At 46.4% G+C, this 144,179-nt stretch overlaps 3 protein-coding genes across 4 annotated transcripts; 1 reads left to right on the plus strand and 2 right to left on the minus strand.

The window, feature by feature from the left end:
• Positions 1 to 2,373: 2,373 nt before the first annotated feature.
• Positions 2,374 to 83,087, minus strand: LOC306649331 (S-adenosyl-L-methionine-dependent tRNA 4-demethylwyosine synthase TYW1-like). 2 transcript variants are annotated; one of them, XM_079120208.1, is made up of 13 exons: positions 82,893 to 83,087; positions 82,363 to 82,490; positions 80,860 to 80,997; positions 75,950 to 76,051; positions 73,238 to 73,432; positions 71,722 to 71,991; positions 61,995 to 62,117; positions 53,803 to 53,917; positions 49,302 to 49,354; positions 34,686 to 34,804; positions 24,074 to 24,183; positions 16,393 to 16,570; positions 2,374 to 2,571 (listed from the first exon to the last, which is right to left on the minus strand). In XM_079120208.1, exons 1-13 carry the CDS (start codon positions 82,894 to 82,896, stop codon positions 2,391 to 2,393), a joined length of 1,716 nt encoding a protein of 571 aa, XP_078976334.1. In that variant the 5' UTR covers positions 82,897 to 83,087; the 3' UTR covers positions 2,374 to 2,390. The 2 variants fall into 2 exon arrangements, with proteins under 2 accessions (XP_078976334.1, XP_078976333.1); XM_079120207.1 differs by having other exon boundaries at positions 16,393 to 16,573.
• A 737-nt stretch (positions 83,088 to 83,824) lies between these two features.
• Positions 83,825 to 88,748, plus strand: SBDS (SBDS ribosome maturation factor). Its single transcript, XM_079120225.1, has 5 exons — positions 83,825 to 84,130; positions 84,284 to 84,413; positions 85,324 to 85,524; positions 86,934 to 87,098; positions 87,694 to 88,748. Exons 1-5 carry the CDS (start codon positions 84,003 to 84,005, stop codon positions 87,820 to 87,822), a joined length of 753 nt encoding a protein of 250 aa, XP_078976351.1. The 5' UTR covers positions 83,825 to 84,002; the 3' UTR covers positions 87,823 to 88,748.
• An 18,757-nt stretch (positions 88,749 to 107,505) lies between these two features.
• On the minus strand, positions 107,506 to 137,899 carry TMEM248 (transmembrane protein 248). The gene is given in 8 exon segments (XM_079120220.1): positions 107,506 to 110,187; positions 110,691 to 110,834; positions 112,313 to 112,496; positions 113,457 to 113,607; positions 115,710 to 115,857; positions 115,859 to 115,996; positions 118,876 to 119,052; positions 137,660 to 137,899. Coding segments are annotated over 7 exon segments (945 nt in total). The 5' UTR covers positions 119,035 to 119,052; positions 137,660 to 137,899; the 3' UTR covers positions 107,506 to 110,166.
• Positions 137,900 to 144,179: the final 6,280 nt, after the last annotated feature.

Here is a 144,179-nt window from a genome sequence, read left to right on the forward strand (position 1 = left end):
CAGAGCACCCAAGCACCTGCAGAGAGGGCTGACGTCCACTTCTGACGTCCAAGAACACGAAATGAAGATGATGATGCTAGCCTCTGTCTTTGTAAATCGCAGTTTCAAGAAAGTTGATGTTACTGCTTCAACATGAAAGAGGACTAATCAGCTTAACCTCCTGCTGGATCCTGACTTTGGCATCACTACGCGGCAGCAGAACACATCTGGTGCGCTAGGCAGTGTTGTCTTCAACAAGATGGACTTCTCCGTGCTGAAAACAGGGCTGTCTGGCAGGCAGCCGTAACGGGTAGAAGTCGAAGCTCACACATTTTGCCCTGTTACCTTGACAGGATCGCTTTTTAGCCCCACATACTCAAGTACCTATTGAAAAGGAACGTTTTGACAAGGGATAAAGATCTGGAAATGCAAACACCATACTTGCCAGGAGGAAAAAAACAAAATACTCCACTTTCTACTTTGGGCAGCATCAGCTCCTAAGGAGACTAAAAATCCTCAGGTAAACCCAATTTCCTTGTTCATGGAGGTCAACAAATTCTCTTTTCTTCAAATGCCTTTCCTTGTTCTGGCATACTAAAATGCCAAACCAGTAACAGGTAAACACAGCATGTCTGAAACAGCACTTCTATTTAAAAACCTCAACTGGTAGCAGCGCTAATGATGCTTGACCACAGCTGATAAATATAGTCACAACATGTTCATTTTGTGTGCTAAACAGCAGTAAAGCACTCCTTTCTTGATAGCATCTACTATCCTAATATAGATACCCGACAAGAAGCAGGAGCTGGAATCACAGAAAGTCTTTGAAGAGCAGTTTCCAGTCATTCATTCTTAAATGGCAACATAAGCAATACAAGAGTGAGAAACAGTAGCTCTAGTTACTACAAAATGTCAGAAAGCATCGCCCTGATAGTTTAAATAGCCCAAGGAAACTTTCCCAACTGGAGTTAGGAGACAAGAGTGAAGCTGTGTTTCAGATGTCTTGGATTAGACAATACTGTAAGACTTTAAGCAACCACATTACTATTAGTTGGTCACCCAAGAGTCACCCAATTGAATCGGACATCCGAGCTAGAAGTGTCAAGATGAGAAACCATTCTGCAGAAAATGCTCGCCATACTGCTCGTGCCTAGCTGTCATGGTGCCTGCTCTGACCCAGGACGCAGCCTGGTCACGACCTCGGGTTGCCAGCTCCTGGTGTTCACACTCCTCTGTACACATGCTGGCTTTTCTGCTATGCATCTCCTGTCTCAGCCACAAGTGATGAGGTGGCCAAAGGCAAAGTCCAGAGATGAGGCCACTTTAGGAACCTGAGAAGCACTTGATCTTCTAGCTCTGTAAATAATCCAAGGCAGCTGAGAAGCCAAAGTAGTGCCTTTGTGCATTTCTTAAATATGCCTGTTAATGACCAAAGAAAGCATGGATTTAACTTTTTAAGCTTAAAAAAAGAAGAAGAAAATAGATTTAAGCAGTTGGAGGGTTGGGAAAGGCACTCTGAAAAGCTCTGCTGTTTCTACTCAATCATTCTTTCTAAAAAACATTTACCAAGGCCATAAAACATGCTGTGCTAAACACTGTGAGGAGTCCAGGCCCGAGGAAGCAGCCCAGTCCAGGAGAGAGTGCCAGGGTCCAGAGGAGAAATGCTCTTAGAGACAGCACGTAGGCAGGCGGGAAGCGGAGCACCTGCAACTGGGACAGCCTCCTCGGCAGGGGCAGCAGTGCAGCTGAACCTGCGGTGGAAAGGACAGACGCCCGTGGTCTGAAGGAGGAATGGGGAATGCTGGGCACATGCGCAGCAAGCCTGGTCAGCAGGAGGCGCACACCCCAGGACCGTGAGCAGCAAGCCTGGAAAAGCACACAAGGCCATGCCGGTGGATCAACGGCGTCTAAGAGCTGAGCAGAGGGGCAGAGGCAGGATTCCTGGAAGTGACTCCCGTATCTGGCTGCACATCCAACGTCACCTGGGACGTCTAACAAACGCACTAGGCGGACACCAACACGCACTAGGAGGACACCAGCCACTGACCAGTGTAGTTAGCTTCTCATCGCTGAGCCCGAAATGCCCAAGGGAACAGCTGAGAGCAGGAAAAGCTCCTCTGAGCCTGAGGGCAGGCAGCGCACCCTGGCACAGGAAGCAGAGGTGGGGCAAGGGCTGCCCAGAAGGCCACCTGGGGAAGGCAACCTGGGGCGGCCCAGGGCCACACCCTCCGGCCGCCCCACCTGCCCCAGTTACCCCCAGGCCCCCAGACTGCTGGGTCCACTGATGAGGCCAGCACACACGTCATCCCACCACGAGCTTTTGGGGACACTTCACATCCAAGTCATGACAGGAGATTTAACCTTGAAGTTCCTGAGATGGTTCTCACCAGGAGGCTCCTGCTCAGTTTTTTTCAGAGCAAACGTACTCTGTTGTCGTCTCCTTCCTTTATTCTTACCTTTGTTGCTAAGGCTTCTAAACTGTCGAGGAATCTGTGCCAGAAATCCTTGAAGAGCGGGCGGTCGATTTTCCTCAGGCTGTCTTTGGTGCTGGCATCCACGCTGACATACAGCTGAGTGACCGGCTTGAGGTTTCTTTAATAAAAATTTTTAAAAAAGACAAAAATGAAAAGAAAGTCAGGTCCACATCAGGCCTGCACAACACAATGTGCAACATGGGGCGACACAGCAAGGACCCAGACAGAAGCTGCAACGCAGACAACGAGGCACACAGACATCCTGAGTGACTGCCACCCCCCATGAGCCGAAGCCACTAATCACTCCTTCAGACGCTGTTTTAGTGGAAGGAAAACAAAGCCCAGCCTCGCCTGGCGGCCCAGCCCAGCACAGTCAGAGGGCTCCGGGACCAGCTGCATGGCGCTGCCCTCGGACACGCACAGCCTCCGCTTTCTACCCGCAGGGCCCGCACCAAGGGCCACCTGCCATCTTTGACTCAGGAAGGAAGTCTTTCAAGGAATGAGGACCAACCCAAAGCTCCCGCCCTATCAGAAGGGCACAAAGCCACACCTGGTTCTTGTCCAGAGCGGGGGTAGAGGGGTCTGAGCAGAGCCTCGGATGGGTTGACCTCAGCAGTGCTGTGATCCAGCACCTAGGTCACCCGGTAGAGAAAGGTAAACAGCAGATTTTTATTGTGCTTTGCCTCTCAACGAGTACCACTCGTTCTAAACTTCTCTCAAATCCACTGACTCACTTCATTCCATCCACTGGATTTCCTACAAGTTATGCTTTAAATCTAGATTGCAAATATCTCCAAATCTCTCCCCTTCTGGATCTCATAATTTATTCTCTTTTCTTGAGAACAAGGTGACATCTGTGCAGCTATGCTGTATGAACAAGCCATTCCGGGAACTGGCCTGTAAAACCTCCCCGCAGGAAAGGGCGCACAGGTGCTACCCTCAAGAGCCAATACAGGACAAACAGGACATACTGGGCCCCTGGGGTTTATCAAGGCTGTTAAGAGATATCTGTCCGAGAAATAGGCAGCTGCCCAGAAACCTTATCTATCAAGGACGGGGGAGGGGGCCTAGCCCCTACTCATCTCCTGCCTAGTTCACCCCCTCCCTCCTCCCTTCTTCCTCCAGGAGCATTCGGTTTTGGCGGGACCCAATGAGATTCAAATAAATTGGCAGGACCCAACCAAAAGAGAACAAATGTTTAGCTCTTCCAATGTTAACCAATAATGTACAGGTCTTTGTATGTGAGTGATTGGAAATTTCTTAAGTAGAGTGCTTTCTCATCCCTCGGGGCCGCTCCCCACTCAGCCATGGTAGTGGTCTGAGAGGCTGGTTGCAGTCCAGGTTCGAGCTTGCAATAAAACCTTGTTGTGTGATTTGCATTGCCCTGTGTGCACTTTGACTTTCTGGGGATTGGTCGATATTAAACCCCAAAACTTGGGTGAATTTAAACTAACCAGGAAAGAAAAAAGAAATTCTCCCTTGATAAGCCTCTCACAAAATTTTACTGTTAATTTTCTGTAACCGTTCCTCAATTTATTCCATATTTACCCCTCCAATGTTATCTACACACTGCTTTTTGTTCCAAAGTCCATGCATTCGGAAAACAAAAATATATGTAAGCCCAGTGACTAAGAAGGTTGAGGCAGGAGGATCACAAGTTCAAAGTCAGCCTCAGCAACTTAGCGAAGCCCTAAGCAACTTGGAAGACTCTATCTCAAAATAAATAAGTAAAACAGTCTGGGGATGTGGCTCAATGGTAAAGCATCCCTGGGTTCAACCCCCAGTACCAAAAAAACAAAAACAAAAACAAAACCAGATATGATTCATATGTTACCAAATGGTTAGGTGTTCTTCGCCTGATCAGTCATTGAGGGCAAGACCGTGAAGGGGGCTGGCTCTTCATCCAGACACACAGGTGTCCAAAGCTACCTTTCAGTGGGTGTCGCTGATGTCAGCAGGCAGAATCTTTAAGGGAAAGTGAGCCAAGCAAAGGTGTGCTATGACCAACAGGTGACATGCAGGAAAGTCAGAGATGCTAGACCCAAGGTTACTAAGTGCAGAAGAGCTCTGAACAGAGGTAGGAAAAAGGTGATAAAAATACTAATAGTTCCTGTAATCCCAGCGGCTCAGGAGGCTGAGGCAGGACAATTACAAGTGCAAGGCCAGCCTCAGCAACTTAGTGAGGCCCTAAGCAACTCAGTGAGACCCTGTCTCTAAATAAAACTTAAAAAGGGGCTGAGGATATGGCTCAGTGGTTAAGCACCCCTGGGCTCAATCCCCAGCACCCACCCCCAAAAAAAGAAAAAAAGTAAAAAAAAAAAGCTGCATGCAGTGCCACACACTTGTGATCCCAGCAACTCAGGATAACCCCGAGCTCAAGGTCAGCCTCAGCAATTTAGTAAGACCTTGTCTCACCAAAATCAAAATGGCGGGGGATATAGTTCAGTGTTAAGCACCCCGGGATTCAATCCCTAGTAGCCAAAACAAAACAAAAACTATGTATTTTAACCCTTCCCCAATACTAATAGGCAAGGGAAGCCTTAGAAGTTCAGTGACAAGTCACTATGAGCAAATGGCATCAATTTTGCCTGGTACTGGCCCCCACCCGCCAGGACGGCAACAAGGGCAACAAGGCCCCACCGTGTCATTTGTCCCTCTACAAAGAGACAGCAGCATTGTTTCCAAAACGCTAGAGAGTCACATCATTACCTGACCACAGTCACTCCTGTCTGAAAACCTCACTGTCAGAGCTGAGAACGACAACAAAGGGCAATATCTGGGACACACAACTGCGAACACAGCAAGCAACACCAATGTGCAGTGACCCCTCGTGCAGGGGCCACGTTGACTCTTCATCCCTATTTCAAGACTGAGCTCAGAATGAGAAAACAAAGGAATGGCAACAATCAAATACAAAGGCCCTCTCCCTTTTCTTTTTTCGGTAGACATTACTGAGCTTCATTCTACCTTCCAGGCTGTTATTTGGAAGGCAGAATGAGGCCCAATAATATCTAAAGAAAGAAAAAAGGGCAGAGAGATTTATGTTTGTTAGAAAATAGTGAGTTTCATTTTCCTCATAAGACAAAAAAAAAGAGCTGGAGAAGCCCAAGCATCCAAAGCCATTACCATTCAAGACTCTAAGGCACCTGGGGCTGTCAGATCAGGCCAGATACCCTAGGATGTGGGAGGGCGGAGGAGGGCAGAGCCCTCTGCTACTCGCCAGGTACACGGGCATGCTGGGCACTCTGCCTGGCTCTGCCCTTCCCTCAAGCGGCCAAGTCCCCACCACAAAGCAGGAGACTTGCTACCACCTTCAGGCCCAAGGCAGAGCAGGAGAGGTTCAGAGGAGGTCAAATGGCCCACATGGAGACCACTGGGAACAGCCATGGCCATGAGCTGAGAGCTTCCCAGAGGCCCTGCGGCTGTCCTAGCCCCACACAGGCTGAAATTCTACCCCAGCTCAGCATGCACACAGCTGCAGCATCGAGTGGCACACAGCTTCTGTGACAGCAAGTCATGAGAACCTGCCGACCCAAGAGAGGCAGACTACAATGCCAAGTGCCAGAGCCCAGAGCACAGCTCCTCGGAGAGAAACCCTACTCCTGGAGGTCAGCACTACCTGAGGGTGTGGGGTAGAGACCCTCCCACTGACTCCTGGAGATCAGAGCTACCTGAGGGTGTGGGGTAGACCCTCCCACTGACTCCTGGAGGTCAGCACTACCTGAGGGCGTTCCACAAGCTCTCCACGTTATTGGCTGTCATGTATAACTAATTACAATAAAAAAGTTTCATTAAAATAAATAAATAAATTACAACTGTGAATTTTTTTTTTTTTTGCAATGGATTCTTTTTTTTATTTTTTTTTTATTTTTATTGTAAAGAAATGGGATACATGTTGTTTCTCTGCTTGTACATGGCATAAAGGCATACCATTTGTGTAATCATAAATTTACATAGAGTAATGTTGCTTGATTCATTGTTATTTTTTCCCTTCCCCCCACCCCTCCCACCCCTCTTTACCCTCTATACAGTACTTCCTAACTCCATACTTGCCCCCTCCCTAACCCTAACTCTAACCCTAACACTAACCCTTCCCTCCCCCCCATTATGTGTCATCCTCCACTTATTAGCGATATCATTCGTCCTTTGGCTTTTTGAGATTGGCTTATCTCACTTAGCATGATATTCTCCAATTTCATCCATTTGCCTGCAAATGCCATAATTTTATCATTCTTTATGGCTGAGTAATATTCCATTGTATATATATACCACAGTTTCTTTATCCACTCATCAATTGAAGGGCATCTAGGTTGGTTCCACAGTCTGGCTATTGTGAATTGAGCAGCTATGAACATTGATATGGCTGTATCTCTGTAGTATGCTGATTTTAAGTCCTTTGGGTATAGGCCGAGGAGTGGGATAGCTGGGTCAAATGGAGGGTCCATTCCAAGTTTTCTAAGGAATCTCCACCCTGCTTTCCAGAGTGGCTGCACTAATTTGCAGCTCCACCAGCAATGTATGAGTGTACCTTTCTCCCCACATCCTCGCCAACACCTGTTGTTGCTCGTATTCTTGAAAATCGCCATTCTAATTGGAGTGAGATGGAATCTTAGGGTGGTTTTGATTTGCATTTCTCTTATTACTAGAGATGTTGAACATTTTTCCATATGCTTGTTGATTGCTTGTGGATCTTCTTCTGTGAAGTGTCTATTCATTTCCTTAGCCCATTTGTCGACTGGATTATTTGAATTCTTGGAGTAAAGTTTTTTGAGTTCTTTATAGATTCTGGAGATTAGTGCTCTATCTGAAATATGATTGGCAAAGATATTCTCCCACTCTCTACGCTCTTTCTTCGCATTGCTGATAGTTTCCTTTGATGAGAGAAAGCTTTTTAGTTTGAATCTATCCCAGTGGTTGATTCTAGCTTTTATTTCTTGTGCTATGGGAGTCCTGTTAAGGAAGTCTGATCCTAGACCAACAAGGTGAAGATTTGGACCTACTTCTTCTTCTATAATCTGCAGGGTCTCTGGTCTGATTCCGAAGTCCTTAATCCATTTTGAGTTTAGTTTCGTGCATGGTGAGAGATATGGGTTTAGTTTCATTCTGTTGCATATGGATTTCCAATTCTCCCAGCACCATTTGTTGAAGAGGCTGTCTTTTCTCCATTGCATATTTTTGGCACCTTTGTCTAGTATGAGAAAATTGTATTTATTTGGGTTTGTGTCCGTGTCCTCTATTCTGTACCATTGATCTACCTTTCTATTTTGGTACCAATACCATGCCGTTTTTGTTACTATTGCTTTGTAGTAGAGTTGAAGATCTGGTATTGCAATACCCCCTGTTTCACTCTTCCTGCTAAGGATTGCTTTAGCTGTTCTGGGTTTCTTATTCTTCCAGATGAATTTCATAATTGCTTGCTCTATTTCTGTAAGGTACGTCATTGGGATTTTAATTGGAATTGCATTGAATTTGTATAGCACTTTAGGTAGTATGGCCATTTTGACAATATTAATTCTGCCTATCCAAGAACATGGAAGATCTTTCCATCTTCTAAGGTGTTCTTTAATTTCTTTCTTTAGTGTTGTATAGTTCTCATTGTAGAGGTCTTTCACCTCTTTTGTGAGATTGATTCCCAAGTATTTTATTTTTTTCGAGGCTATTGTGAATGGGGTAGTTTTCCTAATTTCTCTTTCTGAAGATTCATCACTTATGTATAAAATGCGTTGGATTTATGGGCATTGATCTTGTAACCTGCTACTTTACTGAATTCACTTATGAGTTCTAAGAGTTTTCTGGTGGAATTTCCAGGTTCCTCTAAATATATAATCATGTCATCAGTGAACAGGGATAGTTTGAGTTCTTCTTTTCCAATTCGTATCCCTTTAATTTCTTTGGTTTGTCTAATCGCTCTGGCCAGAGTCTCAAGAACGATGTTGAATAGAAGTGGTGAAAGAGGGCATCCCTGCCTTGTTCCAGTTTTTAGGGGGAATGTTTTCAGTTTTTCACCATTTAGAATGATATTAGCCATGGGCTTAGCATAAATGGCCTTTACAATGTTAAGGAATGTTCCCACTATCCCTATTTTTTCTAGTGTTTTGAGCATGAAGGGGTGCTGTATTTTATCAAATGCTTTTTCTGCATCTATTGAAATAATCATGTGATTCTTGACTTTAAGTCTATTAATATGGTGAATTACATTTATTGATTTCCTAATGTTGAACCAACCTTGCATCCCTGGGATGAAACCCACTTGATCATGGTGCACTATCTTTTTAATATGTTTTTGTATGCGATTTGCTAAAATTTTGTTGAGAATTTTTGCATCGATGTTCATTAAGGATATTGGTCTGAAATTTTCTTTCCTTGATGAGTCTCTGTCTGGTTTAGGTATCAGTGTGATACTGGCTTCATAGAATGAGTTTGGGAGGGTTCCCTCCTCTTCTATTTTATGGAATACTTTGAGAAGTATTGGAATGAGCTCTTCTTTAAAGGTTTTGTAGAACTCGGCTGAGAACCCTTCTGGTCCCGGACTTTTCTTTCTTGGTAGGCTTTTGATGACATCTTCTATTTCAGTACTTGAAATTGGTCTATTTAAATTGTGTATGTCCTCCTCGTTCACTTTAGGCAATTCATATGTCTCTAGAAACCTGTTGATGCCTTCAAAATTTTCTATTTTGTTTGAGTATAGATTTTCAAAATAGCTTCTAATTATGTTTTGTATTTCAATCCTGTCTGTTGTGATATTTCCTTGTTCATTCCGAATTTTAGTGATTTGGGTTTTCTCTCGTCTTCTCTTTGTTAGTGTGGCTAAAGGTTTATCAATTTTGTTTATTTTTTCGAAGAACCAACTATTTATTTTGTCAATTTTTTGTATTGTTTCTTTTGTTTCAATTTCATTGATTTCAGCTCTGAGTTTAACTATTTCCTGTCTTCTACTACTTTTGGTGCTGGTCTGTTCTTCTTTTTCTAGGGCTTTGAGCTGTAGTGTTAGGTCGTTTATTTGTTGAGTTTTACTTCTTTTATTAAATGCGCTCCATGAAATAAATTTCCCTCTAAGTACTGCTTTCATAGTGTCCCAGAGATTTTGATATGATGTTTCTTTGTTCTCATTTACCTCTAAGAATTTTTTAATTTCCTTCCTAATATCTTCTGCTATCCATTCATCATATAATAGCATATTGTTTAATCTCCAGAGGTTGGAATAGTTTCTGTGTTTTACTCTTCCATTTATTTCTAACTTCAATCCATTATGATCTGATAGAATACATGCTAGTGTCTCTATCTTCTTGTATTTGCTAACATTAGCTTTGTGGCATAATATATGGTCTATTTTAGAGAAGGATCCATGTGCTCCTGAGAAGAAAGTGTATTCGCTCTTGGTTGGATGGTATATTCTATAAATGTCCGTTAAGTCTAAATTATTGATTGTGTTATTGAGATCTATGGTTTCTTTGTTCAATTTTTGTCTGGAAGATCTGTCCAGTGGTGAGAGAGGCGTGTTAAAATCACCTAGTATTATTGTGTTATGGTCTATTTGGTTTCTGAAATTGAGAAGGATTTGTTTGACATACATGGATGAGCCACTGTTTGGGGCATAGATGTTTATGATTGTTATATCTTGCTGATTTATGCTTCCCTTAAGCAGTATGAAATGACCTTCTTTATCCCTTCTGACTAACTTTGGCTTGAAGTCCACATTATCGGAAATGAGGATGGATACTCCAGCTTTTTTGCTGAGTCCATGTGCATGGTATGTTTTTCCCCATCCTTTCACCTTTAGTCTATGGGTATCTTTTTCTATGAGGTGAGTCTCTTGCAGGCAACATATTGTTGGATCTTTCTTTTTAATCCAATCTGCCAGTCTATGTCTTTTGATTGATGAATTCAGGCCATTAACATTCAGGGTTATTATAGAGATATGATTTGGTTTCCCGGTCGTTTGGTTTATTTTCTAAATTTTATTTATTTATTTGTTTGACACAACTTGTTTCCTCCTTTATTTGACAATTCCTTTAGGATAATTCCTCCCTTTGCTGATTTGCTTCTTTGTTTTTCATCTCTTCCTCATGGAATATTTTGCTGAGAATGTTCTGTAATGCTGGCTTTCATTTTGTGAATTCTTTTAGCTTTTGTTTATCATGGAAGGATTTTATTTCATCGTCAAATTTGAAGGTAAGTTTTGCTGGGTATAAGATTCTTGGTTGGCATCCATTTTCTTTCAGGGCTTGAAAAATGTTGTTCCAGGCCCTTCTAGCTTTTAGGGTCTGGATTGAAAAATCTGCTGATATCCGTATTGGTTTCCCCCTGAATGTAATTTGGTTCTTTTCTCTCACAGCCTTTAAAATTCTGTCTTTATTTTGTATGTTCGGTATTTTCATTATAATGTGCCTTGGTGTGGGTCTGTTGTAATTTTGTGTATTTGGAGTCCTATAAGCCTCCTGAACTTGATTTTCCATTTCATTCTTCAGATTTGGGAAATTTTCTGATATTATTTCATTGAATAGGTTGTTCATTCCTTTGGCTTGTTTCTCTAGGCCTTCCTCAATCCCAATACTTCTTAAATTTGGCCTTTTCATGATATCCCATAGTTCTTGTAGATTCTGTTCATGATTTCTTACCATCTTCTCTGTTTGTTCAACTTTGTTTTCAAGGTTAAATATTTTGTCTTCAATGTCTGAGGTTCTGTCTTCCAGGTGTTCTATCCTACTGGATATGCTTTCTATGGAGTTCTTAATTTGGTTTATTGTTTCCTTCATGTCAAGGATTTCTGTTTGGTTTTTTTCAATATCTCTAACTCTTTATTGAAATGATCTTTTGCTTCCTGTATTTGCTCTTTTAATTGTCGATTGGTGCGATCATTCAATGCCTGCATTTGCTCTTTCATCTCATCATTCAGTGCATGCATTTGCTCTTTCATCTCATCGTTTGCTTCTCTGATCATTTTAATTATGTACATTCTGAACTCCTTTTCTGTCATTTCTTCTGCCATGCTGTCATTGGGTTTTATTGATGTAACCTCTAGATTTGTTTGCAGCATTTTCTTTCCTTGTTTTCTCATATTGTTCAGGTTTCAGTGGACCGCTGAGATATTGCAGATTTCCTCTATTGACTTACAATGTCCCTGAAGATTTCTATATATATCCCCCCTTAGCCTTCAGTAGGCTGAAGTCTTGGAGGAAGTTGATAATGTGGTGCTCCACAAGGAAGCTGCCTCTCTAGGAGTGGTGGCCTTTAGGTGGGGTATAATCCCTGCTAGTGGGCAGAGGTGCCTCCACTTGTTGACCAATGGTCATCCAAAGGGGACCTAGGCTGCAGGCTGAGGCAAGGCCTGTTTGGGCCTGAGTCTCTGGTTTTACCGTCCTTGTGGGGAAATCTCACCCGGCAGGGAAGACTCACCCGGTGGGGAGGTGTTGCTGGTCAGTTCCCTCCTAGAGGTTCCCCTCAATTTACAGCTACCGCCTGGGCTGGGCTGCCTTCCTCTGCAAAGTTCCCAGGGGCCCGGCCCTACCTCCTGGGCCTGGGAGCCTCACCCTTCGCAGATGAATCTCCTTAGGCTGCCCCTCCTCAGAGAATCTGCCTGCAGGCCTGGAACCTTCGCTCCGCCCTAAGCCTGTCTCTGTGCGGCTCTTCCACCCAGAAGCCTCCTAGATCCTGGGACCCTGCTCTGCACCTAATCGCCTGGCTATGCGGCCCCTCCTCTGAGCAGCCACCTGGGGCCCCGTACAATCGCTGAGTCCCAGAGACCCGCCACATGCCTCTTCCTCCAGACTGCCGCCCAGTATTCCGGTGCGGTCACTAGGAGTCCAAGAAACTCACTGCGTGCCTCCACCTCCCACCAACCACCCGTAGCCCTGGGCAATCAATCACTCCGAGTCGAAGTGACCCTCCCCGTTCCTCCTCCTTCTCCAGGTAACCTCCCGGGTGTTCAGGAGCGGTCGCTCTGAGTGGCTCTGAATCCACGTGACCCGCTGCACGGGTCCTCTGGGCAACCACCCGGAGCTCTTGTGCGGCCACTCAAGACCAAGCGACCCACCACGCTTCTCCTCCAGGCAGCCCTCCATGTTCAGGAGCGGTCGCTTTAAGTCCAAACAACTCACCACTCGCCTTCTCCTCTGAGCAGCCGCCTGGAGCGCTAATGCAGTCACTGCGAGTCCAAACGCCCCGCCGCGCTCCTCCTCCTCCTCCGGGCAGGCCCCGGTGTTCAGAAGTGGTCTGAATCCAAACAGCTCGCCACGCAGCCCCTCCTCTGGCAACCGCCTGTAGCTCTGGTGTAGTCACTCTGAATCCAAGTGGCCACGCTCCTCTTCCTCGTCGTCCTCAGGGCAGGCGCCGGTGTTCAGAAGCAGTCGTTCTGAGTCCAAACTGCTCGCCGCACGGCTTCTCCTCTGGCAACTGCATGTAGCTCTGGTGCAGTCACTCCGAATCCAAGTGGCCACGCTCCTCCTCCTCCTCCTCAGGGCAGGCCCTGGTGTCCTGAGTCCACACAGCTCTCCTCGCCACTCCTCCCCTGGGCAGCCGCCGGAGCCCCAGTGGTTGCTCCAAGTCCCAGCGCTGTGCCGAGCGGCCTCCTTTACGGCGCTCCCAGTTGTCCGAGTCACTGCTCCAGCGGGGGGAGGGGCATCTCGCTGGCAGCTCTACTTTACAAAGTTTCCTGCGTTCCGGGACCACCGTCCCATCCGGGACGCCTTCCCATCGGGTGAGAGTCACCCGGCTGCTTTGAGTTGGTCCCAAGTGTCTCAATATCTCCTCTTTTGAATCCTGAGTCCTGGAGCAACATGAAATGCAGCCACCCTCTAGGCCGCCATCTTGAAACCCCCACAACTATGAATTTTATGAAACTTCCAAAATAAATTCTAAACTCAACTTCTTTTGAAAAGCTTATGTGCTCTTCAGCATTTACTCAGGGGTAGCTTGAACTGGACACTGGGCACAGGGCTCGGCCTTCAACGCTCACTTCGGGGGAACAAGAGATGGACAGGCAACCCCAAAGTCACAACCAAGGTGGGTCAACAGGAAAAGAATGACCCAGTTGACTGGGAATTAAGAAAGGCGTCAAAAATAAGGCAAAAGCCAAGCTGGCCCTTGAAGGACACAAGTTCATGGAGGAAGAGAGCATGGACTGTGCCCAGGGATGGCCAAAGGAGAAGGGCCAGCAAAGGCTCAGAGCTGGGAGCTTCGACAAGACAAAGGACATTCATGACCCCAGGAGCTGGACACACAACATGGCCGGGCAACCCCACAGCCAGGCTTTGCGTCCTTGAAGAGGTAGAAAATAACAGACCCCAAAACAGTGAGGCCTGGGAAGAGGGAGTGAGGAAGAAGGCAACACCTTGGTAACACTGACCTTCCCGTGCATCCTTCCCCGGGGACAGTACAATGGGACCCAGAAGGGAAAGAGGCAAGCCCTCTTTAAACATGACCCCAGACCCTCCATCTGTAAGGGAAATGCAGCTCAGCTCGGGACGGCAGTTCCAGCCCCTCTCACGGAACTGCCGCTCCGCACGCCCGTCGCAGTTGCGGCTCAACAATAGCTCCTAGAAAAATCCAGGCAGACAAAGGACCTCACGCAAGAGACTTTGTTATGCGGACGACTAGCGCATCCGCTGGGGGGTGAAAAGAAAGGAAAAGAGAACGATGGCGAGGACGCTTCTCCCAGATTGGAATCTCCCGGGCTGGAAGGAACCAATAGCAGAGGAGAGTACTTGCAAGCTGGCTGGCTGATGAACCAATAGCTAGCTAGCATGTTAGGACGTAACCTGGGAAGCAGGAAACGGCTGTAGCCTAGGCCGGAAATCCCTGTAAGAGGCAGGTGGAGCAGAGATTGACAAGTGGTTGGGGGGGGGGGGGGGGACGGCTGCACCTTGGAAGGGCGGAGTATCGGCTTTGTATTACACCATCCTTCCCAAGTAAAACCACTGCTCAGTGAGAACGAATCTCAGACTCTCACAACCTGCTTCCTGAGTGCCCACACTGACATGCTGTCAATAATCAAGTCACTCTCAGCGTGACCTGCATAAGCACAGATGCCCTCTCTGGGCAGTGGCTCATTTTCCACCAGGAAAGTGGGTCCACCAGATGCGTGATCTCATCTCTGACTGAGGTTGTGCTGATCCATGAAGTCTGCACCCGGCTCAGCCATCTTGTGCTGACCATCCTGCCAAGAAAGGTGCGCTCTCTTGCTGCCGCACTGTGAAAGAGTCCAGAGAAGCCTCTAGAAGACAAGACCCCAGCTGTCCCAAGGCCATCATAAACCTGCCAGCCCCAGTGGGTCCACCACCTGACACAAGAGCACACGTAAGACCAGTGGCACTGGCCGAGACCAAACGATCCCCCCACCTCAGTTACTAGTGGAACAAAGGGCAGCTGGTCTTGCCCTGTAACGAGATAACAGTAATGATGACGGCACACGCCAAAGTGGATCAGCTGCACTCCCATCAAAAGATCATTGGGAAAACATTAGTTTGGTGAGCCCAAGAAGACTTTTCCTCAGGAGAAGTGGCTTTATTCTTGTCCCACCACCCAGCCCAACGCTAACACCAAGCATGTGCTTTCCTCAACCTCTGTTTCAACAAAAGGATAAGCCGTTGGTACGGTGTGGCCTGCCCTTTCACCTGTGCTGGCCTCCACACTGCAGCCACAAGCCATGGGACCAGCCCCACAGGGCCTGCCGCCTGAAACTGCCTGCAGTAGGAGCTGTCAGCCAGGAGCCCACGCGCTCTGGACCTGGAGGGCTGAAACCCTCCTGGGAAAGCCGAGGCCTGAGCAGACCACCAGGCTGAGTGTGACGCTTGCATGTGGGTCAAGGGAAGCCCCCACAAAGCCAGGCTCTCAAGACACCAGAGTAAGTCATATGGGAAAAATCACAGTCACCGAGGCAGCATGACTGCGTCCTACTGTGTGCTCAGAGCAACCGCTGCAGGATGCTCACCTAACAGCTGCCTGGCAGAGCTGACCTGCTGAGCACACTGCACTGTAGACACAGGGGAGCTTCCAGGGCTCAGCTGGAGCCTGCTTTCTCTGAAAGAAAGGACGATGCCAGCAACACCTGCCATCGCGACTCCTCTCAGTGCACAGAAGTAAGCACTCATACAGGTACTGGGGACACTTTCTTCCTGCTCTCTCTGAAGCACAGAAGGGTGGGGAGCCCTCACTCAAATTAGAGAAGCCTACGCCATGAAAACGGACGGAGAGGCAGTCTCCAGACTACCTGGTTTCATCCGTCCAGGGTCCAGAGTGATCCTAGGAACCGGTGGTTTTATGATACAGTGTCTTATAGGGAAACGCACGTTGCTGTATTTTTAAGCTTTCCTCAAACTACAACTGACCCTTGGTATCCATGGGGGACTGGTCACTCCACAAGGACCCAAATCTCTGGAAGCCACAGCTTGAGGTTCTGGTGGTGTCAGAGGGCTCTGCACTTGGTGTGACCTAGGCACTCCTCTGCGTGTTGGAGGCCCTTGTGCTCAGGAAACAACAAGAAGACCATCTGCACACGTTCAGTGCAAGCACAATTTTTTCATGTATTTTGATCTGAGTGGGAGATCTGCAGAAGCAAAGGAACAGCTGTTTCCATACCTCTGCCGAGGAGCACAGAGGCAGGAGACTGCCACAGTTCAGGCGCCTCAACATTCGGGCACACGCATTATTCCCAAACTGGTAGCACTGCTCTGCATCAGTGAAAGGTGCGCCTACAGCCGCGTCCACCAACACGTCTCTACTGGCTCCAGCACTGAGATGCTCCCAGGATTTCAACAACCCCTTCGTGCCTCCCATATCCTGTGACATCGCTGTCCTCTCCAGGACACTTCTGACAAGCAGGCCGGGTCCTGCTCCCGAGCCCCGCAGGCAGTAGCACATCAACTCATGCTGACAGTCCTGGAGCCATCAGCCTCCCGTGCAGCCCCCAGATCAAGCAGCTTCGGGCAGCTGCACAACTCACCTGATCTCTGCAGGGAACTGTGCATTTGTGACTAGGAAACTGGAGATTCTGCGCTGGTGGAGTAGCTGCAAGAACCTATTGATCTCTGGGTACATTATCGGTTCCCCCACGAGGGATAACGCACAGTGCTTGACCTTCATTCCTTCTTCGAAGCGCTCTGCTTTGACACCTGGTACTCCTGCTGACAGACACAGTAGAGAGGGACAAATGAATAAGGCACTGACCGAGGATTTCCCATTTTCTTAATGATTCTTAGAGTACAGATTCATTTTTTTATACTAATCAAAAAACGTAAAACAAGAGTGAGGAGGGACACTTGAGCGCCTAGAGAGCAGGAAACATCCATCAGGGACTTGCTACTGCCACCTTCGTCCACTGCGTGAAATCAGTGACGACCACTCAGCAACGGTCATGACGGAAAAGGAACAGCACCCTCACCAGCAGCACCAAGAACAGGAGGAAAGGGCACCTCTCGATGACCAGCTGTGCCCGAATTTTCTGGAAGCAACACTATTTTATGCGCACGCACAACCTACATGGAAATGAGCAAGTGCAAGTCCATGCATCAGCAGCACCGATGTGACAGGTGGGCTTCTCTGATGCCCGCCCTGAACAGCACACTTCACGGCAGCCCTTCGGAATGAATGATTCCTGGTACCAGGAGTGGAACGCAGGGGTGGCTAACCACTGAGCTACACCCCTAGTCCTTTCTATATTTTATTTAGAAAGAGTGTCTTGCTAAGTTGCCGAAGCTGGCTCTTCCTGCCTCAGCTCCCAAACTGCTGGAATCACAAGTGTGCACCACCATACCCAGCGAGATCTAAGATCTTTTTTTTTTTAAATATTTTTTAAGATGTTGACAGACCTTTATTTTATTCACTTATTTATATGCAGTGCTGAGAATCAAACCCAGTGCCTCACACGTGCTAGGCACTCCACCACTCCACCACTGAGCCACAACCCCAGCCCTGAGATCTAAGATCTTAAGTAAACCACGGTTTTAAATAAAGCCTGAACCTTAAACTCAGCCTGTTGTCAAGACAACTCAGCACTACACCTGACTTTTCCTTTTAGTAAGGAATACCACCAACTTTAACACCCCTCATGGGCAGCAGAGTGGAGGGCAGATTCAACCTCAGCTTCCAAGTGTGTGAGAACTGAGCCCTGGCGAGGCCTGGCCAACAGAAGCCAGATGCACTGGCCCAACCCCGACTCTACACAGACTCAGAGCCTCTCACTTCCCTTTCCCTAGTATGTAAGACGTGACTTCACACGTGCATGCGGAGTTAACTGGAGAACTAAATGGAGCGAGCGACAGGAATGCTCAGCACGGTGTCAGATGCAGCTCATAGGCATTCAAAAACATGCTCTCTGCAAATATTTTAATTTTGGAGTGAAAAAGGAATTCAAATATTTTAATTACTTTAAACGAAATGGTAATTCCATTCAATTAAGTGAATATAACTAATCACCTATTATGTGCTGAGCACTGTTATACAGGACTTTTCTTTCAGTAAATAAAGAGGAGAAAGCTGCGTGCCTTTGGGGGTTTAGAATAAACACATCAAGTCCATCCAGAGTGACAGAGCACACCTTGAGTGCAACAGCCACCAACACCTGTGACCCCTGAGCACCTGGCATGAGGTCAGCGTGGACAAGAGGCAGAATCTCATGTGCTTTTTTTCCGTGGCCACGTGTAAGCAGATGGCCAGCACACTGGTGAGGACTGTGACAATGTGTGAGAAGGTGATGGACACTGGGAGAAGAAAAGGTGGAGCAGAACAAAGGTGCGGGAGGAGGCAGGCTGTCCAGCTTCCAGTCTGTACCCTGGGAGGCCCTGTGAGCCTCTGAAGAGACGAGGTGTGCCTTGAAGGAGAGGAGGCGTGGGTAAAGAAATCCAGCAAGAAGAGACCACCCGTCTGATGTGTTCAAATAATGAGGTGGCTCTGAAGTGTCACCACAGTGCTATATGGAAGAGAGAGGGATAAAGAAGGTAAATCTGCCACGACACTATAATATGATCTAAAACAGAAATGCATACGGCTGGGATTAAGGTGGGGGCAGGCATCACCAACGGGATCTGTCTTAAAGACAAGAGTCAACAGGACTTCCTATGGATTGGATGCACAGTGCCAACGACCACTGCCAAGTTAGGTGCTTGAGCAAAGGAGCCTCTGTCAATGGGGACAAAGCAAGTCCAGGGGGTAGCAGGAAAGGGGAAGAGGGAGTGGGTTATGATCAGGTGCTCAATCTTAGACACTCCAAGTCTGGCATGTCCACTGGACATCTGAATGTGTACACAACATTTAAACCTGGATTCTGGGTGGAAGTAAACACTTTGGCAAAAGAACAGCATTTCTACCCAGGGACTCATGAACATCACTGAGGCAGGAAGTGCAGACAGAGGAGAGGATCGAGGACCGAGACCCAGGACACTGACAATTCTAGGGAGAAGAGGCGTCAGCAAATGAGGCTACCGAGGCGCCACCAGGGAGGAGGGAGGACACTAAAGAGCAAAGAGATCAAGTGCCATCTTTCCTGAAGAGCTACAACTGAAGACATCTTCACCATGCCTGCCCTTCAGATAGTCACAAGAGCAAAGAGAAACATCTTTAAATAATGGATTCTAGGATTTAAAAATCATTCTGTCAAAAAAGGAAGGCACTGAAAAGCACCAGTGAGGCCTGAGTGCTCTCCCCCACAAAAGCACATTCCACTCCACACCTGTGGCCTGAGGCTACTGCAGAGTCCTCCCTGGAACCCGGGTGCTCGCTGTCCTCCACCAGCCTGTCGCCAGCCTCTAACCCTTCGAGGGGAGGAAGTCCTGGAGAAGGGCAGTGCCCCAACTGCAGACACCACACTGCAGCAGCACCCCGTGACACCCACTCCCCTGTCAGTCCCCAAACCCTAACCCTCCCACCACTCAACTCTGCCTTGCTGGGGAATGTTCTGGCTGGACTCCTGGCGCACAGACGACTTTCTGCTGTGTCTCTAATCAGGGACTTCAGGTAACTAAGAAGCACACCTCCTCTTGAGGAAGTCGCCCCTTGGCGACTCGGGCTCAGGGCTCTCAGCTCATCCCAATAAACCAAACTACCCACCTACAGACACACAAGCAAGGCAGCAGCTCAGCGTCCCGCCTTCCCACGACAAAGCCTGGCTAACCAGAAACAAACCATCTGCTTCAACTCTTCCCCAAGCCTTCTAGGCTGAGCGTCTGACAGAGACACCTGTGCTGAGGCTCTGCATGAACAGGTGTCAGGGGACAGCAGCAGGCAGCGCACTGCTCCCAGCTCCCAGGCTCTGCGTGCCTGGCTGTGAGAGCCCCCGGCAGACCCGGACTCCACGCTAACTCCAGATGGAGCGCCTGGGACAAAGGCAGCCTTTCCTCTCTGCAACCTCAGGACCCAGGTCGCTGTGGACAGGACAGCACTCAACTCTGTGAGTGCTGAAGGCGTCTCTCCTGGGAAACCGTGGCAGGCAGAAGGCACAGCGGCATGTTGGAAAGATGCTGACTCACAGTGAAATTCTGACCCACTTTTAATCAATATAAAGTTAATTTTGCATGTGTATAAAGGGAAAGCTAATAGAGATCATGAGAAGAAAGATGATTGCTTCAGAACTGAGAATAGCAGCACAAAAGGGAAGCATTTAAAAAAATCAGAGAATATCTTCAAAATGTGCTCAAGGGTGGCCCCTTGGCTAAAGCAGGAAACTCTAACTAGCACCAACACCCATGGCCCCCCTCAGAAACAAAATCGCAAAATGACTGAACCAGACCCACGAGAAAGAACAGGTGTTCTTCCCCTACAGAAAACAAAGGACTCCATGCCAGAGCAAAGGAAATTGTCAGCAAGCTAAAAAGCTGGCCTCTATAGAGAGGCCCAAGTGGGCATTTCCAGAACATAATGAGACAGGAGGGAAAGACTGCAAGTCTTAAAAATGAACTATATTTTCCAATTTACAAAAGAAATCTGTTTCTAAGCACTTTAAAGCCTAAAATATGTACTCTTACAGATACAAAGCAATTAAAATGTAAATTAATGAACATACAAACCCCCAAATACAAATTAATCTGAAATATACCTAAACCATAATACTGGTAAATCTATTTCAATATCACCTAATCAAATTCAAATACTATTCACTATAGGAAAATGTACTCTAAGTTCCAACTAAGGAAGTAAGAAACACATTTCTCTTGGGTTATTTGTTCTGGGGTTTTTTCCCCCTTCTTTTAAGCCACAAGGGGCACAGAGCAACAGCACGGGTGCTCCAATACGGGAATCTCCAGCTCTGTTGGAAGAGAGACAGAAGCGGGTCCTGCAGGGCACCTGGGGGTGGGCAGCTCCTCGTCACAGGGCCCAGCCTCCTCTAGGCCAGACTCCAGAGGGGAGCTCAAGTATGGGAAGCAAAAATCAGACCCTCCACCAGGAAATGAAAAGAGGCAGAGAGTTACACGTCTGCACCTTCAGAGTTAACCCACAGCCAGGGGAGGGTCCTGGGTTCAGAAGGCGTCCCCATCAACAGCCTCACCGTCCTCGCTCTGAGGCTGACCAGTCAGAAAGGAGGTGGCCTGTTTTACCTGCAACTGGTCCCCTGAGGCTGAAGGAAGGACAGAACTCACTGCAGGGCCCAGGCTGGTGGGAAAGAGGACAACCACTGGTGAAGGCACCTCCACCGCCAGTCAGAGCAGCTGCAGGCGGCTCTGCTGGCTCCTCCCGCGAGTGCTTGGCCCACTAACACCAAGCATCTGCTCTTCAACAACCATGTTGTTGCCTCTTCTGATGTTGTGGTCTCAGCAACATTCACTGTGGCATCACAGCAGGAAGGAGTATTTTCAAAAAGCAATGTGGCTTATTTTGACTCAGAGTGAGGTAACAAGCAGTAAACAGTCTCCACGGTCCCAAACTGGAGATGGAGGGAAATGGCCTTCACTGTGAAAATGTAAGAGGAAGAGTTTGCCATGCCCCAGCGCCAGCCTCCCATCCACACCTGCAAACACACAGCCATTTTCTACTCGTCCAGAGGAAGACAGCTGAGCTGCGATGAAGAGCCCCCATCACAAACATCACCTGGGTCCCCTTGGAAAACCTCTCCACCGAACTCACTGTTGACTCCATGTGTTTTGTGACCTGGTCACACTTTGCAATGTCAATTCATTAAGGAATGAAAGAAAAGCACCCTCTTGGAGATCTTCCAGGTAAAAGAGAAGTCCTGCCAAGCTGTTTTAGGAACCCACCTGGGGGCAGCTGAACTCCACTGTGTGCACTCTAACCCAGCCAGGGTCCCTGCACTCTGCTCCTGCACCCGTCAAGCCACAGCCTCATTCCCCTGGAAGGCGGCACCCGTTGGAAACCCTCCTTGGCTTCCCATGCCTTGGGAACCTGAAGACCACCAGCCATGCAGCACAGCAGAGCCTCCCAACAGGTGTGGCGGGACGACAGAACCCGTGCTCCATGAACGGCCCAACACGCTGTGCTGATGTGAACAGTCAACGCCAAGACCCACTTACTACCAACTTCCATTTAAAGTGCATGTGCAAAAGTGTTTCTGCCAGAAAAATGACTATCAGAACTCAGATGGTCTTTCTATACCAAGGGCATCTCGGCAAGATTTCCCCCATGAGAATTCCACCCAGGTAAGCATTTCCTCCCTGGGGCTGCTTCTTCGTGCAGCAACTGCCTGGACATAATCACCCAGAGTTCGGGGTGTCCAGGCAATAACCCCCCTTGAGGGTTTATGTGGCTCTTCAAGAACATTACACTAAAAGTAAACTCATTAAATAAAAGGGAAATCCCTGGCACTCCCTGCTTCTGACATCACTACCTGTGATGACCGATTTTATGTATCAAATTGGATGGGCCGTCGTGCCCAGACACTGGGTCAAACATCGTTTTATTCTGGATGTTTCTGCAAAGGTGCTTTTTGAATGAGATCAACGCTTAGACCAGTACACTGAGTAAAGCGAATTACACTCCGCGATGTAAAGGGACCTGATCTAACCAGGTAAAGATGGACCTCCCCAGCAGACTGCCTTGACTTTCGCCTGCCCCCTTCCAAGCCTCCAACCTGCCAGCCCACCCCGTCAGCCCCCACTTGCAGGAGCCGATTTCTACGATGAATGGATCTCTCTGTCGATCTGTTCATTGAGACACACCGTTCTGTTCCTTTAGAGAACCCTATTTACACTAGCCAAAAGAAAACGAAATGCTGCCTTGAAAGGTATTACATATCTTATCTGGGGAGCAACAGTCACTATTAACTAAAGTAACAAAAAGGCTAAGAAAGATAGTCAAATTCCAGAGGTGAAACTTACTGTTCTTTACCAATACTTCACTTAATTTCCCCAAAAGTCTGGTAAGAGACACTGTTTTATCCAAATAACGGAAAGCAATCTATCCCCCACTCTACCATAAAAAGTGCTTGAGATTAAAAATCAAGATAAAAAATCACAGTACTTATTAGCATCTCTGCAAATATAAAACAAAAAGCCCATCCATAAAAAAAAAAAAATGCCAGGCCTACTTTCCCTAGACAGTTCATAAAGAACGCAGGAAAACTTGGTGGTCGCCTTAGACCCTGCTATTGATGTGAGGTCATTCGTTTGCACCACAGCAGTGCTTACACCAGAACAACCTCTGCTGGGATTTTTTACTGCTGCACATGAAAGGAAAGGGAACAGAGGCAGCAAGACACCAGTGGCGGGGAGACGGGGGCTCACTCTCACAGGGCCTCACAGTGCGGTGACCCACACACAGCACCACTTCACCACCCCACCACGGCGAGGGGAAGCAGTTTGCTGGTGGGTCCGACTCACTCACTGAATCGGTCTCTGGGGAAGGAAAACAGCAATCAGAGTTCTACAAGCCCTCCAGGTAATTCTGGTACACAACAGAGTTTGAGACCAAGACTCTGGAAGATTCAAATATCCTCTTTTTTTTCCTTTTTTTTAAAATTTTTCTAGATGTTGACAGACGTTTATTTTATTCATTTATTCATATGTGGTGCTGAGAATCGAACCCAGTGTCTCACGAATGCCAGGCAACCTCTGAGCCACAGCCACAGCCCTACTCAAATATCTTGTAAGTATAAAAACGAAGTGGGGCTGGGGAGGTAGCTCAGCTGGTAGAGTGCTTGCCTTGCAAGCACAAGGCCCTGGGTTCAAATCCCCAGTACCACAAAAAAAAAAAAAAAAAACTGAATCAGAAAATTCTGATTTTTTGCTGTACACTATAGATTTTCATGAGACTTTTATTAATATTATCCCTTCCTTTTATAACGCATTAAAGCAAAATGTCAGTACTATCTGACATTATTTGAGAATTTTCCTATGATCTAAAATTTCCAGTCCATTCGTAAGGCTCCTCTGTGCTCACCAAGACAGAGAGATGGCAAAGAATCTCAGGAAGGATGATGCATTTACAGACAAAACTTACAGATTGAGTGCACCATGTAAGTTGCTAGCCTTTGGGTTGAATTTTTAGTTTTTCCATCAAGTGGAATGTAAAATTTAAATTTTTAAAGGTCAAGATATATACAGTGTTTCTACAAAGTGTTTGCTTCCCTACAGAAAAAGTGTCCAGCAGAGCTAAACACCCCACTGAAAGGCAGTCCCTCGGCCACTCTGCCTTAGGCTCCGGGTGGGCACTGGTGTCCCTCTGCAGACAAAGACAAATACCTCGGAACTGCTTCATCATGTCCAGATGGCTCTGCACAGCGCCCTCTAAGATCTTCTCAGGCTGGTCCATCTTCCACCGCCACTCAGTGCCCACAGGGTTGGTGTGGTGCCTAGGAACAAGATGAAAGGTTCCTGTGACAATGTCTTGGCCAGGTATCAACTGAGATATCCCCAAATCAGGGCTGGCCTCCTCCTAAGAGCCCAGCTGTTCATGGCAGCACTGCCCAGTCATGACACGCCATTCACATCTCTGCCCAGCTCCCGGCTGCTCAGTCAACTACAGGTACAAATAAAACTGCTTTTGATCTAACTACACCCAAGACAAACAGAGGTCACCTGTCACCACCGCACTATGGTACCTAAGTCAACTTTCACAGTGAGTGCAGAAAGCTGGACACATGTTTGGAAATCACACTGGAGGGCCTGAGACCGTGCTTCTGGATGCAGGTCTGGGGAAGGAAGTAAACCTGGAACTGTCTCCTGTTCCATAGGGAGCAAAAGTGGGCAGACAGTGACTTTCTAGGAGATCAGGAGAGTTCTGCTCCACTATGATCAGTGAGAGAAAACCACAGTGACAGCCCCAGCCCCACACTCCCTTCCATCAACAGAAACGGAAGTCCCATCCTAAGTCAGTCTGCTTAGAGGAAAACACGCTGACTTCTGCAGTTCTCCTCTTCTCATGTTTGTGGTTGAGCAGGTTCTGCTCACAAGGATACATCCTCTTATGTCACTGGGTCTCCTCAGGCAAGTCTGGGGTGTCTGACCAATCGCCAACATCCTTGAAGTGACACTGCGTGTCCATCGCGTTTCCCAAAGCATGTTCTGAAAGATGCTAACCAAGAGAGGGATGCTGGAGTTCTGGGAACAGCTGCCTTCGTATGATCTGCATGGAGAACTGCTCAACACCAAATCCAGTCAGGATGTGGGCTGTTCCGCACCCACTCTGTGCAGGGCATGTTGCAGGAAGAGAACTGGCACATTGGGTGCCAACTAGACAGGCCCACTAGCTCACCACCCAGACCACCACAGGAGGCCAGCAGCTCTCAGCACACAGCCACCCACGACAAGAGGAGGAAACTGCTAACCGACGCGCCCCGTGAACAGAGCCAGAAGTCCACCATGCGTCTGGTCAGCTGAATCCACAGCATATAAGAAGTAAATTGTACTAAAACCAATGTTCATCCAAGAAAGCAAGCTGGCTTAACATTTAAAAACCAGTCACTGCATCTCACCACGTTAACAGACTTCAAGGAGAAAAGAAAGTGCATCTCAGTGTAGAGAAGTGTTTAACAAACTTCAATACCCATTCCGGACCAAAAACTCTGAGCAAACGAGGAATAAAAGGGGTTTTCCTTAACCCACACAGGGGATCAACCAAAAATCTATAGCTAACATCAAACAATGTGGAAGAATCAATGTTTCCTTGTTAGATCAGAAAACAGCAAAGTGTCCTTTCTCACCACTCGTGTTCAGCATATGGTAACCCTAACCCTGGTCAGTGAAACTGGGCAAGAAAAAGGGAAGAAATAAAAACATCTCTCTTCACAGATGAATGTCTACATAGAAAATTTTTAAAAATAATAAGAAGAATTTACAAGGGAGCGTAAAATACACAAAGTCAATCGTAGTTATATATCAGCAATGAAAACTAATTTGAAACTAAAAGAGAAGTTCAATTTACGATAGCAGTGAAAATAAATAAGTAGATGCAAATCTAAAACGAGGTATATGACTTATAGGCTGGGAACTGTGGACCACCAAAGACCCAGGTGAAAGCAGAGCCCACACCTGTGGTGCAGACCCAGTGCTGGTAAGACCCACAGATCTGGGGAATCCACCAGGAGTCGGAGCAGTACATAGCAATGAGACGATTCTGAAGTTCCTACTAAAACCAGAATGGCTAAAACAGTTGTGAAAACAGAAAGCCAGGATGGGGAATTCACAGAGCACACCGTGAAAACCACTCACAAACCTACAGCAGGCCTGACAGCAGGGTGCTGGCCAAGGGACAGACACAGACCAGCAGAACAGAGTAAGCACACAGACTCAGGTTTATTGCCACAAGGGTTCTGAGAAGGTGCAAATGAAATCCAATGGAAAAAGGACAGTCTATTCAATAAACTGTGGTGAAACAATTGATACTTACAGGCAAAAGAAACAAAACAATACTTCCATCTGTTTCTTGTACATCAACAGTAATAAACACCTTGAAGTGCTAACACGTTCTTTCTGGTATGGACCGAGGTGGAACAGATCACACACACAAAATCCATGATGTCAGTCTAATCGTGAAAAACGCCAGACACAACCTGAGGGACCTTCTACAAAAGACCTGACAGGTGTTTTGCAAAAGTATCATGAACAACCAGAAAAGACCAAGGACACTTGAGGACCAGATGCCACTGGGGATCCTGCACTGCAGCCCAGAACAGAAGGGTAGTGTTGGTGGAACCTGGCGACATCTAAAGGGCTTCCAGATTAGCTAACCATGTGTCAGCACTACCTTCTGGACTCGGATAACGTCCTACAGTAATACTGGATGCCAACGTGAGTGGAAGATAGGGACGGGTGTGCAAGAAATCACTGTGCTAGCTTCACAAACTGCCGCGTGAGACCTTTTCTATATGACAAAACAGACACTGGTATACACGCAGCTCATGGTAGGCACTTGCCCAGCATGTGTGAGGCCTGGGTCCACCCTCAGCACCACTACACAAAACAAAAAACAAGACACTGCTGGAGACACTAGGAAGAAAAGTGTCTACATTCACATACTGAAGTAGAAACTGACAGAATCTACATCCAAATATTTAATCAAAAAACGCAAACACTGGGGCTGGGCTGTGGCTCAGTGGTAGGGCACTCGCCTGGCACATGTGAGGCCTGGCACCTCATAAAAATAAAATAAAGGCATTGAGTCCACCTACAACTAAAATATATATATGCTGAAACACTGGGGCTGGAGCTGGAGCCCAGTGGAGCAGCGCTTGCCTAGCACGTGTCAGGCCCTGGGTTCGATTATCAGCACCACATACAAATAAAATAGAGGTCCATCAAAAAAAAAAAAAAAACTTTTTTAAAAAATACAAACACTTTTATACATCAGAATGGAGCACACGGCCAGCGACGTGGCAATTAGAACCATGCTTGCATCGATCACCCTGTTTCAGTCGTGGTTTTCTGCTGCTCTTACTCCGTGCTGGGCTCCACACCCAGTCTGCTCTTTAGGACTCCCCTGTGCTTATGCATCACACTGCCCTGCAAGCCTTACTTTCAAGCAATTCCTCTCTGGGTTAGAACAGATTAAGTGTCCCTTACTTGAAAATATGAAATCCAAAACACTCCAAAATCCAAACTTGTGACCTCCAAGTGCAATTCTTTTCCAGTGCTGAGGTTAGAAGCAGGGCCTCACATGCAAAGCCAGCTGTGTAGCACTGAGGGGCACCCTCACCCCTCAAGTGGAGACTTTCAAAACAGTCTTGTTTTATGCAAAGAGTTATTAAAAGTACTGCATAAAATTACACTCAGTCTGTGTGTAAGATGCATATGGAACACAAATGAATTCTGTGTTTAGACGTGGGTACCATCCCCAAGATATCTCATCGTGTGTACAAAAATATTTTAAAATCCGAAAAATCTGAATAATTGAAATCTGAATGACTTCTGGCTACAAATATTCCAGGGGAGGCTCAACTCATATCAAAGTTAGTTTAGCTTCCTAAAATGAGCTCAGAAGGGTTCCCTCTTTCTGCACTCTTTGGAGAATTCCTTTCCTTTGAACATTACCTGGAACTTATTATAAAACCATACAGGCCCATAATCCCAAGCAGCTTGGGAGGCTGAGGCAGGAGGATCACAAGTTCAAAGCCAGCCTCAGCAAAAGTGACGCGCTATGAAACTTGGTGAGACCCTGTCTTTAAATAAAATACAAAATAGGGCTGGGATGTGGCTCAGTGGTCGAATGACCCTGAGGTTCAAACCCTGGCTCTCCCCCTACCAAAAAAATAGAAAATGAAGGCCTGGTTTTGTTCAGATATGATTTGTAAATACTGATTCTATTACTGCAGTGATTACTGGACTATTCAATCTGACTTTCTTCTTGAATTACTTCTGACTATCAAAATTTACTAAAGATAGGCCTGCTTTTCCCATGTTTTCCAATATTCGTCGACAGTCCTGTCTATGACCTCTGTAGCATTATATTCACGTCTTCCTCCCCTCTGCCTTTTCGATTCTCAATAAGTGCCCGCCACTTTCAGTTGTGCTTGGCTACCTTTCCAACCAACCACTGGCCCTGCGACTCCTGTGGCTCCAGGCTGCTGACTTGCTGGTCATCTAGCCTCTACCAGAGCAGAAAGCTCATCACTGTGTTTGTGAAGAAAGGCAATTTCAGCTCATTTGCCTTAAAACAAACTATAAACTGCATTCAGGCAAGTGTTGGGGAAGGACATGTGTCATTGATGTGTCATTGTGAACACCGTGGTAGCACAAGTTCAAATAAGGCTGGAGCACTGAGCCAGAGCAGACTGTACTCTCAGCGAGGAAAAAAGAAAATCAGACAAATGTTGAAAAAAACCTATTCAAGCAAGGATTTTTATCAAAATTATAGCACTGCTTTGAAAGAACATTACATTGTGATCCTAATAAATACAAAGAATTCCCCAGGGAAATATCTGTGGGAGGAAGAAATGAACCTTAATAACCACCTCAGACACAAATGGCCCTCGACACAGGCTCCTCTCCTCCTGCTTCCCAAACTGATTTGATGTAGAGGTTACAAATCCCGTTCTCAGTAAATCTTCACGCTCTTTGATATGAGAAGATCATATCAAGGACGCACAAAGCAGCCTAAATGTGCACCCAGCACTGTCCCCATGCACCAGGGCACCTCTGAACCTGGACGGCTGCAGCCCAAACTGGAAGGGAGACTGTTTCACACCATGACTTTGCGTCTGCTTTGAATTTTTTACCACATGAATGGTGACCTTTCAAACGACATTTTAAACTACACTTTAAACCTGATGCTACTCCCACTGAAGACAAATGTGACTTAGGTGGACAGCATCAGAGAGACTCATTCACAAACCACCGCATCCCCTACCCGGACTCAAGGTGCGCTTTCCGCCTACTTGAAGAGTCGCGCATCCATCGCCAGACCACCTTAAATGCACCCGCTGCCTGGCCCTGGTGTACACCCTCAGCCTGTGCCCAGGCAACTGCTGACCCACCCATCCAGGCCTCTGTGTGACCGCTGCCTCACCTGAAAACAGCAGCGTCACCGCTGATTTCCTTTCGATGCCAAATGATATTCCTCCATGCGGTTATCACACCTTTTATTTATCCATTCTTCGGTTAATGGACATTTGGGCTATTTCTTTTACATATTACGGATTTCTTTTCATGTTCTCCCTGCACAGTTTATATCCGTTTTGGAAAATTATTCAAATCCTTTACCCATATTTTTAAAAAATGGGTTATTTGCTCAAGACAAATATAGCTCATAATTTAAAATTTCAAAGAATAAAATTTTCACTTAAACAGAAAAAACAAACACAATGGTGAATTTTGTGTGTGTTTCAAGAAATAAATCCCTCTGAATAATTTTACCTATCCACGTGTACTTCACATATTATCAGAATGAAATTAGAAATTCTTTTTGAAAAACTCACATCTGTGTACACCCCTTGTAGATAAAAACACTTTCATATATACAATCTCCCTTAAACAATCAAGACTTGTAGCAAACCTATGATAAAGGTAGTATTGTTTTATTGTACAGTAAGGGAACTAAGGTTCTGGGGCTCTTTTAAGAATCTGCTAAAAGAAAAAACAAAACAGTTATGTAAGCATTTAAATCACCTTTTAACTGAGTCTTTTCTGACATTTTTATTACTTTTTTTTAAATTATTTTTTTTTTTTTTTTTTTTTTTTTTTTGTAGGGAGTGGGGTGTTTGCCAGGGATTTAAGCCAGTAGCACTCTATCATTGAGCTACAGTTATCTTTTAATTTTTTACAGACTGTATTTTGACTCCTTGTACACAAATGGGGTACATCATTTCGTTTCTACGGCTGTACATGATGTAGACTCATACCATTTGTGTAATCACACATGTACATAGGGTAATGATGACTGTCTCATTCCACCATTTTTCATACCCCCCTCCCTCTCATTTCCTTCTACATAATCTAAAGTCCCCCATTCTTCAAAAATACGGAACGCTTCATGAATTTGCATGTCATTCTTGAGCAGGGGCCATGCTAATCTTCTCTGTATCGTTCCAGTTTTAGTATATGTGCTGCCAAAGCAAGCACTCAGTCCTTTTTCATTTTCATTTTGAGACAGAGTCTTGCTAAGTTGCTGAGAACCTCACTAAATTGCTGAGGTTGGCCTCAAACTTGCAATCCTCCTGCCTCAGTTCCCAAGTCACCGAGGTTACAGGCATGCACCTGCACCAGCCACAGGGTAAATTCCAATTTGAAAAATTAGTATACTTGCTTTTCTTTACAAAAAGTCATCATAAATAAAATATCTCTATTTACTCAGATCTTTCCAAAATATCAGGATACCTAACATTGTTAAGCATATTGTACGCTTTTTAAAAACCCGAGTAAATTTATTGTTCAGGAAACCAAAAGATTGCATTATTTACTAGCTATAAGCAGGTAACAAAGGTAAGAGGTATAATCCACTGTGTCCTGTTATTCCTTTTTGAATTTTGACATACAAAAAACACTATGTCAGCAATCTTACGAGATCAGGAATTGCATTTGCTATAAAATGTGAAGTGATGAGAACTGGAACACAAAGCACTTGGTTCTCTCTCACCATCTAAGACGGTCCAGTAATCAAGAGACAGCGTGCTTTTGTCTGCAAGCTCTCACCCTCTATTTCACATTTTGTAGGTACACACTCAGTCCCTAAAGAAACATGGCGTCTCAATTTATATAGTGCTGCTGCATTCCACTGACCCCTTGCTGGAACAGCACCTGGGGACCACTGTGCCCAGGAAAACTGACATGGTGTGTGGGTAATCCTCGCTGTGGTCAGCTGACCTGTGTGTTTCGGGGTGTGCAGCAGCATTCCTGGCCACCGCCACATTAGCATGGGCATCAGGGTCAACAATCCAAAGTGTCTCAGGCACTGTCTCCCTTTGTGATGAAACCCAGCAATTTTGTCCCCAGTTGAGAAACCACTGACTCAACAGGATGCCCAACAAAATACTTTTGTTTTTTTCAACATATCCCTAGACAAACAGAAAAGGAAAAGCACACAAAAGAACTTAAGATGAGATGACAGCTTTGTTGCTATATTCTTTTTCAAAAGGCCTTCTTTTTACATTTTACTTTATCTATCAACTGAAGTATATACAGATAAGCAATACGCTGGCCAGGATTTGTATCAAAATAGAAAGGCTTAAAGGAGGTAAATGGAACATGGTCGTCTATGTGGTAAATGTGCACAAAATTCATCATACAATTCGCTCTTTCTACCTACCTGTGAGTGCATTGTGATAGGTAAATGCTGACCAGGTCAGAGGGTCATAATTGAGAGAGGCAACGGACAGCCCAGGAGCTGGACAGGAAACGAGGGGAGAGACTAACAGGTGAATGAGGTCGCTGAGGAGTGTTCACTGAAGCCCAGAAACTTACAGACTCACGCAGCATAGGACACTTGCTAAGAAAAGAACTCGGACCCTTAACTTCCACCAGCACCTGATCTTTAGACGCAGCACAAGCAGGAAGCAAAGGCTGAGGCTGAGTTGCAGGTGGACTGCCTAACCTTTAAAAGAGCATCCCAGCAGAGTCAACCTACAAAAGGACTTGGAGAGGCTGTTTTCTCCCCTGAGTCTTAAGCTCCACAAGTTTAAGAAAATCTGTCAAAATGCCAGCTGACTATAAGCTTAAGAGACAGGCTTCAGAGAGAACACGTAAAAAAGAACAGAATCTTTTTTATACAGGAAATGCATATTTAACTTTTTCAGAAAACACAGAAGAGTTTTCCAGAGTAGGTGAATTAAAAATGGATTCTTTACCAATATAGTTTAGACAACTCACTAAACAAGCAAAAAACTAAAATCCAGAGCAAGCAACAAAAGTTAATCCTGAAGGTTAGGAAGCTTCCAAACCTGAAGAGCACAGGGAAAGCATGGCTCCCTCACATGCTGACTCTCTCCCTGAGGAGCGCGGGCCACGAGAACTACCCTCAACCCGCTTGGGAGCTGAGGGGAACCAGGAGGGCAGTGCCTGGACAGAGACAGAGCACCAGTGGCCAGAATGAGTACAAAAAGGAGGCCCACACTGGACGCTCTGGAGCTCAGAAGACAGAGGGTGGTAACGGAAATGAAAATCCACTGGAGGGTCTCAGAGTTCAAAGTTTCCACTCAGGCAACACTGTTCTTCCACGGGAAGCCACTGACGGACCAGCACAGCTGAGGAGCCACTGCCAGCAGTCCTCCCCGTGAGAAATGCCCAAGGAAGCCCTTCAGACGAGAAGGAGCGCCAACCACACAGGCACAGAGGGGCCAAGGGCAGCTGCTGCCGTGGTGGAAGGCCAGCATCAGGACCCGTGTGGACCCCAAGTGCTCCTCTGTCCTGATTTTAAAGACAGGATAATCTGGCCTCTTCTCTTCCATACACCCCTCTACTGCCTTCTCCCGCCTAACTGCTCTGGCTAGAACTTCAAGTACCATACTGAATAGGAGTGCTGAGAGTGGACATCGTGACTTAGTCCCAATTCAGAGGAAATGCTTTCCATCTCCCCATTCACACTGGCTTTGGTTTTCCTGACGTAGCTTTTATGATGCTGAGGAAGGTTCCTTCTATCCCTAATCTCAGCAGTACTTTTATCATGAAAGAGAGCTGGATTTTATTCAGGGCCTTCTCTGCTTCTACTGAGATGATCGTGGGGTTCTGTCCTTAACTGTAGGTGCGTGATGAGTCGTGAGTACTGACTGGCGTGTGGCCAACCAACCTTACATTCCTGGGATGAAGCCCACTTGACGTGGTGTACTATCATCTTAATGTATTTTGAATACACTATGCTAATTTTTTAAAAAATGTAGTTGAAGGAGCACAATGCCTTTATTTTATTTATTCATTTTACGTGGTGAGGAGGAATCCAGTGCCTCTCACATGCGAGGCAAGAGTGCTACCACTGAGCCCCAGCCCAGGCCACACTTCGTTAATATTTCATTAAGGACGTTTACATCTATGTTCATCAGGGTATTGGTCTGTGGTTCTCTTTCCTTGACGTCTCAAGGGATCACCTAAATGCTCACCTAAAGATGGGCAGTTAAGCACTACAGTGACCACACAACAGAATGTCCAGCAACAAAGGACACACCATACATAGTATGACCACACAACACTGTCCAACAACAAAGGGGACACGCTGTAGTGTGACCACACAACAGACTGTCCAGCAGCAAAGGGAGCAGGCTGTAGTGTGACTACAGAACACTATCTAGCAGCAAAGGGGACAAGTGCGGACTCTTGCCATGTGGATGGTGCTCACAGCCTCTGCACTGAGCCAAGGGAGCTGCACACAGACACAGACGATCCCATTCTCACGTATTGTCACGATGTAGGTCCACTGACTGGGGAACAGTCAAGGCGAGACACTGCTCTGGGTGAAGCACACGTGTGTCTGAGCGTGGCTGCAGTCACACAGGTGAACGCTGACCATTCACCAGGAACATCTCACCAGCTATCAATCAAACCTCGGAACGCCAAGTTTCAGAAAACAAATCCAAACACTTGTTAATGAGCAACATGCCTAAAACATAAGGTTGAGGTTACACAAAGGAAGCTAAAAGAAAGACCTGGCAAGTACCAACAATCTAAAGAACTCCAGTGTAGCTCATCACACAGGTTTATACTTGTCATGTACAGTTAGAGTTTTAAAAACTGACTCTGTGACTAGGACACAGCACTTCTCAATATATTTCAAATACTTTGTATCACAGAGAACATGTTATGCATCAGTGAAATGATCTGGTTGACACTGAATAACAAAAATATGGGCTGGGCTGTGGCTCAGAGGTACAGCACTTGCCAGGCATGTGTGAGGCACTGGGTTCAATTCTCAGCACCACTAAATAAATAAAATAAAGGTCCATCAACGACTAAAACAGTATTTTAAATCAATCAATAAATAAATAACAAAAACATAACCTCTGAAAACTTAACTACATGTAACTTTAAAATAAGATCTTTTTGACCCATTGGGTTATGCAGAATTTATGTGGAAATTGAATATTTTAACTGAATAATAATAAACATATTACTAACAGATATCTATGAAATATAGGTGAATTATAATTAAAGACATATAAAGCACTGAATATCAATGAGCTCATTAATATCGGTGAGCTTAAGCTAGAAAAAGGATTTTTGAAAAATAGTAGTGGGTTAATGAACCAGAAAACAAAGATGTAGAAAGCAGAGCTCTAAGCTGAGATCTACTTCTGCAGGCATGGAAGGAGACGCCCGACCGACCACGCTGGTTGAGAGAAAAGCAGTGGATGCCCACACCTCAGTTCTGGGCAGGAAGTGGGGGGGGGGGGGGGTGCTGCGGAGGCCAGCACGTGCAGCCCACTGCATGTCCACTTACCGCCAACAGAAGACGCACTTGTTTGCGCAGGCCAGGCTGGGGGTGGCCTCCACGCAGCGGTGGCTCTCGATGCCGTAGAAGGTGTGTTTGTAGCAGCCACCTCTCCCCCGCAGCATCGACTGTGGCAAGCAAAGAGCAGTTACTTGAGCAAAACCGTGGAGGCACAGAAACAGAAGCCCCAGGCACCGTCCTTCAAGGAGACACGAGCACCCTGCGGTCTCTGCGTGATGCAGAACTTTGGCTCACCCCATGTTCCGGAGGTGCTCTGGGGTCTCTGAAACCCACTGAAACAGACCTCTGATCCACCACCTCCCAGTGCTCCCTTGTACACACGCACAGAACGCCCAGGTGACACCAGCAGACAGCCGCACAATGCTGGGGACAGATGAGAAGGCTCCTAACGACAGGCGCAGCGCTCAGCTGCAAGAGGATCCCGCAGGGAACAAGGGAGGGCGGGTGAGGGGGTGCGCCTCAGGTTCATTTCCCACCGACGGAAGGGACAGAATCTGAACATGTCTGAAAGAGTCACGAGAAAAGCGGCACATGCATGGGACACAGGTGACCCTGAGAATGCCATTTAATGGTGGGGGTGGGGTGAAAAGCTCACAGCGCACTAGCAGGAAGACCACATGCGTCCCTGAGCACAGGAAGCAGGACATCTGCAGACACCTCACAGGGTCCGACTAGGGTGGAATGGGGATACCACACTGTTCAGGCATCAGCAGAAAGATGCACCCAGATACTCCATAAAAATGGTCTTGATTTCAGCAAAAGCAAATCGGTGGCGCCAGAGGAAGGTCATGGAAGAGAGGCCACAGCAGCCCCAAGGTCAGGGAGAAGGGGGAGGCAGTGTGGCTGGTGCCACTCCCCCCGTAGGAGCAGGGCAGAGGAAGCACCCAGACAAGAGGGCCTTGAGGCCAAGTGATGACAATGATCTGGACTTCAGAGCCACGGAGGAGGAGGGCAGTGGGGGAAGCTGGCAGGACGGTGCTCAGCAGTGCGCCTCTCCTCTGTCACTTCCCTAAGAGACGTTCACACTGTGTTGGGTACGACAAGAAGAGGAGATCACAGTGACCACTTCAGTAAGGACTCGGGCACCTGTGCACTTCCACAGGGGCCTTCCTGGAAGCCCCCAGGAAACTGAGGGACCACAGTCACCAGGGTACTAGCACAGTGATATGTGCATAAAAGAAAATGACACAACGTCCCACCAGCTTGATCGTCATGCCGTTAGTGTCTGCAGGGTCTGGGTGCCAGGAGTCCCCCAAAGGCTCCGCTAAGGCAGGGGTGTTTCAAGGTGAAAAGACGGGGCTGTGAGACGGTAGCCGGGCAGACCACCTAGAGTGGGTGGCGACCGTGGGTCCCTGGGGCTGCCCAGGAGGGGCGTCTTCCCTGCACACCTCGCCCTGACCCTCTGCTTCCCATGAGCTGAGCTGTTGCCCCGACGCCTTTCCACCACGTGCCACCCACCATGGGACTCCAGCAGTGGAGCCGGCCCTCCAGGGACTAAGCCTCCGAAACATGAGCCAGGTATTCTGGTCACAGCAAAGAAGAGCTGACTAACACAAGCATGAAGTCTTAATTTTGCTCTTCTGATAAAAGGAGTGCCCCTGTCTGGCTCACTTAGTACTTGCACTGAAAAAAATAAAAGAGAGAATGAGGAAAATATCGTTCATGAAAACTACATCCACATACTGTCTTCACATTTCTAATAAAATATACAAGGTGAAAAAATTAAGATCTTACAAACAGCATTGAAAACTAAAAGTCCACTGAACACCAGTCACAGAGTAAGTTCTAACAAATATCATGCCAACGGAGAAACACGGTTGGAGAACTGCACATTCACACGTTATTCACCAAGAAGTTCATACACAACTACAGAGCAGCTGCGCCACCTGCCCACCCTCCACCACCTCTTCCTGCTGAATTCCAACCCAGAAGCAATCCCACTCGGAGACTGGGCCTTTGAGGAGGCAACAGAGGTTGCTGAGGTCAGCAGGGAGGGTCACAGCTGGACAGGCGGGGGACTTGTAAGAAGAGACATCAGTCAAACTGACGTTACCTCTTCATTAAATCTCTCAGTGAAACCGTCTAAGCCTGGGGATTTTCCTATGGGGAACTTTTTAGTCATTCAGCTTTTCAATAATTACAAGACTATTCAAACTATCTATTTCATTTTGATGGAGTTTTGAGAAATGGACCTTCCTCTATGCTGCCAAGTTTATCAACATAAAATTGTGTGCAGCACTCCCTCATGATCCTTCCCATGTGGACCTGTAGTCTAACTGGTTCCCTCCCTGATGCTGATGGTCTGTTTCTTCTTTACTTTGCCAGAGTTACTGCAGGCTTATTCCACTTATTGAGGTTTTCAAAGAACCAGTCCCTCCTTCCATAGGTCTTTCCTTCTGCCTCTGTGTGTGTGTGTGCGTGTGTGTGTGTGTGTGTGTGTGGCAAGGGGGGCATGCATGCGGGCACATGTGTTTGCCTTTTTTTTTTTTCTCTCTCTACTTTCTTGAGGTAGAAACTAAGATTACTGACTTGAAACCTTTCTTCATTTCACTCTTTCTTTTTCTGGCACTGGATTTGAACCCAGGGGTGTTGGATGCACACATTTAGAAATCTACCTTGTATCTTTCTGTTACTGATACCTCGATTCCATTATGATCAAAGTACTTCAATTCCTAAAGTTTTGTAGGTTCTTTCCATGGCTAGCACAATCTACCCTGATGAACTACTCCACTGGCACCTAGAGAAAGCAGGCATTCTGCTGCTAATGGTGGTGGTTCCAGGTGTGCCAAGGTGAGCCTTCACCTGCTGGGCTCTGCTGCTAATGGAGGTGGTTCCAGGTGTGTCAAGGTGAGCCTTCACCTGCTGGGCTCTGCTGCTAGTGGAAGTGGTTCCAGGAGTGTCAAGGTGACCATTCACCTGCTGCTGGGCTTTCCACATCCTGCTGTTTCAATCAGTATTACCAGCAATTGCTGAGGTGGTTTCAAAGTCCCAAACTGTAACCTGGATTTTCTTTCTCTGTTCAACTCTTACAGTTCTCGCTGGATACCCTTGGAGGTTCTCCGGCTGATGGATGTGACCTTTAGAGTAAACACTCACCATCCAGGGACCTTCCCGCATGCGGGAAGACCATCTGCATGAAACCCGTTTTCCCGGCTTCACTCCACTGACCCTCGTGGCTGCACCTGCAGTGAGGCGGGTACGGAGTGCCACACCCCGGGTCAGGGCAGTCATCCACCCGCAGTCTGCAACACCGCACTGCTGCACCGGGGACCCTACCTCTGAGATACCCACCCACAGGCCAGCGCCTGCTCGACCATTTCATTCTTATTTCTTGATTTACTGCATTTAAGCATTTTTCAGAATCTGTCTTATCTTGTGCTTCTGCCTCTCTCTGTGTAGCTGGGTAGTGATTATTCTCCCTATTTCAGCCCACAGAGGTGACTTGTCACACTCTACCTCTGTCCACATTAACTCACACTGTGCTTCTGACTGTGTAGCTGGGTGGCTGTCCTCAGTATCACAGCACACAGAGATGACTTGTCACACTCTACCTCTGTCCACATTAACTCACACTGTGCTTTTGCCTGTGTAGCTGGGTGGTGATGGTTCTCCAATTCAGCACACAGAGGTGACTCAGCACAGTCTACCTCTGTCCACATTAACTCTTGGGGTCAATAAACTGCTGAGGAAAGTGATCACCTATTACCCACATGTCTTCCCTGCTCTTCCCTCCTTCTGGATGCCCCAGGGATCTTTCTTTTACCATTTCTTCAGTTTGAAGCGCCTTTAGCCAATCTTTAAGGCAGGTGTGCTAGCAGAAAATTCCCTTGCCTTTCCTTCATCTCATAATATATTTATTTACCTTCCTTCTTGAAGGGTTCAATACCTGGTACCAAGAAACATAAAATAAGATAAAATACAACCAGGTTGGAAGTGTGCAGCTCAGTGGTAGAGCCCTTATCTACCTAGCATGTACAAGGACTTGGGGCAAATTCCCAGCAATGGGAAAATAAACAGCAGATAGATGACAGACAGATGCAAGATCTAACGTAGAAAAATATGTTCAGTTAATGAGAGATCCCAACTTCATGAAGAAACAGTTCAAAGATAGTTTTAAGACGTGGCAACCTTCAACAGGCGAATGGATAAAGAAAATGTGCACATAAACACAGTGGAGTATTACTCAGCCTTACAGAAGAATGAAATAATGGCATTTGCAGGTAAATGGGTGGAGCTGGAGAGTATCATACTAAGTAAAATGAGCTGATCCCAAAAAACCAAAGGCCAAATGTTTTCTGATATGCACACACTGATTCACAATAAGGAGGGTGGGGGGTTAGAGAAAAATAGAGGTACTTTGCATTAGGCAGAAAGGAGTGGAGGGAAAGGAGCAGGTACCGGGTTGAGAAGGACAGTAGAAGGAACCAGATATTATTACCCTATGTGCATGTATGACTTCATGACCTGTGTGATTCTACATCAAGTACAACCAGGAGAATGAGAAGTTATACTCCATTTATGTATTACCTGACAAAATGTATCCTACTGTCTTATATAGTTAATAAGAACAAATTTTTTAAAAAATAGAAATGGCCATTAATAAATTCTTTGAATTGGTTAAAATCATTTCTAGGACTTCTAAGGAAATAATCTAAATGTAAATAAAGCTTCATTCTTTGTATAGTAACAAAAACTCACTTTCTACAGTTAATTTACAGTGGGGGGTGGGGGGACTAGAAACATCGTCAGCATCCAGTGTGGTGAATTAAATGATGGCACATTCATCGGAACTCACAATGTCATTGAGAATCACAATGGTCAGGCGCAGTGGAGCACGCCAGTAATCCCAACAGCTCAGAAAGTTGAGGCAGGAGGATCCCAAATTCAAAGCCAGCCTCAGCAACTTAGCGAGCTGCTAAGCAACTCAGTGAAACCCTGTCTCTAAATAAAATACAGAATAGGTCTGGGGGGCTGGGGTTGTGGCTCAGTGGTGGAGCACTTGCCTAGCATGTGTGAGGCACTGGATTGCATCCTCAGCACCACATGGAAATAAATAGATAAATCAAAGGTATTGTGTCCACCTACAACTAAATAAAAAAATAACATAGGGCTGGGGATGTGGCTCAGTCAAGTGCCCCTGAGTTCAATCCCTGGAGCCCAAAAACAAACAAACAAACAAAGAATTACACCAATGTGTAATAGGTAGTGTTAAAAAATGATTGAAAATACACACCAAAATTTCTATATCATGAGAATAGTTTATTATTTATATTGTCTTATGCTGTGAAGGAGTGTGTGTTATTTTAATAATAAACAAAAGAAAGTGCCTTCTGAGCCTGGAAGTAGCGCGACCCGCTGTGGACTCCTCAGCAGGCAGAGGCCATGCTGAGGGAGGGCTTGCTACCCTCATCTCGGGCCTGGCACTTCCAGAGTTAGAGAGCACCAGCCCCAACCTCCACATTATCTGGGAAGGGCGTCTTCAAAACAAATGAATAAAGTCCTTCCTTCTGAGAGTTCCAAAAAGCCTAGCAACCTCTGGTTTCACAACATCAGTCCACTTAAACCTCGCTGAAGTCCTGGACATACAAGGATTGGAACCATGGACTCCAGGGGAAAGCCATGGACATGCACACCCAAAACAACCCGAACGTCCAAAGTACCAGACAAAACACTCAAAGCAGCTATTTCTGGAGGAGGAAGACAGGAGAGGCTGTGTCCCCTGCAGAACAGGAGGACCTGCAGAGGCCTGTGCAGCGCCTCTGGGCATGTGGGCTGGGCTGGGGCTCAGAGGTGAGCACGTGCCTAGCAGGCATGAGGCACTGGGTTCGATTCCCAGAACCACATAAAACAACTAAAATACATGTATTGCGTCCATCTACAACCAAAAATGTTTAAAAAGAAAAAAAAAAAAAAAAACGGATCTAATGCCTTGTCACTGGAGCTCAGAAGGAAGAGGGGTGCAGAAAAATTACCTAAAGAAACAATGACCGAACACCTCTCAAATTTGTGGAAGTCCTAAATTTACAGATCAAGCTTGGGGGAACAAACAGGATAAACCAAATAAAAGCCACATCCAGACATATCTTAGGCAAACTGCTGAGGACCCGTTCAGCCAACCTTGGCATCTATTACACACGGCCTCTGGGTGGGGTCTGAGGGGCAGTCCCACAGGACAACCTATGGCAGAGGTGCAGACCAGACGTTCAGCTGGGTCCAGAGTGCTGACATAGCTGTCACGTACACATGACTCCTCACAAAAGAGCCCTCCCGCCTCCATCACTCAGGAAGCACCAGGGATTCTGGAAGCTCTTATGCCAGGAACACAGGACAAAGATCAAGGAAGGATGTGTTCCTCCTTGTGTCACAATATCACAACAATACATGCTGCATGTCCCATCCACAGGCGAGGGGGCTACAAGGCTAAGGAGAGGCTGTAATTAAATCGTGACTTCGTCAAATTAAGTCCTCCTCCATCAGTACCCCTGGAGTGACACTCCCCTGGCTGAAGGACCTCCTACTCCCCAGGTTCCCACCCAGATGGCAGAGGTTCTGGGAGTGAAGCCAAGGCCACACAAAGCACTTGACCAGAATGCCCGCCAGGCCCTTAACCTCTCAGGACAGAGGACAAAGAAAACCTTATTTCCGGGCTGTGACACCAGGGCTCTCAGCAGCTCTGGCTTGGCCACCACGCGCTGACAGATGTACCACCACAGGTTCACCAGGCTGGCAGGAAGCCACGCCCACTCCCTACGTGTAACCAGCACTCTGGTTCCTGGACCTGCTGCACATCACAAACTCAGTGACTCAGTGCTACAGAGATGGGCTATCTTCTCACAGTGCCATGGTCAGCTGGGTGCTCTTCCACTGGGTGGTGTGGCTGTCACTCAGGCATCTGCAGAAGACCTTGCTCGGATCTGTGACAGCGCGTGCTGGCTGGGCCCTTGGTCTCTCCTTACTTGGCCTGTCCTCCTCCAACTCCTCATGAACTAGAAGCTGGGTTCCCAAGCACCTGTCAGCGTCTGCTCGCACTGTGTTGCTAATGTGCTACTGGCCAAAGCAAGGCCACCTAGCCAGCCTCAAGGATGTGGAGGAGTAGGGGAGGGTCAGGTAAGGAAGCGGGAGCAGAAGTCATGATCAGTGAGGGCTACCCCTTTAAAAGAACTCTTCTCACTTAGACTGACTGTGCGCACCTGCAAGCCTCCAGACAGAAAGTCATCAGAGTTCACAGTTAGTTTTCAAAATTTTCCACACTCCACAGAACAGGGGAAAGCTCCAGAACAAGTTTTACTTATTAGTAACAAAGTTCTGGTAAACATTTGGTGATCGTTATGATTCTTCTGGAGAACAAGAGGAGGCATGTATCTGTTGCGGACATTTACTACATATCTGCCTCAAAAATACGTACTACACATCCAGCACATTCTGTTCTAAGTGACCTGCAGGAATGTGATTCTGACACATGATATTGACTTTTTATATAACCTATGGTTTTTACCATGAAAAATATAAAAACATAACCCAGGGGCTGGGGTTGTGGCTCAGTGGTAGTGTGCTCACCAAGCACATGTGAGGCCCTGGGTTTGATCCTCAGCACGACATTTAAAAAAAAAAAAAAAAAGGTATTGTGTCCACCTAAAACTAAAAATATATTTAATAATAAAAAAAAAAGAAACTTAATAGGTACTAAGTAATTTATGCCAATGCTAGAAACTGAAATTTTTGTTAAGAGGGAAAAGGGAGGATGATTATAAAATCAAAGAAATTTTCTGAATGCTAATGTCAAAATTGAAAAGACGTTTTGGAAAACTATTCAAAATATGTGTTAAATCCCCAAGAAACAAGTGCTCCATCCAAAGACTTGTACATGAATGTTCACAATTTTACATGAAAAAGCAAAAGCTAGAAGCAACCTCCAGGTCTACTATCAGGTAAGTAATCAAACTGTCACATATGCACATGGTGGAACATTACTCAGCAACAGAAAAGGAAGTGCTGATACACACAACAAAAATGATTCTCAAAATAATTATGCTGCATAAAAGAAACCACACCAAAAAGAGTATATCCTGTGCGTGTATGCAAATTCTAGAAAATGCAAACCCAACAGACAGTGATAAAAGCCAATCAGTGGTTTCCTAGAGACAACAGCAAAGGATGGGTCACAAAACAGCACAAGGAAATTCTTCGCAGTGTTCATTATTCTGACCTAGGCGACGGCTTCACTGGGTTGCATGTGTCTCAAGACTCATCAGATTGTATACTTTAAATATATACAATTTTTTACATGTCAATTATGCCTCAATCAATCTGAAAAAATTAAAAGGAAAAAAGACACTGGAGTTAGTTAAAAGTAGCTGTTCCCACCAGCTCTAGTGTGAGATTTTGAGGCTAAAAAAAAAAAGAAAGTAACTGGATAAAATCAACGAAAATGTCTCACTTGTAGTAATACGGGGAGGGCAGAGCTCACTGGTACAGCATGTGCGCTACATGCAGGAGGCCCTGGGCTCAATCCTAGAAACAAAAAAATAAGTACCTACATACACAGTGATAGTAAGGAAAAGAAGAAAATGACCTTCCAGCCTCTGAGGTGTCTATTCAAACAACTCCTGTTTTGAAAGTTGGTATTAGAGAGAGAACTGAACCTCTACTCTGCAGTCAACAGGAACTGCAGCAACTTTACTGAGTCATCATTTCAGATAACCGTTATCAACTGGTGTTCAAAAGAGCACATATCAACTCAATGGTTGACAGAAGACAACCATTATTGAACATTTCAATAATGCCGAGGTGAAGTTCAAGTACTAAAGAGAAAAATACAACTGAACAAAGGAGGGAGTAAGCGTGGCCTCCTGTCTTGGTGGCTGACAGACAGCAGGCCTGCCCCTGTGCAATGCCTGGCACACCGCCACAGGTCGAAATGGAGAGCTCAGGCTGAAAGCACCAAGCCTCATCGGCACAGAAAATGTGGTGAGGAATATGCCCAAACCCAACAGAAAACCACAAACAACCAGAAGCTTCTGGTCGCTCCTGGAAGGTCGGCATTACACAGAGCAAGAGAAGAGGTCTAGTGTCTTAAATAGCTCAGAGTCATTTAAAAAAAAAAAAAAAAAAAAGCTGGTCTTGATTTTAAGAAACTAAGACATAAACAGATGAAATGAGAGGTCTCTGACTGGGTATTAGCTTGGACAGACACATTACAGTGGTCACCTCAGCATCAATTTAGGAAAGCTGAATGTTCTGGGCACTAGATGAGATGAAAATGTACCCAAAAGGAAACTGGACACTGCTGGATGGAAACAGGCACACTCAGGGGACTCTCCTCTAGGCTGGGTGCTCACACACACAGGAAGCCTGGGCGTGAGTGGTACCAGTGTCCCCGTGGTGGTAACACTCCATCTCACCTTTTGACTTTTACGTGTCTGCACCTTCTCTTATTCTACGATGCACAAGTACTGCTTCTGTAACACTAAAAGGTCATTTTAAAAAGTGAATTGGAGCACATATTCCAACAGGGCACTAAGACAAATGGACGACATTTGTGTTACAGAAAGAAGCTGGTAACTGCTTTCTGAGCTGCAGAGAAGGGCTTTGGAATCAGGGAGTGCACAGAAGGTGTGCACTGAGCTGGCCAGTGCGGCAGCCACCAGCCACACGAGGCTGCAGTCACGTGCTTAAGACAGGACACTGTTCTGGGAGACGTGAGTAGCAACTGCTTACTGCGTGAGAGCCACAGCGTGTCCTTACACACGGCGAACATCATGGCCCCTTGCACCAAACTGCATGATCATGCCAACCAGAGAACCGTCAGGTAGCCTGAGCACCAAGCCAAAAGGAATCGTCCACATTACAAGTGTCCAACAGCAGCACATGGCGAGGGGCTGCGTCACTTATGTGCTAGTTCAGGCCAGGCAGAGTACACGTGGTAAGCATGCTATGTAGGGAGCAGGCCTAATGGGCAGAGCTGGAGACCACCATGGCGGAGCGCTCTCCCTACACCACCTATACACTCACTGCACTGCCACTTCCCGGCCTCAGACGTGACTGGATCACAGGCTCTCACGGGAACGCCTGCTTGAGTTCTAGACTCCCTTTGGAAGGAAGAGGTGCCTGCCTCTGCTGTAGAAGGCAGATTCGTTTCAGCTCAAGGCTGGGTGCTTTGCAAGCAGCCCTCTTGTAAGACTGGGGGTTCCCTGTGTGCTGTCCCTGGAGAAAAGGGGGGCAGTCCAAAAACACTATGTCCCTGAAACAAGAACCTACCCAGGTCAAGGGAATATGAGAGCAAGCGCAGGCTGGAATGTCCACACAGATGCTTTCTGAAGGGTGCTCTCCTGTGTGCTGGGAAGGAGGACGAGTCACTTTGCTGCATGCAGGCCAAGTTCCTTGGGATGCTAGTCACACCACAGTCACAACGACGTCGCTGCTTCTGAATCTAACCACAAATCCTCTCCCTGCAGCAAATGGTGTGGGGCAGGCCCTTCAGAGAGGACAAGTGCTTGTCCAGCCAGCAGCCACTGAGCAGTCGTGAGAGACAGAAGCACTACTTTCTGGTGATGAGCACCGTGAGGAGTGGAGGTAACCACTAGACGGTCCCCATAAGCATGCTTCAACAAACCTCATGTCTCCTGGCAGCCTATCACATGCCCTACGACAACTGGCACACGTGGCAAATGTGGGGCTCCTCAGCTGTCACGTGAGCCTGCTGTGCATCTGGCACGCGCCTGGGCCCACACCCATGCCACATCCAAGGAAGCCACATGATCATGCCACTGGCTGCCCACCCTGCTGTCTCTGACCCGTAGTCCCATGCACTCTGACAAACATCCAGCAAACGCTGTCAGGTGAGAACGTCAGTGCTGAAGTGAGAAGATCAGCCTCCACAGACAGCTCCTGGAGCTCCCAATGCCAGCTGGAGAGACCCTCCAGCAGCCAACGGGGAACAAAGCTGTTGTACCCAACGAGTAGGGAAGTGGGGTGGGACCAGGGGCTCTGCAGCGCCCAGTACTCCCAGAGCAGGAGCAAACATGACGAGCGATGGGAGCAGACCCCCTGGCGGATGGCCTCCACGGGCAGACACAGCCTGTGGCTCCTCCTACCTGAAGCAGCCAGTGACACCAAGGCCCCTGACCGCAGTTAAGGGCACCGCCGTGGCGGCCAGTGACCACATGTTCTCCTGGCTTTCACGGGCTCCCCTCCCTCCGTCCCGCTGTCTTTCTTGGTGGGCCCGTGCAGCCAGCTAAGTACAGGCTCTCAAGGACACTTCAAGAAGACATGAACACCTCCCTCTAGGATGGGCACCAGGCAGGCAGGGCAAACGTGCTGCTGATGCTACTGTGTGAAAAGCAAAGAAGCCTCGAAGAGCAGCTGTGGACACTGAGGTCCAGAGCAGCCTGCTGGCTATTCTGCTAATGCCCCGCCTCTCCTTCCTTCAAGCAGGAACAAGAAGCCCAAACACCATCATTTCTCAGACTCCCTCGTCCAAAGGGTTCTGATTTAGACTCCACCAACAAACAAGAGGCGCCCGTGCAAGATGTAGGAGGTGACATGAGAGACTGCCCTCCCTCTGGCCACAGCTGAGGACTGGGGCTGACGGCAGACACGGAGCCCGGCTGCTCCTGGCAGGCTGTGGGAACAACTGGACCACTCAAAGCAGTCCTGGGGTCAGGCAGCTCGCCCTGACCACCACCACTCCAGATTTTGCAGGCATTTCCTCACTGATACAGATGAGGAACTGGTCGGGTGGAGACTGCAAGCAGGAGGAGAAAATCAAATGAAGGAGCAGGCAGCATGAGCAGCAGAAAGAACTCCCCCACCAGGAAAAACAGGAAAACCCAGCACCTGAGGGGTGACCGTAGCAGGAAATACATCTCCAAAGTGGGCGAGAGCCACGCTCAGCAGGATTCTCCTGGGTGCAGGCTCTCCTCTACCAACTGGTCCCCCCACAAATGCCTACTGGACAGCCATTACATGCCAGGACTCTAGTGCTGGAAATAAAAACAGAACGCTTACACTGGAAAGAGGAAGTGAGAGGGACAAAGGGAGATGAGCGATGGACAAAGACGAGCAGCTGCAGGGAGACGCCACGTGCTGGGGACCAAGGACAAAGGGGTCCCTCCTGGTGCGTGGGAGGTCGTTGCCTGGCCAAGGTCAGGAAAGGTCTTCTGAAGGGGTTGCTGCTGGTACACTCCAGGAGCAAGGAGAGACCAGCACACAGGGCCTGGAGGAAACCCCGCAGGCACCACGGTCTGCTCCATCTGGCTGCAGTGCAGGAGTCAGGCCACTCAGGAGCCCAGGGGTGGAGCCAGAGGAAGTGCAGGAGACCAGTGAGGTGATCTAACCAAGGTCCGCCAGCGTCGGTGGAGAAAAGCAGTCAGATTCTGTGAATGTGTAAGAGGAAGTACCTGCTCGTGGAACAGATATGCTAACTAATGAGAGAAGACCAAGGGCGCATTCGGAAGCACTAGCCACGGAGTGTGGACAGGTGAGGTCCGAGTCCCTACAAATCCCAGGTGCTGAGCAGGAGCCACAGAAGCCACCACAGGCCTCCAAGAAGGAAGCAGCTGGACACAGACTGCACTTCCCAGGCTGACCTGGCACTGCCTAGACAAGCAGGCACAGGATCCTCACTGATGAGCCCATTCCAGGAACTGTCACTGCCGCCACGTAGACTGTCGATGAAGTCACGGCAAGGATGGAAAGTCGACCTTGGGACCATTACCTGTCCAACTGCTTTAGAGAGGCCTGTCACTGTAAGACTTACAGTGAGACTGTCACCAGAGGCTGGCCACAGAACCTTCCATGGCCATTCCCATTATCCCAACTGCTGCTTGAAGGACGAGATCTCCAAGTCTTCTTAGGAATCTGAAGCTAAATGCAGGCTCAACAGGACGTGGGGTTTGGAGACAGATCTGTTTTCTGTGACATCCCTTCACCACCCCCAAGTGGCACTGCGGAAAAATGTCCAGTTCCACAATTCAAAGTGAGACCTGGCTTGTCTTCCAGACATCCAGTTCCCCATTTTCTCGTGATACAATCTGTTGGCTTATTATCATGCTTCAGTTTGGGCCATTGCCCTGTTTCTCCTTCCGACATCCACAGGTCTGACTTCTTACTCCCTCTTGAGCAGAACAACGACTCACCTCGACCTACCTCCTGAGTTCCAGCTCATCCAGAAGCACCCAGAGCAGCCAGCTGCTCCTCTGTGCCATGGGGCAGCAGCACCAGAGGGTTCTGCACAGAGGGGCCGGGCACTATCAGAAAGCACTGCCTCCTCCTCTTCTTACATGTTGGGCAAATGCCACTTCTTTAAAATTATTTATGTGATACTATATTATCTGTAGATTTAAACCAGTAATAGTAAAAGGGATGGTACAAAATACTAGCTATCAACAAAGCATTTGAGTCTGATATTACTGGAAATCTCTGGAACAGAAGAACTTTTTGAGAAGTGTGCCATTAATTAACAAAGTTAGCATATTGTCTCCAAAGTGGAAGGAATGACAGATGACAGATGTGTCATCTGCTGGAACATTCGTGTATCTCAGGACAAAGGTAGAGGAATAGGAATTAAAAAAACAAAACAGAAACAGGAAGAGTTTCCTGGACATCCCTGAGTGGCAGCAATGGGCCTACGGAGCAGAGTCACCAGAGGACGCGATGGAGCACGTGGGTGAGGTCTGACACCCTGAAGACCTGAAAAGGACAGGGACTGAGAGAAGGCACCCACGAGAGACGGCCCGAGGTGGCTGAGGGCTCAAGCAAAGCTCAGCTGCAGACCGTGGCAACCAGGGCACAGGCACAGAGGTGCAGCCATGGGCTGCTTCCCGCCCAGCACAAGAGGGCAGACAAAAGGCTGTGCAGGAGAGCCAGGACCATAGGAAGCGGCACCGAGAGCGGGAAGTGAAACAGCGCAGGCAGAACAGCCTGACCAACTGCCATCCTCCTTTTCTTTCATTTTTTAGAGACTGGCCTCACTGTGTTGCCCCAGCTGGCCTTGAAATCATGGCGGGCTCAGTCAACCCACCACCCCAGCCTCCCCAACACACCATGCTTTTCACCAAGTTTTCAAAAGAAAAAAGAATGTCCACAGCCGTATCTGTGATACCCAAAAACTGAAAAGAGACCACGTGCCTATCAACAGACACAAAACTGGCCTTCCAGGTACTGTGGCGACATCTGAGCAACAGCAGGGAATGAACCGCTGGTCCATAGGAAGAGCATGCTGGGTCTGGAAGCCACTCACGAGGGACCACACACTACAGAGTGCCACCGCCACGGGAACTTGAGCAAGGCGACCCAACAGCAGCAGGAGCAGCGAGAGCACAGCCACCCGGTGGCGGAGGGGAGGCAGCGGTACTGAGTAGACATGGGCACAAGGAAATCCGCTGGGGTGAGGAGAACAACTTGTATCTCCACTGGGGCGGTGGACACGAGTCCTACATCCATCAAAGTTCGCAAAATTTGTTTTAAAACATTCACCCAAAGTCTGTTCATTTTATTAACTATAAATTATACTTCTAAATATTAAGTGTATTCACTACATGTAACACATCCATATAAAAACTGCATATGGTAGATATAATATTTGAACTAAAATAAATACAATACCTTTGTCCACCTGCAAAGCTTCACTCCGGAGTGGCTCCCAATCAACTGATAACCTGAAAGGAAAAGCAGGGAACAGAATAAACTCATCCCAGTTTTATAGCAAAAGTGATATTCAAATTTAGCAAAATCAATTTTTTTGCTTAAGTTATAAGTCAACAATCCTTGAGCATAAAATATTAAAGGTTTAATTTACCAAATTAAGAAAATAATTGTAAATGTACATGCATTTTGAGTCTGTCGACTCAAAAGGAACAATAAACTAATCCAAACTCACAAAAAAGGTTTTAAACCTCTCAGTACCTAACAGATCTCACAGGCCAGAATTCAGTAAAGCTCTAAAACCTCTGAGCCACACTCTAAACAACCTGACCAAGAACACATGAGTACTGGCTCCTAACAACAACAGGACACACTCTCTTCAAGGACCTGTGGACGACTGTAGAAGAGGACCCTGTGCTGGGGGCCACAAAGCAGAAGTAAGACAGGGTTTCAAATGAGCGACCGGGAATAGCAATCTTTGGGAAAAAACGTAGAATCAGACTGAGACAAACACTGCTCCCGATTCTAGGCACTGCAAGCCAGCGTGCATGCTCAGTGCCTCCACGACCTCACGTTTAAGACTTCTGAGCCACACAGGCACGGAAAGCACGGACCTCGCTTCCTTTTTAAACAGCTAGAAGAGCAAACAGGAGAACATTCTGATTTCAGGAATCGCTCAACAGTTTCTCAGAGGCTTTGAGTGATCAGCCACAATCACCTTGGATCTCTGGCACAGGAAGACTCTTGCAGACCAGTGAACCCAATGGAGAAAGACTGTCTGGATGGAGCAGAAGCCATCAGGGGCTGCTTGCCCAGTCTCCAGAGGCAATGTTTACAGGGCTTTATCTTAAATCCTGCACATAAACAAAGCACTGCAATCTACTTGAAGATGGAACTAATCACACTAAATAACTAATCTCTGATGCAGAACACACATTTAAAGATTACCAAGAAAACTCTAGATCCTCTCCATGATTCCTACACTATGTTACTGACGCTACTAGCACAGAAATGGTGCTGTATTTTATTAACTATTTAAGTCTTTCTCATTCCCGAGATACACAATATCCTATACAATTCTGCACTTAGGTATGTAAAAAGTGCAAACTACAGGACAAACAAACCTCACAGGACACAATGCCAAGAGAGCCAATAGTACAAAGATGCTAAAACTCACAGTACAGAATTCTGTTCCCAGCCAGGATAGAACAACAGAGGATTTACTATTCACCCAAAACACCAAAAAGTGGGCAAAATATGAGAACCACAGTTTCTGGGATATGAAACATTAGGCAACAGAGGACAGTGACGCCAGAGACAAACACGGTCACTCCCACCAGCCAGGCCTGCTGCCTCCAACATCCAGGCCAAGCAGTAGGTGGGCAACCCCACAGAGCCCAAGGGACCCACTGGGTCAAGGGAACAGCTGAGTCTAGGGAGAGTCTGGCTTACATCTGCAGGGCTGAGTGGCCAAAGAAAGCTACACAGAGACCCCAAGACTGCAGAGGATCCCAGCATGTGCTCTCATGGTGCTGCTGAGCACATGGGTGGGAGCACCCCTAGGGCAGGAGACAAGCTGTGCTCCAGTGGGCAGGGCACTCAGGTGGTTCTGACCCAACACTGAGGCCCTGTTAGCCCTCTGAGCTGGTTCTGATCTCACCTAACATCCATTAAACCCTTTCCAAGTAACTTACATCTGTACCATGTTCACAGGCATATTTATACAAAGATATCCAGCAACTAATAAGGTGAAGTCAGGTTTGCAATCCACTTACACACTGCCAGGCACACAGAATATGCAGGAAAACATGGCCACCACTGTGCAAAATAATCCCTCCACTGAAGGGGCTGGCAAGGGCAGAGTTCAACGTAGGAGCACATGGAACAGCTGCAACTGTACTCCAGGGACTCAAAAAGGTGAGAGACCCAGACCGGAAAAAAAGGAGTTGAGCTCTTGGAGGTGAAAGCCACACTGACAAGGTTAACAGAACGGATCGACATGGAAAAGACTGCCCCACTTAAGACAGAGCAAGACACTACCTAACACGAAAACTGGAACAGATGGACATGGAAAAGACTGCCCATTTAGGACAGAGCAAGACACTAAGTAACATGAAGATTGGAACAGAAAAAATAATTTTAAAAAATGAGTCATGCGTCACGTTCAAGCAGCATGCTACACACATAACTGTAGCCCCCAAGGAAAGGGCGAGAAAAATGTGTGAAGAAATAATAGCTTATCAAAATCTGGTGAAAAGAATCAAGAAGGTGGCAGAGCATTGTGCACTATGAGCAGAAGCCCTATGTTCAGTCCCTGTACTGCAACCGGAAAAGGAAGAAATGGAGGAAAACACATTGACAAACATTGCAGCTGAGCACCCCTGATCCAAAATTCCAAAATCCAAAATGCTCCAGAATCCAAAACACTTTGCGTACTAGCAAGACAATTTTGGATTTGGGGATTAAGGATGTTTACTTTAGTTTATGCAAACATTACAAAATACAAAAAAAAAAAAAAAACACGAAAGCCAACACCACCTCCAATGCTGTGCGTGTTGGAAAAGGGAGTCAAAGTCAATAATCGAGAAGAGATCTTCAGGTAGTGCTCCATTCAAGGAACACACAAAAGGCGAGTGACTGCCAAGCTCAAGTCAGAAGCAACGCGAGCACGACGGTGGAACACAGCTTTCAAGTGCTCAAAGAAAGCTGTCAACCTGCACTTCTGTACCCAGCAAACACAGCCTTTGAGAGTGCAAGCAAAACAGCCTTTTTCAGATACACAAAAGCTGAAAGAATTCATCATCAACTGAAAAGGAATGCCAAAAGGACCTCAGGCAAAACATCGCACTGTTGATGGTAGGGCACGTGCGAAACCTGAGTGAGGCGGAGGTGCCATCCCCAGCACCAAGGGAAATAAATGAACAAGAAAATGAGTAGGAGATCCGGGACACTCTCTGGGCTGGGGTGTAGAACAGGGGCAGCACACACTATGCATGCACGAGGCCCCAGTTTGATCCTTACCACCAAAAAAAGAAAAAGGATGTCTTCAGGAAGAAGGAAAAGGACGTCGGACACATCACAGATCTATACAAAGGACTGAAGACCATAAAATACAGTATCTACCTGAGTAAAAATGGAAGGTTCCTTTTTCAGAATATTTAATTCAGACTTTTTTTTTTTTTTTTTTTTTGGTGTGCGATGCTGGGGATCAAGCCCAGGGTCTCCCCTTGATGGGCAAATGCTCTATCACTGAGCTATACTCCCAGCTCAAGGGCCTTTCAAATCATGTAAATCCCTAACAAATAGCAACTGTTTAAACACACCAACACTGTGTAAAATGGAGAGTACAGTAACAACTGCGTGAAGGTCGGGGAGACAGAAATTCACTGCTGTAAGGTCACCTCACACACAAAGGGGAAGTATTCTTTAACCAAAATGCCTGGACCAGATGTGTTTTGGATTTCATATTTTTTTAGATTTCAGAATATTTTCACACTGCAGATATGTTGGGGATAGGATCCAAGTATAAGAATTAAATTCATGTGTGTTTTATACACACCTTTCACACACATTTCACAGCCTGAATGTAATTTTATACAGTGTTTTCAGCGCACCTGAACTTGGACCTAAACCCATCACAGGTCAGGTGTAGAATTTCCCATTTGTGGCATCACATGGGTACTCAAAAAGTTTTAGACGCTGGGTTTCACGGTGCTCGACCTTTACCCCTCAAAGACACACTGATGTGGAAAAGAGGTGTGGTGTCAGGCCTCGAGCAATCACCAAAAGACAAAGCGCCAGAGCTGACAAGCCAGCAGATCTGGCACACAAGGAAACAATCTGAAAGAAAGCGGAAAACAGAAAAGGAAGTTCAAGAACAGGAAAGCAGAACACAAACAGCCTGACAACAAATCTAATCTACCACAAAATCAGCTCAGTGGAAACAGTCCACCCAATAAAAACCATTTCAATCATGAGCACCAGCCTGCACTGCTCCCAGACCTGCCTCCTGGGGCTCTGCATTACCAGAGCGGTCATGTCAAAGGCCCCCCATAAGGACAAGGGACAGAGAGGACAGGGAGGAAGGTCAGCCTCCAGACTCCAAACTCATCACTTGTCTCCAACAAGCCCAGCATTCACAGGCAGCAAGGTGTGGCTGCACAACTCCAGAGGGACGTGTCTACCAGACACAGCACATCAACCTCCCCTGGACGCAGCTGTGAAGGGCGGCCTCTTTCTCTGCACGCTGATCCACACTGACAGTAACAGCAGGAGCCCTGCAGGACACCACGTGCTGGTGCCCACAGCCACCACACTGGCCACCCAGAAGCAGAGGCCGCCTCTCCAGCTCCAGGGACACAGCTGCTGAGCCGACCACGAAGAGCGAGCCCTGCTGCGTGCTGCCTCTCCTGGCCACCAAGGCGGACGTGGGAAGGGGTGCTGTCACAGCTCTGGGCTGCACCTTGCTTCGTGAGGGCGTCCCGGAGAGCGGGCGTGAGCATGGCTCTTCCTTCAACACCCTCCTTCTTCCCTCGGTTCCTGAACGAACTTCTCTCTTCCTGCTGCTCCTCTTCTCTCTGCATTCAGGTGAAAGAACGAAATGCAGACTTAGCACCGTGCATCAAAAAGACCACCACAGACCAGGGGGCCTGGCAGCAGCGGGAGGCACACGGTGGCTGTGGTCTAACCTGCCCCACCAAGAGACCCAGTCGTCAGACGAGCATCCGCAGACACACCAGGTCCTCACTCCAGAAACACATGGCCACGGAACACAAGCCAACGATGCGCTTGAAACCCTCCGCCTGAGTCTGGCAAGCTGCTCGCTGACTCAGGATTTCAACTTCCTCACCTGAGACAGGAGAAAAGTAAGTGTCTATGAAGCAGAGACGCATTGGACATGCCATGAAGGACATGCCATCGCCTGGCACAATGTCTGACACACACTGTGTCCCATAAATGACAGCTCTGCCCGAAATGACCCCAGCAAACCCCAAAGACAGGCGAAGCAGGGCTGAACTGCCCGCAGCGCCATCTTCTCAGAGAGCAAGGTACCCCATCACCTTTCAGAAGGCCCCCTGGGGGGAGTTTCTCTTGGGTAACAGAAGGAACACACTTGAGTAATCCGGAGGAGAAATAAAACTGACTGCAGCTAATTTCGATTCTGGCCATGAGAAAACGCAGCGGCGCACTGATGAGTGTGAGCAGACCCCAGCACGCCTGTCTGCAGCTCAGTCACAAGGCGACCCTCACTCACCTGCCTGTTGAGCAACTTCCTCCCCTTCCTCAAATCTTGGGTATACATATTTTTTAAGGTTTCTCCACATCTTAGTGGAAGATGGCAGAGTATTAATAATTTGAAGAGACAACAGTCTGTGTTGTACAGCAGAGGAGACACTCATCAAATCTTACTTAGGACTGAAGAATCTAAAAGAATGCTCCTGGGCAGTGGCCCTGCCCCTGCACCCTGGACGACCCTGGGCGCCTGTCCACTCTCAGGGTCCAGCCAGCAGCCCTGTGAGCCAGCGATGAGATGACCTGAAGATGAAAACGCCTCACAGGGGTACAGATCAGGATCTGCTGCCAACTAGGAGATGAGGAGGCAGGTGGCCCAGGCGACGGCTGGGGCAGGACAAAGGCATGGAGTCTGTGGCATCACTCCACCTACCTCTGGGAATATTCCATGTTCCGACCTCCACACGTGAAGCATAAAACAAAACTAAGCATTGTTAAAACTGCACACCACAGAAGCAGACCCATGAAACCAGGCACGGCAGGGACGTGCTCCGGAGGAGGGAGTGCAAGGCAGCAGGCTGGAGCATCCAGGCACCACCTCCAGCTCATGGGCCAGAGCCCCGGCATTCCAATGGCTAAGTATGGCCAAACGCAAGGCTGACGAGCAATCTGCTTCTGCTTAGAGTGGTTTCAGCTGCACAGTTCCAGATGGAACTGAGAAACACTTATAAACAAACATCAGTCATCTGCTCTTATTGATGATAAAAGTAACCCATTTCATGCGAGGCAATTTATAGGAATAAAAAGCTCTAGTTCTTATTTCATTAAAATATTTTAAAATAGAAGAAATCCTTTGGATTAAAAACAAAACAGCCACCACCTCTCTTCACACCTGAAGAAGCGGATACCACCAGGAAGCTGTGGAGGGCCCTGCAGGCCACAGCGAGGCCGCCCTGCCTGCAAGCCCATCAGCTCCTTCCCTGACCACAGCAACGCTGGTGCGAGGTGCTCTCAACACCTCTGCCACCACACAGCACCACCAGGCTGCTGGCTCCCTACCCTGTGGTCTCAAGCAAATGCTCCTGGCTCCCCTGCAAAACACACAGCGTGAAGGGCGGCCAGGGGCGCCGTCCACGCCCACTCCCAGGAAGGGTCCACTCTGCAGTGAGTGCTGCTGCCTCAGGCGCCATCACAGAGGCCGCGGGGAAGGGCCCTGCGCACTCAGGAAAGCCCACTTCACACCCTCGGCTCCTGCAGATTTGGTCCATTCTCCATGGGCAGGAGCAGCGTCACCTCTGAAAAGAAGTGCATAGGCTCAGAACGCTCCCAATTCAACTCCAGTCTCCCAGGTGCAGACAGAGCCCTTCACGTCCAGAGCACAGCACTGTGACCACCCCAGAAGACCCATGGTCTTCGGCTTATTTACGGCTGTTAAATGGCCTAAGTGGGGAATATGGAGACCCAAAACGAGCGACCAAGTCCCAGAGCATAGCTCCATCCACAGTGCCAATGACACCCTGCACTGTGCTCAGGGTCTCCTGAGAAGAGTCCACCTACAGCCTGCACGTCCAGCCCTTCCCTCCCACACGTGCCTCCACCTAGGAGGACACCCAGTCGCCTCCAACGTAAAAGGAAAGCCAGGTGTGAGCCCCCATAGAAACAGCTGCAGGTGTGTGCTGGGCTTTGCGCCCCATGACTGTGCGAGTCTTACACAATCACCAAGGATGGCAGCGGCCTCCTCCCCTTCACCCTCACCCCAGAAACCAGGCTACCCGACTGTGCCTGGATGGACACAGGCAAACGGCCATATTAAAGGTTCCAGGGAAAGTACCACAGAGGTGCCTCCAACAAAGGAGCCGTTCAGCACAGAGCATGCATTTCTTCTGGAAGAGTCTTTCTGACTGTTTTGCTGGTCCCTGTTACCATTAGCAGACCCCCTTCCTTATCAATTCACACAGAAAATCTTTGCCAGAGCATGGCCAGGTTGTTCAGAGACCATTTTCTAAGTCTCCTGCCTGGAACAGGAGCAGGCCAGCAGAGGACGGGTGTTTTATGGATGTAGATTAGACAAGTGAAGAAATGCCTCAGAACTCCCAGACAGCCTTTCCTGACGACGGACACAGTCCACTCGATCCTAGAGCTGGCGGTTTTCAATAATGAAAACCTTTTTTGCTGGGCACAGCAGCACACTGCAATCCCAGCTACTAGGGAGGCTGAGGCAGGAGGATGGTGACTTTGAGATCAGCCTTGGGAGCTTAGGGAGACCCCATCTGCGGGTGGGGACGGGGATCTTCTTCCTACAGTTTTAGTTGAAGTTTTACTTGAGCAAAAATCCCCCTGCTACAGTTGAACCCTTGTTGTCGGGTCTCTACTGCTTTAATACAATTGTTATGACTCACTTGCCACAGCTCGGTTCAAAACCACCAATGTCCATCATGACTCACCGCCTTCTGTGTACACCAAGTCTTCGGGATGCCTTCTGGACCTGCAGAGAGGCGGTCTGACCAGGGTGTCAAGAGTTTCCCTGATACAGTGATGCCATTCTGGATGGCCTCACCTGTGATCACCTCCAACCCTGCGGCCGTGCGCTCCAGGCAGGGGTATGCGAGCGTGCCGTAGGTGGCAGGTCACCTTTTGCATCTGGGTGGAGAACACACCACAACTTAAACGTAACTGTGAAACGCACCTCATGTTACTCCACTGCAGCAAAACACCACTTCAAGCACTCAGGGACCCTTCCCTAACTTAGGTAGCCGGTAAGCTGAAATGCCTCTCTGGTACTCATCAAGCGTTTGCCACTGATCTCCAAAAAAATGACACTGAGGCTGCTGCCTGCTGGAGCAGAACGTGCTTTAGGGAGTACTTCGCAACACTTATTTACAGGAGAAAAAAAAAGGAGCAATAAACGGCTTTATGCTAACAAATCGCAACATAAGAAAAAGATTTGCCCTGCAGTTCCTGATCCTGTTCTCTGAACTCTACAGCTTCCCACTTAGGAAAACCCTCCCCACAGGCAGGCAGCACAGGACAGTGCAGCAGAGGTGGGTCTGGGCTGGAACTCACCCCTGGTCAGCCCTCTGACCAGGACTCACTGCTTGACCTCACCACGTCTCGTCTGCCAACCTGGGCAAAGGTACAATGGAGACAACACTGGAGATACCTTGGAGCCACTATCGAACAGAACGAGATCTCAGCGTGCAACTTTTCTCCACATGCTGTACTTTGAGCCTAGACTGGAACGATCTTCTCCCTCAGGACCCCCAACACATTCTATCGAACTAAACCACACTGCTTCCTTTAGGCAGAGAGAGCTCAGCGCTCCACTATGGGCAGAAGGCCTCTGCTATCTTCTGGATTCAGTTCTCCAGGCTGCCTCACCTCCACTCTGCGAGGGACGTACTGAACTGCTCAGAGCTCTCCAAGCCTGCCATGGCCCTACCGCTACCCCCCAGGTCTGCATGTGTCTCCCCAAGTGCCTGGTGTCTCAGATTCTAGCCCTCCTTTTGGAAATCACTCCCTTCAGTTTCTCTCCAGCCCTAGCAGTACTGCCTTAGACTTTGCTACGGAGGGAGGGTGGCAGGGGAGAGTGCCACGGTGGCATCCTGCCAACCATCTACCCACTGGATGACATCTTATCTTACCATGATAGCTATCACACACTTACCAGGTAGATAGATTTATTTAATCTCCATAACCTTATAAGGCAAATGCTGTTCTCTCTCACACCGCAAATGAGAAACTACAGAGGGCAGAAGTAACGCCCACAGACAAACAAGCTGAGACAGAATGACCTGATGAAAGTTAGTGACTAGGAAGAAAAGATTAAAAAAACAAGGGTTTTACAGTGAGGGACCGGGCCCAGCCCTTGAGACCAGGGGCACACCGCCTCCATCTACAGCAGCAACCAGAGCAATCCACCACCATGTGAGGGTGACCACACAGAGTGCAGCTTGAGAAGTGTAGCTCTGGCCTCGAAGAAAATGCGGAAGAGTCAAACCATTAAGGGCTCCACCGAGTGAGGGGAGGTGCACTGGAGCTAACACAAAACCACAAGGCACCTGGAAAACACTGCCCAATCCGAGCAATGGGGAAAACTAAACTGGGCTTGTTTTCTTGTCCTACTAATGCTGGGAAACATACGATTATTAGATCCAATGGACTTTTATGAGAAACCTGAAACATCATAAACTAGTTACTGAAAGTTCACGAAGCCCAAAGTCATGTGATTTCAAACGCCGATTCACATGGGGTTGACACTCCACGAGCGCTTTCTGCAATGAGCGCCAATGGCCCGGAGATGAAAAGCGAAGAAAGTGTGTCCTCCGCAACCCTTCAACTGCCGTGGACTGTACATAAAAGCTCTAAATAAAGCTGGGCCTGCCTGGCGGAGGTTCCAGAGAGCTATCTAAATCAGGCAGCGTTTCACGTCAGTTTCACTAATGAAAACTGCTCTTGCTTTTAATTATCAGCCATGAAGTTACATTCACTTTGACCCAGTTTTTATCAATTTGGAAAAAGTCAAGCATAAGAAAATGTTCGAATGTTTTTGAAAATCAAAAGAGATCCCAGACAAGTGCCAACTGTAACAGCAGCAGCCCTGAAGGCAGGCTTGCGGCCAGCTCCAGGAGGTGAGGGAGGGCAGCAGCCTGGGCAGCCCACCCTCACGCCAGTTCTTGGTGAGGTAACGAGCACCTTCACATGACTCTGGGGCGGGCAGCTGCTGCCTGTGTCTCAACGGGACTGACCCAAGGCTCAGAGGCACCCGAGACCGCCACAGTCCCGCCAGCTGGGCCTCGGCTCAAGCCCTCCTTCCTTCTGAGAGGCATTTCCTGGTAGCCTCAGCTGCCCACCTACTGAGACTCCTTGTTGCCCCAGCTCCTCTTCCTTCGCTTCTACAACAGGAAAGCTACTAAGACAGAGACAAACCGCACGTGGAGACAGCAGGAAGTGAGCGACGACAAGCTGCAAGGCAGGGCCCCCACTCTGGATTCAGACGCTTCACCCCTGGCAGTGAATCCTGGTGACAGGCTGTGCCGAGAGCAGCCAAATGACAGGAGCGGTGGTGGTGAGGAAGACGCCAGGCCATGTGCGAGTTCTCAAGTGGCCCCTGGGTAACAAGGCTTCTCCAGGGGACACCAAGGAGCCTAACCCAAGGGAGGCCTGGGGTGCCCTCTCACTCCACAGGCAACCCCTCATTCGTGCCTATGTGGAAAACTCTGCTGTAAGCGCCAAACTCTCAGTGCTGGGAGGACAAGGCCTGCTGCCAGCGGTGCCCTGCCCCGCAGAGAGCCTCACCCTCCACAATCGCTTTCAATCAGTCCCGTAGGTCTTCCCTCAGATTATCAGCCTGAGGGTGGCTTAAGAGCCCAACAACCTCGCGGGTGGTGCCTGAGCGAGGGCAGTCCTGGGGCTGTGTCCCTCAGACCTCATGTCTGCCTCACCCCAGGCAAACGGAAGAGCCGGCGCAGAGAAGATGGGGCAGGGGGCCAGGTGCAGTGGCCATGCCTGTGATTCCAGCAGCTCCGGAGGCTGAGGCAGGAGGATCACAAGTTCAAGGCCAGTCTCAGCAACTTAGAGGCCCTAAGCCACTCAGCAAGACCCTGTGTCTAAATAAAATACAAACTAAGGCTGGGGATGTGGCTCAGTGGTCAAGTGTTCAAATTACTCAAAATCAAAGAAATGCAAATTAAAATGAGGTTACTAAATTGGCACAGTGGTACATGCCTATAATACCCACAAACATACTGAAGCAGTAGAGACCCAAGGACACAGATTCAACTGTAGCAGGGGGATTTTTACTCAAGTAAAACCAAGCTACAAGAGTTGGTTCTAAACATAAAAATCCTTTCTGTGAGCACAGCTAGAAAATACTATTTATATGCATACGTCCACATACCACCACCCAAACATGTTTAAACTGTGTTTGCAGATACAACAATAAATACATGTTTTTGAAATCTCAAGTCCATCTCAGCCTCCATATCAAACCCAACACATCCTGGAAATCACCTTAGTTCACATGGACCCGTCACATCATTTCCCAGCTGCACAGAGCAGACAGAACGGCTTGTTCTGACCAGTGCCTGACAAGCTATCTGCCACACAGGCTGCAGAGCAGAACCCTGGGCAGATGCGGTTTTGTACTGGTGACTCTGCATCTTCAAGCCTGACCCAACAGATAGTGGGTGGGTGTGCGTGACCCTGGAGAAACACCCGAGCACCTGGATGCAGCTCACACCATCCTGGATCCCACCTGCCGGGAGCAGGTGCAGTCCAGCCCTGAACTGCACTGTCCTGGCAGGTGGGAAACGCACCACCGTGGCCTTCGCCTACACTCCCTTGCCAGGGGTGCGGGTGGGCATCTTTTCCTACCCTCCAATCTGTTCGCACAACTTCTGGGAACTGCCTACTCATAACCAGTAGGCTCAGTCCTTCTCATTACTACTCTTGCCACGGTTTTCCTAACAACCTTGCATGTTGGTTGGTGCACTGAATTTATGTACAGTTTGAAAGAAACAATACCTCTACCAGGCTGAGTTACCCAATCTAAAACAAGGGATGTCTTTCTCTTTATTCAAGTCTACTTTGATACTTTCACAAATATATTCAGCTTTCCAATACAGCGGTGGGACATTTCCTTCTAAATCGATCCCTACATGATTATATTTTTAAGTGGCTATTTTATATGCAGTCATTTCTTTCACAACAGGTTCTATATGGCTGTGATATAGAAATACAAAGGCTATTAACTTGTTCATATTACATGCTGCTACCCTACTGAATTGTCACTTGAATCTATATAGGTTTTTCCCTGGTTTTCTCAGATTTTCCAAGTTTTACATCTTCTTTGTTCCAAGGCTTATGGATTTGATATATTGTCAGTTAACAGAATTCTCATCTTTCAAAACTTACACTTATATTAAGACTTCAGGTTTTTATATATTATTTCAATTTTAGATGATTAGAATCTGCATAAAACCCTGCTGGGCTGCACAGGCTCACCTTCATCTAAACAATCACAGCCCATTCCAGCATTTTCCGGCTTCCTAGAGACCCCTGTGCTGACCTCAACGATACTACCCGGCCAGAGCCCCAGCACCACTTGGCCTATACGAAAAGGAAGCAAACCTGAGCAGAGTCCACTCAGAACCTTGGGCAGGGAGTCCCATCAGGCACCACCATCCACCTTCTCTGTCCTCTCCTGCCCTCTCCCACTTATTCTCCTATGAGCCTATTTTTACAGGGCTGAGAGGGAAGAGTTTCAAAAAACTCATCATATGTCTAAAAAATTATAAAACTACCAAGACTGAAGCTAGAGAAATTAAACCCTTACTGTGAGCCCTGACGGACGGCACTGCAAAACAAAGCCTGAAGGTCAACTGCCTGCAGGACCCAAGATGAGTATGTCCAGAAGAACAGTACCTTCTCTCTCTTGGCGAGACTCATCATTTTGCCAAGATCCTCCACGTCCACAACAGGACTCAGGCCCCCGTGGTCGTCAGTACCAAACTCTTCCTCGCTGCTGCTCTCACACGGCTCTTCCTCCTGGAAGATAAATGCTCCAGAAATACTTCATTTAGAAAGAGTAGGGGATACACCTTTCAAAGTGACAGAGGCAATCTCCCTCACACTCCCTCCCGCAAAGAGATCACCGTCTTTATATTTTTATTAAAAAAAAAAATCCTATCTTTGGCATAAGGCTGAGCACCGTGAAAAGAGGTCACAAGAACAACGCCCGCCCCCCACAAAGATGTGAGCAGCACAGCTGTCAGAGAAGCCCCGCCAGCCGAGGCTACTGGCGGGAAGCTGGGGGCACTGCCAATGCAAGGACAAAGAAGTGGAGGAAATGGGCACCACTCTGAGGAAACCTTCGTGATGGGGTTCGCACCCCCAGCACCCCAAAAAGACAGAAATGTGCTGACCACCTACTGTGCGCCCATCTCTGCACAGAACCTGCAACCACTTAGGAGGCAGAGGCATTTGGGCCTTCACCAATGAGGACAGGAAGGGCCAGAGATGCTGGTGAGTGGCAGGCACAGCACAGCCTTCACCCTTTCCCAGGGAGAATCCAGGATGAACAGGAGGAAGGAGATGAAGCAGCTGCCTCCGTAAACAGCAGGCACTCACTCTGTAACTCAAGGACCATTTTAGAGCTGGGAGACACAAGGCTGCCAACCGTCATGTGCTGGTCAAAACGCTCAGAGAACAGTGGGGACGCCACACGTGCAGTCAGTGGCATGGACCAAGCCCTCAACACAAAACAAACAGCTCCTCTTCAAAGCGGCTCCTGTCCCAGGGGTGCTGCCACTGTGGACACCCTTACTGCCTCCTACCTGAAACCCAGCCTGGTGTTCAGAAGCAGGGCTGCGGCTGGCTCGCCAGCACGCCTTCTGCTTCGTCATGAAGGCGCAGGCAGAGCCATTTTTGCCTTTCTTCTTCATGGCAGAACAGAGTCATGCACCACGAAATGACAGTCAGCAGCAGCGACCACACAGACGGCGGAGGTCCTGTGAGATCAGCACGCCCAGGGGTCACAGCCCTCGAAGTGTGAGTGCGCTCTACGGTGCCTCTACCGGGGACCACACTCCTCAGAACCTGCCCTTTCCCTGAGCAGCACAGGGCTGCAGGCTGCACCTGAAGGGAGGGTCTTGGAGGAGCTGGACTTACCTCAGGGGCAGGGGATGCAGCTCAGTGGTAGAGTGCTCACCTATAACACAGGAGCCCGGGTTCCATCCCCAGCATCCGGGGAAAGAGAGACACCTTCCACTTACCCAGCCTAACTCCAACAGGCAAAGACCTTCAGGTGGAGGCCACCCTCATCTCCCATGCATGCACAAACTCAAGAACGCAGAGAGAAGGGCACGTGAAATACACCTGCTGACCATTTGTCGGTCAGCCAGTTCTAGTCCAGCGTTTCACAGCCAGTGTCTGAACACACCTTGTGTGCATGCTGCACTCACCCAGGTGTGCAAACATCAATACTGCCCACGTGTCCTGTGTTCCTACCTCTCCTGCCTGCCTAAGGTTTCAGAGTCTTGGATAGGAGCAAGACATCAGGGATCACACCTCATCTTATCCTGAGTCAGAGGTCAGTAAATGTCTCCACGAAGGGCCAAACGGCAGACACTTCTGATCCTGCAGGATGTCCACACTCCATCTCAACCAAGCAGTTGTGCCCCTCTTAACGTGAAAGCAGCTATAACGACACGTACTGGAGTCAGCATGGCTGTGTTCCCCAGAGCTTTATTTTTTTAAAAACTTTAAAAAAAAAGAAAAAGAAATCCAGGCATCAGGTTGGATTTGGCCCTGTCTTAGACACTCCTCTATGAATTCTTTTTTCTTTTCTTTTTTTTTTTTTTTTTTTTTTTTTTTTTTTTTTTGCGGTACTGGGGGATTGAACCCAGGGCTTTGTGCTTTCGAGGCAAGCACTCTACCACCTGAGCTATATCCCCAGACTTCTACGAGTTCTTAAGAGGCTCAGATTTGAGCAAAAACTATCAGGCCAGGAATTAACTGCCTCCAAGGGAACCCATGTCATCTTCACCTAAAAACTAATCACAACCACCATTAACTTGTCTCTGTGACCTTGGGAAAGCTTACAAGTTCTCTTCCATGAACACGAAACACAGTCATGTGAGGCATGAGGGCTAGAAACATGACACAATCCCCTGCTCTTCAAAGGTTCTAATCCAGTAAAAGGAACACAGGGACATACACACTGTGAAGTGGTAAGGCTTCAGTGAAAGGACCCAGGAACACAGGAGTCACAGAGCTTCCCTGAATCCACGAAAGGCTGCCTGCACCAGAAGGCGCCTGGGCCAGATGTCAGGGATAATAAACTGGCCTGACCAGGGAAGACAAGTAAAAAGCTGTCAGAGATGAACACAGGGCTTTGGCTGCAAGGTACCCCCCAAATGCTCCTGTGCGAGACAACGCAGGAATGTTCAGGGGAAATGACTGGATTGAGAGAGTTGTGACCTAATCTCGTCACTGGTAAGAATTAACTGAGTGTGACTGCAGGTGGGTTGGGCATGGCTGGAGGAGGTGGGTCCCTGGGAGTGGGGCTCTCTCTGCTTCCTGGTCAATGTCCTGACTTTTCCTCTACCATGCCCTTCCACCCAGACATTCTGCCTCACCTCAGGCCCATAGTAATGAAGTTGGTCAACTGTGGACTAAACCTCTGAAACTAAACCAAACTTTTCCTCCTCTACATTACCCTTGTCACATCTTTTGGTCAGAGTAACAAAAAAGTTAACTAAAACAGGGAGGAAGGTGTGTTCACACCACACTGGATCTTATTCATCCCGGAAGAAGAAGCTTCTAAAGTGGTCTAAGTAGAGAAATAACACAGATCTGCACTGCAGTCTGGAAGCACAGAAGATAATTTAAGTGAGACAGGACTGTGAGTAGGAATAACCAGGAACAATGTACTGCAACACTCTAGGGGAAAAAGATGCTGGCCTGAGTCAAGGAGTAACAGGAGAAGAGAAGACTGGGCATTCAAAGTTACCTTTCCTGCAGTACACACCTGGATCACCAAGGAGACCAGTGTGACTAGACTTAGTGAGAAAGGGACAGAACAACAGGATGAGAGTGGAGCAATTGCAGAGTCAGATTAGGTGCTAAGGTCAGGCTGAGGAATGGCGGCTTTTATTAACACAGCATTAGGAAATCAGATAAGACTTCTGATTTGTACTTTTAAGATTGCCCTGAATGTTGGGTAAAGAACGAATGCAAAGAAGACAGGAAGGAGAGAAGACCTATGTTAGTCTAGTCAAGAAATGGGGCCTGCATTTGCAGGTGAGCAGCAGAGATGGAGGGAAATGTATGGACTTGAGATAGTGTAGGTCAGAGGTCACTACCGCCCACAGGCCAATCTAGCCATCATCAAGCCAAACCTCAACATTATCAGTTACACATCACATGTGGCCGTTTTCTTGATTGATGGCAGAGCTGGCAGGGCAAACCACATGGCACACCAAGCTGAAAACATTAGTTGGCCCTCTACAAAGATGTGCTGTCCCTTGTTTTAGACAGAGAATCAAACCAACTCACTCAGAAATTAAATGCAGAATTTAAATGCAGGAAGGAGTCAAGCAAGGCTCTTAGCTTTCCTTTCAAAGCAACTGAGACAGTGGTTTTGTCTCCTGAGATGGCAGACACTAGGGAGGAACAGACTGGGAGAGTAGGAATGGAGAACTGCACTTTGGATCTGTGAAGCGTGAGATGTTCCCGACAGGTAAGCACAGACTTCAATGAGGGAACAGCACGAGCGAGAACAGAATTCGGGGTAGAGCTCAGAGCTGATAACACACATGTGGGAATAACTGGTTCACAGACTGAAGCCATGACACTGGGCAACATCGTCTGGGAAGAGACTGTCAAGGACACAACCAGCACCCAGCCCTGAATCACTCCAACACGCAGAGGTTAGATGAAGAAAGGCGGCCTCAAGTAAAAATGGAGAAACCATGAGCACGATGCCACGAAGGTCGAGCAGAGAGTGCCCCAAAGAAGGGCACTCTGCCAGCAGATGGCAACAGAGACCGGCGGGCCCAACGGCACCAAGTCCTGCGGGTACAGAGCCAGAGACATGGCAGAGTGCACACCTTCAACAACTGTCCAGCGGAAGACACTAAAACTGGACAATGGAAAGTTTTAGAGACATTCAAATGTACCACTGATCCAGAGAACAAGTATGAACTGAAAAGGGAATCCCAGGGGGTAAGAGATGGCCCGAGACCTGGCTGCAATGTGGAGACTGCTGACAGCCATTGGGGACAGGGGAAGAAAAGAGTCAAGGACCTGCTACAAGGAGTCTAACAGAAGACCAGAGGCAAAAGCCACAACCCAGAAGGCTGAATCCTTCACATAAACCAGAAATAAATAGCAAAAACAAACCCTGAGGGGGAAAAGAACCCGATTTCACAGTTACTATACTAGAACATTCAAAATTCCTACTTTTCAGCAACAAAAAAATTATAAATAAAAAAAAAAAACTTAAGGCCCCTTCACAGGAGACATTAACCAAAACTATCTGCTGTTTGAATATTTGTGCTGCAAACTGAATTCTACTGCAACCCTGCTGGGAGCAGGGACCCTTAGGGAGGTGTTTAGATCAATGCCACACAAAAAGAGATTGGGGAATGGATTCACTCTTGTCCCCTTCCACCATCTAGCACTAAGGGACAGCAAGAAGGCCTTCACCAGAACCCACATACCAGCTTGACCTTGGATCTTCCACTCTCCGGAACTGTTGGGAAAATTTCTATTTCTAATAAATTACCCCATCTCAAGTATTCTGCTACAGAAGCACAAAACAGACTGAGACACCGTCCCTGAGGAAGCATAGATGGGACTTAACTGTCTTAAATATGCTCAAAAACTAAAAGAAATAACAGTGTTTTAACAAATAGAGAATAATAACACAAAGATAGAAACTATTAAAAGAAAGCAAAATTTTGAGCTGAAAAGTACAAAAATTGAACTGAAAAATTCATTAGAAGGTTTCAATAGGAGATTTGAACAGGGAAAAGAATCCACAAATGTGATGACAGGTCAGCTGAAACAGAGCCTGGGACACCTGCAGGATGCCCTCAGGAGGACAAATACTCGTCGGTAATCCCAGAAGGAAGGGGGATCGAAGCAGAAAGAATCCATTAAAAAAAAAATTGAAAACTTACCACATTTGAAAAAGACATGAATCTAGACATCAAAAAGCTAGACCATCGCCAAGAAAGGAATCAAAATGGCATGCAAGAAGAAAATCAATTAAACCACAAATGAGGGGGCTGAGGGTGTAGCTCACTGGTAGAGCACTTGCCTAGCACACGCAAGGCCCTGAGTTTCATCCCCAGCACAACCACACACACACACACACACACACACACACACACACACACACACACAAATGAAGGCAATAATGAAGAATAAATAACACTCACAGAAAACATGGCAAAATGACAGAAGTGCTTCCTTAACAGTAATTATTTTAAATGGAAATGAATTAAACCCTCCAATTAAAAAGCAAAAGTAGCCAGAATGGAAGAAAAAAAGAAAACAAAAAAGGCATGAACCAACTCTATGTTACATGCAAGAGACCAGCTTTAGACCCACAGATACAAACAGGTTAAGAGTGAAAAAAAATGGAAAAATACAATCCATGCAAATAGTAACCAAAAGAGTTCTGGGGTGATTATCAGACAAAACAGACTTTAAGCCAAATTCGCTACAAGAAACAAAGGCCATCATATGTCAACAAGTTAATCCACAGGAAGACATAACAATTATAAATATACATGCATCTCACAAGAAGATCCAAAACATATGAAGCAAAACTTGACAAAACTGACAGGAGAAATACATTTTTACAATAACCGCTGGAAACTTTAATACTGCACTTTCAATAACGGACAGAAGAACTGGGAAGATTAATTAAGGTACAGGGCTGGGGCTCAAAGCCTAGCATGCACGAAGCCCTGAGTTCAATCTCCAGCACAACGAATTAACAGTGATGATAATAACCACAGAAAGGGCAAGAGGCTGAGGCAACGCCGCAAGGCCAAGAGACCTGACACAGAACATCCCACCAAGGAGAACAGAGCACCGTTTCCCAGTCCACATGGAACACTCCCCAGGGCAGATCATGTATCAGGGCTCAAAACAAGTCTCAATAAATTCTAAAAGATCACAAGTAGTCAGAGTATTTTCCCTGATCAATACAGATGGAATTCAAAAGCACTGAAAGAGATAAGATACTTAGGGGAAAAAATTAACCAAGATGGTGAAAGCTTACACACTGAAAATTCAAAACACTGTTGAAAGAAGTTAAAGACCACCTAAATAAATGGAAGACACACTGTGTTCACAGACTGAGAGACGGATTACCAAGATGACAATGCTACCCAGTACAAATTCAAATCCGACTCAATCCCTATCAATCCTAACAATGGCTTGCTTTCTCTCCCCGACTCACTCTCTTTCTCCTCCTGGCTTTCACACTCTATCTAGCACGCCCCCTTTCTCTTTTCTTTCTCTTTTCCTCTCATTTTCTCTCTTACCTGCAGGGAGACACTCTGTTTGCTTAATAAACTCCCTTATGTGGGGAAGAAAAAAAAAAAATCCTAACACTGTGTTTTGCAGAACTGGATTAAGTTGACCTTTGAATTCATATGCAATTTCAAGGAGCTCCAAACAGCCTCCAAGAACAATGCTGCCCGATTTACAGTTCCCAGTTTCGAACCACACTACACAGCAGTAGTCAACACAGTGCGACACCTACATAAGCAATGCACACAGATCAATGGAGAAGGAAAAAATGTTCAAAAATACACAAACCCACAACCAAGTGACATCTGACAAGGGTGCCAAGTCCACTCCATGGAGAAAGAAGTCCTCTCAACAAATGGTACTGGGACATCTGGCTAGCACATGCAAAAGACCGAATTTGGACACTTACCTCACATCCTAAACATTTAACTGCTAATACTGCAAAAACATTTAAAGAAAACAGAGGGTGAATCTTCACTACCTTGGACTTAGCAAAGGTTTATACACACACACACACACACACACACACACACAACCACAAAACATAATAAATAGATAAAATGAACCTCATAGGAATGTAGAAATTTTGCACAACAAAGAACAAGCTCAGAAAAGTGAAGAGAGAGCTGGGGTGTGGCTCAGTCAGAGCACTTGCCTAGCAAGCAAAAGGACCTGGGTTAGGACCCCAACACCTAAAAAAATAAAATAAAAAGGAGGAGGAGGAAGAGAGAGAAAAGAAAACCTGGCAAGGTCAGCAGAGCACAGCAGGTGGACCAGAGAGGAAGGAGGGAGGGAAGGAAAAGGGCTGGCAAAGGAGACTGAGCAAAACGCCATGTGCGTGTACAGACACAGCACGACACCCCACCACTAAGGACAACTTCAAGGCACCAACAAAAACATGAATGAACAGCTAACCTCAAGAAAGAAAGCCTATCGAATGGGAGAAAGTGTCTTCAAATCTGAGAGGTGAAACTTCCCAGATAAAATCAAGACTCTCACAAAACTCAACAACAAAAAGACAAATGACCCGATTAAAAAGAGGGTCAAGACTTGAGTACACATTTCTCAAAGGAAGTCACGGAAGTGACAATAAGCACATGGAAGAAGCTCGATATCCTAAGTCACGAGGGAAATGCCAGCCAAAACCACAGCAAGTGGGGGACAGCAGGTGAAAGTGGAGAACCAGCGGAGAGGCCTGGGCACTGGAGCCCTCCCGCGCGGCAGGGAAGGACAGCCTGGTGCGCAGGCCCGCGCGGCCTGCAGCAGGCAGCACATGCCCACTGCGCTCCTCCCGTGCATGCACCAAGAGAACTGAAGAGTGCGGATGAACGCTCACGGCAGCGAGGCTCACCAGTCAGAAGGCAGAGTCAAGCCAACAACCAGCAGATGGAGGGCCAGCAAGAGGCGGCACTCTGGACTACTGGCCACAAGAGGAAAGAGACACCGGGACACTGACCCAGGGGAACCTGGAAAGATACAAAGGGGCATGCACTGCATGACACATTTATACAAAGCCACAGGAAAAGAAAGCAGATGGGGTGGCCATGCTGCCGGAGAGGGGAGGTGACTATCTTAAGGGCAAGGGATTTTCTTTACGATGCTGAAAAAGTTCTGGAACCAGTTGCAAATGGTTGTCATCCAAGACTGTGAACACGCCACATATCGTTAGACTGTGTTCTTTAAAAGGGTTAACTTTATGTTACATGAATTCTACTTCAATAAAAAGGTTTTTGTTTTTGGGTGGGGGTTGTGGCTCAGTGGTAGAGCGCTCACCTAGCATGCATGCGGCCCTGGATTCAATCCTCAGCACCACATAAAAATAAAATAGAGGAATTGTGTCCACCCACAACTGAAACAAAAAATATTAAAAAAAAAAAAAAAAAAAAGAATTTTGTTGTAATGTTAAAAGTTCACTGGAGGAAGGAAAAGCAAATTGAAGCAAAAAGACTAGCTGGAAAAAAAAAGCAGAAAAATGGATCAATGACTGAAGATGTGTAATAAAGGAAGATTTTGCTCTTTATTGCTTTTTCCATTGCTTAAACGCAAATGATTCCAGAGTGTTTGCTTATGGGCAAAACTTAGCAGAGAGAGATGATGATGCAGGGAAGAGAGACACATCGCACAAAGGAACCCATTCCCTGACCCCACCACAGGGCCCAGACACTGGTCTCTGAACCAAGGAAGATGGCAAAGATGGGGGCAGGGCACGCCAGAGCTCCCCTCTAGGGGTTTCACAAGAGACCTGGAGGAGGGGTGGGGGAAAGGGGTGTGGACCTCTAGGAGGGTGAGAAGGGGACCCACGGGGAGGGGAGGGAGGCTGCGAGTGCAGAGCTGAGCCTCTGGCCATGATCTGCAGAGCTCGGAAAGGCCACGGAGGTTCCAACCTGGCTTGTGGGCGGCCAACTGTTAGAAAGAGCACCAGGTCTACGCCAGGCAAGTGGAGAGCAAACCAAGCCGTTTCCACTCTCCAGCAAAAAAGGCTGAGAGCAAATGGGGCCCAGAGTGAGGTGGGTTCAGAGCTGACCAAGGACAAACCAAGGCCAGCGGCAAAACTGGCCACGGAGGTGTGAAAGCTGCAAGCCAGGGAGCAGAGGCCACTCGCGCCACCACTCAGTCAGGAACAACAGGGACAACAAAACACAGGTCAGGGTCTTGAGTTGCTTCTGGATGTTGCAAGTGACCAGGTGGCCAAGAGCAGCAGCTGTGGAGAGGACAGCAGGGACACAGCCTGCAGACACCAGTGTCAGAGGGACTGGGCATTCTGAGAATGATGAACGAAACCTTCGGAGTGTGAGGGAAGAAACAGTGAGTCCAGCATGACTTGAGACCTCCGTTTAACTGACAATGGAATCGTTTATGTCATAGGATATGATCTGAGGAGTAAGACGGCTGGGACAATCTGACTCTCTGAGCTTCCATTTCCTAGCAATGCAGTGATGAAAGGAGGGACAGGAAAGAGCCAGCCCAACGTGCTAAACAGCAGCATCGGAGTCTGAGATCATCCATCGAACCCAAAGCCAACGAACTGGTTTCCGAGGCAGAGGTGACATTCGCATCTCCAGAGGTGGAGGGAAGCAGCGGGCAATGCATGGCAACATACCTTGGCATCCCCGTGACGCGAGGCGGCCCCAGGGTGAGGCGCTGGCTCCACGTCCTCAGAGCTGTGCTGCTTGGATTCGCACTTGCCACCATAGGACTTCTCTCCTCTCTGAAGAGCCTGCAGCCGGCAGACAAACTTGGTCTTCCAGGCTCTGAAGTCGGCTTCGATGCTGCCATGTTTGCTTCTGACCACATCGCAGTCCCCATCCCCTCGGGCCAGCACTCGGCGAGCACCAAGCATCCAGAGCCACTTGTCCACATTCTTCCCAACCTGCAAAAAAAGAGAGAGATGGGCCAAACAGCATGATGAAGGCCGCAGGCCTTCAGGCTGCCTCAGAGCCCAGGGCGTGCGGCACTCACAGGGCTGCTGCTGCAGAAGAGGGAGCGGCAGGCCCTCCAAGTCCACTCTCCACCCAGAGGCCACACTCACGGCATACTCTAACTCTCTGCATGAGCTTTGAACAAACAAACGCTTTCAGTGGACAAAGTGCTAATAACAAAAAAGAAGTTAAAAACTGCCACTGTAAGTCATGGTCAGGAGGAAATACTCATCAGCAAAACAAATTAGTTCCCAAAACATAACAAAGCCTGTGGGGCCAAAGCCCAGTTAGTAATTGATTTGGCAAGGTAATCAATTTGGCAAGACTCATGATTTCAAACACTCAAAATTCACTTCCCTTTGATATGAAGCAATTAAGCAGTTAAGCTGAGGCAGAGTCAGCAGGAAGCACAGCCAAGAGTGCAAACCTCGAGAGCTTCCCGAGCCAAGGCGCTACATGAAATATTCACACATGCATTTACTCATTCTTAGTCTAATGCCTTTGAAAACAGGGAAAATCTACACTGTAACACAACAACTGGAAAAAAACAGATTACAGCAAGCTCAGCCCCCAGCATCACATTCCACCTGACGCAGGAAAAGTCAGGCAGGGCCCCTGAGGCAGAGGCAGGAGCTCTGGCGACCTCGCAGAACCTCAAGAGTCAAGAGGCTCTGTGGCTTGATTTTTTAAAGTACAATCAGCAGGATGCAAATGAAAAGGAACCAAGTTAATTTCATTTCAAAAAAAGACACATGAAAACAAAAATACGTAATATTTTACTACATAAAGGGCAGTGAATGTTTATTCTCTATTTTCCTTTAAAAATTAATGAGTTAAAACTGAGTTCACCTGTTTTAAGAGTTAGCTTGGGTAACAAAGGTGATTAGCAGCTGAGAAAGTCCAAAGACTCAATGATTTTCTGTCTACAAGGTCTCCAGGGGACAGGAAGCTCAGACTGACTGACATGAGTCTACCCTAGACACCAGATGGTGTGAGGTACGCTTTATTTGACAAAAAATTATGGACAACCCTCTATACATCAAGTTTGGGGTGGGGGGCCACCATAAAGAATAACATAAGAAATTTACTGTTAAGTAGCAAAGTCTGTAGATTATTTCATGTTCACATACATATGTAAGAGTTGCTGCTGTTTTAAATGGAAAGAGAACTTACACCTGTACTTTAACACAGACCCACCTTGTTGAAGTGGCTTGGGTAGGCAGAATTTCCCAGGCCAAACACAGCATATCTCATACCCTTCAGGTAAGTTCTGCCAAATCGAAAGTCACTGGATGCCTCTTCTAACCATTTGCAGAACCACTCTGCACCCTCGGTTGGCCGGCCATCAGTATACGTGGCAACCAGGAAGGCACAGACACTTGAACTAGTGACCTGACCAAGACAGAAAGTTTCAGAAGGACGTTCAAGGTAAAAATCATCCAAGAAAACATTCACGATACAGACGTTTCAGTGAAGAAGATCCTTTGCTAAAGGCTGGCACTCCTGTCACACTATCTCTAAGGACAGGGGCACGCTCATACACACTGCTTATTCTCCAAAGGACCCCTGCGCACAGGGAAGCACACCAGCCTGGCTCCTGCAACACCTCTCCTGGCTCTTCTCCACAGACTCCATTCCAGTTTCTACACTATAAATTCAATCATCTTTATTTTGTCACACTGGAAACAAAATCCCAGTCAGTCAGGGAAGAAAACACAGAAAGGTCTCCTAGAAATTACTTGAAAAAGTAATGCAATAAAAATTAAAAGTAAGGAGCTGGAGTTGTCGCACAGAGGCAGAGCCCAGGCTCCACACAACCTGGGTTCTGTCCATAGCATCTAAAACACAACTTTTTGTTGTTTGTTTTAATTTTGAGACAGGGTCTCACTAAGTTGCTTAGGGCCTGGCTGAGGCTGGCCTCAAACTTGCAATCCTCCTGCCTCAGCCTCCTGAGTCCCTGGGATTATGGGCCTGCACCACCCCATCTGGCAAAAAACCAACTTTAAAATGTAAAGCAACTCCACACTTGGTCCCAAGGGGAAAGAAAGGAGCCTCCCAGCCCTGCTAGCCCAACACCTCGCCTGCCTGTCTCTTCACAGTTTCAAGTCATGAGGTCACACACTGGTTACATGCTCTAATGCACAATTAGGAACCAAAGTTGGCTAGTAAGTTTCCACAAATGATTTATAGCATATCCAAGTTCATCTCCACCCCAATATGTTTCATTGTGAAGACAGATGGACAGAGTAACAACCAGACATTTATCCAGTAAAGGGCTAGCCAACTGTAGCCCATGGGCCAAATCTGTCTTGTGGGGCTTTTTACTTTTGTTTTGTTTGTTCTGGTTTTGGAGACAAGGTCTCACTGTGTTGCCCAGGCCTGCCAGGACCCATGGGCTCAAGTGATCCTCCCACCTCAGCCTAGCGGGTAGCAGGACCAGCAGTTCCATGCCAGGCTTTTTAATAAACTCTCACTGGAACCGAACTCACTTTTCCATACTGTCTGTGCCTTGATGGTAGCTGCATGGGACACTAAAGAGACTAGCTTTGAGTAAGTTTGTCTCCAATCTAAGTGCTTAACACTAGCAGAATCAGAATCACCTGAAGCACTTGTTAAAAACAGGCCCACACCCAGGATGGAACTGGTGGGGCGGGGCTAGGACCTGGGAATCTGCATCTCTACCAAGTGTGCAGGAGATGCTGGCACTGCTATTGTGGCGACCACACTCTGAGACCACTGCTGTAAAGCAGTCTCCTCACTGGGCTTGAGTGCAGGGTGGGAGGAGAGGAGAGTGTTACATGTAAAGCAATTAAACCCTCACCAATACTCACTAATGCACTGAGGGCACCCAGTTAGAGACTGCTGCCTCTCCAAAGCCCACACCCTTCTGCTCTTGATTGATCTAGTCCACCTACCCAGGACCGGCACATGGCACACCACTTTCAAAAACAGCCCTCCTTTGAGGAGGAGATTCAAAATACAAGGGAAGGCTGGGCAAGGTGGCCACACCTGTAATCCCAGCAGCTAGGAAGGCTGAGGCAGGAGGATGATCTCGAGTTCAAAGCCAGCTCTAAGCAACTCAGTAAGAGCCTGTCTCTAAATAAAATAGAAAAAAGGGCAGGGGACACGTGGCTCAGTGGTTGAGTGCCCCTGGGTTTAATCCCTGGTATCAAAAAAAAGTCTCTTTCAAGATACAAGGGAAGGGGCTGGAGTTGTAGCTCAGTGGTAGAGCACTTACTTGGCATATGTGAGGCCCTGGGTTCAATCCTCAGCACCACATATAAATAAATAAATAAATAAAATAAAAGATCCATTGGCAACTAGAAATTATTAAAAAAAATACAAGGGGAGGAGGGGCTGGGGTTATAGCTCAGTGGTAGAGCACTTGTCTAGCACATGTGAGGCACTGGATTCAATCCTCAGCACCACATAAAAATAAATAAGTAAAATAAAGGTATGTGTCTATTTACAACTAATAAAATTTAAATGTTAAAAAATAAAAGGGCTGAGGTTGTAGCTCAGTGGTACAGCGCTTGCCTCGAATGTGTGAGGCACTGCGTTTGATTCTCAGCACTGCATATAAATAAATAAGAAAAAAAATCCACTAACAGCTGAAAAACATTAAAATGAAAAAAAAAAAAAAATACAAGGGAAGGAGGGAACGTCAAGCTCTCCCACCCCTACCTCGGCCCGGGAGCATCCAACCCAAGAGAAACAGGCCCCACACCAGGGCAGAATCACGTCCTACACTACACAATCAGGGCTTGATTCATACTGAAAATTTAACTGGCTGAAATCCCCTAACATGAAAAAAATCAAATTTACTCTGAAGATTCTATTTATCCCAGATGTCAAGAGGCCAATTAAATTTAGAGTTTTTATTGAAGAAAAAATAAGATGACTACCAACCTCTTCTGCCAGATGATCGTCTGGATCATAGTCTTTCAGATTAATAACTGCCACAGGCAGATTCAGGGAGGCCACAGCTTTGGCAAGAACCGTTGCAAATCCCTAGTAAGAAAAAAATAAAATAAAATCATCCATGAGCCAAACAAGCAAACTCCAGGCCTAGTGTTCCCTATGAAGGCCCTGCTGAGACTGAACCTGCTGTGGCACACACAGCCTGGCATGCCTGCTCTCTCAGGTGCCCTCCTGGAGGCCACCCCCAGGATGGCACCACATTCCAGCTGCTCCACCCACCAGAATGAGACATGATGTGTACAGAGGAGGGAAAACAAGCAAAAGCAGGTTAACCGAGAGAGCCCTGAGGGACTCCAGGTCCCACAGAACCGCGAACCGTAACACGGAAGCGGGAGGACTGGAAGCGGGAGGATCGCGGCAGCAGAGAGCAAGGCAGGGACAGCCCCGTGAGGTCCAGGAGCTAAGGCAACAGTGACCCCCACCCCAGGCAAAACCCTTGCCAGCTCTTCCCCAAGCAGAAAAACCAAGGTGGGGAAGCTAAAGTTGCTCCCAGACTCTGGCACCCCAGGAAAATCTCCTCCTCCTCCCAGCCTGGTAGTCCAGTACCCAACTCCCTGCCTGCCAGAACCGTCAGCTAAAACTGGCTCATTTACCGGCACTACTATGCCAGTTCTGGTTCTGGGCAAAATTACACAAAAGTGACCTACACAGACATGGTCCTGGACCTCAAGCAGCCTGTGCTCTAAACAACTAGAAATGAGAAATAAACAAATATAATAGAACAAACTAGAAATGAGAAAGGAGCAGACCAGATGGTAATAAGCAGCACCATGGAGGAAAAATACCCAGATGAGGGGAGAAAATGTGGGACTGGAGCCAGCAAGAGAGCTGGCATTTTTATAAGAAGGTCAGAACAAAGAGAATATTGAAAAATAAGTATTTGGTTTTGTCACCCAGTCCGGTGTATGCTAATGAGATGGCTCACTGAGGACCTCAGGTGGTTGCAGGACGGGGGCTGGTAGCCAAAAACACCAACCACTTGAGTAGGGATTAAACTCAGCACCCTCACCACTCCAGCTGCTGAAGCCAAGTCTGATCACCAGTGGCCAGTTACTGACTCTACTGTGCCTAGCTAGTGAAACCTGCAGGAACACCCTGCAGCACAGCAGGAGGGGCTCCCAGGTTGTAAAACACACTGAGGCGTGTGCTGGGAGGAGGCAAGCCCAGAGGGGTATGCAGGCCTCCAGCCCCACCCCTGCCTTTTCTCCACAGGGCTGTTCCCAAGTTGTATTCTTTATAATAAACGGGAAAAAGGTTAAGTCAAGCAATTTGAGTATCATAAACAGTTCTACCTTAAGAACTCCTCAAGTTCCTCCTGAAAAGGGATTGTATGAAACCCCAAATTTATAGATGAGACTTGGGCCTGGAGTCTCCAGTGGGGACAAACTTGTGAACAAAATCCTTAACCCTGTGTGATTTAATAACTCCTGGTACTTAGCATCAGCAACAGAGAATTGGCCTGGGAGAAGAGCAAGGAACTGTGGTCTCAAACACTGCAAGTGGCCTCAAAGAGCAAGTTAAGAGAGAGGTAGAGGGGCAAGCCAGGAGGGCATCCCCAGCAGCAGGATGTGTGAGTGCAAAGACGGAAAGGGAGAGGCATGCCTGCCAAGAGATTAGAAAGGCTGGAGAGGGGGGCCAGGAGGCACGGTCAGAGTTCATGGGCAGTTACACCAACAGAAGAGCCCCCTTGGCCACTGAGAGAACACTGCCACTTAATCTAAGTGAGCGAGGGGGTCACTGCAGGCCTTTAAGCAGAAGGGTAACATGCCTCTACTTAAGGTTTTCAGAGTGCCACTGCAACAATGGAGTAGAGAGTACACTGGAGTCAAGGGAGGGTGAACAGCACTGAATCAAGGAGGCCACTGGGGACAGGACAGGGTACGGTCACAAAGGAACAGCGCCCTGGACCACTGAGGCACAAATTCAGGTGGGGAGACATATTCAGAATCCGGATCAACTCTAAAAATAGACAAAACAGGACTTGCCGACAGATTAAATAATGTGGGCTCTAAGAAAAAAAGTGAAGTCTAAGGTTTTCATAGACTACAAAACTGGAAAGATGAAGCTGCCATCTACTGAAATGGTAAATTCACAAGTAGAATAGATTTGGGCAAAAGTCAGGAAATCTGAGCATCTTGATTCGAAGATGCTTGCTAGACATCCACATGAAGATGAAGCCACACCTATTTATCTCCATGTGTACAGCTGCTTCCACACTACATCAGCAAGTTGAGTAGTTGCAACAAAGACCATATAGTTGGCAAAACCCAAAATTATAAGTGAAATAAAATATCTGACCCTTTACATAAAACACTTGCTAACCCACAACCTAGTAAGTAAAATTAAAGCCTGCAAAAATAAGATCCTATATGGAGTAAAGTGAGCACAGATCAACACAGTCTCAAGGACCACATTCTGAGACTCTCTAGAGTCATGAAGATAAAGCAGGCTGAGGATGTAGCTTAGTGATGAAGTGCTCGCCAGGCACTCACAAGGCCCTGGGTTTGATCTCCAGAGCTGAAATAAACACATAAATAAACAGGGTGAGGGGTAAGCAAATGATAGGAAGGAAGACTAACCTTAGTAATGTAAATGGAAATAAAAACAAAGCACAACACACTAAAAGCTACTTGAAGAAAGGTTTTTAATTACTAAGAACTGGTCCTGTAGCTAATATGGCAAGTGAAATAAACCCTGAGAATTGCTCAGCAGCAGGGAGTCTCCAGAGCACAGTGAGCACATGTGCACTGCAGACTAACTGAACAGCTCACAACACAGAGTAAAGAAACTAGAGAGCCAGGGCAGTGAAGCACACCTGTAATCCCAGTGGCTCAGGAGGCTGAGGCAGGAGGATCACAAGATCAAGCTAGCCTCAGCAACTTAGCAAGTCCCTGTCTCAAAATTTAAAATTTTGCGTCAGGATCAGAAAGAGGATTCGAGATTGTCTGCAATTTTGAGCAAGATATTATAAAAATCGAATTAAAAAATGTTTTTGTAACTAAACACAAGATAGCGGAAATAAAACATTCAGAAAAGATTTGGAATGGAAATCCAAGAACCCAGGGTGAAAAGAAGGTTACAAAAAGTATGAGAGACTCCTTGGGACAGAAGACCAAGCAAAGGTCCAACTTCTGGCCAACAGGAGTCCCAGGAAGAAAGACAGAAAGTGGAAGAGAAAGAAATCACCCCTAGAAATTTGGCAGAATTAATGCACAGTCTTCAAATCAAAGAGTATTCACAACAAAAATGGCTGAGAAAAGATGCAACCTATTCTTTCCAAAAATTTCCAAACATCAAAGACAAAGAAATGATCCTAAAAATTTCCAGAAATGAACAACAAAAAAAGTAATCTACAAAGAAATATGGAAATTCATCTTCTCATCAACAACACCCCCCACTGGAAGATGATGTAGCCATATGTTAAGGTTGTGAGGATGAAGTTTTGAATAGTATTACACACTCAGCTAAATATGTGAAAGCAGAACAAAGAAATGCTCAGAGGGCACAGTTTTAGGTGGACGATGGCCACCTGACCCATCCCAGTCACTGACATCTGAGGATTGTGTGGATAACTAGTACAAGGGTCCAAAACGTTTTTCCATGGTTGATAGATCAAGAAACACCACATAAGCAGGTTGTAAGTTAAACAATCTTCAGAGGAATTAAAAACAAACAGCTAAAAAAGTTCTGGGTCAGTGGGGTGGATGCTCTCTGGAGGGTACTTTTCATTCTGAACTTCCTTTGTGCCTGGATTTGTTACCATCTGGAAGGATTCATTTGTTTTTTTAAGAAATTTAGACACGCACAGAAAGAGGCTCTGAACAAGATCTTTCATGCGTGACATGGAAAGGACTCTGTTTCCGCTTCTGGTATGCCTTTCTGCCTTTCCTCAGGGTTCCCACCTGTGCTGCCTGAGGCTGTCCTGGAGTAAAAGACAAGGTGCTGATAACCTAAGATGTATCATTCTGAGTGACATCCACAAGAGGGCAGTGGAACCTCTTCAGTAGCATACACAAAGGTGTCCTTGATTTTTTTTATAATTGTTTTTCATTCCAGCCCTTAGAATTTTTTTTTTTTTTTTTTTTTTGGATACTAGGGATTGAACCCAGGGGCACTCAACCACTGAGCCACATCCCCAGCCCCTTTTTTAAAATATTTTATTTAGAGACAGAGTCTCCCTGAGTTGCTTAGGGCCTCCCTAAATTACTGAGGATGGCTTTGAACTCAGAATCCTCTCCTGCCTCAGCCTTGCGCAGCTGGGCTTACAGGAGCACACCACCATGCCTGGCTAGCATCTTTTCCTAGAAAGCACTTAATAGCTGCAACCATCATAATGAAGAAGCAGGTGTCATTTAAACACGATAAGAAAATGTGAAGTGACTCCCAGCTTTGTGTATGTGATACGCATGTATTTCCATGTCCATCTTCAACAACTGATGTTATTAGAAATCAAGACACAATTAAACAGATGAGTGAACTGTGACAGTCAGGCCCGCACTGCTCGCTACTGCTGTCACCCCCTTTTTACTATACCCCAGTTCTGGACCCACACATCAGTCAGGAACTGGAACTCTCTACAGCGTGCCAAGGCAGAAGCAAACTTCAAAACAAAGACCCTTCATGACAGTGACCACCAGACACTATCAATCAGCTTTAACTGAATGCAAGAGACGAACCCACCCACCCAAGCCATCAGAAAAGAAAAATGTATGATGGAAATACAGGGGGGAGGTGACTGAAGATAGGAGACTAACTCAGCCGAATGCCAAAGAATACATGTCAGAAATTTTCTTTAAATGTCAAGAAATCAAAGGGAAAGCATTATATAAAGTTCTCACCTTTGCTGTACCAGTCTGGGAACCATAGAAAATCTTCACTCCAGATACGAAGATTTGCTTCTTTGGAAGGGTGGTATAACCATTTGTCATAAGATCCTGAGTTGCTTTTGGAATAGATCTCTCCTGTGACTTCTTGACCTTGAAAATAAACAATCCATCAAGTTTCAATCTTTTCCCAACTTCAGTATGGATGAAGATTAACACAGATACTAACCCACTTTATTATTTTCTTAATCTTTCTGGTTGCACCCCTCAAGTATTAACCTCTTAGTGTACCTAAGTCCTTTAAAGATGAGACCCACATTTTTTAAGACTAATGATTCCCATTCTATCCAGGGTAAAGTTACGTTGGGGTTTCAAAACTACAAAATCATTCCTTGCTATCCGATATCTGAGGGGATTTGGTTGCAGGAGCCCCCACCAATACCACAATCCAAAGATGTTCAAGGCCCTTACACAAAATGGATTAGTACTTGCATGTAACCAAGCACATCCTCCCATATACTCTAAGTCATCTTTAGATTACTTTTAATACCCAATACAACATAAATGTTGTACGATTAGCAGTTACACTGTTTTGTTTAGGGAATAAGACAAGGAACAAAGTCTGTTCCTCAAGTATTTTCAATCTACAGTTGAGTTAATCCTATAGAACCCAGAGACATGGAAGGCCAACTGTGCCTACTTTTATCTGCAATATGTTTTAGTGGAATAACAGTAGAAACTTTTTTTTTTTTTTTGGATCCTTAACTAGTGGGATGGAGAGCACTACTGCTGCTTAAGATTTGTTTTTCTTATAAAAGAATTTTTACGAGAAATTTTTCATTACTAAAATCTCCCTGTAGCTGGGTCTGGTGGCACACACCTGTAATTCCAGTGACTGGGGGTAGAGGGTAGCTGAGGCAAGAGGAGCTTCAGCAATTTAGTGAGATCCAGTCTCAGAATAAAAATAAAAAGGAATGGGAATGCAGCTCAGTCGTCAAGTGCCTCTAGGTTCAAGTCCCAGTGCCCAAAAACAAATAAAAATCTGCTCTAATTAGATAATAGGACAATAACGTACTCTCTAAAAACCTAGAGGAAAAAAAATTAAAGATATTAGAAAATTTTTAAAAAATTAAAGATAGAAAATAATAAGAGACCAGGAGGTCTGTGACAGACCACGTGGCTAGCCTGCACAACGGGCCAGGATTCAATCGCCAGCACAGAAATCAACCCGAAAAAAGAAAAACACTAGAGACCAAACACGAATGCGACCGAAAACTCCTGTTGGCTTTTCTGTGTTTTTCTGAAAGGCTCAGAAAATCTGCACTCTAAATTCTCTGCAAACCCTGAGCCAACAAACCACATTAGAAGGACAGGAAAAGAAGAGCGGCCCCGCCTGCCTTTTTCCCACTGTTGTGGTCGCAAGCAGACCTACTGTTCTCAGGGGCGCGGGCCTGGGACCCGGGGCCTCGGCGTGCCCGGCCAGCGCCGCACCACCGAGCCACGGCCCGCCCCACTCACCTGCCTGCTGAGCACCTGGACGCAGATCCACAGGCCGAGGCCGACAGCGAAGCCCAGGTACAGGTAGAACCTGCAGGTCCACAGCGACGGCAGAGCGGAGGCGGGGTCCCAGGCGTCGGGAGGAGCGTCTGCATTGAGAGCGACACGCGCGGTTCTGTTCAAAGCTGCAGGAGGAGCCCGCCCAGCCGGCCCGCACGTTCAGGAGGCCCGTGGAGGCCCGGGGTGGCACCGGAGAGGCGCCACACGACGCCCGCGACCGGTCCCCAGGGCCGCGCCGCGCGCAGGGTGCGCGGGGAGCGCCCGAGGCCTAGGCCGGACGAGACCCCGACAGGCCGGCACTCCGGTCCCGCGAACCGGGCGGCGGGGCCGCGCCTTTCCGCCTCGGAAGCACGGTGTCCGGGCCTCACCGGCGGCCTCCAAGGGCAGAAGCGGGTCGGGCGCCGCGGCAGCCGACGGCCTTCGAGGGCAAGACGAGGCTGCCTGCCCGGAGGTCCGCCCGCCTCCCCGCGCCTCGCCGCGCCCGGCCTCACCCATTCTCCTCGGCGCCCAGGCCCTCAAGCCCGGGGACAGCCGGTCCTCAGCGGCGGCGAAGGCCCGAGCTCGCGGCGTGGAGAGGACCCCTGTCGCTCCCAGACACGCGGGACAGCGGAGGAGAGAAAGAGGCGGGCCCCGAGCAGCCCGCGGCGCCGGAGAGGACGCCGGCCGCGCCGGACCCTGCCCGGATTGGCTCAGACGGGGAGGGGGCGGGCCCAGGGGAGCACCGCCCAGCGCTCCCGGCCACAGGGCCCAGGCAAGCGCTCCTGTTCCTGCTCGGATTGGCTCAGGAGGAAGGGGCGGGCCCCAGGGAAACACCAATCAAAACACGAGGCGACTAAGTTTGGTGAAAGCGGGCGGGGTGGGGAGAACCGAGGGAAGAGTATAAAAAAATCACAAGAGGCGACGTTACATGCAGTGTGTTGACGTTTGGGTCCCGGTCCGTGACTGTTAGGAGATTCGGAGCGTTTTGGTTAATGTCGTTGCACGTACTGTTAAAGTATATATACTTAACTAAGGCTAAAATCATAGGATGATTTGCTTTAAAATACTTGAACAAAAAAGTGAGGAAGGACATAACAAGCAGGCGAAGTGTCCCCATTTGTTGAAACAGGGGGCATAAGGGTCCATTGTTTTTATTTTTCCTCTATTTTTTTTCCCTTTGGGCGGGGAGTGTACTTAAGTGGTGGAGGGCTTTCCTAGCATGTACAAGGCCCTGGGTTCGATACCCAGCACCAAAGAAATCCTGAATAAGTTAAAGTGGGCCTGACCCCTGAACTCCGCGGAACTATGCAACGACAGTGCTACATTTCCACCCGGTCACTAAACTTAAGCCACTAGCCGAACAAATCTCACTCGGGGACGTAAAGTACGTCGTAAAAAGTCGCAGCGCGCAGGCGTAGTAGCTCGCGTCCCCACCCGACGAGCTTCGCCGGACGCCTGCGCAGTGTGCCTGCGGGGTGTTCAGAGGCGGTCGCAGGCAGGCCTGGCCCGGCGGCGCGCTCGGGGCGGTCGTTACGGTCGCGCGCGCCTAGGGTCGTTGGAGCTGGGCGCCGGTGGCCGCGAGGGCAGCCCTGGTTCCCGACCGCGATCTGTGAGCGGCCGCCATGTCCATCTTCACCCCCACCAACCAGATCCGCCTGACCAATGTGGCGGTGGTCCGCATGAAGCGCGCGGGCAAGCGCTTCGAGATCGCCTGCTACAAGAACAAGGTGGTGGGCTGGCGCAGCGGCGTGTGAGTGAGCGCGGCGGGCCGGCGGGCCGGCGGGCCGCCCCGGGAGGCGCGCAGACGCCCCGCGCCGAGCGCCGGGCGGCCTGGCCTTCTCGCGGGGGAGACGGGCCTTCGCGCGGCGAGCGTGCTCACGTGGTGCTCGCCTTCCCTCCGCAGGGAGAAGGACCTCGACGAGGTCCTGCAGACGCACTCGGTGTTCGTGAACGTTTCCAAAGGCCAGGTCGCCAGGAAGGAGGACCTCATCAGTGCGTTCGGGACGGACGACCAGACGGAGATCTGCAAGCAGGTAGGCCCGCCGGGCGAGCTCGCCGCCGCCGCCCGGCCCCGGCCGGCGTCGTGCACAAGAGTACCGGGCATCGAGCCCAGGGCGCTCCACCACTGAGCTGCACCCGCGGCTCTTTTTGGTTGGGAAACAGGGTCTCGCCAAGTTGCTGAGGCCGGCCCGGAACTTGTGGTCCTCCTCCCTCAGCCTCCCAAGTCACCAGGATAACAGGTGCACCAGCACACCCGCTCCCTTTTTTTTGAGACAGGGTCTCACTAAGTTGCCCAGGCTTGCCTTAAACTCAAGATCCTCCTGCCTCAGCCTCCCACCTTCCTGGGATTACAGGTGTGCACCACTACGCCCAGCACATCATTTTTAATAATACAGAATGGAAATGCTTTTTGCCAGAACTTCCAAAAATTAAATATTGTAATAATTCCCTCATTCTGCCCAGTTATGTATTTTTTCAAATGTGGTATGCCTGAAAATCAAATTTCTTTGCTGAGATTGCCCTTTCCTCTTCCTCTGCCCTGTCCTAAATCAGTGAGATTTTTGAAACACACCATGAAATCCAGTGTATGTTTAGGCAAAGCTCAAATCAATACCTGAATATCAGTGGACTGGAGAAGATGAGATTCAGTCTGTTATTAAGTCTCGTGGTCAGTTAACAAATAGTGTGTAGCAGAGCAAGGTATCATCTGCTTTGTCCCCCTCTTCCCAGCACCAGGTGTGGGCCAGGCCTTGTGCATGCTAGGCAGGCTCTCTGCCTGCCTCTAGCGGTTCCTGTTCGCCTCGCCACCTCCTTTTTCTTGAGGTATCGTCCCACTAAAGTACCCTGCGGCCTGGAGTCTTCTTGCCTCAGCTCCCTACGTGGCTGGGATCACATGTATGCACCCATGCCTGGCTTGCTTTCTCAAACTTGTTTTGTTTTTAGATTTTGACTAAAGGAGAGGTTCAGGTATCCGATAAAGAAAGGCACACACAGCTGGAGCAGATGTTTAGGGATATCGCAACCATTGTGGCAGACAAATGTGTCAACCCAGAAACAAAGAGACCGTACACTGTTATCCTTATTGAGAGAGCCATGAAGGACATCCACTATTCCGTCAAACCCAACAAGAGTACAAAACAGCAGGTGAGGAGGGGGTTGTGTTTTCTTTTTGTAGTGCTGGGGGGTGAATCCAGGACCTTGTGCATGGTAAGCAAGTGCTTCATTACTCAGTTGCACCCTCAGCCCCACATGAGCGTTTTTTAATTTCAAGACTTATATCCATGGGTATCAGTGTTCCTTAAAGGGATGGTTAAAACACAGGGGCTGCGTGGAAGTCACCCAGTAGGTTTTGTGGGGTGGAAGGGACAGGGACTGAGTTACAGAACAGGTAATTTGTTTAACTAAACTCAGATATACACAGGACTCCTATCTTCCTGTCCAAATCATACCTTTAAAGACAAAAGTTGGATTTTTGAAGGTCATTTTTAACTTAGACTTTTATGTTTATATATAATACATACACCATACAAGTCACCCTTTATAAATTGTACAGTTGAGTGGTTAATTTATAGAGTTTTAGCACCTTCCTTTCTGCCCTATTTGAGACCATTTTTGTCATCCCCCAAGAAAAAGTCTGGGTCATGTAGCTGTCATTCCCTATCTCCCGTGCCCCACAAGCCACTGGCCACCAGTCGACTCTCTCTCTCTGGACTTACCTGTTCTGAACATTTCAAATAAATGGAATCATGCACTGTGTGGCTTTTCCAAGGTTTTTCAGTGTTGTAGGAGGGACCCGAACTTCATTCTTTTATGGCTGAATAATACCCCATTATATAGGAATGTCACAGTTTGTTTGTCATCGGTTGGCAGACATTGGGTTGTTTTCACTTTGGGGTATCATGAAGACTGCAGCCATGGAATTTATTACAAGTTTTTTTGTGTGGACATACGTATTTGTATTTCTCTGTACCTCAGAGTGAAATTGCCGGTCTTCTGGTAACCAGGTTTAACCTTTTAAGGAACTGCCAGAACGTTTCAGCTACCCAGTTCACCACCACGTCAGGGGGCTCCGACATCCCCCTCCTCGATCGTGTTTGCTGTTGTCACCTTCTCTTAGGGCCATCCTGGTGCCTTCTTAAGGGTTTGATTTTCCTAGTATCTGAGTGTTGGAACATGTTTCATGTGCTTATTGATGTTTTCAGTTCTTGAGAGAAATATTTATTCAGCTTCCTTGCTTATCTCTTTATTGGTCATCATCTGTTGACAAAAGAGATCTTTAGTCATCCTGGATACTAGTATTTTATCAGATATAGAATTAGAAGTATTTTCTCCCATTTTGTGGGTTTTGTTTTTTTGTTTTTCAATTTCTAGGTAGTGTTTTTTGAAGCAGAATTTTTTTATTTTGATAAAGTCCAGTTTTTCTTTTTTCTTTTCTGTAGTTAGTTCTTCCTATCATAGCCAAGAGACCTGCTGCCCTCGTTCCGAGCTGCCGTGGTTGCATACTGAAGGAGTGGTGCCGCAGCAAAAGTAAGGAAATGACACTGTCTTGACAGGCTTTGGAAGTGATCAAGCAGCTGAAGGAGAAAATGAAGATCGAACGTGCCCACATGCGGCTTCGGTTCATTCTTCCGGTGAACGAAGGGAAGAAGCTGAAGGACAAGCTCAAGCCACTGATCAAAGTTATAGAGAGCGAAGACTACAGCCAGCAGCTAGAAATTGTGAGATTTGGATATTCTTGGTCCTTGCTTCATGGTACCAACATAGTTTATTTTCTAGGCATAAGTATGTAATAAACTTTTACACATTTCCAGAAGTATCATAAACTTAGAATTAACATATCAAGGTCTAAGTAGAAATTCATATGGATAAGCATAGTTAAGGTTTTTTTAGTTAAATTGTTGAAAATTAAAATCATGTTCATGTTCATTTTAGATGAGAAAACATGTTTTACAGTGAATCTTCTCTTATGGGGCAAAGAGAAATGAGACGAAAAGTTGGTCAACCTTGCTTACCACAAAACATTGTAGGGTTGTGTGTGTGTGTGTGTGTGTGTTGCTGAGGATTGAACCCAGGGCCTTGCATATCACTAGGCAAGCTCCGTACTGCTGAGCCATATCCCAGCCCTAACCACAGGACAGGGTGGAGATGGAAGTAGACCCCGTCTGCTGCCCTCCCTGTGGCTTGTCCATTGCACACAGAACTGCAGTGGGAGAGGGACTGGAGAGCAGTGTTTGTCCTCAAGGAAATCAAAGTGAGTTTACTCTGTCCTGTTGCTTACCTGCATGTGGTAAACAGCTGTGTTAAATGTTTCAGGTGTGCCTGATTGACCCTGGCTGCTTCCGAGAAATTGATGAGCTAATAAAAAAGGAAACAAAAGGCAAAGGTTCTTTGGAAGTACTCAGTTTGAAAGATGTGGAAGAAGGAGACGAGAAATTTGAATGACATTCGTCAGTCTCTTCAGCTAGAAAACACTAAAGCAAATGTTTTTGTTTCTGATGGCACTATTTTATTTCTGTGATTTGCCCAAAAAAAAGTGCTCAATTTGACATTTTCGTCTTGTGTTAATGTGTACATGAAAAGACTTCCTACATGAGTATGATGTGGGGATGATTTTGTTTTAATTTTAAATTGGTGTTCTAAACAAAAATGAAAACTCAAAGTACCGAAAGTCCAGAGGGTCATTTTGCTGCTGTCTCACACCTTTATAGCTTTCCAAAATGAAAGCTACTTGAGACAACGCTTGTGGCCAAAAAGTTAAGTTTTGTATATCAAATAAGTAAGATTATTTGGGGAATATGTCTTTATGACAAAACGTATTTACTGGAAAAGAAAACTGTCTTGTTTCTACGTAATACAGTCCATAGGGATAACTATCGTGTCAGTGAAGCTTGGATGACAACTTCCTGATTATCTGAAAATAGGTGTGTGATGACTGCAGGACTAAATGATTGTCATGAACATGCCGCCGTGACGTGGGTGATTCCTGGTGAAACAAAGTCATTTATTTCTAATTCTTAAAGTTATAATATATATTAATACAGCTAAAATTATATGTGATCAATAAAACTACTGTTATTTTTATTAAACTGCTTGTGTTTCTAGACAGCTGGCTAACTTTTTCTCTGTCTACACTAGGGTTGGAAGTTGTCAGGAGAATTAAATATGCTGGTGCGAACAGGCCTATTTGACAAACACCCGATAAACCTTAGTTAATTTGGGGGATGTAATTGAATTAAATTGTTTTATAGTATTTAAACCGATAAATGAATAAGGTGCAAGTTTTTAAAAATCTACTTGTCAAAAAAGATGCATGATAGAGTATAAGTTAAAGATTCACTGAAAATAAACAACCAGATGTATTTTGTTGAAAGCAGTTTTTATTGTAGTTGACAACAAAGAGCTCTTGGTTTGAACAGGTCCTGATTGGTGTTATAAGCACACAGTTCCCTGCCAGTACAGGTTGTCAGGAGTGTCCCATTCAGCCAGGACACTGGCACACACCTCTAATCCCAGCAGCTCAGGAGGCTGAGGCAGGAGGGTCACAAGTTCAAAGCCAGCCTCAGCAAAAGGAAGGTGCTAAGCAACTCAGACCCAGTGTCTAAATAAAATATGAAATAGGGCTGGGGATGTGCCTCAGTGGTGGAGTACCCCTGAGTTCAATCCCTGATACCCCCCACCAAAAAAAACCCTGCAGATTATAGAAGGAGTTGAGGCATACATTGCCCTGAGTTAAAACAATAAAGTATCTCTTAATGAAATTTATCCATAGAAATTATTGTGTAAAACTTGAGTGATAACTGCCTGATTTTTCAGAGATGCAGTGATTTTGGGGACCTCAGTAATTTTATTGAGCAAGCACTCTACTGCTGAACAACATCCCCAGCCCTAAAATAGTATTTTAAAAAGGAATCGTCACTACAGTTGAGATTTTACTTTGAAATTAAAATAGTTAAAAGGATATTATAGCTAGGTAAATAAATTGTCACAAATTAAGCAAAACAAGCAGATGGATCTTCTTCATGTGTTGGAGGGTGCGACTTGAAATATTCATTCTTCCCCTCCCCATAAGCATGCAAATAAATGTCATTCCATGAAACACCTATGAAAGGCTGTTCCCCACTCCACTTCCTGCCCTGCCGGCTGTATTACGATGGCAGATTGCTCAACCCTCCTGAGTGTCCATTTGTTTCCTCACCCACAAGATGGCGCTGCTCAAGTAAGCGAGCCGAAGGCCCTGTCAGAACATGGGACGGGAAGCTGGCGGTATCCAGACAGGAGGACCCGAGGCCGCTTCAGTGGCACAACTGGCACCAAAATCCAGGCTCCAACAAGTACTTGCTGTGGCTGTTTTTAGGGACAAGGCTGTCGGTCTCTTATCAGTTTTCTCACCTTTAAATGGAGAGAACACCTGATCTGTCTCAGTGAGGCTTAAGTGACACCCCTACCTAGGATGTGAAATAAGACCCCTAATGTCTCCAAAATGCTCCTGAGAAAACGAAGCAAGAATCCTTCTGAACCCTGCTGGCTGCAGGACCCCTGCTTGTGGGGAGTGCCAACTGCTGGACAGAAACCTGAAGGGCTCCAGAAGTCTTGAGGTGTGTCCCTGGAGCTTGAAGGACACAAATAGTGCCTCCTCTTGTCTGGACATGCCAAGGGCAGGGGCGGGAGAAGCTCCAGAGCAGCAGAGCAAGGCGTCCCCCACGGAACCGGGCACAGGTGGGTGTACCCGCAGGCCAGAGTGGGCCCTGGGGAAGGCAGCTGACCACAGGACTCCAGCACTAGAGAGGCCCTATGGACAGAAGCCCCTGAGGAGACCACTCTGCCACTTGCCAGGACTTGCACAAGAGAACTATGCACAAAATGTTTCCAGGGAGAAACGCTGAATAAACCCTCTGGCTTCACTTGCTCTCAGTTGACTTTTTGCCTTTGCCAGGCGTGGTGGCAGCTCAGGACACTGAGGCAAGAGAAGCACAAGTTCAAGGCCAGCCTCAGCATCTTAGCCAGAACCTGTCTCAAAACATAACAAGGGCTGGGGGTGTTGCTCAGTGGTTAAGCACCCTGGGTTCAATTCCCAGTACCAAAAAAAAAAAACCCAACCTCACTAACTTTGGAGATCACACAGCTGGCACACACTGTTAGTCTCCCAGGCATTCTGATGGCGGATTAAGACCACAGTGGTCTCCTGAAGAGGGCTCCTGACTCTTCACTTGGGCCTACAGGGTCTAGGGAGTAGCTGGACAAGATGAAAATGCTTGGCCTCTCTGTCTTCATATCATGTCTGTCTCCCCTGCTGCCTTGACCTTGGGGTTTGAGTCTACTCCACCTTGCAAGGTGAATGTTGCAAGGTGAATGTCGGCCATTTGAGAAAGCCGTCCTCCTGACTGCAGCTGCAGGAAGTAGGTCACTGGGAGCCATGCCCTGGGGGCAAGCACCTTGCCCTGGCTGCTCAGGCTCTCTGCTTCACTTTGCCATGCCTTGTCATGATGTAATGTCTTACCTCCAGCCTGTGCAAGGGAGTCCGTCTGACTGTACTGAAACCTCTGAAACCATGAGCTCAAGTAAGCTTCCCTCACTCCAAGCTGTTCTTGTCAGGTGTTCTGTCACAGTGCTGAAACCCAACACACTTACTGAGCTTGGAAGTTGACAGCCCATCCTCCAGGTAAGAGGCCAGCCCAGCTGATATCAGCCTTATGAGGCCCTGAGCAGAGAAACCCTGTCAAGCCCTGCTGGACTCTGGCCTGCAGAACTGTGAGATGGTAAATGGGTGTGGCTTTAAGCTGCTTGAAAAAAAAAAAAAAAAAAGCTTCCTCCAAAATGTAACACAGGGTTTTCCTGACCCAGACTTACCCAGTCTCTCCCTCCCCCAAAGTCAGCTACCCACCGCCATGCCTGGGGACACCAAAGCATGAAAGGAGTAAAAAGAGCTGGCACTCAAGGCGACGCCCACGTTCCTGGAAGATCTCTGCCTATTCCCAGAAAACACATGACTGTCCTCCCCTTGACTAGCCTCTCTCCAGCCCATGTTGTTCCTCTCCTTTATCTGTGACCCTTCAACTCCCCAGAGTGGAGAAGCTGATTTGCAAGCAAGGCTCCCTTCTCTCCATTCCTTGGCCACTGAACAAAGCCATTCCTTCTCCCCACGTGATTCCCCGTGAATGAGCTTCTGAACCTGGGTGCCCGCACAGTTCTACTGAGGATCTGGAATGCCCCTCACAGGCTCCTGTGTGCCAGGCTGGGTCCCCAGCTGGTGGGACCACTGGGAGGTGGAAGAAATGCTAGCAGGAGGGGTCTGCTTGGAGGAAGTCAGTCATAGGGTATGACCAAGGATGTCCTGAGACCCCGGCCCTGCCTCTCCCCTCTCTGCTTCCTGGCTGGGCTGAGGTGAGCAGCTCTGCTCTGCCATGCCCTCCCCACCATGACGTTCTGCCACAGGGCTGATAATAACCAGGGAGACAGCTGACCATGCACTGAAACCTCTCAAACTGTGGGCCAAAATAAATCTTTCCTCCTTTTAGTCATTTATGTCAGGTATTTTGTCACAACAACAGAAAACTTACTAACACAGCACCCCTGCCCTCAGCCTTCCAAGTTGCTGGGATTACCGACATGCACCACCATGCCCAGCCAGAGAGGAAATGTGTACTGGGCACACAAAACTGAACAGGATGACTAAGCAGTGGTTTTGGCAATTCCGCTTTAAAAGACAGAAGCAGTAGAGGGCTCTGAATCTGCAGTGTTGCCTCCCAACGAGGCAGAAGAGAGTGGAGCAGCAGGGCTGGAGAGGATGCCAAGAGCACCAGGCCACATGTCCAGCCAAAATCTTCCATGGACTTTTATGTGCACGTGGCAAAATACACGTAACATAAAATTTACCATTTTAACCACTGTGACTTCATTCAGTGCTGGGAACTGAACCCAGGGCCTCCTGTATGTTAGATCAGTGGCAAGTGCTCTACCACTGAGCTACCCCAGCCCACTTGAACCACTGTAAAGCATGCACTTCACCAGCATTGTCAGTGTTACGCAGCCATCACCATGTCTAGTTCCAGAAGATTTCAGCATCCCAAAGGAAACCCCATCCACAGCCACTACAGTCACACACTCTTGCCCCGGTAACCACTGAGCTACTTTCTCTATGCATTTTCCTATTATGAATATTTCATATAAACAGAATCATGCAATATGTGACCTTTTGTACCTGGCTTATTGTTTAAGTCAGTTTTTTCATTGCTGTGACCAAAAGACCTGATGAGAACAATTTTAGAGGAGGAGAAGTTTATTTAGCAACTCATGGTTTCAGAGGTCTCAGTGCAATAGCCAACTCTGATGCCCTGGGTCCAAAGTGAGGCAGAATATCATGGTAGAAAGATGTGGAAGAGGGGAGAGAGGAGAGGAGAGGGAGAGAGACAGAGAGAAGCATGCACACTAGCTCTGCTCATCAGGGACAAAATATAAATCCCAAAGGCAAGCCCCAGTGACTCCCTGCCTCCAGCCATAACCTATCTGCCTACGGTTACTGCCCGGTTAACCCGTATCAGCAGATTCATGCGCTGATTACGTCAAGGCTCTCAGACCCCAAACACTTCACCTCTCGTGTTTCTACCCTGTGTCTCCCATTAGCTGTTGGGGCACCTCACATCTGAATCACACGCATGTTCAACCGATCATGTTTTCAAGGTCCCTTGATGTTGCAGCACACGTCAGTACTTCATTCTCCTTTATAGTGGGCCATACTCCGTTGTACAATATGCCCCTTTTGTTTATCCATTCGTCCTTTGATGAATGTTGGGTTATTTCCATCTTTTGGCTACAGTGAATAGTACTGCCTTGAATATAAGTGTACACGTTTTAACTTGTCCACTAGTTTTCAGTTCTTTGGGGTATTTACCTAGGATTTGAATTGCTACATTATGGTCTGAGCTATTTACCCCATAAAATGCACATGTTGAAATATTAATCCCCCATACCTCAGAATGTGACTGTATTTAAGATAGGGTCTTTAAGGATGGAAATAAAATGAAATGAGGTCATTGTGGTGGGCCTTAATCCAACATGACTGATGTCTTTATAAGAACAGGGAATCTGGAGTCAGGTACAGGAAAGACCATGTGAAGGCACAGTCTTCAGAAAATGGCGCTTTACAGGTCAAAGAAAAAGGCTTCAGAAGGAACACACCCTGTCAACCCCAATAGACTTAAATTCCTATTGCTCAAGCCACCCAGTCTGTGGCACTTTGTTATGGCACATAACAAAACAAACCCCACACAGTAAGTCAGGTGGCAATCCTGTGTTTAACTCATCCAAGAGCTACCAGACCGTTCTTTGTGCTACACCTCGGCGCCTTCTTGACGGGTGGTTCAGTGCTATTTGACTGAAACACGCTCTACCGCTGAAGAGGTTGGAGAAATGTTCCCGAGAGCGAGGGACTCTCCTCACTACACGTGGGCTTACAGGGGCTGTCCCAACTCAGTCAGGAGCTGCCCCTCGCCAGACCCTGCTGGCCTGCTGGGTCTCTCTGTCCAGTAGCTCTCAGTGCGAGTGCGACTTTTCACCGGCAAAGCTCTGATTCGAGTTTCCTACTCAGAGAGGAAGTGCCCGGCAGAGCCCGTACCCATTCCCAACAGGAACAACTTAGAGGATAAAAAGCGCAATTGACTCAGTTTCAGAGATCTCAGTCCACAGGCAGCTGACTCCATGCCTCGGGACCCAAGTGAGGAAGAACCTCGTGGTGGAAGGGCACAGAGGACAAAAGCTGCTCGGGCTGGGGCACCAGGAAGCAGAAAGAGCTCTGCTGTCATCAGGAACAAAATGTAACCCCAGAGGCAAAGGCAGCCCCAGGACCATCTCCTCCAGCCACAGCCCACTGCCTGCATGCAGTCACCACCCAGTCCCTCCCTATCGGAGGTTCAACGCACTGTTAAGTCAAGGTTCTCATACCCCAGTCACTTCACCTCTGAACTTTCTTTATATATATATTGTTTTTAAGTTGTTGCTTAATTTCTTTTTACATGTAGTGCTGAGAATTGAACCCAGGGCCTCACACACGTGAGGCTCTATCACTGAGCACAACCCCAGCCCCATCGCCTCTGAACTTTCTCACACTGTCTCACACATGAGCTTTTGGGGGACGTCTCATAGCTAAACCATGACATCATCATTATCTCTTACCTTAGCCAAGCCCATGTACGTCCACAATCAGCTGAAGTGCTTTTCACAAACTTTGGCATTCACAGGACCAAAAAGTGAAACAGAAAGCTCCAAACCTTCCTCATATCCAGAATAAAAGCATCTCATGCCAAGGGCAGATGCCAAGGAAATTAAGACTGGCCTGTCCCCTGAGTAAGCACAGCCTAAATCTCTGTATGCACATCACCTGGCTTTTGTCTCCATAGACTGGAACCACTTCTGTGGGACCAGAGTAAAAACATTCTAACTGCTTCTCCCCTGTTAGACAAAACTGCACAAAATTCACTTTTCCTTTCTCTGTCTTTTGCCAATTTCTTACATGGGCAGGCAACAGAATCCAGCCAGGTCAGAGAATGGCAGGCTCCCTGAGCTGGGTTGCCTATAACAAAAAGTTAAAAATTCCACAAAACTCCACACTAACACAGTTTGACAACAGTTGTATCTCTGCACATTACACAAAAGGAAGCACATCAGAGGAAATGTTCGTTCTTGAGAGCCTCTTGAGGCTGAATCGTTGCCTAGCCCAAGCTCTGTGTAGAGTTCAGAAGCTTGTGAATTTCATTTTCTTTTCACTACAAACTAAATTATTTTATAGCACAGGAAATGTTTTTTAAAAAAGGCAAGCAAAATCTTTGGGTGCTAGCAATTTGGCTGACAGCTTCAAATTTCATGATCTCATTCTTGAAGGGACACCCACACATCAATCTTTTATTTCCTTTCACAAGAGACAGCTCAGCTCCCTCCATGTGCACACAGTCGTCAGGCAGGCGAATGAGGGGAGTGTCTTCAAGGTGAGCATCTGTCAGGTTCAGTCTCCAGGCAGGTTCAGAAGAAATGTTCTTGAATGTTTGGTAGTTTTTAACATTAGTACTTCTCCTTTAGGAACAGCAAATGGTGTAAAATCAAAAGTGGAGAAGGGATTTCTGAAGAGAACTCACGTTTTTCCTAAGCCTCCCTGTACCTGGCCTCGTGGGGGTTTGTTTGCTTTGCAGTGTTTTACGGATACTGTTCCGTGGGACTGGATGGAACCCGGTGCTCCACCTCTGAGTCACATCCCCAGGCCTTTCACTTTGAGGTAAGTCCTCACTGCATTGCTTAGGACCTTGCTAAGTTGACTAGGCTGGCTTTGAACTTGTGAACCTCCTGCCCTAACTTGGCAAGGAGCTGGGATCACAGGCCTGTGCATCATTGTGCCCAGCTGGGATGAAGGCCTTTCAAGGGACTTGGTAAGCTCAGCTCCTACTACCATGAGTCTGCCCTCACATGCTGCCCCTTTCACCAGTGCTTCTTCCCTAACGTAAATCAGCACATGGCCTGATCCTGGATGCTGCAGCTTCCAAGATGGAAATATCTTTTCTTTCTAAGTAACTACCCTCGAGTGTTGTTATAGCAACAAAAAACAGACTAAGAGCTGGATGTGGTGGTGCACACCTGTACTCCCAGCAGCTCAGGAGGCTGAGGCAGAAGATCTCGAGTTCAAAGCCAGCCTCAGCTACTTAGTAAGGCCCCAAGCAACTCGGCGAGACCCTGTCTCTAAATAAGATGTTTTAAAAGGGATGGGGATGTGGCTCCATGGTTAAACACCTCTCAGTTCAATCCCCAGTACCAAAATAAAAAAAAAGAAGGCAGACTAAGAAGCACTTCTTCTAGAATTGATTTAATGTATAACATAAGAGCCAAATGCTTGCTTTTTTAATAGAGTGGGATTTATTTAAGTGAACAGAGACAGAACTCCTGGGATGAGAGAGGGGGTAATCCACCCCCCTTTTTTTGGTAGAGCCAAGTAATTTTCCTACATGATAGTTAATGATCCAGAACCATTTACTAAAAAGACCACCTTATCAGTCAGCATGGTGGTGCATACCTGCAACCCCAGCAACTCAGAAGCTGAGGCAGAAGGGTCTCAGTTTGAGGCCAGCCCCAGAACCTACATGAGCCTCTATCTCAAACCAAAAAAAGAATTGATATTAAGATATTTGCCCAACCCAGGCCACAGTTAAGAAAAAGTAAAAAGCTGCTCAAGAGTAGAAGAGAGAATCACCCCGTAACAGGCAGACACACCGACTATAAGGAAAGCATGGGGACAAGACACGCAGTGGCTCACGACACAACAGACCCCAGCAGCACCACAGTGGAGGAAACGCCAGGGGACTGCAGAAGTGGCAGGTAAGACGTTCGGGGAGTAAAAGAAGGTCTGAGGAGGGAGCAAGAGATCAGAGGGAGTGAGAGGACATTGCAACAAAGAAAGTTCCTGAAAAGGAACCAAAGGAATCCTGGCACTGAAACTCAACAAATCCAATCACACCCAGCTGATGGCCTCCCCAATAGCTCATACCTCACAGAAGACTGGATTTCAGACCTAGAAGACAAAGCTCATGATCTTGAAAACAAAGGCAACAAAGAAAACACGAGAAGAGACCAGGAGCAGGATATGCAAGAAACCTGGGAGATTTCACTGAGACAAACTGAAGAATCCCTGGCGTGGAAGGAGGCACTGAGATGCAAACCAAAGGAAGGCACAATCTGTTCGGTGAAATCATATCACACAATTTTCAAACCTTAGGAAAAAGATGGAAATTCAAATACGAGAGGCATTTAGAACCCCAAATTGACAAGATCAAAAAATTCAAAACACATTTTAATTAAAGTGTCTAATAAGCAAAGAATTTTGAAAACTGCAAAAGAAAAACAGCAGGTCACATTTAGAGGTAAACCAAGCAGACTTACAGTTATCTCTCAACCCAGACTCTAAAAGCCAGGAGGCTTGGAATAATATATACCAAGCCCTGAAAGATAATAGCTGCCAACCAAGAATACTATGTCCAGCAGAGCTATACTGCAGAACTGAAGATGAAATAAACCTCCCATGATAAACAGAAACTTAAAGAATTTATAACCTCCAAGCCTGCACTACAAAACACACTTAATGAAATACTACATGCAGAAGAAATGAAAAGTAAATGCAAAGTCAGTGACTGGATGAATCTCACTAGAAGAATGGTCAACTGAAGGAGAATCGGGTTTGAATCACACATTAAAAATATAAAAATGACAAAATAAAAATTATGTCTATAATAACACTGGACATAAATGGTCTCAACTCTCCAATCAGGAGATGTATATTGGCAGAGTAGATTAAAAAATAAGACTTAACCATATATTGTTTATAAAAGACTCACCTTATAGGGAAAGACATATCCACAGGTTGAAGGTAGAATAATGGGAAGTACAGAATGAATAGACACAAAAGCACACGAGCAGCTACTCACATCAGACAAACCAGAAATCCAGTCAAATTTAATCAGAAGAGACAAAAAAAGGTCACCTGATGCTGGCTAAGGGAATCATCCAACAATATATAATGACTGTAAATATCTATGCCCCAAATGTCAGTGCACCTATGTACATGCAACAAACCCTACTCAACATAAACAATCAAATAGACCCCAACACAATAAAACATTTGCACATACCTCTCTCAGGAATAGGGAGATCATCCAGACAAACACTAAGTAAAGGCTCTTCAGAACTAAGAAAAACTGTGATCATATGGACTTTAGCCTTCTCTATTTCATCCATCAACACCTGAATTTACTGTCTTCTCAACTGCACAAGGAACCTTCTCTGAAACAGGTCATATTTTAAGATGCAAGGAAATTCTTAGAAAATATAAAAAAGAGAGATGATTCCTTGCATCATATCAGATTATAATGTAATGAAGTTAGCGATCAATAACAAGATAAAAATGATGTTAACACAGGGAGATTGAATAGTATGCTTTTGAACAAGAAATGGGTCATGGAAGAAACTGGAGGAAGTTTTAAGTGACTGGAAACAGCAGCGATACCATGTACCAAAATCTCCGGGCGAATGAAGGCAGCTCTAGGGAAGTCTTGGCAATGAGTGCTCGCCTTAGGAGAAAGAGCAGACCTCCAGTAGATAGTCCAGTTCTAACCCTTAAGACCCCAGAGAAGCAAGAACAGACTAGCTCCAAAATCGGAAGGAGACAAGAAATCATTAAGATCAGAGCCAAAGTTAAGGCTCACTTACAAAGGATCAATGCAAAAAACAGTTGGTTCTTTGAAAAGATCAGAGATGAAAAAGGAAAAATTACCACAGACAATTCTGAAATTCAGAGGATCATTAGGACCTATTTTGAAAATTTATACTTCAACAGACTGTGAAATCTAGAAGACACAAACTTTTAGACATATATCACCTGCGCAATTGAATGAGGAAGCTTTCATTATACACCTAAACAGATCAATATCAAGCACTGAAACTGAAGCAGCAATTAAAAGTTTTTCAACAAAGAAAAGCCCAGGATCAGATGGATTCTCAGCTGAGTTCTAACAAACTTTTTAAAGAACTAATGTCAGTCCTTCTGAAAGCATTCCATGAAATAGAAAGGGAGAGAATGCGCCCAAATTTATTCTATAAAGTCAATATAACTCTCATACCACAACCAACAAAGGTACATCAAGGAAACAAAATGTTAGAACAATCTCCCTAATGAACATGGACACAAAAATCCTTAATAAAATATTATCGGCCAGGCATGGTGATGCATACCTATACCCCCAACAACTTGGAAGGCTGAAGCAGGACTGTGAATTCAAAATCAGCCTCAGTGACCTTGTGAGGCCCTAAGCAACTTTAGTGAGAACTTGTCTCAAAACTTAAAAAAAAAAAAAAAGGGGGGGTGCCAAGGATGTGACTCAGTGGATAAGCATACTTGGGTTCAATCTCTGGTACCAAAATATAAAATAAATATATATAATGAATCCAAAAAATAACACCAAGAAGACTTGGAACTGAAATACAGTGAAATACAAACTGACAAATTCTCTCAGCCACTCGTGTGGCTTGAGGTGTAGGTAATAACACCATGATGCTATCACAACTGCAAGCATTTTAAGTTCTATATTTCATGCCTCTAGGTTTACATACATTTTAATAGGCACATGAGGGGCTGGGGTTGTGGCTCAGTGGCACAGCACTTGCCTAACACATGTGAGGAACTGGGTTGGATCCTCAGTACCACATAAAAATAAATAAGGAAAAGACACATCAAGGAAAGAAAATTTTAGGCCAATATCCTTGACGAATATAGATGCAAAGATCCTTAACAAAATATTAGCAAACCGTATCCAAAAGCATAATAAGAAAATCATGCACCACAATCAAGTGGGGTTCATTCCTGGAATGCAAGGATGGTTTAACGTTCGTAAATCAATAAACGTAATCCATCATGTCAATAGACTTAAGGATAAGAATCATATGGTTATTTCAATTGACGCAGAAAAAGCATTTGACAAAGTACAACACCCCTTCATGCTCAAAACACTAGAAAAAATAGGGATAGCAGGAACATACCTGAACATTATTGTAAAGGCTATTTATGCTAAACCCATGGCCAACATCATTCTTAATGGAGAAAAACTGAAACCATTCCCTTTAAAAACGGGAACAAGACGGATGTCCTCTTTCACCACTTCTATTCAAGATTGTCCTCGAAACTCTAGCCAGAGCAATTAGGCAGACTAAAGAAATTAAAGGGATACAAATAGGAAAAGAGGAACTTAAGCTGTCACTATTTGCTGATGACAAGATTCTTTATATTTAGATGATCCAAAAAACTCCTCCAGAAAACTTCTAGACCTCATCAATGAATTCAGCAAAATAGCAGGCTATAAAATCAAGACGCATAAATCTACAGCATTTTTATACACAAGTGACGAAACAGCTGAAAGGGAAATGAGGAAAACAACTCCATTTGCAATAGCCTCAAAAAAAAAAAAAAAAAAATACTTGGGAATCAATCTAACCAAAGAGGTAAAAGATCTCTACAATGAAAACTACAAAACATTGAAGAAAGAAACTGAGGAAGACCTTAGAAGATGGATCTCCCATGTTCTTGGATAGGCAGAATTAATATTGTCAAAATGGCCATACTACCAAAAGTGCTATACAGATTCAATGCAATTTCAATTAAAATCCCAATGACGTACCTCACAGAAATAGAGCAAGCAATCATGAAATTCATCTGGAAGAATAAGAAACCCAGAATAGCTAAAGCAATCCTTAGCAGGAAGAATGAAGCAGGGGGTATTGCAATACCAGAACTTCAACTATACTACAAAGCAATAGTAACAAAAACAGCATGGTATTGGCACCAAAATAGACAGGTAGATCAATGGTACAGAGTAGAGGACACGGACACAAACCAAATAAATACGATTTTCTAATACTAGACAAAGGGGCCCAAAATATGCAATGGAGAAAAGATAGCCTCTTCAACAAATGGTACTGGGAAAACTGGAAATCCATATGCAACAGAATGAAACTAAACCCCTATCTCTCACCCTGCATAAAAATCAACTCACAATGGATCACGGACCTCGAAATCAGACCAGAGACCTTGCATCTTATAGAAGAAAAAGTAGGTCCACATCTTCACCTTGTTGGCTTAGGATCAGACTTCCTTAACAGGACTCCCATAGCACAAGAAATAAAAGCAAGAATCAATAACTGGGATAGATTCAAACTAAAAAGCTTTCTCTCAGCAAAGGAAACTATCAGCAATGTGAAGAGAGAGCCTACAGAGTGGGAGAATATCTTTGCCACTCATACTTCAGATACAGCACTGATTTCCAGAATATATAAAGAACTCAAAAAACTCTACACCAAGAATACAAATAACCCAATCAACAAATGGGCTAAGGAAATGAACAGACACTTCACAGAAGAAGATGTACAAGCAATCAACAGATATATGAGAAAATGTTCAACATCTCTAGTAATAAGAGAAATGCAAATCAAAACTACACTAAGATTCCATCTCACCCCAATTAGAATGGCGATTATCAAGAATACAAGCAACAACAGGTGTTGGAGAGGATGTGGGGAAAAAGGTACACTCATACATTGCTGGTTGGGCTGCAAGTTAGTGCAGCCACTCTGGAAAGCAGTGTGGAGATTCCTTAGAAAACTTGGAATGGACTTACCATTTGACCCAGCTATCCCACTCCTTGGCCTATACCCAAAGGACTTAAAATCAGCACCCTACAGAGATACAGCCACATCCATGTTCATAGCTGCTCAATTCACAATAGCCAGACTATGGAACCAAACTAGATGCCCTTCAATTGATGAATGGATAAAGAAACTGTGGTATATATATACAATGGAATATTACTCAGCTATAAATAATAATAAAATTATGGCATTTGCAGGCAAATGGATGAAATTGGAGAATATCATGTTAAGTGAGATAAGCCAATCTCAAAAATCCAAAAGAGGAATGATCTCACTGATAAGCGGATGATGACACTTAATGGGGGGGTGGGAGTGGGACAAGAATGGAGGAAGGAGGGACTGTATAGAGGGAAAAAAGAGGTGGGAGGGGTGGGGGGAAGGAAAAAATAACAGAATGAATCAAACATCATTATCCTATGTAAATGTATGATTATCCAAATGGTATGCTGTTACTCCATGTACAAACAGAAACATGTATCCCATTTGTTTACAATAAAAATAAATTTAAAAAACCAAAACAAACAAAAAATCCTTAGATTCATTCATGTTATGTTTGTTCCTAATTTTCATTCAATAGTTCGAGAGTTCATTCTTTTTTATTGTAGAATAATTTTCCATTGTATGAATATACAACAATTGCTTTAAACATTTGCCTGTTCATACATTTTGGGGTTGTTTCCAGATTTTATATATTACAAATGAAGTAGATATAAACATTAAAAAGTAAATAAGATATTGTGTCCATCTATGATCAAAAGTTTAAAAAATAGGCACATGATTCAGTGCTTGTACATAATGTTCTAAGCATATTTACATCTATTGAGTGTAATAAAGTTCATTACCACAGAGGTGTGAGGTAAGATTCCACTGGCCTTGAAGATCCCACATTCATACTATGTCACTGTGTCAGCCCAAGACTCTAACACGGAGCTGTTCCCCAAAAGTTCCCACTTTGTCTGCAGCTGTGTCGAGCAGCTCTGGGGCTGATCTATCAGGACCAGAACTCAGTACGTAACTCAAGACTGTCCTGCACTCTCTGGCAGGGTCAGCCTGACACCTCTCCTGCGCTGGCCTCAAGGCACTGCCACTACCACAGGGGCTCAAAAGACTGAAGATGACTGACCTGCTAGCCATCTACACCTCATCAGGGAGGCCATGAGAAACATCGTCTTCCAGATAGTTTGATCTGGACGATGGAGCAGATCACTGGTGGAACTGTACCCCTTCACCTTCCATTTCTGCAGGGACCAAAGTTGGAAGAGTATGAACTCAAGAGCGGGCAGGGCTTGTGAGCTCAGCTTCCTGTGCAAACTGACCCAGGGTGTCAGGCGAGCAGGCTGACTCCTGTCCTCCACATTTACAGCTAACACTTATCAGATACAGGCTTCCCATGTTTTAATTCCTCTGATCTCAAGAACCCTAGGAAGTATTACTTCTATTTTTTTCAGAGATGAAGAATAGAGGACAAATGAGAAAACAGTCAGTGCCAGATTTAAAACCCAGGTGAGTCAGCACCCAATCTTAAACCCAACCTCCTAACCAGTATGTTCTCCTGCCCCTGCAACCTCAAGGCACTGTCCATGACCTGGTCACCAGGGAGAAAGCAGCACTGCCTGCTCTGGGCAGGGCATGCATGCTGCAGACCCCTGAAAGCCACCCACTTATTGCAGCTCATCTGGATTCTGGCAGTACCTCCAAGATGATCTTGTCTTGCCTAAACTTTTGACCTCTCAGAGTTCAACCCAGGCCAAAAGCTCTAGTGTCGCTCTTACTGAAAGGCACCCATCCCACGTTCTCCAGAAACTGCAGTCCTGGCTGGCCCCCAGGTTTTCCACTTGGGCCTGTCTCCAGTTCACATCACTGCCGTCTCAGGAATCTCCCAGCACATGCGATCTCTGTGGCAGGTTTCTGACAGGGTGGACCACCTTCCAGCCACAGGTACAGGCTCACTTCTCTGTCTGGGTATGGCTAAAAAGCACAGGATGGGCTAAGACCAGTTACTGTTGCCAGGGCACTCTGAACGCTTCCCGGGGTGCCACAGAGGAAAGCACGGGTAAGAAGAACACTCGTCTCCCAGTTTCAGTGCCTGCCGGAGGAAGCCTGGCCTTCCTGAATGCCAGAGGGACCTGGGCAGGGCCTCCTCCTGCAGCAGGGTCAGTCTCCTCTTGAAACCCAACACTGTCTTGAAGTATAGGTTGAAGCTAGGCTAACCAAGGAGGAACAGCTATTGAACACAGGCAGGTGGCCCAGGAGGGCCATGGGGTGAGATCAACTCTAAAGGCCTAGGATTGGCTGAAAGTCAAAAGTTGAGGCAACAGGGAACTTTTCAGTCTTGAGAAAAAGACTGGAGTCTTGATTTTCAAGTAATGCCACCCCCAGAGGACACACTAGAAATTCAAGGAGCTCCTGCTCATCATGAGTATGTCCTGCTCCTAGAAAGTTAACACTGACAACACAAAGGTATGTCACATAACAACATCTTCTAGTCTTTTCCAACATTCGTGTAGACATAAAAAAAACTTTAGTCATTTGCACCTGGAGGCTAACTGTACTTTGCACCAACTATTTTTTGCTCATTTTAAATATAGTGTGTTTTCCAGGAATGCAAGTAAATTGAGGGAAGAGTATACATGTTTTACTGTGAAGATTACAAAAAAATGCAAAAAAAAAAAAAAAAAAAAAAAACCCCACTCGAGCAATGCCGTCACAGAAGACGAGTGGGCCATGCAACCCGACCTGCATGCATAGCCGTCCCAGTCGCAGTGACTCACAGGCACGAGCACCTAACCCCTTCGTCATCATTTGGTAGGTGACCTTAAGATAAAAAAGTCTTCAACGGAGGAGACTGGGACTAATTCAGTTACACTTAAAAGCCAAAGGATTCCTGATGCCCCAAGTGTGGCCCCTAGAGTAGGCTGGAGAAGGGCAGTAGCCAGGCAAGAGGCTGGGCCAGAGAATAAGGAGAGGGGTCCTGCTCCAGGGAGCAGCCCACGCAGGGTCTGTCACATGCACTGGAGTGGGAAATGGTAGGGTCCACCATGCAGAGAGCAGCACCCACCGGGCTTCTGAGCTGGTTATCCGGTTTCTCATAGACGAGGCCTGTGATATCCAGCCCCAAGGTCACTGACGTGCTGCCATGCAGACACCAACATCCAGTTGGGGGACAAGGATGGAATGAAGATCCAAGTGCCTTTGGAAAGGTTTCCAGATCCAGGATGTGAGGTGGGAGCTGGACTGGAGATAAAGGGGTTGGGGAGTGATGAGAAGTTTGATGGAAAGAGCATGTAAAGGTGCAGAAATTTTAACTGGGAGCATTGTGGCCAGTTTCTTTTCTTTGGATTAATGGCTTCCTCATCTTTAACACGAGGTTTGGCCAAGTCTCCAAGACTTAGAAAGACTGCAACTTGTTAAAAATGACAAAACTAATTCTTAACAGCCAGCATGTAGGCTTTTGTACTCAAATCTCTCAACTAGCTGTACCGGGTCTCAGAGACAATCTAAGTATTTCTGAAACCACAGCTGCTATACATTTGTGAACCATGCAATCAGTTTAGTAGTCAACCCGCTTTTTAATAAAACAGAAAGGACCAGTTTTAAAACTTTCAATGCGTGTCATAGGTAGTGAGCGTGATTACCGTTTCATGACGTTTGCTTCCGTTATACACATCCTTCCAGGGGCTGGTTCTCATGAACCTAATGGGGGATTAAGAAGCCATGGCCCAGGCAGCACCCCTGTTAGGAATAATAAAGCTTGAGGGAGCTTCTCTTTGCTTTGTCAGTCTCCATGTCCCAAAAGATAGCCAAAGACAACCAAAGGCACTGTCTGATACCTCCCCGACCGCTTCCTTATTCTGAATGTTTGAGTGTGCCAGACTCTGTTCTCTGTGCCTGGTACTAGCTTTGCTGAATCCTCTCTGCACTGAGCTGGGTATTCTTGGCCTTATTTTACAGAGGAGGAAACTGACACAGAAAGTTTAGGTGGTTGGCCAGTTACATGGAATGAAGGAGCTGGCGTCTGGGTTCATGAACCCCATGATGCGCTTCGGCTCTGAGAACTTCCTTCCTGGACCAGTCAGCAGAGGATCCTCTTGCATACCACATCGCGGGGGTCACCTGAGCAGCAGCCAGGATGATCTTGCCCTCAGGTGCGAAAACAGGTCCCTGCAAGTCTCCCACTCTCCATCCAGCAATAAGCCAGAGCCTCCGACCTCTACATGGAATGCTTCCATCCTGAACTCGCACACATCTTCAAGACACCCTGTGACCATCCCAACTGAGGTGCCATGTCCATCAAGCTCCACCCTGGTAATCTTGAGAGCTTGTTTGGAGGTTCTAGCAGGGGAGCGCAGCTACTCGTACACCCTTGATGGAAGAACGGTCCTCCTCTGTTGGGGAAGGTCGTCCTCTTCGAGCACGCAGCTTCGGAAGGGACGCACATGGAGCGGTGAGGGAGGAAGGGAACACCTGCCTAGCCAGCCAGATCAGCCGAATCAACCCTGGTGATCAATGGGGTGAAAGATGTCGCAGCCAGATCACCCTAATATCCATACCCTGGTAATCTTTATCTCATCCCTACCTGGTATCAGATTATTTATGTTCATGGGACTGTCTCCCCTGCTAGAAGGTGTAAGGGCCGAGAAGGTGAGCATTTAGTCTATGAAGTATCATACTGCCAGCTTCCAGAACAATGACTGGCACACAAGAGAAACCCAAGAAATATTTGTTATTGAATGAACAAAGGAGGCTCTTCAAAGTGACTGAATCAAAAACAAAACTAAACCCCCTCCCTCCCCTTCAACATAGCAATTAACTGCCACCGATTTTTCCAATATTCAAACCATTCATGTACACCCTCAAAATAGAATGGTGTAAGTTTTTCAGGTTTTTAGTGGTGAAAACAAGAGGGGTCCTCACAAATGAGCTGGTAAGTTTGAGACAGCAACAAAGCTCACAAGGAGCTCAGCTAGCTGCACAGGGCTCCCTCTGGTCTGTGCATTCATTCCACTTTTTTGGTAATCCTTGCTCATCTGAGTCTACGGGAACTAAAAGCACAGTGAGCCCAGCAGGAAAATGACATGGTTTTAAAGTAAAATCTCCAACTTGAGAACTTAGTATGTACCAGATTTTATACAGCCTATAAAATACAGAAGGGCGATGTGGGCTTGCCTCCAAGGCTTGTTCTATGTAAGGATGGGAGGCGAACCTCACCCACAGAGTCTAAGAGTACAAGGAAAGAGAAGTCAGTGGCACAAGCCATTGCAAGCACAGTGTTCCACCTGTTAAAGAAGGAAGGCAGGAGGAGGTGAAGGAGGTGGAGACAAAGAGCCCAATGAGGTGCAGCCTTTCTCGATGCTGACCCTGGTCCTGAGACTGACCTCATGAGCCTGGCACCTAGCTGCGGGGTGAGCGAAAGGACAGATGCCTCTGCCCACCGGAGAAGAGAAGAATCTGCATCCGTAAACACAATCTTCCTTTTGCTATAGAAGCTACAGAGGATGTTCTGTCTGGGGTGGCAAAGGAAGTCCAGAGCATGAGGTGTTCTGGAGACAACAGAGGGGACTAGAGTCTGCTGTTGTTAACTGGGGCTTGGTGCACGCAAGAAAGGTGTCCTTAAACTCCTATCTCTTCCATGCTCCCTACTATATACTTCTTAAGTCTCGGATTTGGGTCAGCTCTGTCAGCTCTTACTGAGACTGTAAAAGACAAGAGGTTTTGTGCTCCTAGGGAAAAGACCCATGGGCTTGGTGAGGCCTCCTTAGTAGAAAAAAATGCCCACCACTCATCCTAATGATAGGTGATGCTTCAAAAGAACAGTCTGCGGAAAAACTCTCGATTGCTTATCGCACATGCTCTTCCCTTAGGAAATGCCCATCAGACTGGAGGAAAAGGAGACATTGCAAATAAATTCAGATGTTTTATTCTGTAAAGCACATATGCACATACGTCAAACACAGAAAATTAACCAGGGAGTTGAATGCCATAACAGATCAGCTTCTGACCATCATGCAGAAAGGTAAGTGAAATGGATCCGCTGGCCCTCATAACCCCAGTGCCTGCAGGAGGGCTGAAAAACCAGGATGCTGAATTCTTACACACCGCCAAAGAAAACACAGCAGAAACAGCAGATTCCTAACGATGAGAAAACTTACAAATAGAATCAAAACTGATTCGAGTCATACAGTGGCAGGACAAGGGAAAGGAAAGAGATCAATATGATCTGAAACAACCATTTTAACAGTAAGCTGCTGACCTCTGAATGGACCTCCAGTCCAAGATGCCCGAGGACAAGCCAGTGTTGCTGCCTCTGAATGGCAAAAGGGCCCCGTCTACAGCCCCTTCTAGTCCTAAGGTCCACTAGCAAGAGAAAGCTGAGGACTGGGCCTGGAACACATGTGCCCAAACAGTAACAGGTCCCCGGGACTTCCTACAGGTATGGGAAAGGCTCTTAGGTCCTAGGCCCCTTCACCCAGGGCCCAGAGCCTCTCCTCTTCCCACCCTTCCTTCATACACCTGCCTGTGTGTCTTTGAATCTTCAAGAATCACCTGCTAGGGTGAATGCTGGATTGTAAAGGTATGTCCTGGCCTCAGGACAAGACAGTGTCCAAGCATTTTGGCACTTCCTCTCCCCATGCCTAATAGTGTTCCTCCCCTGGTAACAGATTCCAGCATTCCCTGTAATTAAAACAAGGGTGATTAATATTAGCAACAAGCTGGATGGAACAAACCAGTGAAACTGACCTTTTTTCACTTGTCTTTTTCCTTCTTTATCACTCTGCCAGTTATGAGTCTATCCCTGTAACTCCCCTTCATAGGGATTCCATTCATTCAATAGCAGTTTAATCTAAAATATGATGGTCCTATGATACTGACATTTCTAAAGGCCTAGCCAAATGGCTCTTTCTCAATCTTGTCTCATACAGTTTCAAAGTCTCTCAAGAAAAAACTACATTAACAAGTTAGTCATGCATCATGTAAGCAACTCACATCATACCAAAAAAAAAAAAAAAAAAACGAAAAACAAAAAACTGGGTAGACAAGAACTGTTACTGTGCTTGAAATGTACTAAAAAGGAAAAAAAAAAAGAAAGGAATACTAACACATCAAGTAGCTACAATGATTATTTTTTAACAATCTCAATAATAGCCCACAACTGTTTTCCATTCAAAAGGCCCTGGGATAAATTGTTCTGGGTCAATAAACTTCAGACTGCAGGAACTAATTCTAACATAGAACAGACCTCAGACCTAGAGTGAAGGGAAAGAAGGGCTGACGGTCCTGGCCAAGGTTCTAACTGCCCTCCTGCTCTGACCCTGCCTAGGAGGACACACAAGTCACCAACAATGAGTTATTAAGGCAGAGCTGCTGAGAAACAGCAGCAACACAGCCAATGAGAACTGGAGAAGAGGACGCACACTGCTGTCTAAATGGAGGAGGACCAGAGGGCACAAGGGCAGAGGAAACAGGGAAGCAAGCAATTCCGGTCCTCCGTGATCAACAGCAAGTCAGAACTGCGCCCTCCACAATTCACAGGCAGCATTCTCACGATCTAGTAGTCGCCTTTCTCCTCCCAAAGATGTGTTAGTGTCATAGAAATAAATGGAAATTAAAAATCAATCTCATTTCAAAAAACAAAACAAAACAAGAATCCTTTCATGACCATTACATCAGGAGCCATTCTCTCTTCCCGCACCACGATCTGCATGCCAGGAAGCAGAGCTGTTACTCCACTCTAGGACCTCTTACTGAATTTGTTAGCTATTTGGGTGAGGAAGCTGCTTTAACTTTTATGCAAAGGGAAGGAGCAACAAAGGAAAAGAGAGAGTAGAACATTCTGTGCCAACTCAAAACAAGATTCCTCACCATCCATGTGGAAAATGAAACTTAGATTTTTTTACCATATAGGTGACTTTTAAATATTGAACTTTTTACTCAGGATAAAAGCACAAGTCTGTCCTAACTAGAGTAGTATTAAAATGTGACTATTTTATTTTTTTCTTAAAAACAAAAACAAAAACATAGATAGGTATGCTTCCTTGCAAGCAAAATGAAGTAAAAGGTATCATTGTTGTTACTATGATTATTAAGCCACAGACACACAAAATCCACAAAATGGATTGGTGGCTTTGGAAATGCAGTATCATATCAAAGGTGCAGACTGTTCCAAACGTTCTGTACACATTGGGCTGAAACAAGAACCAAAGCAAGCCTCACCCACCGGCAGTGAGCTGCCTGTGACCTTGGTTAAAAACACCAGGGCCTGCCGCCCTGCAGCAGGATGGACACGCTCTCTCTAGTGCTATGCATGTCTACCCAAGTCCACAGGCCCCCAGGTGAGGCTGAAGGGTTCACGCTGCACCCAGGGCCAAGCACGTGCATCATGAACCGATTTCTGAATAGATCTTTATAAATATGTACAAATCAGTTACAGGCACTTGAAATGTCTTTGGCTGGAATAACCCAACGCTGCAAGATCATGTATTCACAGAGTGGCCAGGCCCTGGCTGGGTTCAGCAGGCAATCATTACGGTTCTCAGTCTCTCTCAGAAACAGGGAGCTGTGGGATCAGGCTTCAGCCAAAGCCACCTAGAAGAGAGCAAGACAAACAATCCAGTCCAACATCGAGGCACCTGAGGACTCCAGCAACCTACTAGAGACCAGGGGTCACACTGACTGCACACACTGATCAGGCAAGGGAATTATTCAATCCTTTAGAATACAATCTGGACAGGATTACTAGAAATCTAAGGTCCTCTGCAAGAAGCAGCTGACCCTGTGGAACCACTGTGCTGAGACAGTTGGGTTTCCCATGCTTGACAGGAGCGAAGGAAAGCAGCCTATTTGATCAGTGGTTCTCCAAGGGGGTTCCAGAGCAAGTACACAGTGGGCACCTCTGGACAGCTAAGGAGCCTAGGTCTGTATTACCACAGTTGAGGTAAGGTAAAGACTACTTGTAATGAAAAGTCAGGGACGGATTTCTTTGGAGGAATGGCACTGCTCACAATAAATGGGGTAAGAACTGGGAATTTCCAAATACAGAATACCCTCCAGCAAAATGTTGGGACAGACTCCGTTCACGGCTCACCTACCTTCTCGGAACAAAATTCGGGATTGCTCTGACGCAATTTGCTGGGTCTGCCTTTGATAACAGCATAGCAAAACATGGTTATCACCATCACAAACAGGAAATAACTGGTGTGCATGAGATGCAAATTTATTAAAGAGCGGTCATCCTAAATAAACAAGAAAAAAAAAATCAGAATGTCTGCATTAGTTCTGAATAACTACTAGTGAGTTTCTGGATCTGGGATTCCCAGCCTCCAGACTGGTATCAGTCTCAATCTCAAGCTGAAACAGGCCTGTCTTGCCATGGCAACACCACAGCTGGCTCCTACTAAGTGAAGGCACAGTGCTCTTCAGCAGTGTGCTACCTGCTCCTTCTTCTGCCCTGGCCTCTGTACGCCCTACACTACCCACACTGCCTCCCCAGGCCTCCTCCCTGGGGAGGCCCAACACCTGTCTTTAGCCCCACTTTTCTCTTCTTCCGCCAGGTTGAAGGCTCACAGCCTGAGCCCACATTCCTGACTCCCTGCTATCTGCCCGTCCGGAAGGCCTCAGCACTTCACCTCCCCAGAGACAGCTTCCTTCCCTCTGCACTCTCCCATTTCCATGAGTTCCTTGCTGAACATGTTGAGGTGTGTTGGGTTCTTTCCTCAGCAACCTCCCATATGAAATCTATCACCAGGCCCTGCTGTTTGTGGGAGAAACCCAAACATGCTACCATTCCTTTTCCTTCCCATTTGTGTGTCCCAGGTGGCAGACCAATCTGCTTAATGCACTGCTTTACGAGTCCCCTGCAGCCCCAGGAGAAAGGCTGAATGCCTTGGCTAGGCAGCAAGGGCTTTCTGGAACCTGGCCCCTGCCCACCCCAGCTGCATCTCCTCTGCTCAATCCTGGAAGTCCCTGGCCTACCAACTCCCACAACTTGATAAAAATGAGTCATAGAGGCCAGGTGTGGTGGTGCACAGCTGTAATCCCAGTGATTTAGGAGGCTGAGGCAGGAGGATGGCAAGTTCCAGGCCAGCCTGGGCAACTTAGTAAGGCCCTGTCTCAAAATATAAAAGTAAAAAGGGGCTGGAGTTCAAACCCTACTGCCACACTCATGCACAAACAAGAGTCACAGAAAAGGGAAAGGGCCAGCTGAAAAGAGAAAACCCCACCTGACACCTGAGAACAGCAGCGCAGCCTTTGCAAGGAGAAAGCTGGCACGGCTCCTTCTAGACCACACATCAGGGCTTTCTTGTCCTTTCCTCCTCAAGTCAGATCTACTCAGACTGCAACTCCTAGCCTGAGACTTGTGTCCTCCTCCAAGGGCTACTTTTCTAAATTTCAAACAGCAGTACCTACTGCTCCTGTTGACACTGACCAAATACTCTGTGAATGGCTGTGGGTAACACTGAGACCATACAAGCACCCCCTGCAACCCCTACAGGTTACACAGACAATAGCTGCTGGGCAAAATAGTAAATGAAGAAAATGATCAAATTTTTCTTATCCAAAAGGGTAGCCTGTTTTTCCAAGTCTCCGTTACTCCACCCAGGCCAACCTCAGCTGCAAATCTAGAGTGGCAAGGACTAAGATCGCCCTAGGAAGTACCCAGGGCCTACACCCCGTTCCAGGACACACACGCACACACATTCTGAGCACTTACATCTGGAACAATAACTGTAAGCTTGGGATTCAAAGCATGATAGACTTTTCCGATGGCTCCCTTGTAACACCAGAAGGGATTGTAATCCTGAGCGTACTTCGTGTTGGCATCCCTGGCTGTCGTGAAGATCTTGTACCACAGTGTGGCATTGCTGTACGTGTCAGGAATGCAGTGCGGCGGCTGTCTGCAGGCGGAAGGAAAAACCGTCAGCGACCCGAGACTCCCCCTCGGCCGCTCTCGCTGCACGGGGCAGGTTCCACATGACACACACAGGAAGAATATACGTGCTTCTCTGGGATGAACACACCGTATTTTTAGTCTGAGGGTCTTATTTTTTTAAATAAACACATAACAGGAAACATAGAGGCATCTGACCTCTGGGTACTGAGTAGTGGGGTCTTCCTTCAGAATCCAACCCTCTGTCATCTCACATCTGACGTGGCCACTAATGCTCCTTTTAAGCCTACCTTTCAAATTACCTAAATTCATAGTTACAACTCGAAGCTTTACATACAAACTTCTGCATCAGGCATTATTCACACTTATCTACTCTCACAGTGCAAACCTCCAAATGTCTAAAATAGATAAATTCCAGGACAATTCCTCCGGGGCTCAGCACAGAACTCTTGCGAGTAGAATTTACTTGTGTATCTCACATATTTCTTTATAGATCATTATCTCCTTTACAGAGAGAGGTAAAAAAGTCCAAAATAGAACACCTTAAACATAAAGTGACACTGCTTCTCAGAAAACTGAAGCAGGTTTCAGAAGTAAACATCTGTGCAATAGAAATCAAGGCTCAATTTGCACTCAGATCTGTGGACTGGGAGGTGAACATGTCTCCCTGCTGGCAGCCCCTCAGGCCCTCTGCTGCACCTTGCTGCTTCTACTCTGGCAGGGAAGGCACCTAAGAACCCCCACCCACCACTCGTCTTCACTGCATGGTGCACCTACCTTTCTGGTATTTTTATGTGGAAATCCTACCTTGAGAATTCCAGATCAAACTTAGGTAATCCTGCAGCCAGTTCTGGACAAGATAACTCCACAGAGCAGGACAACCAGCCACAGTGAGAACACACTGCTGGAGCTGCCCCCCCATAATGTGGACCTCCTCACGCTGATTGGCAGGGGCAGAGACACTTACACGGTCACAGGGAACACCCCTGGGGCGGCTGTGAGGGTCATACAGGCTGTGAACACCACCTGCTCACAGTGGCCATGAAGGGCACAGTCATCTGAGCTCCAAGCTGCAGGCAGGGTAAAGGTGATGTTTATCTCCTCATGGGCTTCCCTGCCTGTGAAAGACAGACCATTTTTTTTGGTAAATAAAGGAAAGAATTTATATATTCTTCGCTGGGATTCAGGCAAGTCCTGAATACAAAGCTACCCACCCAGTAATCACCTGTCACCTGCCTTTGTGGGAATAGTCCTGATCACAAGCATGAGGACTGTTCAACTAGCAGAGATACCAATGGCACATAGAGAGAAGCCACTTTTCACTCAGGGCCTGGGATGCAACAAGAGCCTCTGCACTGGAGAGCTGGGCTAGAGGATTTGTGCTACTGTTCTAGACTCTGTACAGCACACAGCATTCTCAACCTGCTTCTGGATGTATTACTTCTAAGTTACAATTATCCCATGAATGTGACCAAAGAAGGGTTAATGCTCCCATTCTACATACAGAGGTCTATTGGATTTAAGAAAGATATTGGGACTAATTAGTGATAAAGCTTAAACTAAAACCATGGAGTTCTACACCGTGACAGAAGAAAAATATCCATTTGCTACATGGGAAAACCCAGAAGTCTTCATTGCCATGGGATTAGCTCTCATCTCTAACAGGCAGTAGGAGACAGGCAGGCACTCACAAATTCCTTTAAGGACTTCACAAAAAGGCTTTCAGTAAACAAAGAATCAAAGGTTAATCTTCCAAGCACCAGGACTCTCACATGAAGCCTTTTGATTTTTCCAGCCTCCAATGCCTTCTTGTCCTCCTGAACAATCACCCATCCACAAGTTCAGCACTAGTCAAAGGGCAGTATCCCACAGTTTATAAGTGTTTATTTTTCATGTTATCTAACAAGTACTTATACAGCATTTCTTTTGTGCCATGAACTATTTTAAGGGCCTGATATGTATATAAACTAATGTTATCTGTCTTTTCTATAATCCCAAAATTCCAAGGGGAAAGAGATCAGATTTTAGGCTGTTTCCAGTTCTTCCCAGCAGCTAGCACAGTACTAACAGTGGACATTCAACAATACTCAGGTATGGTAGAGCACCTGCCTAGCATGCACAAGGCCTTGGGTTCAATCTCTAGCACTAAGTGGGGGAAAAAGTAGACTACAGGCAATGTCTTCCTGGTAAGTACTGAAAATTCCAACAGGATAGACTGAGTAAAAATTATGTGCTTGTACATACAATTGAGTCTTGAAAAACATGAGGTTTAGGGGTGCCGACCCCCGACACAGTAGAAAATCTGAGTATAACTTCTGACTTCCCAAGAACTTAACTCAGCCTACCACTGACAGGAAGCCTTACGGATAATATAGTTGATCTATATAGTGTGCTGTATATACAGTATACATGGGGATGAATACACAAGAACAGTGACATCACTTTTAGTACAACATGCAGACTACTGAACAGAGGAACTGCTCACTCAGCAATGATTTAGCACTACACAGTATTAAGCTGGATACTTCCAACCTTGAGATCACGATAGCCACAGGACATGGCTATGAAATCACTGCAGTATATACTATAGTTTTATTACAATTTAATGCTACGCTTTAGGTTTGTTCACATTTCTCCTGCCTACAAATTGCAACACAGTTATGTTTACAATATGCATTTTGATAAATTTGAACATAAAAGACATACTTTATGGTAGTAAATCATTTAAAAATAATTACATATTTTATGCATTCATGACATACTATTTTTAAAATTTATTCAATGATTCTAAGCTACACAGCTCATTCTTTAAGTTTTTTCAAATTGTTGCAAATCTTCCCTCCTTCCTCCCCCGCCCCCCCAAAAAATCCAAGTAAAGTCTGACTGCTGTTCAAGGGTAAATGGTAAGGCCACCGACAGACCTTAAGTCTCCCTCCCTCTCTCTCTCTCTCCCTCTCGGTGTGTATGTGGTGCTGGAGCTAAAACCCAGGACATCACAGGTGCCAGGAAAATGCTCTATCACTGAGCTACACTCCTAGCCTGTCAGCTTCTCATTTCAGTCACAAGTCTTCAGAAAGGGATTTCTGTATGCTGAGTGAAGACATGTGGCAGATATGTTGCCTTCTTCACCTCAGAATTTAAGTTCAACAGAGATATACATGCAAAAGTAAAATACAGTATGATGAGTAGATCCACACATGGCTGACTAGCACTTACACACCTGAAAGTCCAATCTGATGTCCTAAAATGGTCGAGTACAGATGGGTGACGTTTCGCGAGTAGCCTCCAAAGGGTTTGAGTGGGTCCAGGGTTAGGGTGATTGCAACTGAGATGTTAACTGGGCCTGAGTCCTCCAGGGTCTGGGGGGGGCTGGGTGGACGCTTTGGACTGCCCATTGGTCATTGTGCTCTCCGGAGTTGTAGTGTCATTTGAGAGATGCTTTAGTGTTTCGTTTTCTGATACACACAAGTCCAAATCATTAAACCGCAGCAGAAAAGTATTCCAATCCTTCAGTAAAGTAAGATAGAGAGAGAGATGTGAGCAGCCCCGAGTGTCCTACGCAGGGGCACAGTCATCACCCTCAGCGTGGCGCCTGTGACGTGCAGCCAACAGCTGCAAGCACAGCGCAGCACCTCCCCCAGGCACTGGCAGGCAGCGTGGTCTTCCTGCTTGCTACCACATTCCCCACTCAGGAAAATTACTGTGGCCCGAACAGTAAGTACCCTGTGAGACTGAACAAGCTCATTTGAGAAAATGTTTTTTTTAAACCCAGCTTATTAAAGTTTGAAAAAAGATCTAGCTTCAGAATCAAACCTGAAAAAAGGTAGTAAAACAGTAAAAGCATTGATTCAAATTCATTTCACAGTTACAATTATAATTTTTTTAAATAATTCCTCAACAGGTTAGTTCTATATACACGGCTTTCTTTTCCTAGAAGGCATCTGATACTTGCTCCCACTTTAAGAAGAGCACTGAGCGTGTTTTCAGTGTTGAAAACTTCTCTTCCTGTTCTTTTGCTGCTGTTGTTCTTTTGTTTTTTCCCCCAGTTTTTTATGCTAGGAATAGAACCCAGGGCCCTGTGCATGCCAGGCAAGTACTCCACCACTGAGCTACATTCCCAGCTCAAAACGTCTCTTAATATCCTATCCTGCAATCATGCATTGATGACTTAAATCATAATTTGGTTTTTAAAACACACATAGCTAATTATGTCATGGCTAAACAGATGCCAGCAGCTATAAAGAAACCAAAAGGATCCATTTTAAATTTAATAGAAAGCCAGAGAAGAATTCAGAATGAAACAAACAGTAACAACAAACCTAACCTGGACTGTTACTTTTTTTTCCTTGGGGGGTGTGATCTGGATTAGCCACATCCCCAGACCCCTCTTTTTGGAGACAAGGGCTCACGAAGTTGTCCAGGGCCCCACTAAATTGCTGAAGCTGGCTTCAAACTAGAGATCCTCCTGCCTCAGCCTCCCAAGCCACTGGAATTAGAGGCAAACGGTATTAATTTTAAAAGCCATTTGAGTAATCCCCAGGCAGTCAGGGAATCTATATTTACAGCACCAGTACAACTGTATGTGACATTTGCTAAGATAAACAGATAAGTCAAATTTAATATTTCCTAATGCCTACAAAATCAGTGCACATCAGGGTTGAAAAGTGAACATTTTAGTCTTATCCCTTCATATTGAGACACAAAAAACCAAGGCCCACAGCAAATTAGGGACCCTCCAATTCCATAGTTGAAGGTAGAATCAGCATTAAGTTCTGATTTGCAGCCCAAAACTTTTCCTATCCATCACTGTCTTTCCAAGTCCACATTGAACAGCCAGTCAAAGCCAATGCCAGGCTCCACTTTGATTATTAAGAGCTAGTTATCCAGGATACATCCTAACCATTGGCCATGGTTGAATGTTCAACAGGGGTTTAAGCTCTGCAAGGAAGAAATGCCAGGATGCAGCAGAATGTGATTGTGACCAGAATGTTCATTGTCAGCTTTAATGTGATTACAGCAACTTTTAAGGATTCAGTTAGGGCCAGAAAAAAGGAAGAATTGAATCAGTCAATACACACCTTGGCAAGAAACTCTTTGAAAGAGTTCCATAATAAAAATAGCTTACGTGTATTACTTTATGCAGGTAAGACAGTTTGTGCGTGAAGGCAGTCCCCACTGCCAAAATCACCTATGAGCTAGAATGCCACAGAGCACAAGAGAAAGCCACAGTCCCAATTCAAGAGACCTTTCCTCTACAGCACAAGGCACACACTTGCACATTTGGGACAGCAACACTGCCACCCCAATCTCCACCCACGTCCACCAGCAGGCAAAAAGGAAGCAAGGTACAAGAGGAGACACTTGGGGGACCTGCAAGACAGAGCCTGGCCTACCACCCTATCCACTTGTCATTAATCCAGTATTGTATCCACTCATGGATTCAAGAATCACTTCACTTCTATTAAACAAGAATTATTAAATTTGTTATTGTTTTCTAACATCTAAAATACACAACTTTTAAAATCTGCACTACAGGGCTGGGGTTGTGGCTCAGTGAGAGAGCGCTTGCTAGCATGGGCGAGGCACTGGGTTCGAGTCTCAGCACCACATATAAATAAACAAATAAAATAATGCTCCATGGCCAACTAAAAAACATTTTTAAAAAATCTGCACTACATGTGTTTCAACTATGATATGCCTAGATTAAAGATCAGTGCCCCAATAACTTACTTAAATTGTACAAAATGTAAAATCTAGAAGGCAAGTTTATAAATAACTGAAGCTTTCCATGATTAAAAAAGAGATATATATTTGGAAATAAGATCCTATTTTTAAATTTCTTTAGGATCTCTTAGCCAATAAAAAGGCCATCAGAATAGCTGATAAAACACAATAAGTGACTTTGAAATACCAAATGTTCATTTTTCACAAATAGCAATGAGCAACTTAATTATAAATATCAAAGAAGTGAGTTCTCTATAGCTTCTTGAAACAAATCATTTTAAAAACATACTATCCAGGGCTGGGGTTGTGGCTCAGTAGTAGCACACATGCATGGGGCACTGGGTTCGACCCTCAGCACCACACAAATAAATAAAATAAAGGTATTGTGTCCATCTATAACTAAAATTTAAAAAAAAATCTCTAAAACACATCTGTTTTTCTGCTGAAACAGTATATAATTGAAACCAGTAGCATTATTTAAATCAAACAAATATTTCCTAATGAAGTAATGTGGGGGGCGGGCAGGGAGGGAGAAAGAAAAGTCTGAATAAATACCCATGTTTCTTACTAAGAGCAAAAACTCACAACTAAACAAAGGTGAACGAAGAGCCAAAAGGTGTTTCTCCACTCGTCAGCCCAAGGGAAGTCAGAATATACTGTACCTCTGCCATTTCTGGTGACTTAATCTCCTTGATCTTGAAGAAATAGCCCAGGGTCAGGAAAGCTATTGCCATGGCGCTCACGCTGATCATGAAGACCACCAGAGGGGGCCGACTGCTGACATGCAGCTTCAGGCTCTCCAGGGGGCTGGTGCTCAACATTATTCTGACCAGCTCCACCTGAAAGAAAGCCATCATCAGATGTACAGATTGAGTTGCCAAGAAAAGCTGTGATCCTCACTTCTGTTTCCCTCAGTAGTGCCTGGGGTTAAGGGAGACGCTCACAGTTGAACTTGAGAAATGACTGACCAATAAATTCATTCAAGGGGCCAGGACTGTGGATCAGTGGAAAAGCAAATGCTTACTAGCACGTGCAAGGGTCTGAATTCAATCCCCAGCACAATATAAATAATTAATTCAAAAGACGAGGAGGAAAAAGCAGTACATGTTAAGCCATTACCTCACAGTGGTTAGATCTTGAAAGTAAGAATAATCTTTCAGTTTGAATCTTCTAAATGTTGATAGTGAATATCACTACATCCATATTACTTAAGAAAATGTTTAAGTAGGTCACCCTGTACAGAAATCAATTAAAGATATTCTCACTTCCTATCACTGAAAAGCTGAATTTTGTTTATTCAACACTCTATTTTACTGACTACCCTATCACTCATGTGCACCCGTACCTGGTACATAGTAGGTACTCAATACTGACTGGATTTTGTCACTCCCCTGCTTAACACCCTAAGCTTCCCACAAACCCATGATGAAGTCCATGAAAGCACAACATCTGGTCCAGAGCTCGTGACCCAGCAGCCCTGCGGACCTTTCCAACTTCACCACCATGAGCTCCCACCCCCAACAGTGGGCTCTGGCTTGTTAATGTCTGCAAGGAAATCCACTGGGGCTACGATGGGGACTGCACTCCATCTCCATGAAGATGAGCTGGGAGTAATACCTTCCTAACAATGTTATCTACTAGTCCATGAACCTGGCTGGATGCCTCTCCATTTATTTAGGTCTTCATTTCAACAATGTTTTCCATTTTCAAAGTGTGAGCTTACAATTCTTTTGTTTATTCCTAAGCATTTTACTTTGCTTGCAGCTTTTGAGCATGACCTACTTGGTGACCTTCGCGCCTGCCTGGGATGCTTTTCCTAAAAGCTTACATGCGTGCACCATAGCTTCCCGGAACAAGCGTTCCAGACCACCACGACCACCCCCACCACCCCCTGCTCCCCACCATGCTCCACTTCACTCCCTTTCCCCGCTTCAGGGTCATCTGGAGCAACTTCCCCCACTTGTTTATGCTGATCCCTCTTAGCTCTCCTGGAGCAGAGATTCTGCCCTTCTTGTTCAGCGCTTCAGACAGAACAAGAAACAGCAGCTGGCACACAACCAACAAGCAGGAGCGCACAACATTAACACAAAGCAATTTTCTAGAATCTGTACCAGCTTTTAAGTTTTAGAGAAAAAGATATTATCAATGGCCTCTAAGAACTCACAACACACACTTGAGACAAGCCAGGCTGGTGGACTCTCGTCTGCACAAGACCCCTGTGAGATGGAAAATAACACCCCCCCCAATGCAAATTCAGTCCTTAAATTGGCAAGTACCATTATCCAAGCATGTTTTCTGTACTTTTACTGCATGTGTACATGCAAAGATATAATTACTGACATGATTTGAAAATGTGGGGCAATGATACATTGTATGTATCCTCCTGCCCTCCCCCCCTTTTTTTCTGGAACTGACCCACATTCCCAGCCCTTTTGATTTTTTATTTTGAGACAGTGTCTACCCTAAGTTGCTTAAGATCTCATTAAGTTGCTGAGGCTGGCCTGGAACTTGTGATCCTCCTGCCTCAGCCTCCCAAGTCGCTGCAATAACAGGCGTGTGCCAGTCCTCATACATTTCCACTTAACTTTGTTTCTGAGATTTATCTTTTGATCTGCGCTCATCTAGTCCACTGAATGTAACTGAAACACATCTAAATAAAAATGCAGATAGAGATTTATATCTAGACAGATATCTAGATATATAGCCCTAGCTGGGATAGCTCAACTATGAAATAGATAACTGGGCAGAGAGAACTGTCCCAGCTAGATTCTTCCCACCTTTTCAGCCACCAAGGGAACTGCAATGGTACGACAGTGGCTCTGGCTCCAGTCAGTCACAGCGTAGGGTCCATCTTCAACCTGACTTGACATGACCCAGACTGCTCTATAAGCAGGGTGTACCAGGCTACATTCCCCCACCCAGATCCTGCAACTAAAGGCCTTGCTCTATTTCCCAGTATTTGTGATAAGTCTGTTCTGTTATACCACACTGGGCCACAAGGTGGATGCAACATAGTATCTATCATTATAAACTGCATCTAAGAGCAACTCACTTTTTTTTTTGGCGGGGGGGGGGGGGGGGGGGGGGTCCGGGATTAAGCTCAGGGGCACTCAATCACTGAGTCACATCCCCAGTCCTTTTTTGTATTCTATTTAGAGACAGGGTCTCATTGAGTTGCTAAGTTGCTGAGACCTGGTTTGAACTCAAGATCCTCTTGCCTCAGCCTCCTAAACTGCTTTTACAGGCGTGCATCACTGGACCCAGTTATCTCTTCACTTTTTTAATCACCCTTTTGGGTCCATTCAAAAGTGAACTGCCTAAATGGTTTGGTCATTTTCTGCTATTATGTTCTTAACATGTTCTTGATACTGAATCTTTTAACAGTTTTATAGTCTGTGGATTTTCTTTTATATGGTTTATGGTATGACTTCCCAAACAAAAGGTTCTCAACTTTTTAATAGTTTTTAGAGATAATTCACAGACCATACAAATTATCCATTCGAGGTATACAATTCAATGGTTTTCAGTATATTCACAGAATTGGGCAGCCATCATCACAAGTTTATGAACAGATTTTAATTTTCAAACATTTTCATCAATCCCTAAAGAAACCCCACACCCTTTACAGCAACCCCCATTTCCTTTAGCCCTACAGCAACCACTAATGGTGCTCCTCATTGCTCTGGATGTGCTCAAGCAGTCAGACTTCACTTAGAATGTTTTCAAGGTTCATCTGTGTTGTAGTACACATCAGGGCTTTTTTATTCCTTCTAATTGCCAAAAATATTCATTGCATAAGATGTTTTACTTTTAATTGTTTTGTTTATCCATTCATTAGCTGGTAGATATCTGGGTTTCCATTTTTCAGTCACTGTAAATAATCCTATAACGTGTGTGTAGGTTTTTGTGGGGACAGGTTTTCATTTCTCTTAAATATAGACCTTCAAGTACCACTGCAGGGTCTTAAGGTAACTTCAATCTTTTGAGGAACTGCCAGATTTTTTTACAAAGCCGCTACTATTTTGCATTTCCACCAGCAGTGTAAAAGTTTCAATTTCTCTACAATGTTACCAACACTCATTATCTGTTTTTTATTATAATAACAATCCTACTGTACGTGAGGTGGTTTCTCACTGCAATTTGATTTACATTTCCTTGATTGATTTTTTTTTTTTTTTTTTTTTTTTAAGAAACTAGTGTTTATTTTCTGTGACCTTATTTTCATTTTGCTTAGTAAGTGTCTGCAGAATAGCTCAAGACCACTCCGTGGTTGTTCCTACCCACTCAGTAGCCTGAGCAGTGGGAGCTGAGACCAGTCTTCAGTGGCTGACCGGGCACTCCAGTCTTCTGTAGGACACTGCTGGATAGGCACAGAGGGCACCTGCACACCTTCAGACCAGTCTGCAACCTCAGGTTGAGTAGCAGTGAACTCAAGAGCTGGAGCAGTCCGTTCACCCTGAAATTCCTCCTTGGTCACAGCTTTTTCAGCAGCAGCCTGCTCTTCCTTTTCAATCTCTTCAGGATCTCTGCAGAAGCAGAGATCAGGCATGACCTCCCATGAGTGTTCATGGGACACGGAACCCACTTAGGTGGCACCAATCTTGATGCACAGAACTTCTTGGGCCTGCATCCACATCACACCCTCAGAATGAGCTCCCTTACTGTTGCACAGAACAGCAATGTCCACATAGTGCAGAGGAGAGCCTGTCACACAGAGCAATGGCAGGCAGACTGACATAAGATGCTTCTGTAAAAGGCTGGTCAGCCCTGGGATCTGCCAGAAGACGTGGCTCCCATAAGGCTGCCTGGATCTGGTTAGTGAAGGTTCCGGGAGTGAAGTGGCCAGCAACGGGAGTGGCTCCAGTGGCAGCAGCAAACTTGGGCACAGCCTGCTGGCCAGTATTCCTAGAGGATGTGACAAGGACATCAGCAGGGTTTTCTATGACAACAATGGCACGAGCTGCCAGCAGAAGCTTCTCCCAGGTCCCCTTCAGATTTATGATGTAGATGCCATCATGTTCCTTTTGTAGATATATTGTTCCATCTGGAAATCAAGATTGGTGCCACCTAAGTGGGTTCCTGCTGCAAGTGATTTGAGCACATCCTCTTCCTTCATTTGCAGGATGTCAAGGGCTCTGCACATTGTGACAGTTCCCTTAAGTTACGATGGGAATCAAGAACAAGGCCGTATGGACCCCTCCCTGGGTAGTGCGGAGGCATTGATAGTTCTTGACTCTAATGTATTTAAAGTTATCAACTGGGCAGGGGTTGTGGCTCAGTGGTGGAGCACTTGCCTAGCACGTGTTAGGCACTGGATTCGATCCTCAGCACCACATAAAAATAAATATTGTGTTTGTCTACAAAAAAAATAATAAAGTTATCGACCATTTCCATTCATGATTGTGTGAGTTATTTGGGAATCCTTTCCCAATACTATCATTATATTTCATAAAGATTTTAAAATTTTCTTCTACGAATTCTATAGTTCTTTTTACTTTCAGTCTCCCCTCTACTTGGAATTGGGTTTGGAAAGTCTGGAACCAGCTCTCTAGTTTGATCCTGCTTTATTTGGGTGGCCAGTTGCCCAACACACTTACTAAACTGCTCACTCTCTCCTTTGGGTCTACAGCACCACATCTCACGCACGGCAAGCTCCCACGCACACGCAGATCTGTGTCTAGGTGTCTGCTGTTTCTCCTTCATCAGGGCCTTTCTCTCCCCCTACCCTCAAGTACCATGCAGCTTTAAATCCTGCCATCAACTACGAGAAGTCTACCATTTTATTGTTATTCAAAACTGTCCTGGCTAGCTAGGCATGTTGGTAGATGCCTGCTATTCCCAGCAAGTCTGGAGGCTGAGGCAGGAGGATCCCAAGTTCAAGGCCAGATTCAGCAACTTACTGAAACCCTGTCTCAAAATTTAAAACAATAACTAAAAAGGGCTGAGGGTAAAGCTCAGTGGTAAAGCACTGCTGGATTCAATCTCCAGTACCAAAAAACAAAAACAGTTGTCTTAGCTATTCTCAGCTCTTCAATTTCCCCACATGAATTTTAAGTTCCAATTACAAGTTCCCAGAAATTCTTGCTAAGATTTAAGTGGGAATTAAAATAAATATACTAATTTGGGGAATATTTATAACATTGTCATTTCCTAAATTATGAATGTGGTATTTCTCTCCATTATTGGAGTCTACTTTTCTTTTTCAATAATTTTTAAAAACTTTCTCTGGTGGGGGCTGGGCATGTAACTCAGTGGAAGAGCGTATGCTCAGCAGGCCCAAAGCTCTGGGTTCAAACCCCAGCATCACACACAAAAAAAGTGAAAACTTTCTTGAAAGTTCCTATGTATCTTGTCGACAGATTCAAAGATATATTAACTCATCTAGCTATTACTGATGATATCCTCTAGCAATTACATTTTCTATTGTTACTGAGTTCATACAAACAAAATACTTTTATTATTGATCTTGATTCTAGACTGCTGAGTGTTTTGAATTCTAACCAGCCTGTTTGTGGCTTCACTTGAATTTTCTTTTTTTTTTTTTTTTTGGGTGCTGGGGATCGAACCCAGGGCTTTGTGCTTACAAGGCAAGCATGCTATTGACTGAGCTATCTCCCCAGCCCCTGAATTTTCTATACAGATGATCATACCGTTTGCAAACAACAGTTTTTTTCTTCCTTTCCAACCTTTTAACTTTATTTATTTTTCTTTACTAGGACTAGAACCTTCAATGAAATAACAAATAGAAGTGGCAATAATAGGAATTCTTGCCTCAGTCCTGGCTTTACAGAAAAGTTTTATAAAACTTCACTGCTAAGTATGGTATTTGTTTTGTTTCTATTGGAAATTTCTCACCTTCTATTCCAAGTTCACAAATTTTTATTATAAATGTATTTTAATGGACTGGGGTTGTGGCTCAGTGGTAGAGCACATGCCTAGCACATGTGAGGCACTGGGTTAGATTCTCAGCACCACATAAAAAAATAAATAAAGATATCATGTCCATCCACAACTAAAAATATATTTTTTTTAAAATGTTATTTTAATTTAATCTTAATTTTGGTGCAGGGGATTGAACTCACAGCATTTTGCATGTTAAGTATATACTCCAGCAATGAGCTTACACTCCCTAGCCAAGTGCTATATTTTAATGAATACTGCTTCTGCAATTTTCTAAGCAATCAATTTTTCTCCTTTAATCTCTTAATATGAACTGTTTAATCTTTTTCATGTTGACTAATATTTGCACTCTACATAAGTTTGATGTGCTCATTTTTTTTGTTGTGGCTGTTTTTTGCCCTGGCACTGGGGATTAAACCCACAGCCTCGTTCATGAAAAGCACACGCTCTACCACAGAGCTACAATCCCAGCCACTGTTCATGATATTTTAAAACTACACTAATGTTATGTTTCCTAAATTTTATTTTAAATTTTCATATCCATTCATAAGTGAGATAAGAAAATTATAGGCCACTACCATAGCCTGTATTTATTCACTTTCTAGAACAATGTGAGTTACGTACTTCTATATCTTAAGAAATTTGAAAGACGTTGGCCAGAAAATCATCTGAGTCTGTCAAGATTTTGTTTAGTTCAGTATTTTGGTGGGGTCAACCTAACTTAATCACAGTTTTGTTTTGTTTTTCTTTGTTGTGTTAATGGGGATTGAACCCAGGGCCTTGTGCATGCAAGGCAACTGAGTCATATCCCCAGCACTTAATCATGTTTTTTAATGGCTATAAATCTGTTTTCCATTTCTATAGAATCAATTTTGACAAGATACAGTATTCTAACAAATTATCCATTTTACGTTGGCTTTTAGACTTTTTGACAATATCATTTTGTGATTTGTTCAATTTTTAATGTATCTGTAGTTATGTTTTCTTCAGTACATGATTTTCGTGTTCACCTTCTCTTCTTTTCTATAAACCTTTTCAGAGCTTTGTCATATTCATATTTTCAAAGGACCAGTATTTGGTTTTGGAGCTTATATCTGGATCTCTTTTTTGTTTTCTAGTTTCAGTAATTTCTATACTTTTCTTTCCTGCCGTGCTAGGGCCTGAACCTGGGGCCTCAAACACATATACTAGTCAAACATTCTACCACTGAGATGCATCCCCCATTCTATACATTTTTTATTTTTTCTCACCTGCTTTCTTTGGATTTACTCAGTTGAGTTTTTCTAACTCCGTCAATTGAAATCTCAACTCATGTCTTTTGAGTTTTCTTTGCTAACTAAGCATTTCATAATACAAACTGCACTGCATGTCCCTCCTATAGCTGTATTCCTCTCAGCTCTTCTACCAATAACCCAACAGCACACTGTTGCTTTTCTTCCAAAAACATACTTCAGATCCACCCACTTCGCTCATCTTGGACGACAAAGACTAACACCTGTCTCGGTCCTCTGCACCTCTGAGACCTCCATGTCCCAGTTCCCTCCCAACACCTCTGTACTAATGAGCTCCATGTCCAAAGTTAAGCACATCTGCTTTCCTGGCCACCCTGGCTCTTCCAATGTTCTCCATTTCAGTTCAATCCTCAGGAAACGCCCTAGACTTCAGTCTAACATCTGTACCCAAGCCATTCTGAAAACCAACAAGTCTATTTCTTTAACACCTCCTTTCTGTCCCTTGTTTTTTCATTTCCTTCTGCAATCCATCACCTCTTTTTTGACTCTAAAAGTCTCAATTGGATCTCTCTACTACTTGTCAAATAATCCAGCCCCATGCTACTGTCAGAGTGATTTTTCCAAATGCAAATCTAATCATGTTCCTGCCGAAATCTTTCAGAGCTCCAGATGACCACAAGATCAAGTCCATGTGTCTTAGAACGGCAGTCTACGTGAGCTACGGCTTGTCTGCTTCTCAACATCCCTTATTCCACCTGCTTGCAATTCCCAGAACAAACTGGACAAAGGTGTAGCTTGAAGTTTTTAATTCCACTGGTCCTCTCAACTTTCATGAACTACTTTCCTTTCACCCTCTCCCAAGACACAACGGTTCCCTCCTCTACAGAACTTTTCCAGGTCCCTCCCAGCAACCCCTTGGAGAGAAGTGACCATGTTCACTTTTAAGCATCCGCTACACCTGTAAAATTTCTTGCGCAAGCCTGAGGCTTCTGAATGCTGTTGCCTGTTTAAGTTTATATTCCCAACCAAGTTGTCAGCCTCAGGGTGGATGCATCACCTCGTCTCTGCATCTCAGGGTCTAGACATAAGACAGGCAACTGAGAAGGGAAGGTGGGGAAAGGTTATCCGTGAGTACTAAGTTAAATAAGCAAGTGACTACATGTGATAACAATGTATTGTGTATTTCAAAAAACTAAAGGAAAAGATTTTGAAAGTTTTATCATAAATTATGAATGTCTGAAGAGAAAGATTTATCCTGATTTAAACATTACACAAGTATACATGTACTGAATCATATTGCCTCATTAATGTACATAATTTTTATGTTTTTATGTACCAGTTAAAGAAGTAATTAAATTTTAAAAATAGGTAATTAGCCGGATGTGGTGGTGTACATCTGTAATCCCAGCAACTCTGGGCTGAGGCAGCTTCAGCACCTTAGTGAGTTCCTGTCTCAAAATTAAAAAAAAAAAAAAAAAAAAAAAGCTGGGGATAGAGCATCCCTTGCTTAAATCCACAGTACCACAAAATATAATAATATTTTTAAATGAAAATAAAATAAATTAAAAATAGGTTATTAGAGCTTTCGGGGAAGAGCTCTTGCCAAACATGTGCAAGGCACTGGGCTTGAGACCTAATACTGCCCCCTTCAAAAACAAGGAAAGAAAAAAGTCTGATTTTTTTAAAAAAGTGATTTTAAAAACACAGTCAGTTATGGTGGCATAGGCCTATAATCCCAGTGAATCAGGAGGCTGAGACAGGAGGATCACAAGTTCAAGGCCAGCCCCAGTAACTTAGGGAGGCCCTAAGCAACTTAGCAAGACCCTGTCACAAAACAAAACAAAAAAAAAGTGCTGGGGCTGTGACTCAGTGGTTAAGCACCCGTGGGTTAAATTCCCAGTAACCTCCCCCATAAAAAAAGCAAGTTCATTAAATGAATGAATCAACTAAGTCCAGGCTTAAAACAAACTTTTAAAATAAATCTAGAAAAGATTAATTAGGTTAAAATTAACAGGATTGAGAAGCAAAAACACATCAACAGTGTTGATTCAATTTATTTAAAATAAAATATACCAAAACCTGAAAAATAATCCATTCACTACCTGAAGTTCCCATTATGAAACATTCAGGGAAACAAGAGAAAAAAAATACAGAATTAAAACTGGGGGTGTGATTCAGTAGTGCACTTACCAGCATGTGGGAGACCTGATTCCATCCCCACCACCCTGAAAACAAATAAAAAAATTCACTTCTACGCCAGTCACAAAGGTACATGCCTGCAGACCAATCAAAGGGCCTAAGTCAGGGGAGGGACTTGTGCCCAAGGTTTTGAGGCAGTCTAAGCAACATGGCAAGACCTCATCTCACCATTAAAAAGGGGTGAAGATCACTTCTAGAGAGAACCAACAGTCATCACAACCACGTCACATCAAAATCCAAACACTAAAGGTCTGGGGTTGTGGCTCAGTGGTAGAACGCTTGCCTAGCATGTGTGAAGCACTGAGTTCAATCCCCAGCACTACTAAAAAATAAATAAAGGCACTGTGTCCATCTACAACTAACATTTTTTTTTAAAGTTAAACACTGAGCTACATCAACATAAATATACCCAAGCTAGCTAATATTGTCAATGTAAGCCATTTTAATGCTGGGTAATTTCCAGAATAGGCCAACGGTAGTCATTAAACAGGCAAAGCCATTTTCCAATAATACTGTAAGTAGTCCAAAGAGTTTACAAATTTAAAATCCCTTTCTGGGCTGGGGAGATAGCTCAGTCGGTAGAGTGCTTACCTTGCAAGCACAAGGCCCTGGGTTCGATCCCCAGCACCAAACACACACAAAAAAAAACAACAACAAAATCTCTTTCTACCATTCACAGGCATTTTCAAACAAGAAATTAATAAAGGTTAAATAAATTTATTTTCTCTGCAAATAGTTACAAGAAATCTGCTATAAGCTTTGCAATAGTAAATGCTACTTTCAATTAAAGAATAAACTAAGTTCTGTTTGAAGAAAAGAAAGAAGAAAAAGTACTCTTCTGACCCTTTCCCTAAATTCATTCCAACTCCAATTAGAGTCCTGGAACTCACCAGGAAAGAGAGAGAAATGCTCAAAGCTGTGGAGCTGCCCCTGAAAAGTCCAGAGATTCAAGGTTCACAAAACACAGTGCAAAGGCAGTTCAACAAGCACAGAAAGGTGGGACTAAAGTTCACCAACACCTACCACTCAACACCGATGGTTCATACCAGACGGGACTAAAGCCAGTGAAAACACTAAGACTGTCCAAAAGATACCCCAAGGAATCCACAGGTTACAGGAGGAACACAAGTCACTTAACCAGGGGACAGGGGAGGACTGTGTGAACAACCTCTGGAAGCCACCCCGCCATACATATCAACAGAGTCAAATCTGGCACACTTTCACCCCTGCCTTGCTACTTCTAAGAACCCAGCCTATGAAACATCAACAGTTGAAAACAGATGCTTATCTTAAGAGCCTTTAAAGGAGGAAAAGTGGAAACTGGACATTCAACACTAGGAGGGAACTGGTTAAATGAAGTATGATGACTCTGGAGGAGGAAAACAATGCAGCCTTTAAAAACACAGGACCTGCGCTGGGGTTGTGGCTCAGTGGTGGAGCGTTTGCCTAGCACATGTGAAGCACTGGGTTCAATCCTCAGCTCCACATAAAAATAAACAAACAAAAAGAAAGCTATTGTGTCATCTACAACTAAAAAAACCCCTACAGTACCTGAAGTAACATACAGTTGTCCTTTGTCCCTTGCGAGACTGCAGGATCCCACTCTCCCTGGTCACCAAAGAGCAGCAGGGGCTCAAGTTCCTCAGATAAAATGGTGTAGTATTTGCATATAACTTAGCAATACACCTATAAATTTTAAAACATCTCTAGATTATTAATAATGCCTAATAGCCAGTGCTATGCAAACAGTAGTTATACTGTACTGTTTAAGGAATAGTAACATGGAAAAAAAAAAAAAAGTCTGTTATGTGTTCAGATTCTACAAGGAGTGAGGCTATTTTAGGTTTTTGAAGAATGTGTTCCAGAGCAAGCACCCACATGGAAAAAAGGCAACACACTCTCCAACGTGAACACTGGTGGCTCTCTCACTGATGGGACTGCACGTACCTTTCTTCTTCCTTAAAAATTGTAATCATGGGGCTGGGACTGTGGTTCAGTGGTAGAGCACTTGCCTAGCATGCGTGAGGCCCTGGGTTCGATCCTCAGCACCACATAAAAATAAAATAAAGGTATTGTGTCCACCCACAACTAAAACAAAATATTTTTAAAAATTGTAATCACAAATCTACATTCCATCCAAGTAATTTTTTCTTTTTGTGCTACTGGGGATCAAATCCACACATGCTTGGCAAACATGCTACCACTGAGATACAACCCTAGCCTCATTTCTAATAATTTCAACAATAAAATTTATAAATAAGACCATCATTAATTCTGCTGATCCTGTGAGCAGTCAAAATAAAACAAATTTCAATTCCATTCATCTTCTTCATTAATAAAGACAATAAACAGGAAAAAAACAGAACTTTAAATTCAGATGCAGTGGCACATACCTATAATCCCAGCTATTGGGGAGGGTGAGGGATTGAGCATACCAGGCCAGCCTGGGCAACTTGTAAGACCCTGTATCAAAATAAAAAATTTAGCCAGGTAAGGTGGTGCATACCTGTAATCCCAGCAGCTCAGGAGGCTGAGGCAGGAGAATCACAAGTTCAATGCCAGCATCAGCAACTCAGTGAAGCCCTAAGCAACTCAGTGAGACCCTGTCTCTAAATAAAATACAAAATGGGGCTGGGGATGTGGCTCAGTGGTTGAGTTTCCCTGAGTTCAAGCCCCAGTACCCAAAATAATAATAATAATAATAATAATAATAATAATAATAATAATAATAAATAATTTAAAAGGGCTGGGGATGTAGTTCAGTGGCAAAGTGCCTCTGGGTTCAGTCCCCAGCACCCTAAATAATAAATAGGCTGGGAACATAGCTAAGAGTGCCATGAAAATAAATAAATAAATAAACAGAACTTAAAAGAATGATTTCTTTAATCGCCCTAGAAAATAGAAAGCAAGACAGTCTTCCAACCTGTTCTGTTTCCAAGGTAATCCTTAATTCACAGCAATCTGCATTTAGAGGACTTAGGGTGAACTGTACTTTGAGGACTCTGAGAAATCCAAGCACAAAATGAGAAGGAGCATTCGGAGACAGCTTCTCCAGACCAGGAGGCGCTGCAGGTTCCAGGGACAGGAGGCGCATCGTTCTCCTGACAAACATAGGCTCCTCCACTGGAGCAAAGGAGACAAGGAGAGAAGGGTGGTCGTGCACCAGAAGGTGCCCATGATGGGAGGTGTCCTGCAAGGCAGGGAGAAGAGTTCCAGACAAAGGCTACACAGGGAACAACCGCTAAGAATACAAGATTCCTGCACCTCTCCGTTCCTTAAAAGTACTCAGTCGGGGTACAGCACTAGGCTAGCATATAAATGTAAAGCCCTGGATTCAATCCCCACTACTGTACAACACAAAAATAGATATAAACAAAAATAATGAAATAAAATACAAAGTACTCAGGGGAAACTGAGCTCTGCATCTGGCAAGACCCTGGTAACCTCCAAAACTAATAGACTCTGGCAGGAAAGAATTCAATGATGAAAAGTAAGAACAAGTACTCAGGGGAAACTGAGGCAACAGCTAAACTTCATTAGTTCAGGTGAAAGGGTGGGGGGGTAGAGGGCTAATTTTTTAAGTAAGGAGACAAACACAGTTGTGTAGAGGAAGGATAAGCACAAGAGGGGGCCCCCGAGCCACCAGTGGAGAGGATGTCTGCAACCTGCTTGAATACTCCATAGAAAGAAGCACACTCACATTCCTGACACAGGCACAGGAGGCCTCTCAGCTTCCCTTCCTCTCTCCCAAACCCAAGCACTTCCCAGTGGATCACATGGTTACTTGTCAAAGTAACTGTGAACTAGCTTTATTCTAGTTTTAAACTAAAACCCCTGGAGAGGGATTCTAAACTCCCAGACAATATTCCTAGTTTCATATTTATCTATTTGTTTTCATTTAAGACACATTAAACCACTACCTGTGACCCAGAGCAAAAAGTTCACTTCATATGAAAAACAAAACCACCATTCAACCTCAACAAGACTTCCTAGCTCAGGTTGAATGGGAGATTACTTAAAGTTCTCCTATAATCATACCTGAGAGAAGCTGGGAGTTGGGGGCGGAGAGGAGGTCACAGGGAGAAGGCGGGTGAGAGGCAAGTCTGCTGTATAAGCCCATCAAGAAACACACTGGTCTTGTGCTGAGAACAGCAAGAAGCCACTCTGATGTGGGAGAAGGGCTCATTTTCATACAAAAATTAAAATAAGGGGGGGTGTTCACAGCTCAGTAGGGCACTTGCCTAGCACACAGGTGGACCTGGATTTGATAACCAGCACTACACACACACACACACAAGTTTATATTTCTCAAATATCCTACGATATCTGAGACATCTGAAGGACCTCAAAGCCAAGGGTTACAAACTCTGAGCCTAACAAAGAGTAATGGATGTAACAGCAGATCATCCAAGATGTAGCCGACATGAGGGCACTTCTTGGCATCAAAGAAAGCATGTGCCAGCCCAAGCACCAGAGCTGGCAGTAGTGACCCTCCTCCCGTCCTATCACAAAGCAGGAAGTGCAGACAGAACAGACCTTCAAAAGGACGAGTGGGAAGCAAAGAAGACCAAGAACACTCTAAGGTCTCCATTACCTCTGACATGCCAAGTCCAAAGCCTGCGCTGCAGTTCTTGGCCACCCTGCAGAGCACCTGACACCCAGGCCAGTACTCACCTGGACCTTCCCTCCTCCTCATTCTTCAAAAGCTGGTGTTCCAGCTAGGACTTCTGTTCAAGGGCGACACGCTCACTCACATGTCCCACACTCAATCATGCCTATGCTAGGTCTCCTAACTTGCAGATCCAACACCCAGCTTTGGGAACTCTACTTAGATGACCCACAGGCCACTGAACCAACAAGATCAAAACACACAAGTAGATAACAGTTTCCTGCTCCTCCTGAAGGAGAGCCATCTACCAGTACCCCTGTTAGTCATTCTTGATTCACACTCTCGCACAACCAAACAGTTCAAATCCAGGGGCTTCCACCTCTCAAATGACTCTTGAAAGCAGCTCTCCATCCCACTGATGGTGCTTTCCTTAGTCAAACTTAACTCCAAATGCATCCTGCTCATGTCTCTCATCTCCATGTTGCTGTCTGGGCATTCCTCCCACCTCAGACAGTCCCAACACCAAGAAGATGCTTGGTAACACTGGCATTATTGCCTACTTTCATGGAGAGAGGCACTGTTCTAGAGTTTTGCACATATTCTATAGGATTCTTAAATCATCTGCATTTTAGAAATGAGGAAATGAAGGCATCAGGGGTTTGCTCATTTGTTCAATGTCACCTAGTAAGTGAACCTGGATTAAAATCCACTTGGCCCCTAGAGTTCATGCTTTAACCGTGAAGTTCTACCACTGCCTCATAAAAACAACAGGTTTGAATGAAGAGTCAACCTTATCCAGTGACATGAAGACTAAAAGCAGTCACACAATTTTGAAATCAAGACATCATAATAATGTAAACAAACCCCTTTCATTAGAATGACAGAGGCAGAAAACAGATTACCAAGGGCTAAGGAGAGAGAAAATAGCATTCCTAATAACTACCACTTAAAATATGCCACATACCAGACACCATTCCAAGTGCTTTACATACAATTTTTTTAATCTTCCCAACATTGCTAGGTAGACATTATTATGGTTGAGTAATTTGTACAAGGTCACACTACAAATAAACAGCAGAGATGGATTCTGACTTGCCGTCCAACCACAAAAACTGTGCCACCAATCACAACACCAGGATTGGTAAGAGTTTCAAGTCAAATGCCCAAATGAAAAACAAACCAATTTCACATGTCATGGACACACACAGTATACTGTAGCCACTGACTTCAATAAAAGTGCAATTAAATAAACTGTTTATGAAGTGTGAAATGTTCCATCAAGGCATCCCCTACCTCATCAGAGCATAAAGCAAAGACGACCAGAACTCTCTTCTGCCAATGGTTTCTTATGTCTTACTCAGATACAACTTGTAAACTCATGATAATTCAAAATGATCAAAAAAGAAATTATAACAAGGCATAAAGCTAAAATTTTGGGGCTAAATGTGCAACTTATACAACAGTAGTCTCATAAAGACAAAATGAAAGGACATAGGCTGATACAGTAACAGTCTACAATCACTTATTTTCAAATTTTAAATTTTAGCTTGATTTTTACTCACAATTAATGTTCTTATTATTCCATTTTCAAATACATAACATTAAACTATGGCAATTTCCAACATGCCCTTCTCTCTTTAAAAAACTAAATTCACCACAGTTTCAAGACTAAAAAATAATTTGTTTGTTTTTAACTAGCTGACCATTGTAAACAAAATTACAAGTACTCCTGTATTAAAATTTAATGTTCTGGGGCTTAATTAATGGATATTTGAGAAAATAAGTCATGGGCTGGGGTTGTGGCTCAGTGGTAGAGTACTTGCATGTGTGAGGCATTGGGTTCCATCCTTAGCACCGCATGTAAATAAAGAAATAAATGTCCATCAATGACTAAAAAAAAATATAAAAAAAAGAAATCCTTAAAAAAAAAAAAAAAAAAAAGTCATGAGAGATGCTGAGATTAGATGAACGCTCCAGACTCAATATAAAATCTTGTAACATTAAAACTCAATGCAAATATCAGGAAATGCTTTGAAAACAGTACTCACAGCCAAAGAGCACAAAAGCCCAGTGGGTAAATAACCATACTTCACAGACTGCCATGTGGCTCCAGGATTACAGTGAGGTACAAAATTACACACACACAGTGCTACAGATCTTTGTAAAGCTTGATTTCCATCTGGGAAAGACAAGTTAATCCAAGTTTGTCCAAATAAACCCCACAGAATATCCAGTTTGCTAAGAACTCTCTTTTCTTAATTTCAATTTTCAATTTAACTGAAATATCAAGGGTTTAAAGAACAAAAGTTAAATCCCCTCTTATAGGTAAGCATGTAAATACTGAAAACATTCCACAGACCACCACCACTCCTGCGGTATGTTATACTGTGAACCCTTGCAGGACCACTTTTTCAGATGCTTGAAATGATGAAGAGCTAGAACAAGGAGTGGAGAAGGAAGGAGAGTCAAAAAGCAGCATGAAACAGTGAAAGCGGTGCATTCCTGAGCATGTTCAAAGATGCGACTGAAGCCAGTGAGATCCTGAGATCAATCGTCCCAAAGAAACACCACGGTATTCTGTTTGAATGGCTTCAAAAGTTCTTCAACAACACCGGGTAAGAGAAACAAATAGCCTCTCTTTGAAGTGGACAAGACATCATTAAAAACACTCAGGAACCGGGGGCAGTGGCACACATCTTTAATCCCAGCAGCATGGGAGGCTGAGGTAGGAGGATCCCAAGTTCAAAGTCAGTCTTAGCAATTCAGTAACACCCTCAGCAACTTGGTGAGGCTGTCTCAAAATAAAAATAAAAAGGCCTGGATGTGGCTCAGTGGTTAAGTGCCCCCCACCTCCCTCCTCCCCCCCAAAAAAAGAAAGAAAAGAAAAAGAAAAACTCAGAAGACAACTAAAGAACTTGTTTGTCATCTGGCCATAGCTGCTGAGACCATACTAGACCCCTGCTCCTGCAAACCACTTCCGAGCACTGAAACAACTCGCAGACACCAAATTTAATTTCCCAATGGTTAATACCACACAGGAATGACAATCAGCATCTCTTTCACTGTCCTCAAAATAAGCTAAGCACTGTTTTTTGCCACAGACTTCCTACTAGAATAAGAAAGACTCACCGAATAAAACAATTCTTTAGAACCAAGAAATCAACCTGAAACCAGCTGGGTAGTTAGTATTTGCTTTTGCCTCTAACATTTAACCCTAACCAGCTGCCTGTTAATACTTCGAGGGACCTACTGCCCAACTACCCAGTCTGGGTGCTCTATCACCAACTAACCCTGGCTTTTCCATTTTCCCAGCTGATTCTCAATGAACCAAATCCTCCTGATCTTCCTAGGTCCACTTCAAAGGTCACTTCTATGAAGCTTTTTCTGAAGCTAACCCTAACAAAATCCCTAACAGCAGTTACAGTCCTATGCTAATTCAGTCCCGCCACGTTTTAGTTTACTGCTTCCTTGCAGGCAGAAACGGTATTTACATCCCACTCGCTCCTCCATAGAGCACCTGCGGCTAGAGCCCAAAATAATCAGCATCTGGTGACCTTAGTACCACGATGCTCCAGCCCTGATTCCAGTCCACCTGGACCAGGCCACAGAAATTCTACCAGCACCTTTACTATAACCTCAGCACAGCATCTCCTCACTCCTGGGAGTACACCAATTCCGAGTCAAGAAGAGAGTCTCCGGTATGCAATAGCACTACTTCTTTCCAGATTCCTTAGACGAGCAAGTAGAAAGTACCCTTGCCCGCTAAGCACTGACGGTGCATTCATCTACAAACGGCATTCAGAGCCCAGAACCCGAGCTGACCGACAGGGGACACTACAGGTGCAAATGGCATTCAGAGCCCAGAACCCGAGCTGACCGACAGGGGACACTACAGGTGCAAATGGCATTCAGAGCCCAGAACCCGAGCTGACCGACAGGGGACACTACAGGTGCAAAGCAACGCGTCGAGGAGTCACGGCGGCCCGGGGCATTCTCCTCCCACTGCCTCCCAGGCCGAGCCCCAGTCTCCGCAGGCAAGCTCCGGGGCGGCTTCCCACTGGTCGCCGGCGAGGGCCGTCATCTGCCAGCGAAGATCCGCTCCAACCAAGGGCCTCGGCAGCTGCCAGGGCGGCTGGAGCAGCACGGCAGGCTGGCCGTGCTCCCGAGGGGGCCCGTCCAGGAAGCGCGACTGTCTGCCTCCCGGACGGACGCGCAGGAGCGGAGACGCGAGGCCACACACACCAAGCCCGCCCCTCCTGCGCGCCGGGTGCAGCCCGCACACCGAGCACCGCCCGCACCGGAGCCAGGCCCGCCAGCGCCCGGGGCCCGGCCCTCGCTCCCGCCCCGGCTCGGCCCGCCCGGCCTCCCGCCTCCGGGTTCAGCCGAGTTCGCCCTTTCCGGCCTCCCGGCCTCGCTCCGGGCCCTCCTCGTCTCCCTCTCCGGCCTCCCGGTCTTCCTCCCAGTCCTCCCTACTCCCCAGCCTCCCTCCCGGCCCTCCCGGCTCACCCTCCCGCGGGCCGGCGGCTGGGCGGGCGCCCCGGCCGCGCGGGGCTCACAGGCGGCAGCGCGCGGCGGGCCCGCGGTCTCCCGGCACCATTCTCCCCGCCGCGCCGCGAGGACCAGAGCCCACCGGCTCCCGCCGCCGCAGTCGGCTCCTCACGGGCTCCGGCCGCCGCGGTTTCCGGGTGAAAAACACCCACGCCACCGCCAGCGCTGCGTGACCCCTGACGCCGGCGTGGACGGCGGCGCGGCCGGGACAAGCTTCCTCCAATCGTAGGCCGGAGTCCCGCCTCCCGGCAGGGCGTGCCGGTGAAGGCCTGCGTGGCGAAAGCTCGTGGATCCGCGCAAGGGCGTGGCGCGCGTGCGCGGTACGTCGGCGTGCTGTGCGCAAAGGTGTGCGCGCCGCACGTAGCGGCTGGGTTCCTGCGGGCCTTTGGAGTGTGCGATGCGTGACGGTGGGGAGGACAGACAGGGCGTGCGCGTCGGCGCGTTGGTGACCGCGGGGGTGCGGGCGCCCGCGTGCGGCGCGTCTCTGTGCTCGCGGGTTGATCTCTGCCGGTGGAGGGATGATTGGGGGCCGGGTGCAGTCAGTGAGCGCCTCCCACGCGCGAAGCCTGGACGAGGTTCCCGGCACCGCCACAAAAAGATGGGCGGGGTATCGTTCTGTGCAGATTCTCCAGCACACCCAGATACACACGTCCTGCGCGAGAATGCAGCGCCGTCGTAGTCATTGAAAATCGGGGGAAATAAAAGGTGCCCGTGAGTGACAAGTAAGAACAGACTTGGTCTGTGCACGTATAATCGAGCAGAAAAGAGCAGTGAAAATCCTTGAATAAAGTTCATGCGCCGAGGAGTGGATCTCAGGATGTACCACTGGAGGAGAGCAAATCACAAGGTGATACGGTGCAGCATGATCCCCGTTCCTGAGGTTCTACACTGTGCAACATCGTTTAGAGATGCCTACAGAAGGGGCGGAATCAGCAAAAAGCATGAGCATAAGATGCACAGACTTCATGTTAGGTCTTAAGGGGATGAGCGGAGTGGAGGGTGTCCTTAGAAAGGTGATGGGTATGAGGGTACTTACTGAGTTGTTATCGTTTTATGCATAGCACTTGGCATCTACTAAATATTTAATAAAAACAAAACATTACTCTTTACCATTGAACTAAAAAGTTGCAGGGTGTGTGGAAGACTGTATCTCATGCTAATTATTACCTCGTGTACATGTATGACTGCTGACTGATGTGATCTTACAATGTGTACAATCAGAAAAATGAAATTATACTCCATGTAGGTATGATTTATCAAAAAGCATAAATGCATTCTAGTGTCACGTATAACTAATTAGAACAAATTAAAAATTTCTAAAAATAAAAAAGGCAGTATGTACAAAAAAAAGGCAGTACTAAGTTTCTAAATATCTTTTTTTTAAATGTCTTTTTAGCGGAGGGGTAGCACACACCTGTAATCCCAGCAGCTCAGGAGATTGAGGCAGGAGGATTGAGTTTAAACCAGCCTCAGCAATGTTGAGGTGCCACGCAACTCAGTGAGACCCTGTCTCTAAATAAAATACAAAATAGGGCTGGGGGTGTGGCTCGATGGTTAAGTGCCCCTGAGTTCAATCCCCAGTACCAAAAAAAAAACTTTTTAGTTGTCAGTGGACCTCTATTTTATTTATATTGGTGCTGAGACTCAGACCCAGTGCCTCCCCCATGCTAGGCAAGCACTCTGTTACTGAGCCACAACCCAGCCCATCTTTTTTTTTTTTTTTTTAATTTCTTAATTTTTCATTCCTGGCACCACTTCTACAACTTACAGGGCATACACGTGAGGTAATGAAAAGACAAAACTACAAGAGGTGGAGACCCGGGGATGGACATCTAAGCGGCACTACGTTGCAGGAATAGCTGCGCCTTTCACAAGCTGAGCTGTCAGGCCTGGACAAGACGGGTTTCCTGTTTGAGCTGCAGTGACTGTCCTGACTGGGTCCTGGTTCCTTTGGTGGCAGTTTCGTCTGGGATGACGATCTCAAAGCAGCCTGCAGATTCCCTGCTCCCCAGGAACAACCGCAGCAATCCTTCTGCCACCAGACCCATACCCACCCACCACACGGCCTCCCGGAGCTCTTCCTCCCAGACTGCCCACCCTCATGGGTCCACGATCTGGTCACTGTGGTCCACCACCATTCCCAGGATCATTACAGCCCCCACCACCGTGGTCGGCACTGCCAGAATCCTCCTCTGGTTGATCTCGTACCTCCACCACACAACTGCGTCCACTGCCTTGGTTTTCTCGTCCTGATCCACCAGCACCAATGTCTCCCCTGCTGCCATAACCTGGACCACCACCAACGACTCCTCCGCCAGAGTTTCCTCCGTGACCAGATGTGCCTCCACTACCTGTGAAATTTCCTCTGTGACTCAGAAGTTGCCAGGTCCACCTTCGCAAGCTCCTGCGATCCAGAGGACTGCATCTCTGCATGGTTCTGCCCGTTAGCAGTGTGGTGTTTCTGAACTCGATCAGCTGGATCATGACCGCTGAATGTTGCAAAAGCAAGTCCTCTTTCCACTGTCCCTGTCTTCCAAGACTTCTGTGGTTTCAATCTTGCCATGCTTTCCAGAATGGTCTCTCAAACTACATTCTTCTGCATCTTCTTTAATACTACCAAAAGAATTTTCACTAACAGATGGGCACCAGGCTTTCCAGAATCGCCTCTGAAACAGCTCTCTAGTCCTGCTGCACGCCCTTCCACCTTGCGTGGCCTTGCACACCTTGCCACCTCCACCTCTTCAAAGCCCCGGGAGTGTTTTGTTTGCAGTCAGTTGTTACCACGGAATCTACCAGTGTGTCTCGTTCCTCAAGATGTTCACTAGGAGTGGGGACCTGGCTCACTGGTAGAGCGCTTGTCTAGCATGCAAGACCCCAGGTTCAAGGGCAGTCCTGAAAGGAAAGTGTCCTCGGTACTGTTGTGTGGTCTCAACGCTCAGACCCCCAGCACACGGCCTCCGCCACTGCCGTGAACCCTCCTCCCCGCCTGCAGCAGCTACGGCTGGAGGCAGTGGGGCAGTGGAGGGGTAGATCGGGGTGGTGGGAGGCAAGTCCTTCAGAGTGGTGAGGGGGCCGTTGCAGCCCCAGGCACACACATCCTGTGGCAAGGATGCCACCCCAGGTTCTCCCCTAGCTCTCGAGACGCGCTCAACTTTGGGCAGAGAGTGATTCAGCAGACGGTGAAAGCTGTGTCCTCGAGGCGGCCCCTCGGGGAGGAAAGCAGCCCAGCGTGGACACAGACTGGACCAGCGTGCCCAGGCCGGCCGGGCACCTGGCACTGATGAAGTGGCCTCTGTTGTGACGCCGGCTTCAGCCTGAACGTGGACTGTGCAGGAAGGGCAGCGTCGAGGGTCCTGGTGTCTGGACAGATGCCTGCTGTCCCAAGTGGACGAAGATCAGTCCTCTCGATTCTGTGCGCACCGTAGTTCACATAGAAAGACGTTCAATTCCACTTTTCCTGCACACTGATTTTTTTCCCTGAAAATCCGATATTGAATCAGTGAACATCGTGCTGTCAATGGAACGTTGGAATCAATAACTGACTGGCGAACCAGTGAAGGGACCATACACATCCCATAAAAGAAGAAACGGGAACTGCCACAGACAGGAAATGGTGTCAGTGTGATGAAGACGAGGGCTCGGAGGGAGGCTCTGGGTGGAGGTGGGAGTGGGTCTGGCCCTGGCTCTGCTGCTCCCCAGCTGAGCGCCCTGAGCGAGTCACACACCCTCATGTTCTTCAGGCCGAAGTTCAGCCCACCTCTCTCCAGTGGGCGAGAGCCCTCCAAACACACAGACTGCATAGCACCGTCCACTGTGAACCACCATGTGCCGAGGGCCACTTCTGACATCTCAGCGATGGCCTGCAAGTTCTGCCGAATGTCCTACAGGGCACTGTCCAGTGCAGGCAGGGCACATACTGATGAGCAGCATTGCTTCCTCACTGTGGGTTCAAGACCATCTGGAGTGGCTTGTGTCCATTTCTCAGCAGGTCCACTGCTGCCAGTGAGACTGATGGTTACACCTGGTCTCCCAGAGAGAGACCCACAGGGTGTTGCTCTTAAGGCTGGCCCCTCAACAGGGATATGCCTGTGTGGCCAGCAAATGTACTTTGAAATAAACAGTATAAACTCCATTTTGACTGCCCGTTCTAGGGTGTTCCGTGTGGATATTGATGCTTCCTTACCAAAGGAGAAATGTCTTGTTTCTCACAGGAGGAGGAGGACAGGAACTCCAGCCTGCCTTTCCAGACCTCTTGCTGCGAGGCGGCTTGTGGTTGTGACATCGACCTTGCCTCTGATGTGGCTGCTGTGCTGTATTCTTCCCTGTCGTTAGCTCAGGGCCAGGGGTCCTGGGTTCTGTTAAACCCTATTTAACTGCCGCCACGGCTGCCGTTGGTGTCCCAAGTGGGATTCACGAGAGGACTTCTGTCCACTCTAGAAATACAGTTCAGGCATGATTTGGAAAGACGTGTGATTCTGATAAAGGGCCGAAAATTAACGAGCTACCCCCGCTTGAAGTAAGACAGGCTTTGAAAATGAATACTAGTAATAAAATTAGTACTTCCAGCGAAACCTGGAATTGAAAGAATCTGAACCTCAGGAGCTACAGAAACAGATCAGAAGGAAACTACAAAACAATGTCAGGACAGCTACAAGTGCAGTTTCTGGTTTTCAGCACCAGCAAGGCAAAGGTAAGCTGAGTTCCGAGTCTTGCGGCTGAGCTATGCCCCGTCTGGTTTCACTCTAATTTGTGATGAGCCAGCTAAGCCCACGAGACCCATCACACAAAGGCTGCGGGGAGCCATCACGTCTAGCGGGCTCAGGCCTGGCCGAGCCAGGGGAAACAGAGGCCTGACTCCCAGGAACCGGCAGTCATGGAGACTGTTCCAGGCCACCAGGGTAGGTGACTGTACAAGGGGGCTCACCCCTGAGGAAATGCTGAGTCTCTAAGCACATGGCTTCCCTACTCCACCCCATCCTGTTCCTCCCAGAAGCCCCTCCGGGTCCCCTTTACCTGTGTGACTATGAATAAAGGGAAGGTGGGCTTCTCCATCTTGGTTAGAGGCCACATCTGGCCTGGCCAGATCGTCACATCCCCCCCATTTGAAAAGATTATTGGCTCCTGTGTTTATTTGATTAAATGGTTTCTTGATGATTGATCAAGAGCCAGCACTGTCCTCCGACAAACCCTCTCCCTCATCCATGCTAGACATGGTGGAATTTCCTTCTTATAGAAGACCATTAAAGTGGGGTGAGAGCCAGTGCAGGGGCCACACCTATGATCACAGAGGCTTGGGAGGCTGAGGCAGGAGGATCACGAGTTCAAAGCCAGCCTCAGTGACTTAGCGAGGCCCTAAGCAACTCAGTGAGACCCTCTTAAAATAAAAAGGGGATGGGGCTTAGTGGTTAAGTGCCCCAAGGTTTAGTTCCCGGTACCAAAAACTAAAACAGGGTGGAATGATGATGGAAGGTGGGAAACGGTGGCAGTACAGGTACTCGGTGGCAGAGGGGCCTCCTCTACCTCACCCCAGGCTTCCCTCTGCTGCACCTTTACTAACATGGTCCTGGGAACTGGGGACCCAGGACAGCCTCCCTGTACTCAGTACCAGGAGAGGGAAATAGGGGGCCACCCCACAGCCTCCATTGGCTGCTGCTGCTTCTGTGGGGTGGTTCATGCAGAAGCCCCCAGAATACCTGCATGGCCAACAGGAAGGTCCATGTGCCTACACAGGGAGGGGCAGCTTAGCAGGACGAGGTCTCGGGCCCACCTTCCAGCACCCACCCTCAAGAGATGGAAAGAACGCAGCAAGAAATAGTGAAGCTGGGTGTGTGGAGCAGGCCCCCAGCCAGCCACCGAGGAGGCTGAGGCAGGAGGATCACAGGCTGCAGGGCAAGACCCTGTCTCAAAGTAAAACAAAAGGGCTGCAGAGCACGTGCGACACCCGGGATTCAATCCCAGCACTGCAAGAATAAAATAAAACAAAGTGAAACGAGATGAAATGAAAATATGAAATAAAATATAAAATAGTAAAAAGTAAAATGAAATAATAAGATAAAAGCTGAGTGAATGACAGCACTGGTGGTGCCCAGGAGGCTGAGGCAGGGGTCACTGGAGCCACAAGCTGGAGACCAGTTGGGGCAGCAAAACAAGACCCCATCTTAAGAATAAGTAAGCCCATGCATGTATCAAGTCATAGAATGAAATCAAAAAGATCATTAAATAAAAATAGAGGGATTTTTTAAAGGTTGGATGGCACAGCCACTTTAGACTTTGATCTGGCCGTTGGTGAGAAGGTTAAAGAGGGAGTTACCATTCGACCCAGCAATTTCACTCCTGGATACCAAAGAAAACCACAAACTATATCCAGATGAAAAGGTGTTCGCGAATGTTCACTGTAGCATCATGGTAGCCCGAAAGTGGAAGCAGCCCAAATAGTCATCAGCCGACCAACAGGGAAGCAGGACCCAGGAAGCAGGAC

Source organism: Sciurus vulgaris, assembly GCF_902686455.1.
Source record: "Sciurus vulgaris genome assembly, chromosome: 18".
Lineage (NCBI taxonomy): Eukaryota > Metazoa > Chordata > Mammalia > Rodentia > Sciuridae > Sciurus > Sciurus vulgaris.

Coding starts and splice junctions, on each gene's coding strand:
- LOC306649331 (XM_079120207.1), bottom strand. Junction 73,433..75,949: donor ACGATCATCTGGCAGAAGAG/GTTGGTAGTCAT, acceptor TGTCTTGGTCAG/GTCACTAGTTCAAGTGTCTG. Junction 53,918..61,994: donor GTCTCGCCAAGAGAGAGAAG/GTACTGTTCTTC, acceptor ACCTGAATGCAG/AGAGAAGAGGAGCAGCAGGA.
- SBDS (XM_079120225.1), top strand. CDS start 84,003: ATGTCCATCTTCACCCCCACCAACCAGATCCGCCTGACCAATGTGGCG. Junction 84,414..85,323: donor AGACGGAGATCTGCAAGCAG/GTAGGCCCGCCG, acceptor TTTTGTTTTTAG/ATTTTGACTAAAGGAGAGGT. Junction 85,525..86,933: donor ACAAGAGTACAAAACAGCAG/GTGAGGAGGGGG, acceptor CTGTCTTGACAG/GCTTTGGAAGTGATCAAGCA.